Source organism: Natrix helvetica, assembly GCF_964273705.1.
Source record: "Natrix helvetica genome assembly, chromosome: 4".
NCBI lineage: Eukaryota > Metazoa > Chordata > Lepidosauria > Squamata > Natricidae > Natrix > Natrix helvetica.
In genome coordinates, this window is record NC_138550.1 from 35,356,958 (window position 1) to 35,501,136 (window position 144,179).

The 144,179-nt window shown below is 36.6% G+C and overlaps 1 protein-coding gene and 1 long non-coding RNA gene across 5 annotated transcripts; one reads left to right on the top strand and one right to left on the bottom strand.

Moving 5' to 3' along the window:
• Nucleotides 1-7,051: 7,051 nt before the first annotated feature.
• CBLB (Cbl proto-oncogene B) lies at nucleotides 7,052-83,681 on the bottom strand. 4 transcript variants are annotated; one of them, XR_014175328.1, is made up of 20 exons: nucleotides 82,609-83,221; nucleotides 81,948-82,122; nucleotides 75,300-75,550; nucleotides 49,468-49,614; nucleotides 45,151-45,307; nucleotides 44,129-44,250; nucleotides 43,296-43,433; nucleotides 42,260-42,347; nucleotides 40,668-40,829; nucleotides 34,711-34,914; nucleotides 31,569-31,754; nucleotides 29,990-30,358; nucleotides 29,057-29,151; nucleotides 22,423-22,560; nucleotides 20,222-20,310; nucleotides 20,005-20,133; nucleotides 18,421-18,564; nucleotides 15,402-15,521; nucleotides 14,578-14,702; nucleotides 11,009-11,133 (listed from the first exon to the last, which is right to left on the bottom strand). XR_014175328.1 is itself a non-coding variant. In XM_081952468.1 (19 exons), exons 2-19 carry the CDS (start codon nucleotides 82,113-82,115, stop codon nucleotides 10,889-10,891), a joined length of 2,952 nt encoding a protein of 983 aa, XP_081808594.1. In that variant the 5' UTR covers nucleotides 82,116-82,122; nucleotides 83,543-83,681; the 3' UTR covers nucleotides 7,052-10,888. The 4 variants fall into 4 exon arrangements, 3 of the variants coding, with proteins under 3 accessions (XP_081808594.1, XP_081808595.1, XP_081808593.1); XM_081952468.1 differs by lacking the exons at nucleotides 14,578-14,702; nucleotides 82,609-83,221 and adding an exon at nucleotides 83,543-83,681 and having other exon boundaries at nucleotides 7,052-11,133; XM_081952469.1 differs by lacking the exon at nucleotides 14,578-14,702 and having other exon boundaries at nucleotides 7,052-11,133; nucleotides 40,668-40,799.
• Nucleotides 83,102-106,502, top strand: LOC309391765. Its single transcript, XR_014175329.1, has 3 exons — nucleotides 83,102-83,233; nucleotides 102,235-102,359; nucleotides 106,148-106,502. It is a non-coding gene; the product is annotated as an uncharacterized lncRNA (long non-coding RNA).
• Nucleotides 106,503-144,179: the final 37,677 nt, after the last annotated feature.

Genomic DNA, 144,179 nt, shown 5'->3' on the forward strand with positions numbered 1-144,179 from the left:
AGGGATGTCAAACTCAAGGCCTGCAGGCTGGATCTGGCCTGTGAGCTGCTTAGATCTGGCCCATGGGACCAGCCTGAAAATATCAAAGGACCACCCCACGATGTCTCTGCCAGCCAAAACAGGCTGCAGGGGGGGCTGCATTTGGCCGCACCCCTGGTCTGTTTACGGCCTCCATGGCCTGCAGCACTCTGCCAGCTGAAAACTGGTGAAGGGGGGGGGCTCATGAGATCCCCACAGCCTCTTTTTAGCCAGCAGAGTGCTGCAGGAGGCTGTGGAGGCTGAAAACAGACTGTGCGGTGGTGGTGGGGGAACAAGCTGTTTTGGCCAGTAGACTGCTACAGGAAGCACCACCTTTATGTTCCTTTAGCAGCATCTGTCAACCAGAACTAGATACCCTCCATGGTTGGGTTATTTTTTCCTCCCATATTTCCACCCAAATATTAACCATGCTTAACTCTGCATAGCTTCTAAATCCAGATAAGGAAAACCAGACGCTAAGCTTTGAATATGAGTATTGTATCTAAACCTTGAGACCCTTCCTCCTGAAGCTGATATATTTTTTCACATTTGTTTCATTTAACATTGGTTCTTTTTTCTCCTCCAAGATGGTGTCTAAATCATTTGGCAGCAGTATGACATAAATAAAGTTGTGTCAAAACTGACTAGGCCCTTCCCTCCTAGCAAGAAAAAGCAGCTTGAACTATGAACATAGGCATAGATAACAAGCTGGAATACAATGATGTCATTCCAAGCTGGAAGACATAAATAGTTTAAAATCCTCACATTGGAAACTAACTAAATTCAGAATATTCCACCTGTACATCCATTGGATAACTTGTATAACAATCCCTCTTCTCTAATCTTTCACATCATTTTTACTCCAGGCTAGAATCTGATGTTGGTGAAGTAAATATAAATGACTGAATAGATATAAAATGGTAAGAAAGTATTCCTGTGGATTCAGATATAAAGGGTTCTTTACTCATTTTAGTGTTCAGAGTCCAGCAAAGCTTGAGAAATGCAAGCCATTTTGTACAGGATCTTTTTTTTTTTTGTTCTCTTTGATGAGCTTTTAAAGGAAAAGGGTGTGTTGTCTTGGTCTTTATTTTTCATCATTATGATTATTTTGTTAATTTATAGTATGGGTTAAATTGAACTGTTCTCTCAATGCTTATTTTATTCTCTATATAGACTCCTTGCCCCTAGGAATAATCCTTTTAATGCCCAAATGGGCTCTTAACTGTTAATTTATATAATAGCAACTGCATTTTATTTTTATTTGTTAGCTCTGTCAGGCAAGTAGCCTGTAATATTTGGAGCTTTGGCATATAAAAAGGGAGACAAAAGCAGAATAATAATCATTTTCTCCTCTAAAGGGACGGGGTGGTGGTGTATTTTTTTCCCAGATGAAAAAATGCTGCAGATTATTTAAAAAGGTCCTCCCAGATTGTGGGAAATTGCAATACTAGGCTAAAAGGAGGCCTTACAAATTCTGTTGAAGGAAGTAGAGAAGCCAACTACCACATTCCGGTGCATATGAGGACCTGTATGAGTGCCACTGAATATCCTGAGTACTAACTCCCTCTTTGGCTTTTGTTTTAGGTTAAACATAAAAAGGAAAGTAAATATAAATCATTACGTGAATGAAAAATATTGTACCATCTGACTCATTAAGGCTAATACCGAGTGTATGTGTGCATGATCTAACACATTTACATCTATACATAATCATCTATTCTTCCTGAAACCTAATTACAAGACTTCAACAGTAGCATTCAGCTTGTTCTGCCATTCATTTTAGTATGCAGTCATTTATGAGACAAATAACCTTTTTTCCTGTTCTGTTCATATTGATGCTGTTTCAAGGCATTTGTCTATTCCCTTGTTCTATAATGTTCAATTATTTTTGTTTTATTTTTAATTGTAAACTGCTAAACATAAACTGGGTTGAACTGTAGTCCTCACTTTGTTTTAACCCACCTTTCTGAAATTTATTTGCAAACTCCTAGATAAGTAGGATTCTGGCAAAATTCACTTTGCAAAATCAAATCAGTTCAGGGAAATCCACCCAGTTCAATAGTTTGAACCATTTCAAAAAATTTACCCATTTTGGATTTCTGAATTGATTTGCAATTAGTGCCTATGCAAACACACCCAAATCAAATATATTGCATCCAATTCAGTTATATAATTTGATTTGATAGGCATTTGAATTGAATCTACAGATTTAAAAAAAAATATAGCTTCCTTTCAGTAGAACAAAATTCAAGAATTTTGCTTCTTGGTATGAGAAGTACTTAGCCATCATTACATTGCCATGTACATGGATTCTGTGAAATATTTCCCTATTGGTCTTAATACATTTAGAAATTTTAAAACCATTATTGCATAAGCCTCCCCCCCACCCCTATTTCTTCCTCCCCACACCAAATCATTTATCTTGTTTTAAATTGACTGCTATCTTGTTTTCCTTTTTTTCAATTTAATGGTCAAGGCTGTTAATTAGAGAGTCTGAGCCTTTCTGTTAAAAATACAAAGTGATTGGCACAGACAATTAGGCTCAGTGTGAGGATACATTAAATGCCAAATGCATATGGATAAAAGCTACCAATTACTGGAGACAGAGTGAGGAATAGCAGGTGGAACAACATACACTATCTGGCAGTACTGATGGCATTAAAACAGCATAGAGGGAGAGAGAAAGAGACAGAGAGAGAGAGAACCAAAATGAATCATGTCACTGGGGAATATTGAAAGGAAATTGAACTGCCAGAGTTTCATTCCTCCAGTGGATCAATAACACAAAAACGATTGCAAACTAAGAAGTACAAGATTACATTTAAAACAGGCAGAATAGACAATATCCTAAGCATGCAAACTATAGGAAGCCTTCTGTACTTACTGATCATGAAGGAAAGAAGTTCAATCACGACAGCTGACCAGGGCCGGATTTAGATGAAAAGAGGCCCTAGGCCAGGGGTGTCCAAACTTGGGAACTTTAAGACTTGTGGACTTCAACTCCCAATTCTGGGAGTTGAAGTCCTCAAGTCTTAAAGTTCCCAAGTTTGGTCATCCCTGCCCTAGGCTATTCCACTTATGGGGCCCTTTCACCTCCCATTTTTAAGTTTGTAAATTACATGAGAGATAATAAAATACATCATTACTGTGATATATATCAATGTATTAAATGAAACATGTTGTAATTGGTACTAACCTTTATAAAAAATGTGGCACGGATAATAAATAAAAATAAAAGGCCCCTCTTGATCTTGAGGCCCTAGGCTGAAGCCTAGTTAGCCTATAGGAAAATCAGGCCCTGCAGCTGACATAAATATTTCAGTTTCTGCTTTAGCAATAAAATTTACATAAGTACAGTTTGGAAAGGCATACTGTATGTCTGTATCCTAGGGTTATTTTGTGAAAGAACCAAATAGTACTGTTCCTTGGAAATTCCTGAAATATGGGGTTAACCCAGTGCTTCTCAATTATTTTCTGTCATGCCCCCCCTAGGAAGAAGAAAACATTTCGTGCCCCCACGCGACTGTAAATAGTATCATTTGTCTATAAAATTGTTATAAGTACACCTCTGCATAACACTGTATCCTTATTAACGTATAAGAGAATAAAAAAAGAAAGAAATGTGGATCAATTTACAACAAAGAATAGCTTTATTAACTGTAGCAGAAAAGATTTAAAGGAGCACAGGATTTAAAGGAACACAATATTAAAAAAAAACTTTAACCTGCAAAACAAAAATATATAAAATAATTTGAGCTGAGCCCCCCTTTACGGAGCCTCGCGCCCCCCCTGGGGGGCCCGCCCCACTATTTGAGAAGCACTGGGTTAACCTAATTTTGAACAAAATGATCCATCAGCCTAAAGGTTTTCTCATTCTGGAACCCCAAAGAAAAACCCCACTCTATTCTGATGCGCAGTGGCAGAGTAACTCCAATCAGTACAGGGGTCTGGCTTATTCATTTAAAATTTTATATCAATCTTTCCTAGAGGAAGCTTTGATTCCACACTCAAATGATGAGACCATTCCATACTGGCTACCAGTTCCAGTGTCTGATGTCATAAAACTTATTTACATTCTCAAGATTAATAAAGCCTCTGGCTGTGACAATCTCATCTCCAGACCTGTAAGTGGTCTTAATCATTCAAATTTTTTTTTAAAAAAAGATAAGGCTAACCCTGCCAACTACCAATTTATTAGCTTGCTGAACATCACCAGCAAGCTTAATTCATGCCATTTAGAATGGAAATTGGTTTAGAATGGAAAGTAGAATGGTTGGCAGAGGTAACTATCTTCACTGCAAACAAGTGGAGTTTAGGTCCACGCTGCCTAATCTGGATAATGCCCAGTTTTATGTGGTCTATATTTATGTAGTTTATGGAAAAGCGTAGGGAAGCATTCAGAGCTCCCTTTATGAGGTCTTTGCTGACATTAAATCAGCGTTTAATTTTATTTGACGATCACTCCTATGGATGAAATGCAAGAATCCTAGCATTGCGTGGAAATTATTTTCTTATTCAGTCTGTAAAAATGACTAAGATCAGAATGTATTGTGATCCACAGGGATTACTATTAAAGCTAATTCCTATACATCAGGGAGTTAGCAAAAATGCCTTCTTTTTAAGATTCCTCTTAATCGATGCATATACTTATTGGCTAAGGAACTTTCCGACCACAATTGCAAATATGAATCTTCTGCAGTTATTTTATGCAGAAAATACAGCTATTTTTTTTAACAATTTAATACACTGCTCTGGAGTGATAAATTATTTGAAGGTTAAAATACTTGTTTTTGTTAAAACATTTAGGAACTTCTGAGAATTAGAAGATCAAGGGACTGAGCAGGTAAACATTTACTTACCTGTGATTTTAAAAAAAACTATGGGCATGAATTGCACTTATTGACTATGTGATCCTGCAGCCTCAAAAAAAAAAAAAAAAAAAAAAACCACCCCACTTCAGAAACACTTAAAAGGATTTTCACATTAAAATATATATCCCTGCAACTTTAAAACTATTCGCAAGTAAATATCTGCCTTAGCTTTATTTATGCTTCTGAGCTAGCGCCATATGCAAGTTATAGGTGCATAGAAGTGGTCCCAAATATATATCCAACTTGATTTTGAGACAAAATGAGCCCAGCTAAAAACTTGGCTGTTAATTATTGTCTTGAATGCCCCCCCCCTTTCCCAGCTGCTTTGATTTCAATCAGTCACCTATCATCCTAATGATTCACATGTCAAGCTAAGCCATAATGCAATTTATTATTGATGAAACATAGCCATTGTGAATGATAAATCATGGTTTACTTTTTCCTACTGAGCAAATCTAGTTATTTTATCATTGTTAAGTATGATGTACAAATAATTAGAACTGGTTATAAAACAAATGTATATTACAGTGCATCTCCCTTCTTACACTAGTTCTCCACATTTTCCATACTCAGAAGGAATTAAAATTCCTTGAGAATATAATTGTCCTGCATTCCAAGGGTATAAAAATGTATGTTTTAAAGAGGGGGAAACTATTTTTCTTCTTCAGATAATTGTTTATGATAGAGCAAGAGTAAAGCTTATACACAGGTGATAAAAATTCTAATTCATTTTCTAATAAATTATTAATCTGTATCTAAGATTATTCAGCTTCTATTTGAATAAATAAATCTATCCTTTTACATAGGCCATTGACATACTGTATATAAGATTCTCTCTACAGAACACTGACTGAAATAAACATTAATCTCTCATTGCAATATTACAGCCCAGAGTCTATTGGAGCAGACAGCTGTGGAAGGAAAGCTTTGCAGTAGCCAGCATGTGTTTTTCCTTCCCTTGGTTTACTTCCCTGGGAGAAAGGCAGCACAGAAAGGTTCAAGGAAAGCCTAAAGAACACTGTACTACATCTGAATTTCAATCATAAAAGGAAAATGCTGAAACCACCAGTATGGGTGGCTGTGTTTGGAGGAAGTTTTATGTTGTGGAGGAAATCAGAAAGGTAGCATTTGCAGCCGAGGGAATGTAGCAACCATCAGCTTAACAATGAATTGATGGTGAAGGGACAGTTGGCTTCTACAGAACTTCCTAGTTACAGATATATAGAATACACTCTCTTTAATTTAGGAGGTCAGATTCAAATAGCAGGGCTAATACCATCCTCTCATAATTCTTTCAATTGTTTTTAAAAACTATCAGTTTTTCTGTTTTATATTTTTTGAGGTTATAATTAATTATTAACAGCACAACATTCTCCCAAAATTCCCAATTTCCTGGCATAGTGAAATGGATTTATACAATGTTTCCGTGAATAAGAAATAAAAATTGCCAAAATTTTAAAACTAGTCACAAATGTCTCATGAGAAAAACATGAGCTGGTAAGATGATTCTGTATTGTAAGAATAATTTCGCCCTATATTGAGTCATTGAAATTCACAAATTATAACATTTCTAAAAAAAATTGTAGAAGTATACATATATCATCCCTTATGTACTAATAAAATAAACTTAATAGACAATCAAGACAGTGCTTTAAATGATAGCCATTGCAGAGAGGGATTTTGGCATTGATAACAAAACATTAATTTGTTAAAGGACTGTGTCAATCCTAAGTAGGCTCTCCCATAGTTTTCTGACTACATCAGCTCCAGATCTGGTATGATCAAAACATGTTCACTGACTGTTAATACTTGGTCATGCTTTATGCATCACACAAACTAGTCCTATAAGACAACGTGCTACTACTATTATTGACACTAAGCCTTTAAAATATGCATCCCTATAAAACAAATATGGTTGCTAAACATATTCTTGGGGGCTGTTGTTTATGAGAAGACAAATTTTGCATAGACAGCTCTTGAATTGAACTCAAAATACCTCTTTGCATCCCAACAACTCAACTAGTATTTAGGATAGTAGCTAAAAACTATGAAAAACTATTTTGCAAACACACATCTATACATTCTGAAGCCTGCATTCCACATCATGTGGAAATGATGTAGCAAAACCTAGTTGATGCATGATAGAAAACAAAGAGAAGTCATTTTGTTAACATTAATTTTTATAAAATACCTTACAAGAACAATATAGTAACTTCAGATTACATAATATTCAGAATTGAAAAAAAAAAGCTGAACAAAATATAAATTGATCACATCACTATTTTTACCACATTAAACAAGTTTATAAAAAGTATTTTTCTTTCAGATAAAATAGTTATTTAGAAGAAAAATCTTCAAAATAAAAACTATTGAAGTCCTTTCAAGAAATCAGTCTGAGAAGCATTACGGTTCCAGGTCAAAAGGCTGTGCCTGATTTAGAACTCACGTGTCTGCTTCCAAATGTATCAAGCTTTAAGACACAAATTAAAACATTTATCAGGTCAGTGCAAAGTAAAGCTTCAAGCTGGAAACAGGAGAAACAGAACAATGTTTCTGGTCCAAAATGAATTCACATTATGAAAAGTCATTAGGTTATGTGCTCGGGATAGAAGGAAACTGGCATTAGAGTACCGGAAAGAATGTTAAAACAGTTGCTTGTTATTTAGATGCCGAGTGTCTATTTGTGCTCTATAATGTGAGATATCATCAACATTACGGGAACCCACCACTATCTGTTTAAACTATTTAAAATTGTTTAGCTGTAAGGCAAGGATGCATAAACTGCTCTCCCATCCCCTCAAGACTTGTGTATGCGAGCCCAAAGTCATTCTTAAATTGCCATCTAGATGTAGATTTTTTAAAAGTCAGAAAAAGAAAATATTAAATATGCGTCAAGTAATCATTTGTTTCATTTAAATCAATTTAGAGCTTGTATAGAAACTCATTCAAAGCCAGCAGCCTGATGATCCCCCACCCCACCTGATCAACACTTTGAATCCAGATAAAGAATGTAAAATAAAAGTTGAAGTATGATAAAATAATTTAAGTTTTTGAATGACTCTCCATTGCAGAAACATGGTCATACTTCCAACCTAGCAAGTAGCTTATGGATAGACTCCAAAACTGATTCATTTAGGACAGGGTGTCAAACTCGCATCGTCACGTGACATATTGGGACTTTTTTCCCCTTCGCTAAACCGAACATGGGTGTGGCCAGTGCATGACACATCCTGCCCATGGGCCAGGAGTTTGACAGCCCTGATTTAGGAAGTGGTCACATAGCACAGTATGATTGTTTAAATATGTTTGTATACTTGTAAGTTATGTGTCCTTTTCCTTTGGAAACACAGAAATCTTGCAAAGATAATTAGCTATTTATTCTTCTGGCTGCTAACATGTGCACATTAATTTATAAAATAATGTTTATATTTTGTTAAATTTAAATCCTGCTTTTCCTTCAGGAACCAATTATATCATACACAGCACTCTCAAAAAAATGTGAGGCTATATTAACAGTGACCAACCCCAAGCTATTCAATGAGTTTCCTTGGCTGAGGATAGACTTGAATCTGGCCCAAGTTCATCACAATTATATTACACTGGCTTTCTATTTCTTTTGACCCTCTTCAAAAGCTGCACTTGAGGTTGAATGACTTCTGTAATGGCGAAGAATTTTGTAGGAGTATTGTTCATTGGGACATGATATCATAATCTCTTTACCTTGTTAGACAAGTCCTGTATATGCTTTACTACTATGTTGGCACAATCAATATAATAATTATAAATATTACTATTCATAGGAATTTTTTAAAAAATATACGGGACATGATCCCGATTACCCTAAACCGCACAGACATATATGTGCCAATACACACATATAAATCCATTTTTCTGAACTACAATTGGGAAATTTAATTCTAAGAAAAATTATATTTAGGTGAATTACATCCTATAATTTAGCAGCATATTAACTTTTTAATACACACTTAAGTTGGGAGTATTAAAAATCATTTTTTTAAACTTTGACTTCAAAGTAACAAGAGAAAGGCTCTATCTACTCTTCTTGATACATTTGGATTTAAATGTAGTCATATTTCATGTTTATGTTTCACAGGAATGGTAGGGATGGTGTGTCAGTGAAAATTCTATTTTTAACCAATCACTGTAAATGATGTTGATTCTATAGTTCCATTAATACACATTTATAATTTTACAAATGACCAAGGATAAAAGATGTAACACTGGCATTACAGAATACAGGCATAACTGGCTTTTTGTATTACTTGCAAATTCCACTAAACCAAGTCCAATCTTTGTGAAATGTTTACTATTGCTTTGGCCTGTCAAAGGCATCACCAGATGCTGAAATATTACCAAACCATATCCTGTTCTAAATATTGCATCTTCCTCTCTCAATTATATGGGACCAGAGAAGACTGGAGGGTCAACCTACACATTTGTGTGTCTCTACTCTTACACTATGTAATATATTAACTTAAACAAGTCAGTGATGGTGAACCATGCCCAAAGTGTAATATAAATGCCAATTTCCTCCAGCAGGAACGAATTTCATAGCTTTAAGAGAAGATAGAGAAAATAGGCATTTCAAGATTACATTTGTGTTCAGATTACCCCATTTCAAATCAACAACATATTATTTTTTTAAAAAAATTAGGAATTGGAAGATCTAACTTTAAAATTTGGGTTTCAATTCCTAGAAATCCCCACCCAGCATGCTGAAGCCCACACATGTTAAAGTTGCCAAGGCTGAGAAACACTGATCTAGGGGAAAATGAAATTCATTGAAAAACTTGATTTGGCTTGTGCTTCAAAAAATTACTAGTCACGCAAGGCAGAAAGTTATGTTCAAGAATACAGACACAACACAATAAGTTGGTCTGGGGACTAAGTAAACATTTAAGGTATAATGTAACTTAATTAAAATCCTTGCAAAATTGGTTGATACAGAATAGAATTCAGCAACAGCATAGCAAATTTAAAGTGTTCTTAAAATGATTGTCCCAAAACTGTGATGAAATAATTATCTACACAGGATATTAACCAAATACTTTTCCATAAGACAAGATAATAATTTACCTGGACACTGATAATATAATTCACTCTAATGGATTTCATATATCAGCCAATATTAAGGCACGCACAGCCTTTCATTAAGCTTGTCAAGGAACAAAATTCTAATTTCAATCCCATACCTTTTCCATTTTGAATAACCATATCAAAAAGATTTATGTTTTCAGGTCATTATCATGCAATTCTGTATATTTTAATTTTGTAAGATAACCATACTGATCTTGAAGCTTAACAACCACAAGTCAAAGAAAAGCTACCCAGTGTTGCTGGTCAAAATCACTTTTAAAATAGGCCAGTAACAAAGTAACATATTACACATTCATTATTTTTGCTTTGTGTAAATAACAATGGTCTTATCAGAAAAATAAAATCAGTAGTGAAGGCCTCATTTTTCTTGCATTTTATTTGAGCAGAAATGCAAAAAGCTTTTAAAGCTTCTTGAAAAATAAAAATGGAGAGTGCACTTATATATGTATAAAAAGTAACTGACTTAGTAAATGGGGCAAATCAGTATAAAGACAACTGGAAATGCCTCACAGTAGAAAATATGAACAAGAACACAGGAGGACTATCAGCTTTAAAATTATCATTTACCATCTTGTAAACATGAAAAAAGCATTTCACAGATTAAAAGTTCATGGGAAGTAAACTTCTTTAAATTATTTGTCAGTTCAACCCTGATTCAAAAATATGGCTAGCAAAAATACAGATTTAATTCGCTTATATCTTAAAGTGAGCAGCTGATCTTATTCTGAAAAATTGTTCCAACTCATTCTTTGAAGATACATCCAGGAAAAAAATCTCACTTGAATCCCATTGTACAATATTTCTCATGTTTACACACACACACATACAGAGAGAGAGAGAGAATTAGGCTTGCTGCAAGGTTTTCCATACTATAGATTGAGTCATGGAGAAACTGATGGAGGAAAGCAAGCAAATTCTCTTAGAATGCTCCGTGCTACATCAAGATTATTCTGGGCTATTTCAAGAGCCCTCTTCACTTCTTCAAAAGAATAACCTTGTCCCATAAGTTTTGCAATCTTTGCATCAACATTTTCTATAGATGTATTATGTGCCTTCCTATGGTGTATTTCTGGAGCAGTCCTACGAGGAAGTGGTTTTGGAGGTCTGGCTGGTGCTTGCGAACAATCTACATAAAAAGGGGGAAAAAAGAATGGTCATTTTTAATGGAGAAAAAAAGATATTCCTGGCTAATACAAAGTCATTGATTGTATTCAATTATCTATCAAAGGTAATTTCTGAATTTGAACTGGACTGTGTATTTATTCATATTTAATCTTTGCACAGATAGGAGCAAAAGAATTATTACTTGTTTTGTTTGGTTCAAGAACAAGCCCTACTTGTTGACTCTGCCTTCCATTCTTCTGAGGTGGGTAAAAAGAGGACCCAGATTGTTGGGGGCAACATGCTGACTCTAAAAACCTCTTAGAGAGGCTGTAAAACACTGTGAGGTGGTATATAGGCCTGAGTCAGTGGTTCCCAACCATTTTTTGGTCATGTTCTACCTAAACAGCTCTAAAATTCTGATCCTCTCCCCCCCCCCCCGATGACATATAATTTTTACTTTATTCAAAAAGTGAACTCTACTCATGCGGAGAAGCCTAAAAGGCCATTAACTTGGTTTAAACAAGGTTCAAATTGCCCCCATTAAAAATCAAATTGTCCCCCTATGGGTGTGGGCCCCACATTGGAAACCACTGGTCTGTGCTATTGCTATTAGATGTTACTAAACTATACAAGAAAGATATAATTAAAACTACTTCATCTTAACTTTAACTGATTTTCTCTAATATTTTCTATGAATCTAAGACCTTCACATTTATGATTCCTCTGTTATCGCAATATTTATCCCTATGATGTGCAGTTGCAAACAGTACTATAAAGTATTATTAGAATTAATGAAAATCAGGGATGGCATTTTAAAGCATAATTCAATAAATACAAATGCAAATAAATTATCTCAGAAATTACAGGTAGTCCTTGATTTATGACAATTGAACCCAAAATTTCTATTGCTATGTGAGACATTTTTAAAGTGAGTTTTGCCCCATTTTTTGACCTTTTTTGCCATATTTGTTAAGTGAATCACTGCATTTATTAAGTTGGTTAAACAGCTGTTCAACTTATTTATGCTGTTACATTATATTTTAATCATACATATGAATTGGATTATTTAGTTATTATCAGCTGTGGTCACAGTAATAATAATTCATATGAAATTGATTTTAAAAAATCTTCATTCCATCAAATGGCTACACCAATTCGGATCATAAAATGGGCTGAAATAAATATAATATATGCCTTATTTTTATTCAAGAATATAAGTATTGTTCACAATAGTTTATTTGATTTGGGTAAAACTCTATGAACATAAACTATAGAATCTAAATCTATTTAAAAAAAATATTTTCAACTAGTACACAAATTTCCTCTTAATTTGACTTCAATGTAAATTATTGATACATTCTATATTATATTACTTGCAATATGACTAAGGAGATGTATATTTAGAAACATGTTATTTCAAATAGATCTTAATATTTGAATATCCTTATGTTTTTTTTAAAAAATATGTTTGAAATTGTCAGCAATGAGAATCTTCCAGTGGCAACATTAATTCATTTACTAGTATCCAAAGCACCACATTTAATAGATAGGAATTATTTAGAATACATGCCAAATTATGGATACTAGACAATTATGTTATTGGATAGAATTAGTAAACAATGAGTTCTTGGTGCTTCCTGAGCTTAGTTGTTTGCCAAAGACTCTTCACATCGTTCAATCCTGAACTACATATATTATCTTCTATTGGAATAAATAATGCATATAACTTATACATAGCGATTATAGCTTATATCAAGTATACCAACATCCACATTAAAAAGATCCAAATGATTTAACTTGTACATAATGCATGTGGAAACATATTACATAAAATTGATGAAATTGAATTTTGGAAAAGATCTGTGTAAACTAATTGCATTACTTATACACACTAAAGCAATATATTATAATAAGAGCTTGAAAATATTTTTTCACACCTACTATTAGATTAGAACTTCAAACCCATGGGGCAGAGTTTATTACAAACCAAGTTATGTTGAAGTTAAATTTAAACTCATACTCTTATGGTATAGGTACATAAGAAGTTTCTACTGTTATAACAAATGCACTCGGGATTACCTGTTGTCTTTTTTTAAAAACAGTTACCACATTTTAAAAGACTTTCTGCCTACAGTGTCACTCAATCTAATAGTGTAATTCAATTTTGTTTATTGGCAACAAACATACTTTTGACATACTTTACTCAAGTGTCCAGTCTAATGGTTAAAATATGGGAATGCTCAGATGGCAGACAAGGCACTTTACTTACATAGCCTTGTACTTGGGGACTCCAAGCCAGTTATAACTGTACCTTTCCACCACAAATCTTAAAGGAGATAGTAATCTATTATTGAAAAGTTCTCCATGGGCTCCTAAAGTTACACCAACTACCATCCAATTATAAGTACCTCTTCGTTACTAGAAACATAGATCACTGTATCAAAGTTGTATAAGATGTATTTTGAGTCATCAAGTTTAACTATTGTCATCAAGAATACAATTTAAAACATCCAATAAAAATGAGTTGTCCAGCCTTTGTGTTGGCAATGTGTTTAATAATGTAGCAACTGGCTAGCTGCAGGTATTTTCAAATGACATGATTTTAACTCTTTCCTGGGATTAGGCTTGCAAATTAGCATATCAGATACTCTTCTGAAGGACAGAGTTAAATACAATGCAATTCTATTGATGTTTGTGTCCATGTAGCTTAATACTGTCAACCAGTATTTTCTTGGCTTGTCTCTGTGAGTTGACGGTGCCCTGTTACAATGATTTCACTCCTACCTGCACAGAGTTGAGTGACCATCTCTCTATCCTGGCAACAATACCGTGGGGTACCTCAAGACATTATTTTGTCCTCAGTGATACACAATAACCATAAAAATTGCTGGGGGAGATTATCTGGAGTTTGAGGGCTAATAACAATCAGTATGTTGATGATAAAATTCTCTGTAACCTCTGAATTAGGAGAAGCATATTCCAAACCAGGACACAGCAATGGGGTAGATAACAGCCAATAAACAGAGACTTTATCTTAATAAAATTTTGGAATGGGAGGTTTCCACATAAGAATTTCAGAAATTTGCTTGCTCTAAAAACATTGCTCCTAAAGACATTACTACCACTGGAACCTAAGTGACATATTTCTAGTTTTTGTAAGTGTACAAATTATATCTTTACATGGATAGGAACAGTTTAGCTGTATTTGTTCAGGAAAGGGAAGCTTTATATTTAGATTACTGTAATATATGCTACAAGGGTAGCGTTGTGCCGATCTGGAAAGAGCAGCGCACACAAAATGTGGCATAGCAGGTTGCTAACTATGGCGCATGATCATGCACATGTTATGTTTCTGCTCGTTTCAAATTCAGTATTATGCCAGGTTGAAGATTCTGCTCTTTATATTAGAAGATCCTAAATAATGTGGCACTAGGATACCTAACAGATCAATTATGCTGTTACAGACCTGATTGGTAAGATCATCCTAGGAGGTTCTGCTGCGTGTGCTGAGACTGACTGATAGTCATCTTGTGGTTACTCGCAGACAAGCCTTTTCTGTAATGATGCCTGTACCCTGGAATGCTCGGCCACCTGAAATTCATGAGGTACCTACTGTTACATCTTTTAGGTACCTTATGCCAGGATTTCCTTCTATCAATGTTTGATGGCTAGTTTTGCTTTTACTTAACACATCTTTACTTTGTTTTTATTATTGTGTTTAATCCTTTTGATTGTAAACAAGTCCAGTACCTGACTGTATGAAAAGCACTATAGAAACATTAATAATGCATCTTGAGTTTTCATAATATTTCAGCATATTTAATTATGGATTTTTTCTGGTAGTGACTGTGATATTCTCTTTTTATGCTAATAGTGAATATGTAGATGCTAACACCACACAGCAATTTTGTTTATTATAAACCACCGTAACCAAGACTGACTCCCAGCAGTTTACAACACAAGAACAGAAACACAGAATAAAAACCAGGAATGAAAACAGCAGCACATAACCTTGATGCCAAAACCAAGGACAATGGTAACGCTCTTTGAAAGCGATATGGAAAAGCTCCAGTTTCACTGCCTTGCAAACAGATTAAAGGGTTAATACAAACAGAAGCACTATAGGAAGGGGGAGGGGATTGATATCCTAAATCACATATTCTCCATTTTCAATATATTTTCTGAAAGATTTAATCTGAAAGATTAAAGTAACAAATGTATCTTTTTGAGAAATTATGCAGAATATAAAGAGTTCTGTAATTTTATTCCTGTATATTGCATTTTAATTACCTGAAGAAGATGGCAGTTGGTCATAATCCTGGGATATTCTGTGGGCCTTTATGTTTTCACCAGTTAATCTTCTAACGGGTGGTAAAGGAACTGAGCCATTTGTAGGGTCAAAAAAAAGATCTGAGAAACGAAAAATAAAGATCATTTTGTGTATTTCTTTTCATAGGACATAACATTGACAAAAAGATAATTCAAAGTTAAAAAATACACAAGAAATGAATGGTGTAATATGTTAAATTTTAATTTAATTGAGTTGAATTGTAAGGTCCTCTTCATGAAAAGGATTCCCTTCTAATGTGGATTTCACCTTTTTAACGGTTTACTTTGCTAATCAGAAAAAATGTGGTTAATTTTAATCAACTATTGAGATATGCCATAAAGAATTCACAGAAATCCTGAAGTATAATGCTAAGACTATGCACTCTTTTAGTTGTCATGAAATCTTTCTATCCACTTGTTTGCCGCCTTGTTCCCCACTGTTTGCTACTGCTTTGCTTGAACTGAATTTTATAAACTTTTAACATAGATTCACAGTAGATCCACCATGCAACAAAGCTTCTCAGAGTTTTCTTGTGGCCTCTGAAAAGAATTAGAGAATGTGTGACATATCTTTCCCTCGGAGGAAAGAAAAAAGACTCCCAAAGGTCAGCGATGGTGAACCTTTTTGGCTCGTGTGCCATAAGCGGGGGAAGCACAGTGGAGTCGTGTGTGGGCGTGCCACATCCATAATGCAAAGTGCGACACCCCCCAAGCAGGCATGCATGCATGACAGCTGCGACCCCCCCCCCCCATTTTTTGCATGCTTTTTCCATCCTCCCCAGGCTCCAGAGGCTTTATAGGAGCCTGGGGAGGGCGAAAACAGCCTCCCCCGCCCCCGGAGCCCTCAGGAGGCTTCAGGAGCTTCCCTGAAGCCTCCGGAGCACAAAAACCCGGCCCTACGGGCAAACCAGAAGTTCAGAAACGGACTTAGAGTTTGCTCGTGGGGCTGGTTTAAGTCCTCTGGAGCCTTCAGGAGGCTTCCCTGAAGCCTCCGGAGGACGAAAAAAGACCCTACAAGCAAACCGGTTTGTCCGTTGGGCCGTTTTTAGTCCTCTGGAGCCTTCAGGAAAGCCTCCGGAAGGCCCCCTGAAGGCTCCGGAGGGTTTAAACCAGCCCTACAAGCAAGCCAGAAGTGGTTTGCTTGTAGGGTCGTTTTTCGTCCTCCAGAGCTTTCAGGGAAGTCTCCGGAAGGCCCCTGACGGCTCCAGAGGACTTAAATCGGCCCTACAAGCAAACCTGAAGTCCATTACTGAATGTCCGGTTTGCCTAAAGGACCAGTTTTTTGCGCTCTGGAAGCTTCAGGGAAGCTCCTGAAGCCTCCGGGGGGAGGGGGGCAGGGGAGGCTGTTTTCGCCCACCCCAGGCTCCTATAAAGCCTCTGGAGCCTGGGGAGGGTGAAAAATGGCCTCAAATAAAAGCTAAAGTCAGCTGGCCAGCGCGCATGTGCGCTGGCCAGCTGACAGGGCAACACCTCGCGTGCCCTGACAAATGGCTCCGCGTGCCACCCTTGGCATGCGTACCATAGGTTTGCCATCCCGGCCCTAGGTGAAGATACCTTTCATGAAGAATGCTTTAAACCAAACATTATTGTCAAAGCATTAGTAAACGCACGTATGTTCATCAAAGGAGAAGAGTTATATTTAACAGGTTTAAAAAAATAAAAAATAAACTTTTTACAATTACTCAATTCATAACTGTTTCAAAAGTAAATAATATAAAAATGAATTATTGTGCAAGGTAGGATTTTAGAACATTTCCAGACCATGTGCTGCACTTCGTTTTCAATGGCATGCTGGGAGGTTCATTCCCTAAAATAATTACTAGAATCAGGGCAGTATCTAAATTTGATTTCGCTTCATTTAGTTTTGCATTTAGTTAATATTAAATACAGTTACTATGATTACTCTCTAATTGTGTTTTTAATTTTTCTTTCATGTCCCTTTGTAATTTGAGAACCTTTAAAAGCCTCTGAGGACTACCGCTAAAGACTTTTTAAAGACTCATATAAAAAGTTAGAGAAGCAAGTATTAGCAATATTCAATGAGAAGCATTAAAAAATTAAGATGACAGTGAAATTGATAAAATGTATAAATTACGCAAAATTAGACTGTGCTATTGCCATTTTATAGATGGTAACTCCATCAGCAATGCAGAGTCAATAGCTCTAACAATTATAGAACCTTTAGCCTGCTACAGTAAAAATCTACAGCAGAGAGAAAGCAGAGCAGAAACTATGGATCTTCCTCTTTTTTAACTGCCAACTTTGTTCCTTGCCTCTCACCTCCATGAATGTATTTTAGATAGTTTCAAATTTTTATTGCCATTTTGCTGTTTATTCTCCACATTTTTAAAAAGTCCTTAGACGTGTATTTAAATTTTGCTTTGCTGAGGATTGAAGGAAACTCACCTAGTGCTGTAAATCCTCCAGATCCAAAAGTTTCTACTGGCCGAAAGGCAGTAAACAAGAAATTTCTTTATGTGATTAGAAAAGGAAGTATGCAAACTTAGCATCCTTTCAAAGGCATCACGCACAGTTTGAGCAAGATGGCTATTCCCACATCTCCCACAGTGTAAACCCCTTGGAGACATTTGTGGTCCTTTCACAAGAAGCAGCTGTCTGGGGCACTTGTGGATGATATTAATTCCTCTCCTTGTCTGGCCAGCTCTTCATTCCTCTGTGATTGTCAGCTCTGGATTTTGCAGAGTTGTCTTATATCTGCCATTATTCCCGATGACAAAACTCCAAACATAAACTACTTCTTAATTTGCAGATCACTATACCATTAATAGTGTATATTTTAGAAATGTAGGAAATTAGTTTGCTTATTTTTCTACATAACCTCATAACTTCGATTTTACAGTGTACTTCTCCAAATGCATGGTTAGATCTATGCTGACAGGCAGTTAAATATTTGAGAACATTTTTTATAACTAAATCTCTACAGTAAAATAAAATAATTATCGCCATCACCATCTCTTACCAGCGGGAGGGTGGTATAGTTCATGTCCAGACAGGGGTCTGTTTGCTGCAACAAGTGGTCTTGTTTGCTCAATGAAGCTATGGCGTGCAGGAGGTGGTGGAGGTGGAGGAAGGGAAGGTGGTGGATTGTTGGACAAATCTTCACCTGCATTGACAGAGAAATTATATAAACCCATTATCAGATCATTTTCTGAAACTTGATCTAGTAGTACAGTGATTTTAATACAGGTCATTACAATGGAGTCTGGAATTTTGGTCATAAATTGTGCTAAGCGGGTCACCACAACAATTCTTTTTGGGAGAAAAGATAATCAGCGATACCTCAGTTCAGTTATTTGTGACCAACATTTTAGGATTCCAGTCTAGACTTGTCCATTTACAGGAGCCAAACTGGTTAGTAGATAAGAAAGCCATATTTCTTCATTTGTAAGATATCGCCTTCCTTGGTCCAAATCAATCAATACATGACTGTGGGGGCCTATAGCAAATACTATATTAATGCTTGTTTTCCTTGATTCAGGGTTATAAAACAATTCAGGCTCTTCCATAGCTGACCCAAGATACAGCCCACATTCTGGTGATATCCCAATATCAGTAATATCAGTCTTTGAAGCCATTATATAAAATGAAAGTAAAGTTTCTGCTAAAGAAATTGCTGACCCCTGTTTTAGGTTGCTACACATTGAAACATATTACATAATATTCTAGTCTTTTTCACCAAAATGAAAACACTAAAGTTAAAAAGAATTTGTGACCTGCTTGACGAATAACAGCCAGGCAAATCGAGGTAATTTGAGAAAACATGCCTAGATGAAACTTATTAATCTAGTTTTGTTTTTTTTAAAGTTAAATGTTCCCCACTCCCAATTTAGAAATATAAATTAAAACAGAATACAGTATTATTCTATAGTATTATAAATTATTGTTGTTATATTTATGATAATTTGAGATAGAATTCAATTCATTTTGATTTTGAATAAAATGTTCACATCTAGCTAAATTTACATGTGGAAGACAAAAACATAAACCTGGACAAATCTTAATCTAATACTACTAAATATTACATCAAATATATTATCATTTGCAGAAAAATGTATTATTATTTTAAATTGACTGTAGAATACTGGTATGCCTCAAATTAATACCACAATTGAGGCCAAACTTTGCCCGTTTTACAATCTTTCTTGCCATAGTTGCTAATCACTGTAGTTGTTAAATAAGTTAAACTATTGTTAAGTGAATCTGGCTTCCTCATTGACTTTGCCTGTCAGAATGTTGCAAAAGGGGATCACATGATCCTGGGACACTGCAACCATCATAAATATGAGTCAATTGCCAAGTATATAGTACAGCCATAAGTGCGAAAACTGGTCATAAGTCACTTTTTCAGTGCCGTTGTAACTTTGAATAGTCACTAAATGAGATGTTTTAAGTTGAGGACTACCTGTATAGTTATAAAAATCAATGAGGCATCATTTACTCAATACTTAGTGTAGGATCTTAGATTTAGTCGACATATAGCTGTGTTTGAAAGATTGATTATAAGGAGCTTGCTATATTGGAAAGAAAAAGAGAAATATATAACCTGGAGGATGCACAAGCAAGTCATAATCAGAGGACGTTCTATTGAGTACAGATGCATGTTTCAAATTTTCCCTCAATGGCGGTCGCAGTGGCGGCAGAGGTATTGGAATAGTAGACTCAAAGGCTTCTCCTAAATACCAAACATTTAAAATACCTTAATGTTTAAACTTTCAAAAGCAGCATATTAATTTTTCCCTCTAAACATGTACTACTCATACCTATATCAGGTTGTTTCAATTTTTTCATCTCAGATGAAGTATTGTGCATTTCACTACTTATTCCAGAGCACTGACCATTCTCAAATACACTGAAAGCAAACATAAAACCTGTAGTTTTAATCACATAGAAGTTACATGGAATTAGATGCAAAAATGAAATGCAAAATGAAGATACTTAAACTAGTACTAAGAACATTTAATTTCAAACAACTTCAACTCTTTCCCTTTGCCCTCATTGTAATGACTATCACCTAATAATAATTTTAATAAAAGACAGCATCATTGTTTTCTAGCACCAACTGCACATGAATTCAATAGAGGCAGATCAGAACTCAAACCAAACAAAGTTTGATGAAATGACTGACAATTATAATTCATTTCACAATGTTTCTATAAAGGGAAATACATACATGAATTCTAAGTTAAGTAAAATAAATAATGAGAGGGGGGCAGGGGGGGAGGGAGATTGATTTAATTTCTATAACCACCCATCTCAACAAGTGACTGAAAAGAATTAAAACAGTACAAAATAAATATATATGAGACCAAGTAAAATTTACTATGTATATTAATACAGCTTGGACATAGTACACTTAAGGCCCCAAGCCTGGGCACAAAACCAAGTCTTCATGGCCTTGCAAAAGGGCAACAGGATTAGGATCATCCTCGTATCTGACAAGAGATATTCCGGTAGACAGGCTGATTTCCTGATTTCTGCTAGTCAACACTTCTTGACTGAAGGGATCTGCAGCTTGCCCAATCTGCCTGACCGAATTGGACAGATAGAAACTACTGGGAGAAGACCATCCCTTAGTAACCCGATTGCAGATCATAAAAGGCTTTTCAAGCAATAACCAGCTCCTTGAATTGCACCCAAAACCACACTGGAATATTGGTAACCCACAAAACAGCGATGTTACATGTAGCAAACACATATAGCTACAGTCTGTATTAGTTGAAGCTTCTGAGTGCTTTTTAAGGGCAGTCTCATGTAAAATGCATTGCTGTAGTTCAGAAAAAAGCTCACAAAGCATGTCAGCAAAGCCTCCCTATCCAGAAATAGGTTCAACAACAGTCATCTTATAGGGGAGATGGGTGGTATAAAGTTTAAGGCCCTTCTAGCCACCTTTTGCATCTGATCTTCTAGCAGGAACCTTGACTCCAAAAGGATGATTAGATTGTGCACTGGGTCAATCTGGGGCAGTGCCACTCCATCCAAAACTAGTGATGGCAAAACCTTATCATCACAAGCCCCAAATATGCAAACTCTATTCTGTCTTCCGTGGGTTGAGTTGAAAACCATTGTATCCCATCGAGATTCTTACAGCCTCCAGGCACTGACATGGGACAGGTAGTCCAGGGTGGAGATACAAAGCTGGGTAACATCAGCATATTGATACTGAGCCCCGAGGTACCCCACAAAGTAGGGACCACACGTTGGAACTCTATCCCCATCAACACCAACTGGCATGGAGCCTGGAGAAAAAAGGAGAATCAGAGCAATGCTGCTCACCACCAATTCCCAAAGATGGTCCAGAAAGAATAGTGATCAATAGAATCAAAGGTCACTAACAGATAAAGAAGAACAAGGACGGTCGCACCATTCCCATCTCACTACTGCCAGAGGTCATCTAAGAGCAGTTAATGCTGTCTCAGACCTGTATATAGTCAGAACCCCTGACTGAAAAAGGTCCGGATAATCTGTTTCATCCAGTGTTCTTTGCAGCTGCTACATAACCACCATATTTGTAAGCGTCCTAAAAAAAGAGAAGGTTGGAGACTGGACAAAAGCCAGACTGGTTGAGACAGATGACTCCCTTAGGACAGAGTGCACTAATGCCTCCTTAAGAGCTGACGGAATCACCTCCACCCTCAGACCCAATTGTTTTTATTTTTTGTCTACATGCATGCGTGTACTTGCTGAAATATATGTTAAAAGGTGATATTCTATTAAGTATTAAAAGCTGTGAATTATATTCTGAGAATGTATGTCAGCAAAAAGTATTCTTTGTGTGGAAAAAAACTAAGAACAAGGCCTAAAAATTGAGCAGAGAGGTGCTGAAACCTGATACCAAAATATTTTAAATTCTGTGTAAAGATGTAATCTTAAAAGTAATATTATGATTAACATCAATCAAATATAAAACTAAACTGAATGTCATGTCAAATGGTTCTCTACCATCATCTTAAAATAACCTTACCGAGTATGAGACTTCATATTATGGCAATGAAGTGATTGTGAAGGCAAAGAAACAGGATGAGATGAAGGAATCTTGTACTCATCTTCTACATGGTCTCTTGGTTTTTCAGAAAAGGAATTTATAACAGCAACAGAAGACCTCAAGAGAAAAGTACACCAAATCCAGATGAATTTTTGTTGGTACAGAAAATAAATATATCAATCACTGCATTTACAAATGGATTTAATTACATTTTTTTCTATTTTATTGCCACAACAAAGCCAAAAATAGAGTAGGTATGTGCATTTAATGAGATACAAATGTGTTCCACTTCCTTATGGAGGTTGTGCACTTTGCTCTCTTCTTTCTTTTTCCACAAGCCAAGGAAACACTCAGAAATTTCCAGCTTTGATTAACTGCAGCTTTCTTTGCAAAACAAATTCAGATGTCTCAAAACAGAGAGACACACAAAGCAAAACTTAAGAAGTTTAAGCCATACTATGTTAGTTTTAAAAAACTAGAAGAATTGAATATAAAATTAAGGAATCATAGCTGTATTTTCTTTAAATAAAATTTGAAATACTCTACATGTCAAAAAACAATTGTTCCATGGAAATAATTCAACAAATTAACAATTTATTGATAATTTATAATGCAAATTATCACTAAAACATATATCAAAATGCAAGATGCTATGAATCTATTTCCATAAGCTCCAAAGTCTTCCCAACTCTGAGAGTTCAATCTCCAAAGGTAATTTTAGGAACTGTCATTAATTATGTACGGATGTTTTAAAAGCAGGCATTTAAGACATTTAGATACTATTATAGAACTCAAAAGATTCTGATTATACATGTAAACACCCTAAAGAGTAAGAGCGAAGTTATGGCTTGATTGTGTCCATTTTGGTTAGCTTTATGACAATTAAAAATTGAAACAGTGGGGGAAAAATACCCAATGCGAGGAAGTAAAAGAGATAACTAGCTTCAAGCTATAATTTAAGGGGAGATTCATGAAAAAGGGAACATTTTCCTTCCAAAACAGGGTTTGAAATGTTCATTTTCACTATTAGGTATTTTGTACTATGCAAACTCTGTTTCAAAGCAGTTTAAGCTATATAAAATATAACAAAAAAGTGTTTTTTTTAATTTATTTATTTAATAAAAAGTATATAACATTCAACGAAATTTAAGGCTTAAAAGATAAAATGCAAGAGTTTACTACTTTCTGTAAAGCCTTTGAAACAAGACAAAACATACATGTTTTTTTAACCGGTATCTCAAATGAGTATTTCATTTGCCAGCAGGAATGTTATATAAAACTACAGAAACTGAATTAATTGTATTAACGAAGTTATATGTAATTCAAGATTATATTTGAACTGAAACTATTGTTTGTTTGTTTGTTTTGTTTGTTTCATTGGATTTATATGCCGCCCTTCTCCCAAAGGACTCAGGGCGGCGTACAACATTAAAAAACACATATCACAAAAATTAAAAGGAAATTAGATAAATATCCAAAAAAACAAACCCAATTAATATGACAATAACATTTAAAAAAATAGATAAAATTAACAGGCCAGGCCGGTTTGACATATAGCAATGATTATTTCAGAGATAACATTTATAGGCTCTTTTTCAACTATAAGAAGCATACCAAATGACACCACTGATCTCAAATTCAGTTGTCAAGCATAGTGCTTTTATGACATACTTTATATATCTGACATATCATCTTATGATCTATCTAATGAATAGATGATAAGCCCTGGCAAGTTAGATTTACTCTAATAAGCTTTATGTTGGCAAGATCAAAACTGGATTTTAGGATGCCTGCTTCAGCATAACTTTGTGAGCAAATGATACTATAGTCCAGGGGTGGCGAACACGCGGCTTGCGAGCCGCATGCGGCTCCCGGCCAAAATAAATGAGGCTCTTTGCCTCTTATCATTATTTAGTATACTGTGGCTCGGATCGCGCGCTCCCTTTCGGAAGCTGGGGAGGTCCTTTGCAGGCAGCTAGATCGGGCCGCCTGCAAAGGACTTCCCCAGACTTGCTTTGAGGAGCACGGGGCGACTGAGGCTAGTTGTGAAGCCCCAAAGCCCCCACCGCCACCGGAAGAACTGCTGCCACCTCCTCCTCATCCTCCTCTAACAGGCAGCACTGCCGGATTTGCCGCCCGGCGCTGCGGCTGAGATGAAGCCGCCAAAGCTCCAGCCGGCATCTCCGCGCGTGGCAGCGGCGCCTCCCCTCCGCTCGGAGCAGCTGAGCTCAGTCAGCGCTGGGTTACCCCTGCCCCCTCCTCCTCCGCCGCCGTGCTTTTGAGGAGCCATGAGGCTGCAGGAGCCAGTAGGAAGGCGGGGGGGGGAGCAGGGGAAAAAAGCCTCATGGCTCCTCAAAAGCACGGAGGAGGGGGAGGGGGCAGAGGTAACCCAGCGCTGAGCTCAGGAGCAAATCTGGTGATTCTGTTGGAGGAGGAGGAGGAGGAGGAGGAGGAGGAGGAGGAGGAGGAGGAGGAGGAGGAGGAGGAGGAGGAGGAGGAGGAGGAGGTAGCAGCAGTTATTCTGGTGGCAACTCGTACTCGTCGGCATCTTCAGCAGAAGCCCTGCCCACAATGAAGAAAGCAAAGATGGACGCAGATGACGTCGCTGCAACGTGACTGGAGGAGGAATTCTGGGAGTTGAAGTCCACAAGTGTTAAAGCTGTCAGGTTTGAAGACCCCTGGGGGTTTTTTTCCCTAAAGGGTTAGGGGTGCAAGGGTCTTGTAACTTGACAGCTTTAAGAGTTGCGTGCTTCAAATGCCAGAGTTTCTGAGCCAACATTTTGGTTGCTAAGCAGGAGCGTTGTTAAGTGATACTGATATTATATAACACTTTGAATTAAGCGGGTACCTTGAAGAAACATAACTTTGAGTTTCAAATAATACTGATTCCGTTGTTGTCTTAGGTGACATCTGTGAAAAAAATTTGGGTGCTCAGGCATGAAAATGTGCCGCTCAAACACTATACTTTTCTGCTCACATCGAAAAAAAATTAGAGGGAACATTGCTTCCGGGTCTGTTTTGGCAGGTCACTGCGTGGTGTGGCTCTCTGACTCTCACAGTTTAAAATTTTGGCTCTTTTTGTCGAACTTGTTCGCCACCCCTGCTATAGTCATATGAGATACTATTTTTGAGTATGTAACTTAATTGACCTATTGAATTGAACGTGTACAGAAATTTATTTATTACAATTTGTTTTTAATAGTATGCAGTATAATGAAACAAACCAAGTAATCAAATTGTCTTTACAATCCCCAAGGCTTGTCACAACTTTTGAGCACCCCTAATGTTTGTAAATTGAAAGCTGAAAAATTTGACTCGCCATAATACACAGTATACGTTCTTAGTTTACAACGTATGTTATTAGTTTTTTTTCTTGTTTTGCTATTTTAGTTTGGCTTTATTCATTTCTATATTTTAAAGCTTGTTTTAAATCACCTCGAGTTGTATGAGAGATGCAGTATCTAATAAATGAATAAATACTAAATAAATAAATAATTTTATATTATTATAAGTGGATTATTTATTTATAAATATATTATTTATTAATAAAAAATGATATGACTGCCCTTAAAAAGTATCCAAAAGTTTCAATTGTTTCCAAATGTGACACTCCACATGGCTTTATGCAGGCCTAGATATACACATGTGTCATCTCTCCTGCGGAGACTGCATTGACTGCTGATCCACTCCCAGATCCAATTAAAGATGCTGGTTGTCATCTTTAAAGTCCTATATGACTTAGGACCAGGTTATTTGAACGATCATCTTTTCCTAGTTACATTTACCTGACCCACCAGAGTGGAGTGGGCAGGGAATGTTACTGGTCCCTTCTCCTAAGGAGGTTCATCTAGCAGGACCAAGAAAAAAGGCCTTCTCCATGATGGCTCCCTCCCAGTGGAAAATCATCCTGTGGAGATACGATTAACCCCCAATAAACTTTCAAAAGGCCCTGAAGACATGTCAGTGAGCCCAGGGACTCCAGATCGGCATAGAGCCTATCAAGTAGTTTATTTGATTGATAGTTGTCATCAGGAAAGGGAGGGTGTTACTTCTTGTTACTGTTTTTATATTGGGCTTTTCAGCTGTCCAGATTTACTGACAGTGAGTTGGGCAAGCATATAAATTTTCATAAATAAAATGTAGGTCTGATGTTTTGCCACATATTTTTTTAAAAAAATGGTTTCATGTTTTATCAACTGCAGTGCATATCATGAGGATTCTATTAAATGCCAGCTTTAATAAAAATAAACGATTTCCTTTCAATACCAGTTCAAGGGCAACAAGACTACTTGAGAGATTTTTTTAAGCAAAAAAGTGCAGAGAGAAGTTTTTAAAAACCTTATAAAGAAGTCAATAAGAGAATTGACACAACAACTGGCAAAAGAGATAAGGCTGTTCTGTTACTGGAAAGATACAGGTTGATAATGAATGTTGATAATAAAAAACGTAATTAATTTTTGGTGATTAATAAGTAGGACGTTGTAGATGCTTTTAGATTGTTTCTTTAAATGTTTATTCGTTAACAAATAATTCATTATGATAATAATAATGAAATAATAATTTTAACTAGTAAAAGCAACTTGGATATAAACTATAAATTGAGATCTGGAAAAAAGATTTATTAATTTTACTAACAAATTTGTGTTTAGATTTTGTTATAAAGATGTAATCTTTCTTGGGTATCTATAAACATTATTAACAAATTTTTGTTTAGATTTTGTTATAAAGATGTAATTTTTCTTGGGTCTGATGAGAGGAGATGTGATATAAATAGTAAATAATTTTAGCTAATTATAATAATAAGGAAATGCTAATGGATAATGTTTATTAATTGACTTTTTTTTCAGAATATGTTATAAGAGGGTAACTATTGGAGATTTATTGGAATAATTAATGAATGCCAGTAGGTGGTTGTGTCTTTAAATACAAATGACTTCAGATAAAAGCATGTTTAAATAATTCTAGTTAAATGTGAATGGTGGTACATTGATAGTAAAATACATAAAGATTTTTTATTTAAAATGTACAATTCAATATGAAGGAAGTATAAATAATTATTGTGGTAGTAACGCACGAAATCTATTTGTAACCAATCGACACACTTTCTACAAGATGTAATGAAGGATGATTCTTTTTTTGTGTTTTTGTTTAATTAAAACAATAAAAAAAATTGGGGAAAAAATAAACAATTTCCTCAAGATCCACTCAGATGGTCTTGCATCTGCTATTTAATGTTTACAGGGTTTTTTGACTAGAAAGAACAGTCCTGCCTTTATACTTTCAGCCTAGAATAAACAGAGTTAATGGAAATTTATGAAAGAGGTGGTATGAGAGATACTTATCATATCATCAGATTCATAAAAATTGAAAGATGTGAGGAAAAGGGATTATATCTAATGGTGAAAAACAGCATTTATGAAACAGTCCCATAGAGGGGAAAAAAGAAAAAACGTTATTACAAGTCCTTTTATCAGCACTATACATAATTCTATATTTATTCTTCCAGATACATGTCTAACATGTGGGAGACTAGAAGGAAAGAATGATGGTGACTGAAAACTGACAATTCTATTTCCCTTAGAGAGGCTAATTTCGAATTCTGAATTTTTAGTTTGAATTTTTAGGAAAAGTAAATAGTTTTTTTTACTCTTTTCCATTTTTATGATGGTAGGTTGGTGTCCATCGTAATCCACTTTCCTCAAGTCTGGACACTAGAACTGCTAAAACTTTTTTAAAAATTGTTTTTGAAACATTTTCATCAAAATTGTTTTTGAAACATTTTCATCAAAATTGTTTTTGAAACATTTTCATCAAAATTCTTTGAATGACTTCTATAATTAAGCATTATTTGTGTGAATATATGCCTTCAAATCAGTGTTGATGCCTTGCGAGTGCCTGGAAAACTCTTTACAGTTCCCCTGGCAAGATTTTGGAACTGTTTTGCCACTGTCACCTCCCTATGGCTCCAAGAAGTTACCCAGAAGCTTCATGACAAAGCAGAAATAGAACTTATAAGTCTCCTAGCAGTTGGCAGGATTTATGAAAGGTTCTGGAGAGAGTCTTTCGGGAGGTAAATCTATTCTTCCCCCATTTTAGAAAGTGTTTTTTATCATTGTTTAAAAATGAAACACTAGATCAACCTAATGACTCCTAAAACAGACTTTATTTCTCCTGGCAAAGAGCCTATTGTTTCAACAAACAGAAATGAAAGAGAAGATGACTGGTTATTTCTAGAAACAATTTTTTCACTTTAGTGAATTCAAATTGACACAACATTATTATTGCCTTATTAACTCTGATTTTTCAGAGTTTTGTATGCATCACAAATTCTGCATCTTTAAGACTTCAAATCTAAGTTTTGTGATTATCATTATGAAATGCCTATTAACAGAATCTGAAGGAACTATGATATGGTAACTTTCAACATTTATTCATATTTTTTTGCTCTTATAAAATGCTTTTAAATATATTTTTAAAATTCATCTTTGCACACTTCTAGATAAATGACGATCTGAAAAGTCCCAAATTTGTGACTCAATACATAATTCTAATTCATAAAAATAAAAAATCTGCATCCTCATAATTTGTATAATTAATGTTCTTAAAAACTTACTTCATATTTGGCATGGCTGTAACAACTGGTGGGGGAGGTGAAATGCGAAGTGGAACATCATATTCTTCATTACCTAGATGGCCATTTGAAAATATCTGCAAGAGATAATTTCTCAGGATGGTAATTTGCAAACTACACGCAAGTAAAATGCTCATTTGCAACATTTTGAACCCATTCTCATCTTTAATTTTATGTTCCATTCCGCCTGTAATCAATATAAATTTCATGTGTTCACACACTATAAATAATTCATCTAAGGTTTCCTCACAGAATATGTAACAAATATAACAAATATCTAGGAGAGAAACAGCTCGAGCTAAGAAATTTCCTGACAGTGAAAACAATTAACTAGTAGAACAGCTTTTAGAAGTTGTGAATGCTCCATCATTAGAGGTTTTTAAGAAGAAATTGGAAAGCCATTTGTCCAAAACAGTATAAGGTCTCCTGCTTGTGCACGGGGTTGGATTAGAAGACTTCCAAGGTCCCTTCCAACTGATACTCCATTTTGTATTTTGTTACCTAAATAATTCAGCTACGGTTCCCTCACACACTTTAATACGAATATTCCTTAAAATGTCTAACATAGAATTTTTTGGTTTTTAGTTATTTTACTATACAATTTTCAAAGAAATTATAATTAAATAGGCCACTAAATGTTATATTACATTTACCGTTATACTGTATTATTATTTAAGCATTCGTGTTCATTAAACTTCATATATTGCATCATGTATCTTCTATTGGTAATTCATGACATAAGAATTGTGGCAGAAATCTTGTATCACGCATCTGAGTTTGCAGTAAGTCCAATTATCATTTTGTATAAATGACTTCCTATTACTTAATTATTTTATACACTTCTCAACAGCAGACTTCAAGTTCAATATTCCTAACTAAAACTAAACTTCATGCATCATGCCATCTGGCTCTTACCTTGGTACCTTCTAAAGGTAATTCAGGGAATCTGTGCTTTCGTAGAAATAATGGATCAGAACCCATACGACAATGTCTTCCATTCATATTTGAGCTTGCAGTAAGTCCAGGTTTGGGACAATTATCATTTCCTACTATACGACATCCCACAATTTGATTATTCCCACACACTTCTCTGGGGCACCAGGCTTCAAGTGGCATTGGTTGTTCTCGGGCAGATACACTTTCAGGATGATGCAAATGTCTACTTAACCTATTATCTGGAGGAATGGGTGGAGGCCTTTCTGGTGGAGGTGGAGGTGGATCTCGTATTGGTGGTGGTGGTGCTGGAAGAGGCTTGTCTTGTTTCCTCATCATACCTGGAGAAGACTGAGACATAACACAAAATGAAATGCTTCATTAAGTATCTAATCTATACTTAGCAACAAATACAATATTTTAAGTCACTTTAATTAATATCACTGGCTAAAATGATCAGCATGAAATTAAAAATTAATAGTGCAAAATTATTTGAATCAATCAATATAAACACACCCAAATGTAAAAGCAAACCCATGTTATAAATTAAATCTAGAAACCAAATCCTTCAGTTAAAATAACCTTAATTAAAATATCAAATAACAATTTGCAAAGTTCAATAAATCAATATCTAACCATAATCAACCATTTAAAAAAACTCATCAAATCAGAAAAATAAAGTACTAATGCAGTACATAACCAAGATGTTTGCATACATATGTAAGCATATATTCTCAATAACTTCTTTTTCTTTTACTATGCATCAAATGTTTGTTTAAAAATCTGTTTAGTGTTCCAGCTATAATCCAAATCTGGATAAAACATTTATAAAATATTATTTCCCTTCTCATAAAATACTATCGTTATTGTAATTAGAAGTAGTCTCCATAATTTTCTTTCAACTAATTGTAGATAATAGTCTTGAGTGTCTCACATAATTTTATTTGCTCTAGTATCTGTGAAAGTAAGTATAGAATATATAAGTAAAATAATTAACTTTATAAGATAACTTGTGATTTGTGAAAAGAACATAGACTATCCCACTGATTAGAGCATCCCACTATATAGAGACATAGGATGGTTTGTATATATAATAATCATAAAAAGTCACAGAAAGTATCGAAGTATTAACACAAGAAGGAGATTAGGCTGTTAATTTGAGCTCTGAACTTGGCAATTTGGCTGCAAATGTTTGGTCACCATTCGGGGAGACATCATCAGTTCAAAAGGCAGTGATGATGTCTCCTCGAATGATGACAAACGTTTGCACATTTCAACAGGAAGGAGAGCTCAGAGTTCAACAGTGAAGACACACATTACTTTATATAGTATGCTTTACTTGTTCTAATTATTGTTTGCTTTTCCAAATACATAAAAGTATTGACTTAGTGAACAGAGAAGCAAAAGCTTAGGTGCAGAAATGGTCACAAGTTAATTGATTTCAGTGGATTTGAATAAAAGCAGAAAAACCCTGAGAACAGCAACTAAAGAGATCCTCATTAAGCTTCTAAGAAAAATAATGTTAAATTCCTAAAGTTCTATTACTAAATTGTACTTTTACCTTTGGTGAGTTTGTCGGGCTGGCACAAGGGGATCGGGAAACTCCCTTCTGTATTAGGTCCAATCGAGGAGGGACCGGTGGAAGGGTAAGATGGGATCCTTGTATGGGATCAGGAAATGGTTTCCTTCTTTGAGCAAGAGGAGATGATCCTGGAGATGTCACTGGGGAATTCTGTCTTTCATTACACTGCAACAGAAGATGTTAGTATGTCATATTCACCATTCAAGGAAAGCACCAACTTGTAAGTTCTTACTAGACACCTGTCAATTATAACTATATAAGATATTCAGACTGGATTTGGCATTTTTTGTCATTCTATCGAGTCTTTCCCAAGGACAGGCAGATGTGGATGTTTGATGGGGTTAGATGTATTATCTAAGGATGCAAACTGTTTTGGGTAAAGCTGCTTTTTCAATTGACTGCTGGTGAATTTGTCAATGTCAATAATGTGCAAGTGTTACTCGAGTTGCTTTGGGATTGCACCCAAGGAACGTATGACTATTGGTAAGAACTACATTTGCTTTCTTTTTGCCAGACATTCTATTTCTATTTGCTGATCTTTCTATTTTATTATTTACTTTATTAATATTATATCTCACTTTTAAAGAAGCACTTAGCAAAACTCAGTTCTTTCTCTTCACAATTTTATTCATAAATCACACCCTCTGCTCATTTAGCAACTACAATCTGTTCCTTAAATCAGAACAGAAATGGTCATTAAGTAAACAGGTGACTGAAAGAGATATGTTACAAAAATCACTGGTTGCTGCTCTCTCTTTCAAATAACCTCTCCCATACAGTGTCCTATGCCAGACCTATTTTGCTTTAAAAAGTTATTTATTCCTGACCTGCTTTTCTGCGCAGAGCAGCCCTTCCCTAAAAAGTGCTTAACAAGCTAATCTCTGTGACCTTAATTGATCCACCCATTGCTGCCTGAAACTGACCAGAACCTTATTCAATTTCACATTGAAAACTTTTTTTGTCATGCCAATAAAATTTGGTAGAAAACTAATGAATTTGCTGTTAGGGTTGTTAGATACCCTCATTGTCTCCTAAAATGTTTCTTTATATGAAGCCAAAGGTTTGATTGGAACTTGTAAAACAAGTGGAAATCCTGCTCCCTCAACAGAGACAACCCAGCAAAAGTCAATATAATTCAGTCTATTATCTGTTAGACAACTAGCTTTATACAATTTGTAGTTTCATACTGCTTGGCTACCTCACTCTTTGGAATCTTGTAATATCGTTTATGCTGGTGTACGACTATAATAAAGATTTGATTGATTGTAATGGCTTAAATTGAATCCTAAATGTTTTGCTGAACCATTTAAAGCTAGTTATTTTTCTCTGTCAGTAACTTAGTACTCTATCTATCTTTTTTAGTTTTAGTTCTTGGCGTTCTTTAAAACAGAAAACTAAGCCTTAGCAGAATGTTCATTTTTATAGTTGGATGTTTTCTGAAACAAGACTGTTTTTGTTTTCTGCAGTGACTGCCATTATGTTTTTCAGGAGATAATTTAAAAAAAAAAAGATCTTAAATTATTATAACAGTAATGCCATCTCAGTTCTTTAATCTAACACCTTGATATTGAACCATACTGTGTAAGATCAATTCTAAAGAGTCCTTTAGATAAGTAAATGTAAAAAGACTATCATCAGCATATAATTTCAATTTCTGTTCTCAGTTTACTAATTTGGTTCCTGAAAATATATTGGTGCATATATGCATGCCTGCACATGTTACATACACAGAGGGACATAAAATTATACCAGTGGCCAATTTTATGCAGGCTGGATATCAGCCAGCAGTCAGCATGATTACCACCTAGTCAAGAAATTCAAGCCAACCCAAATTGTGACATTGTTGTTAATGATTTTGTTTATATTTACTTGTTTCTTTTTTTGCTACCTTCATTTATTGGTTTCCATTTGCAAATTAAGTGAGAGAAGTTCTAGAAGTCTATCCCCAAATTATCCTATATAGGCTAAGGCAACAGTATTACAGGCATAAACACAGTTTAAAAATACCCACTCAAAAATTTGTTCTATGATAAGCCTGCTTTCAAACAACTTTTATGAGATCTCTTAGAATTTTTTGTTGAAAATGGGTTGAAATATAGTAAAATATGAAATATTAGCAGTACATGAATAATGAGTTATGGAAAGATCTTCAGCTATAAATAACATATTGTACATACATGAGTGGTGACAAAATAGGTTGGCAAAAACCAAAAAAATACAATAGCATAGATACTAGCAACTGTACTTCAGCAACATTTGGATTGATACAGCTCAGAGTTCTATTGTAGCAACTCCCCTTCAACTGTGATTAACTATTATATTTAATGGAATATCGGAGTGAATCTGTCTCTGATACCTGGTTTTAGATAGAAAACATAGGAAATACTCATGTACCCATACCTTTCTCATGGAAGTACTTAGATTGTTACAATTAGAAATAAGCTGCTGAGCTAAATGGTTCCTTATAATAATACAAAAAGATTCTTCTTATTTTCCAACACTCTCCACAAAATAAAAGAGAGAATGCATCCAATGAATATACAATGATGTAATTTAATCTACTAGTTCATATTTTTACAAATAGTCCTCAATTTGCAACAGTTTATTTACTCAGAGTTCAAAGTAACAACAGCACTGAAAAAAATGACTTATGACTGGTTTTCACACTAATAACCATTGCAAATTCGTTAATCTAGGGATGTCAAGCTCAAGGCCTGGGGGCTGAATCTGGCCCACAGGTTGGTTAGATATGGTCCATGGGGCCAACTTGGAAACAGCAAAGGACCAGCCCTTGGTGCCTCTGCAAGAGAAAATAGAGCTTGGGAGGGTCACGGGGAGCTCTCCCAAGCTCCATTTTCACTGTCAGAGGGTTGCAAGATGCCATTGCAACCGAAAACAGAGATTGGGAGCCCATTTTTGATGGCAGAGCCCTCGAGTCACCACAGATACCCCCACACAAGTGACATCGAGCTGACCACGCCCACCCTGGCCACCCAAGATCAATTACAACTCTTATGCAGCTCTCAATGAAATTGGGCTTGACACCCCTGCTTTAATCAATGTGTAAATTATAATTGCAAATTACAAAGTCATTGCATATTTCAGGAAAAAAAAGAAGTACCTTTCTCACAGAAGCTAATCGATTCATCATCAAACACTCTTCTCTGTCATCATCATCATCAAAGTCAAGCATAGGAATACCAAAGCTGTCCAAAATACTGCAGCATCTTATGTTTTCATCTCTCGGATCAAAGGGATCTACAATTATGGGTTCAGTTCCTTTGATTTCACAACGACAAAAGGGACACCCTTGACCATCTGATTCCTGAATTATGAAAAACAAAAACGCAAAAATGCTGATAACTGTTTAGAATTATTTTACTACATAGAAGATTCTTAAGGCAATGAAAAGCATATTAATAGTATTTTTAAAGTCACAGATGCAAATATGGAGATAGAGGGGGGGGGGGACTTCAAATGAATAGCAGCACCAGCAATTTTCTATTACATATGATGTTGGGAAAAATCAATGGCAATTGGACAGACTATCACATTCTTTTGTTTTTATATAAATAAGATACATTCATGCCTTTCTGTAAATCTCAATATATCTCAAACATATTTAGAAATTGGAAAAAATAATATTATTCCTCATATAACGGAATTTAACTTACCCATCTTGGAAAACACAATATTCTTTACTTATCAAAGAATGAAGTTATATAACCTTACACGGGAAAAGACCCGAATACAACAAAACCAGCATACCTACACCCGTGAAAATCTACGAAAACATATGTTTTCGTAGATTTTCACGGGTGTAGGTATGCTGGTTTTGTTGTATTCGGGTCTTTTCCCGTGTAAGGTTGAGATTGTCTTTGCAACGTTTCGGCAGGATCTCACCTGCCATCTTCAAGCCAATCATGATACAACCACACAACCAATCATTCCACTTACTGAAACAAAGCCAGCACCCCATCCCCTCCCACCAAGACTTACAGAAAGACGGCAGCTCCGTTCCCATTTTAAGCCCACATTTTGAGCCCACGCTTGAAGATGGCAGGTGAGATCCTGCCGAAACGTTGCAAAGACAATCTCAACCTTACACGGGAAAAGACCCGAATACAACAAAACCAGCATATGTGTGTGTGTGTGTGTGTGTGTGTGTGTGTGTGTGTGTGTTCGTAGATTTTCACGGGTGTAGGTATGCTGGTTTTGTTTTATTCGGGTCTTTTCCCGTGTAAGGTTACACGGGAAAAGACCCGAATACAACAAAACCAGCATATATATATATATATAAAATATAATCAGTACAAATACAACACAAATATAAAAAGGCAACATTAAAAATAATAATATGGTTTTCTTCCTGCATGGTCTTCTGTGATGAGCTGAAGGACAGAAAGAGGGAGTAGTGACCTTCCTCCCATATTTAGGCATACCAGGGGTTGTAACACAAATACATACCTATTTCCCTGGCTCAACTGATAAGGAGGAGAGCCTATGGCTTAGTGGCTAAGACTCCTGCCTAACATATAATACAGCCCAGGTTCAAATCCCAGTAAGGGTATGGCTAGCTGATGAGAGCTAATTAGCTCGAAATACATCTATACTAGTCTCCCTTTATTTATTTATCAGTACAAATACAACACACACACACACACACACACACACACACACACATATTCCTTTGGGAATATTGCATAATATTTTATAATATTGAATTGTTGACACCAGTTGAAAAGATACATGCTGCTATTTGTGAGACTTTGGTTTTTATCTGATTGATTAATTACCATCATGTTGGTGTTGACTCTTAGCAACCATACATTTTAATTGTGAGAAAGTAGTGCAATAAGATAATGATCATAAACCTATTCAATGCAGGAGTCTTTTAAGAAATCTATATTCAATTTACTTATATCAAATATTTCATTAAGAAGTTTAAGGCGTTTTCCCTTTAAATTTTTACAACAATCCCGGGAATCAGATTGTAGCAACTCATCAAAAGTTACCAACATAATTTTATGGCTGTGTGGGTATGCAAATATGGATCTCCTTAATCCAATTATCACATTGCAGTGGCTTTATAATCAATACTGCTTATGTATCATTGAACTCATATTTGATTTTCTGAACAGTGGAGCTGTAACTTACATAGTAAAAAGTTTAGGGTTGAGGAATATAATCTTTTAGATTACTAAGAACTAAACTGACGTCAAATTCTAAAGTCTCAGATCAGAAGAGCCAATTACCATTATCAATCAATACAATACAATACAATTGCAGAGTTGGAAGGGACCTTGGAGGTCTTCTAGTCCAACCCCTGCCTAGGCAGGAAACCCTATACCGTTCAGACAAATGTCTATCCAACATCTTCTTAAAAACTTCCAGTGTTGGGGCATTCACAACTTCTGGAGGCAAGCTGTTGCACTGATTAATTGTTCTAACTGTCAGGAAGTTTCTCCTCAGTTCTAAGTTGCTTCTCTCCTTGATTAGTTTCCACCCATTGCTTCTTGTTCTACCCTCAGGTGCCTTCTTTGTGGCAACCCCTGGGATATTGGAACACTGCTATCATGTCTCCCCTAGTCCTTCTTTTCATTAAACTAGACATACCCAGTTCCTGAAACAGTTCTTTTTTTTTTATTAAAAGAGTTTTGTACAAACAAATTTTCCCCCTTTTCACCCCCCCTCCACACAATATAAATCTCATAGAAATGCTATACCCCCCAACCCCCCCGCAAAAATTCACATTCAAATATTATACCAAACACTTTACCCCCTCCCCTCCCCCCATCTTAAAATAGATTACTCATAACCCCTCTCCTCCCAACAAACACTATATAAATTTCTCTTAAATTAATAATAACACATTGATCATTTTCTAAGCTAATTTAACATCTATAACTCTTAATATAAATTTCTCCTAGCCTAACAATGTTTCATTAGTCCCATCTTCTAATTTATTCATACATATATATTGCCCCACCCTCCACCCTAACCCTCCCCCACCTCCCACACAAACCCACCCCCCTGACTTCCGCTGTATACCACTCTAACAATTCCAAACATCCCATATACTATTTACTCTGATCATCTATCGGTCTAAACATTCTTACCTAAAGGCTAGATAATAACTCCTAGTCTGGTATTTATTCTGTATATAATCAATCCATTTTGCCCATTCCTGTGTGTAATCCTCCTGTTTCTGAGCTTTTAAGAAAGCTGAAATTTTTGCCATTTCAGCGAACCCCGCCACCTTCTGAATCCATTGATCAATTGTCGGCAAAAAATCTTTTTTCCAATGTTGCGCAATCAACAACCTAGCTGCTGTAACCATATACAAGGCCAATTTTGTTTCCCCTTTGGTAAAATCCTTAACTATACCCAATAAAAACATTTGTGGAGTGAATTGTATTCTTTTCTTAAATACATTCTGCATAACCCACCATATTTTTATCCAAAAAGCTTTAACCTTGTTACAAGTCCACCATACATGAAAAAAGGTAGCATCTAGACACCCGCATCTCCAACATTTTGGTTGAACATTTGGGTACATGCATGATAATTTTTTAGGATCTAAATACCATCTGTAAAACATTTTATAGAAATTCTCCCTTAAATTCTGTGACTGTGTAAATTTAACATTCTGAACCCATATTTTTTCCCACGTTTCCAACTTAACCACTTCACCAAAATTCTGAGCCCATTTAATCATACAATCCTTAACCAATTCACTTTCTGAGTCTCTTTCTAACAGTACATTATATATTCTTTTAACTTGTTTTGGACCAGTCTCTTTTATCTGCTTAATCAGTTCCACTTCTTTATCCATAAAGCCGACCCTGCGATCTTCTTCCCATCTCTTCTGAAGCTGTATGTAATGTAACCAATTTAAAGTAATTCCTTCTTCCAACAGCTGTTCCAAAGTTTTTAACTTCCATTCGCCCCCATCAGCAATAAGCACATCTTTATATAAACAACCCCCGAGTGACTTAATATTCATAATCCCCATGGTGTCTGCAAGATCCAACCAAAGCGGTATTTTATAATCCCAATTGGGCCGGTGCTTCTTCCATATAACTGAAACAGTTCTTCATATGTTTTAGTCTCCAGTCCCCCATTAATTTTTTTCCTCTTCTTTGCACTCTTTCTAGAGACTCCACATCTTTTCTATATCATGGCAACCAAAGCTCAATGCAGTATTCCAAGTGTGGCCGTACCAAGGCATTAAAAAGTGGTATTAACACTTCATGTGATCTTGATTCTATCCCTCTGTTTATGTAGAACTGTGTTGGCTTTTTTGGCAGTTGCTGCACACTGCTGGCTCATATTTAAATGGTTGTCCACTAGGACTCCAAGATCCCTTTCACAGTTACTACTATTGAGCAAGGTACCACCTATACTGTACCATTACTTATAAATATGTAAATTATATACTTTAAAAAAAATTATACATAAATTAGGCATTTAATTTACCAAAGCCTTTTTAAACATTATAACACAAAGCAAGATATCCAAATTTTTTTTACTGAGAGACTTAAACATTAATTGGACCTGGTCAACTGAAAAACTGGTGGATATCAGTAACCCTGCTATAATTAATATAATCTTATACAAATGAGTTATTTTTGTCTGTTCTCTTTAGCTGAACTACAAAAATATCTAAAATAAAAATAAAAAAATACACACATGCTTCAACCTATATAATTCAGTTTGGGTTTTGGGCAGATACTTGTCAGATTTTTAAATGTTTGCTACAGAAGAAGTGCGAATTTATTCAATAAACTCTGCTTTATGCTTTAACGTAAGATATGGATCTATGCAAAATTATATATGAATAAAAAAGCAAAATATAGTTATAGTAATATATACATAGAAATCAATTAGAAACCTTCGTTTACAGAAAAAAATCATCCCATCTTACCTTATTTTAGTTGTATTTTTATTTCAGTGCCATTAAAACAAAGGATACCCAACATGCACAGGAACTGATCGACCTTCGGCATAAAATATCATGCAAATGTGATTTTGTATTCACTAAGGAGCTGGGAGTAACTTATTTTATTAAGTAAAACAGATGCTTTATTATGATAAAAAAGTACCAGAACTTTCTCCTTAGGCATCTCTAACAAACCATTATGACAGCAATTAAACACTAACCATTGGCAAGTAGAAACTGAACTGCTGCAGTATATTCCCTTCATCAGCTTGTTAATTATACAGAAGTTAAATGTGCAGTGAAATTTATTTAAAACGAAATGACTGTTAATGAAGGAAAGCCTAATACTCCATTTACTTGGATGTCACTTGCTAAAGTTACAGCTAGACTATTTATTAAATGTTTTACTTTTATTAAAAACCTACATTCCCACTGATGCTATGACCCAGAAAAAACCTATGATATTGTGCTTCTAATTCTATATTGTTTTCAGAATAGCTCCCAAGAGAACATCCCTATCAATGAATAAATAGGAAGATATTTTTCTAAAAGAGGATTCCTATAATTTATTCAGCCTCTTAATATTAGCTAATTTTTCTGATTAAGTGATTTCAGAAGTTACAATGTTGCAGATAAAATATTCTTACTGACTGAATATTCATCTTAGGTGGGAGAATTATATTGTTGGTTGATTTTTGTTTCATTTATTTGAGAATATTTTTCTTTCCATGCTCAGTTAAGTCCCCTTGCTATTACAAGTATCAAACCCTTAACAGCTACTTACAAACAAAAATTCAGAGCATTCTTTAAATAGATTTACTAGATAGGAGAATAGAATTAAGTTACATAAAATTTGGAAATGTTAAGTTCAATACCCAGGTTTGTTAGTACCCCGTTTTTTTAAAAAAATTTCTTCCTAACTACCTACCGATACACTGCATTTTCCTGATAAAGAATATAAAAGTGTTATATGCTTACAGTATTTTGAAAGAAGTTATGCTATTTCCCTACATATGAATAAACTATCATTTCAAGATTTATTCCTACAACTAAAACATTAGTTAATGTATCAATAGAAAAAAGAATGAGAAGTAGAAAAAGGACATGTATGAATTTGATTACAGAAATACAGTTACCTGCCAGGCGGTCAGGCAAGATGTACACATCAAATGTCCACAAGGTTCAATCTTCACATCCTTGTCATTTTCAGCACAAATTTTACAAAGCTGGAATGTGGAACCCATTTCACAATATAATTCATATTGTTCCTGAAAAGGAATGACTGCAATGAAGAGCCTCTGAAAATGATAATATAAGAGCTACTTGGCTTACCGTTCAGGTTGCAACTTTTATATCATAGCAAATACTAGTAAGACAAATTGTTACTGAAGATATTCATATTTATATATGTTACTGCTTTTTCAAACAAATATGAATCTATTTATACAAAAATTCTATTGCTCATAAACAACCATAACAAACCACCACAGCCTTGTAGCATCTTATCTAAAAGAAGTTATTCTGACTCAAATTTGTTGCACAAGAATCTACTTCTTCAGAGAAATAAAGTATGATTTGGTTTAATTCAAACATTACCAGTAGAGACTGAATTTTTAAGCAGAGAGTCAGAGAAAAAAATAGTCTTTTGAATCCCATTCCAAAGCTTACCATCAATTGCATCAGTTAATGGCAAAAGGGCAGTAGTTCATTAAAATTTGGCCTAATAGATTTATTCAGGTTTCGGAAAGTCCAAATACATTTTGTAGTTTATCTAAACCAGTGGTTCCCAACCTTGTTTTGGCCATGCCCCACCTAAACATCTTTAAAATCTTGATTCCCCCCCACCCCCCATGACATATAATTCTAACTTTACTCAAAAAGTGAATTCTACTCAAACGGAGCAAGCCTAAAAGGCCATTAACTTGGTTTAAACAAAGTTCAAATTGCCCCCATTAAAATCAAATTGTCCCCCTGTGGGGTGTGGGCCCCACATTGGGTACCACTGATCTAAAAGCCTCAAGCCTTTTAGAAAGGAATATTTTTCTGATATTTATTGGATTTGGTATTATTTAATAATACCAAATTTTGCTAATACAATTGTTATATTGGTGGTAATACAAAGCCTTGACCAGAAACTGTGCTTAAAGTATATTTTTCTTTTAGAATTTTAAACAAAGATTTGTTGCCGTTGTTGAAATAAATACATTTAAGATTAGGGGAAAATACAAAATATGGGTAAAAATCCCAAAATACTGTAAAAAAGTTGAACAGAACAATCTTAAAACTTCAATGTGATGATGAACAACAGGAAAAAGAGAAGGGAGTAACACTTAAACAAAACAAAATGATAAAAACAATTTTTAAAATCTACCTGTCCCTTTGTCATGATTATTTTTCAGAAAATTAAATGAAAACAAGTTTTGAGTTATTTTTTTTTCGATAAGAATAACAAATTCATTAAAATAACATGCCTGTAGTGATGCATACTTAAAACATATCTGAAGTATCTTGGCAAATCTTTTCTTAGTATGGTTAGTCCAGTCAAAACTGGATTTTAAACTCATACTCAGAATTTTCATGGTCCTTGAGATATATTGAACTGCTGCCCCCAAAACCCTTCATCACTACAGTTATTCTGAGTGCTATCAGCCTAATATCAGTTATCATCATTAGGGGACACAATACATAATGAATAACATATACTCCAAGTGAATAACATATAACATACCTGTGTAACTTTTATATGATCATGTGGAATAGGTTCACATAGTCCTGTCAGATCAGGATTGTAACTTCGTCCATCTGGATAAAGATAGCTGAAATGGAAATAAATATTTGGCTCTTCATTTATATAGCTATTGAATACTTAAGATGATGACTGAACCGTTTTGCTTTTTCCATTACAAATAGTCTTCAGTTAACTATGGTAATTGATACAAGAATTTCCATTCTAAGTGATGTGTTTGTAAAACTTTAGGTCATGTAGCACAACTTAGTAATGACAGTTGTGGCAATCCAGTTGCCATCATTAAGTAAGGACTACATGGGTTTTTAAGCAAGGATCTCACATGGCCATGACTTACTGCCAGCTTGCCCATTGACTTTGCTTGTGGAAAGCCAGTAGGAAGTCACAAATAGCAATTATGACTGCAGCTTATTGCAATTGTTGGAAATCTGGGCGGGTTGCTAAGTGCCTGGCTCATGATCATGTAACTTGGAAGTTGCATTTGGCAGAATTTTGATGACCAGTTGTAAAATTGTTGGTCTATTTGTTCAACAATGTCACAAATTTGAACCATCTCTGAATGAGTGATATTGAAAGAACATCTATATAAGTATCTTCTGCTAAAAATTCCTGTCCAGAAATGTCTCTGTTTTTCATTGAAAGATCTATATTCTTACTGTCTTCCACATAGAAGACTCTGCTAACCGCACCTCACTTTCCACTGCTGATTTCACTTCATAGTTGAAGTGATCATCATTCTAGTCCAATTCTCAGTTGAACGTTTTAAGGTAAACTAGATTTTACAATTATAATAACCAAATCAGATCAAGAATCCTTTAAATTAGGGGTATCAAACACAATTGCATCGCAGATCGTGTCATGACGTATCAGGATTGTTTTTGCGCCTGCAGAGGCAGGATGTACATGGCCTGCATGGGCCATATGTGGTCCGCGGGCCACGTGTTAGACACCTCTGCTTTAGCTTGTGCTTGTTGTATTAGCAACCCATACTTTCTATATATAAATAATTTATACTCACAATCCTTCCCGGCTGCCATCAATTAGTGCTTGAAATAAAGGCTTATTATGTGGTATGGTCTGTAAAATATTTCCATCTCCAGTGACATAACCAATAGCCCATTGTCCAAGTCGAGTGCAACTTAATCTGAAAATGTAGCTGTAAAACAAAAGGACAATGCTATAGTGAATAAAAGAATTGATAAAGGCAGGATAAAAATAAATTAAAAATTAAAAAAGAGAAATTAGAATATTTGTGCAATCTAAATTTACCAATATTTTTCATTTTGAAAAGTAGATAAATAAAATCTTATGTTGAGCTTTGTGGAAATCTAACTATTTCTTAATTTAGTTGTAATCCCAGTGCTCAGCTGAAACTTTACTGTTTGACTAACAGTGTATTATAAAGATTAAAAACAGTTTCTTTACTGTCAAATAGTTCTACGTACTATGTGTTGCTCCCTCAATTCCTATCTATAAGGGTCATTATTGTAAGTGCTTTTTTTAAATATATGGCTCACCATGTCACTAGTTTTCCTATCACCACTCTTTGGAAATGACACCACCACAAATAATTTTCTTTTTATAGAAAATCTAGTTGTTCTCAACAGACCCCTAGCTAAATATGTTCAAGTTGTCCTGTTTCAACGTATTGTTCATGAGGATAATTATTATGAATTTGAATTACTTCCTCCCAATCCCCCTGAACCAAATAATCTCTTACTGCGAAGTTTCTGGTTGTAGTCCAATGTCATTAAATTATGAAATTTCCCAGCCATCCAGAAACATGACTAACTAGTGGCAATCTTCCATAATATACTAAAGTAAATTGGCAAAAAGTATTGAGTTCATTACCTTCCTGGTTTGGTGCTATATTTCTGTAACCGTGCTTTAACTTCATCATATGTCAGAAATGCCATATATCCAGGATGCGTCACAGCTAAGAAGTTCCAGTTTCTTAATATTGAACCCCAAGGCTAAGCATAAGTGAAATATATAAAATATGTATTTATATGTATATACTTAATATGTTGTATTTTTATCTCAATTTCCTCTAACAATAAAGAAAACATTTTCTGTAATACTTGCTACCTACCCATCAAAGATAACAGCCATTTAAAGTTAGTTACAGTGAAAAATAAGGCATGTTAATGTAATGTTCAGATTAAAAAAAATAGCTTAAAAGTGAGCAAAGAATTAAGAATCTGAATAGTATCACAAGTTAATGGAAATAATTCAAGGCTGAAACAATCCCATTTCAGATCCAAAACTAATGAAATATATAAGCTTTTATTAAAATGATGAAAGCAGTATCACACTGCAAGCCCTTTTGGACTATTTTATGAAAAGGAGCAGGGCTTCTGTTATCTGCTGCTTTCATAAGGCTGTTGTTCGCCTCTTAACATTTGTATCATGCCTAGATTAAGCAAATTTCTTGTTCTGAATAAAAATTTAGAGTAATTAAAAATAAGAAATGAAAGCAGCACATGAAGAGAAGGGAAATGGGATTTAATTGGTAACTTAACTCATGGTTTACTAAACCAAGATAATTATGCTAGATCAGTTTATGTTTTCATGTGAATTCATTATTCCAAGCAATAATTTTTAAAAATTTGTATGTGTACCTTTTAAAGTTTTATGTTACCCACAGAACTAGTAATATAACATTAATTGTATTTCCTCTGCTATGAAAAACATAAAATATATCAAATTTACTAAAAAGAAATGGTATCCTGAATTAAAACATCTCCTAGCAGGAAAAATGGATAGAAAAAAAATATAAAATCCCATTTGTCTAAAATTGCAAAATCCAGCTACAGTATGTTCCAATAATAGAAAAAAGCATGTTCAGTATTATTTCAGTTTAGCTAAATTACCTGAAATAATCTTGTGAAGATATCAAATTCAAAAACTGAAATATAGTCATTGCATGTTAGATCAATAGTAGACTTCAAAGCCATTGCTTCCAGACCAGAACTAATCTGATGCACCTCATGAAGACATTGTCGGAATACTTTCCAAGGCACTATGGTCCTATAATAAAGAAATAATATATATGTGTGTTAGATAAGACACCATTTTTAATTAGAAATAGTTGTCTTTAATAACCACTTGTTCAGCAACCATTCAAAGTTAAAATAGCACTGAATGAGGAGTTATGGTAGATTCCCATAATCATGGTCATCACAGTAGCCCCAAGATCATGTTGATTATGATTTGGGTGCTTTGCAATTGGCTCACAATTATGACATGGCAGAATCCTGCAGTTGTATGATTGCCATTTGCAACTTTCACTGCTGCCTTCTGACAGGACATTTCTCATTAGTTCTAGGCTGGTTGATTATTTTCCATCCATTTCTTCTTGTCCTGCCTTCAGGTGCTTTGGAGAATAGATTGACCCATTCTTCTTTGTGGCAGCCCCTTAGATATTGGAACACTACTATCATGTCACCCCAGTCCTTCATTCCATTAAACTATACATATCCCCTAATCATCTTTATTGCTCTTCTCTGCACTCTTTCTATAGTCTCAACATCTTTTTTATCGTGGCAACCAAAACTGGATGCAATATTCCAAGTGTGGCATTACCAAGACATTACAAAACAATACTAACTTTAGAAAAAGTATTAACATTTCATATGATTTTTATTCTATCCACTGTTAATGAAGCCTAGGACCATGTTGATTTTTTGGCAGTTGCAGCATACTGCTGGCTCATATTTAAGTGATTGTCTCGAAAGATTCCAAGATCCTTCTCACAGTTACTACTATTGAGCCAGGTATCACCTATTCCATACCTGTGTATTTGGTTTTTCTTCCTTAAATATAGAATTTTACTTTTCTCACCATTGAATGCCATTTTGTTAGATAGGGCCCAATGTTCAAGTCTGCCAAGATTCTTCCCTGCGTTTAGCCTATTTTCTAAAGTGTTGGCTATTCCTGCCAGCTTAGTATCATCTGCAAATTTGATAAGTTCCTCTTCTATCCCCTCATTTAAATCATTTATGTAACTATTGAAGAGTACTGGGCCTAACACAGAGCATTGAGGAGCCCCATTTCATACTTCCCTTCATTAAGGATTACACACTGAGTGCAGTTGGTCAGCCAGTGCAGTTGGTCATTATCTGGTGATAATATTGTTTAAACCACATTTTTCTATCTTATCAAGTAATAGGTTATGGTCTATTGTATCAAATCCTTTACAGAAGCACAAATAAATTATATCCACAGCATTTCACTAATCCACTAATTTTGTCACGTTGTCAAAGAATGCAATAAGATTTTGCTTATTTATTTGCTTATCTAACAACAACATTTCTATTTTACCTGAATTTTACCGTATTCACTCTTCTCAAGCGCATTAATGAAAGTATTCAAGAATCAAGAAATCAACTTGGAACTGAGATAGCAAGGAGCAGTAGATTTCGAGAGTACTAGGAAGTGGGCAATTCCTTGTCTAAAAAAACAGGAATACCTCTATAGCACAGAGAAGATGGACACTTGTAAGATATCATGGGTAAATAGCTAGGGTGTCGAAGAGTTGTATATAGCATTACTTTTTGGAAACAACTGTAGAAGGGAATAGAATTATTGCAAAACTGTGCTCCCAGGGCCCAACCCTAGATTTATTTAGGAGACTAGCACAGCCAATGTTATAAAAGCCATTAGGAAGTTCAGCAAGCTAGCAAAAACATATATTTCATATCCAATTCCTGGCAGACGTTATCAACAGACCAAAGCAATTTTATTCCAATTTCCTGATTGGAATGCCTGTTAAAAGTAATTATATATTTTTCTTCCAAATGTGCCTAGATTTACAAAGCCATTGCCTTTTCACACATCTTAGGCAAATGTATTAAATTTAAGATCAGATCTTCCTTATCAAAGAATGTTGTTACTCTTTTCTCTAAAAGGCCTTTTAGCCTACTTATTTGAACTGTAAAACAAGTGGTCTGCCTCAAAAAGATATTAAATATTTCCCTGAATGGGGCCAAATCCAAGATGACCAGATATCAGCCAAGTTAAGCAAAAACCAAGTAAACAAATGCAGCCTGCCTACATCTTCAATATCCTCAACTAAACGAATATTCAAAATGATAAGAGTTGTACAGTAAGAGCTTGCTGTATGTACTACAACATTTAATATTTGTGTTAGCGTGGCATTTAACTATAAATTATTTATTTTAATTACAGATAGTCTTCGATTTACAAATGGTCAGTTTAACAACTGTTCAGTTACCACAGTCTTAGAAAGGATGCTTTACGGCCCATAAAGCTCTTTCAGCCAACTTACAATGTTATGCTGCCCTTCTCTGTGGTAACATGGTCACATTTTGAGTGCTTGCCAATTCGGTCACATTTACAATTGGTTGCAGCATCCTATGGTCATGAGACTGTGATCTGCAATGGTTTTTTGCTGGTTTCCTGTGTTTTTTGACAGTTTCTGGCAAAAAACACTCATTTAGGAGCAGGGATTCACACTGATTTGCTTTGTGTGATTTCTTAATGATAGTGTGATTTAGACTTACCACTGTGCAACTTGCTTAATGACCACCATAACAAGAGATGTAAAATCAGGTCTGGTCATGTAGTTGTCTTACAACTGTCACAACGTACAACCAAATTCCAGTCCCAAATGTGATTGTAAGTTGAGGACTACTGTACATGTTTGAAGCTTATCATTATACTAACTCACTGATTATCATTCAGAATGCCCTAAAGAGGCATGTTTGCTTCATTATCTCATTAAAGCATGGTTGTAATTTAGTATTAACTGCTGCTTTTACTTTTTTGATTCTATTTTTGTTACTATTGATTGGTTTTTATTTTATGTTGTTTTGAGCCCGTCTTTTGTTGCTTCTACCTATTATTTTTGTTAATCATGTTTTGATTTCTGCCAATAATCATTAATACTGCCTTCTGCCTTTCCTTTTGAAAATCTTCCTAATAAGTGTTTGCTTCTAAATATTTATTTATTCATTTTTTACCACTTTATTATTTTTATAGATAGCTCAAAATGGTAAACACACCTAATATGCCTTCCTTTCCCTATTTTCCCACAACAACGTATGAGTGAGTTGGGTTGAGAGAAAGTGACTGGCCTCAAATAACCTATATCATTTATAAATGTAAAACTAGTATAACACTGATGCCACATTACAGTGGTTACTCAAGATTCTGTTGCTAATGGCAATAGCTTCTTTTGAATTTTTCACTTAATTCATACACATTGTGATTTTACTACCTATTACAAAGTTATTATATCTTCAACATTAGCAACATAGCCAGGTAAATCTTTGGTAAATTACGCACGATATGTAAAGACTTGTGGTATATACAACAAACCAATTCAACTATGTGTTCTTCATAAAATCTTCTATATTTAGTAATAATTTTAAAGTTTATTTTCCTATTGTCTATCACAAGTTTCTATGAAGAACTTATCACAAGTTTCTATAAAGAACGTATCACAAGTTTCTATAAAGAACTACCATTTGATAAAATATACTAATAAGATAAAACAGTTGAAATAAGATTGAATACTAGAGGCAATTTTCAAGTACAATGAAATATAGACTGTTGATTGGATTAGAACCATTTAATACTTTGTATGTTTTTAGTCTGATTACCATAATGTCTTAAGAATTTGGTTTGGAGTATATCTGTGCCCAAGTTAAAAAAGAAAACAGAAGCAAGCATTTTCAAACTAACTTTTTTATAAAAATATAGATTCAAATATATAATTTAAGGCAATTAGACTTGTTGATTAAAGGAGCTTTCATGAGCAGTAGGTTTCAGGTGCTTCTTTAGACAAGCAACAACCCTGTGGTTCTAAAACAATTCCATAGACTTTTAGTCTGCTTCATATTAGCAATTTTTGAGAAGTATGCTTGCATCAACCATTCTATTATCAAAAAGGTCCATTTAAAATGGGGGGGGGGGCAGAGAAAATGTCATTTTTTTAGGAATCTCTATTAAATGTGAAAGTATACCACAGTTTTTTTGTATTTTCTTTGTTTATTGCTTGCACTTATTTATTCAATTTGTAGCTCACTGCAAATAATTTGTCATTTGTGTTAATATTATACAATTTACATGGATGAATGTAAATGAAATAAAAAGTAATAAAAAGACACTCAAGTGAAATAACCACTAGCAACTCTACCCTTTATACTGATACAACTGATACTTACTTTTCTCCAAAGAACTTCTTCCAGAATTCTGCAGCATCTGCTTTTGTGATACGAAAGTTGTCACCCTGGAATTGAGCGTTAGGGAAGATTGCTTTTATTTCTGCAAGCATATGACTGAAGATAAGGGACAATTTTGTAAGATTTCGCCTGCCAATACAAAAAAGAAAAACAAGAAAAAAATAAAATCTGAACAAAGAAATTTCATTGAACATATAAAAATAAGGGCTACATAATACAATAGGAATTCCCCTTCCTAAGATTAGGAACTAGCAGTGACTCATAATTGGGGAAGATATACCTAAATATAAACAAGAAATGTAAAGGCAGAAGAGTAACCTGAGAATAAAACAGCTTAAATCATTGCTGACAAACAAAGAGCCACCACAGAGAAAGCCCTTCTCCTTGGTCCTGCTACATGAACCTCCTTAGACGAGGGAATTCATAGCATTTTGTGCCTTCCTGTTCTAAGGGGTTAGGTAGATGTGACTAGGAAAAGATGGTCCTTCAAGTAACCCAATCCCAAGGCATGTAGGGCTTTAAAGGTGACCTGGAAGCAAATTGGCAGTCAATGCAGCTCCCCCTGGAGAAATGACATAGGTGAGCATCAAGGTTTGCACAAAACTATGCAGGATTCTGTGTTTAAAACTAATTTAAGCTTCTAGATAGTTTTCAAGGGTAGCCCCATGGAAAGCACACTGCAAGAAGGGAAATGACTAGAGTGTGAGTGGTTCAAGGGAGTCAAGACAGGAAGGGACTAGGGTTATGAGTGGCTGTGAGAGGAATTGTTGCTCCAGGAAAGGGCATAACTGGCACACAAACCACAGTGCATGAAGTCCCTCCTGGTGAGTGACTGTGAAGAGAAGTCCTGAATCCAAGAGAACTCCCTGAGTATGTATTGGATATGTCTGGGCATTAACACCTCATCCAAAACAAGAGATGGCAATTCTCCATGGACCAACAAAGCTCAAATCCAGAGCCAGGTTCAGTTTCAGCCCACTGTTCCCCATCTATTCCATAACAGTCTCCAAGTACTATGAAAGGCAGGTCACAACATCAATTAACTCACCATGGGCTGAAACAAATAGCTGTCACCAACATATTGATGTTAACTCAGCCCATGGTGGTGGATAATCTGACCAAACAGTTTCATATAGCTGTTAAACAAAAGCAGGAAAAGTAGCGAGCTCTGTGGCATTCTGGAAAGTAGGAGACAAGGGCTGGATCGCTTGCTTTCTATCAACACTGCCTGAAAGCAACCAGAGGAAGGAAGTGAACAAGGACAACATAGAGATCCTATTCCCAACCCTTGAAGCCATTCCAGAAGGATACTTTACACTTTGGTTGATAGTACTGAAAGCCGCAGAGAGGTCAAGCAGAGCAAGGATGGACGCACTACCTCCATCCTGCTCTCACCAGAGATCAAAAAGCGCAAGCAATGCACATTTCCATCCCATACTAAGCCTGAACGATGACTGGAAAAGGTCTAGATAATCCATTTCATCCAGGAAACTCTGGAGTTGCCACACAACCACCCCAACAACCAATTCAATCCTGAATTACAAATATTCTCACAAATGAAGGTGAATATTCATGGATAATGTTGCAGGATCCAATCTGGGTTGATCATCAGGACCAGAGGTTTCGTCTTTCAAGTTTTTTGATTCGTGTTGGTGCCCATTTTCAGGAAACTTCTCTCTACAAAGATTCTCTTTAATTGGTACTTCAGTTGTTTAGGCTGATATTCAGGCTGAAGAGCACAGCAGCAAGTGATTATTTGTTCAGTATCAACTGTAAATCACTGTTTTTGTATGCTTAAATAAGAGTTGTCATTAAAGTTATCAGCAAAGAGGGTTTCTTAAATGACTGTAGGGAGGCACTTTGTCCATGTGTTTAATCCTCAAAGGTCAAAGAATGTTGCCCAATTGGTACTTCCTTCAGACTATCGGTAGCATATGACGATATACAAGTGAAAAACTGATGGAATAGAACTGGGACTAGCATTCAAACTTGTTTTATCCCATTGGAAATGGCAAATGCAGCTGATGTACTCTGTGGAGACAGATGATGTCACTTAGTGAGTTCTTTTGGAAAGCCTTTCTGATCTTGATCCTCACTGACATTTTTGCAGGCTTTAGCTGTTATACACTACAATTGTGCAAATTAGTGCTGCCTGTTCACCTGATCTTCTTAGCCAGCTAAATGACCATCGGCTCCAGTTGGTTGAAAGACATTATTAATTCCTGATGGAACCATGATCCCGCACTCATCTGCTTTTGAGGCAGGCTTCTATTACATCAGATCTATCCCAGATTTGCTAAGATTAACAACCACTGCAATGATCTAGCTTGGCAACACTATGCCTAGGAAGGAACCATTGATCCTGGAATGGGAGAAGGTACAACCACTGGAGCAGGAAGTAGCCGCCACTCAAGTAAATTGGAAAAGAAGTAGGCTTTGATACTAAATCCAGAGCCTCAATTATCATCACAAGCATTAGCCTCATTTAAACTTCCTAAGTCTGATGGGGCTCAGGTCAGAATTTATTTTTATTATCAGTTTCCACTACAGTAGAGTTGCTGCTTCTTCAAGAAGAACTTTGTTGCAAGGTTGGCTTGTTTAGTGGAGCTATGAATCACTGACTCCAATATATTGCACTTCAAAGGCCTCGGAGATGACTATGAATTATAAAAGATTCATGATCTATTATGTGAATTCTGCTGTTCTACTTAATTTATTAATGCCTTATTTTAAGCGATGGACTTCTATTGAGACTTCTAATTGGAAATTAGGTGTGCATATCATTGATATTTAAAGACAACTGAAGCGATTCCCAATACTACTGGGTCATGAGGTTGCTTCTTCATTCCATATGTCTTATTTTGTTGGATTTATAAGTATTTTTCTCCCTCTTTTCGATTGATTTTATTATAGAAATCAGGAGTGTACTGTGCTCTTCTTTAACCCTCTGAAAAAAGCTCAGCATAGGAACACAATCTCAGGTGACATTACTTGGTCTCCTCTCAGGGAAAGGATTATCACAATAGGCTGTAGCTAGTATCTAGGCTAACAGTATGATAGAGCATGTTTCTCAACCATTTCTTCACCCTCCAGGTCTGCAGATCATAGGTTGAGAACTAAGGTAAAGGTTCCCCTCGCACATATGTGCTAGTCGTTCCCGATTCTAGGGGATGGTGCTCATGTCCGTTTCAAAGCCAAAGAGCCAGCGCTGTCCGAAGACGTTTCCATGGTCATGTTGCTGGCATGATTAAACACCGAAGGTGCACGGATCACTGTTACCTTCCCACCAAAGGTGGTTCCTATTTTTCTACTTGCATTTTTACGTGTTTTCAAATTGATAAGTTGGCAGAAGCTGGGACAGGTAATGGAAGCTCACTCCGTTATGCAGTGCTAGGGATTCGAACTGCCGACCTTTCTAATCAAGCAGCTCAGCATCTTAGCCACTGAGCTACTGCATCCCTTCAGGTTGAGAACTGCTGTGATAGAAATGTTTGATGTTGATGCTGCAGCTTGATTGCTTCATTTTGCTGCAGTAACTTTGGGGTACTTTCCATTCCATTTAGTTTGACCTGTTTTTGGCATACAAAACTGCTCAGTCACATGTGGCTCACAGTACTATTCTTCCCTTTCATTTTTTCTATTCTCTCTCCAAGGCTTGTTCCAAATGGTGTAACCCCCCCCCCCCCCACACACACACATCCATTTACTCTTTCTTCTTCCTGGGAGAAGATTGAAGGGTTTTTTTTTTTAAAGAGACAGAAAGAGGTCTTACGTCTATCTTCATCTAGATGAGGTAGACATAACCTTTTCCTGTTGGCTTAATCTCTGTTGACTGAACAGCCAAAAACACATCACAAAAAATAAAATCTACTCCATCTTCTTCCTAGAGAATAGAATCATTTTCAGTTAATGAAGAATATTTTCATTGTCTGAACCGAGATAGTGGAACATCTGTTTGGTTTGGGTTTTTAGTTTTTTATTTGTCAAATATTTTTTCCAGAAGACTTTTGTTGACCAGTTATACTTCTGTGCTCCCATTTTCATTTCTGATTCTAACTTTTTTTTTAATATTGTATTTGTGAAATTCTAAGCATTAAAAGCTAAATGGAACAGTGCTTTAGCAGCAGATGGACAGGATATTAAAAAAGGAGTTTAAATAAACTATCCAATACTGCCACTTCAGGAAATCAATAAAAGAAAAGCCAATTCATATCACTTGAGCAAATTTATTTTCTTATTGTGTTTTAGAAATGTGATGCTTTAAAACTCTAATCATTGTGAATTGATATATAATGCTGAAGTAGATTTTATTTCCCCTACTCTCCAAATCTGTTCTGCTTTCCTTAAGAGGCCTTAAGGAAAAGGAGGCATTAATATCACATAAAAATGAGTGTAGCTATATTTCACTTATTGTTTTAATTAGCAATACACCTTACATGATTAACATATTCACCCAGTTTTAAAGTTGTATATCTTCAATATGCTATAAATAGCTTTTAACTGATAGTTTTATGTTTTATGTTTATGTTTTTAATTTGCTTTCTGTTGTAGCATACTATTACTGTGAAACTATTTACTGTGTTTTATTATTTGCATTAATGCTTTTAACTATTTTGTAGCAGTTTGTGGAAAAATAAGATAAACATTTAAGAAATAATGTAATACAATTATCATATCTATATTTACATTTGAAACAACCCTTCAGATGAGATTTTTCTCTCTTGAGAAAGTACATTAATGAGTAATTTAGAAGCCCTTCCAGAATGGACTCATCTACTGCGACTCTGTGATGTATTATTTAGCATTTATAAATCCCTGATTTATTTATTGCCTATTCTGTTTCTCCTGATCTTTCTGTTTTTATCTATTGGTACATTTCAATTTCTTTCTGCAGCTTATAAAATCTCAATTACTGGAAAAATGAAATAGTTTCCCTTAAAGGTGTTTCACCTGCACTTTAGTACATCTTTTAGAATCTTTATCATGTGGCAATTTTCAAATTTTGTTTTGAAGTCAAGGAAAAGAGGAAGCTTTCATGTTTGAAAGCATACATCTTATAAATGATAACTCCGAAACTTGTGTATGGTCACGTATTTTACAATTTGGGAGCGTAGAACCTTGTTCCCTTTCAAATTCTGGGCCATTGCTGCAAAGGAAGTACCAAGAATTCAGTATTAAACTGGTGCTTTCTGCTGGTATATAGTAGCAAACAATTTGATTGCCTTGCTGAAGCTCCGCAGCCATAATACTGTTTTATTTTTAAAGTTTCAGTTCTGATTCAATGCAGTGGAAGAAACAATGTTTTTACTTAGATTAAAAAAAGAATGATTATCCCATTCACTTCCATTCTCTTGCTTTTCAAAATAGCTCCCTTTTGACCTAAAAAAAATAATCTCTCCAAAAACCTTCCTACTCAAACAATAGCATTGCTGTTTACTAGATGCATGGACACATGTAACTAGGACCATTTTTTTTCTGTTTCAACCAGACGTATACTGCTTCTAGCTACGGGTAGATCTCCTCTGTAAAATCCCACTGAACAAACCTTACCTAAGTGATTAGTCAGGAGGATCAGAGCAAGATCTGCTAGCCAAGGGAGGAGCAAACTTTAGTACTGTTTCCTCTCCATTCTAATGCTCCACTCTTCAGACAAGTGGAAAATATTGATGCTCACCTCCATTAGCAATCTAGGAGGTGTGGGGAAGGAAGAAGAGCTGCTTCCTTCTGAATCAAAGTCTAGGACACATAGTGGATGTGCTGTAGGCCTGGGGCCACCATGTCAGATAACTCTAGACCTGAGCAGAGATGGCTGTTCCTCCATAGCAAGTTGCTAAACGTAGTTCACATAGTAGCAAAAGTCATGAATGCACAGTAGCATTGTCATGAACTGCAAAATTGAATCTGCTGGGCCTATTTATTGGCCTCAGCAGCACTGTCAACTGACTGGGTCTGTTTGTGCAGGATTATATTAGTCAGCATTGGTATCCTCTCAAATAGTAGAGCTCTTATGGATGAAGACCATAAGACCAGTTCCAAATTATACTCCTCTTAATTTTGGAGACTCATAACAACTTTTTTTTGGCAAAAGAACAAGCCTTATAAAAACAAAACACAGAAGGAAACTAGTTAGTCTGCTGAAATAAGGGAACAGAACAAGAAAGAACATACCGTAAAAAAAATATTGTTTTTAGAATTATTTTGGTAGTGTCCTCAACTTTCTCCAGTAAATATTACTGTCCTTGGATTTTCTTACAGCTTATCTAAGAGTTTTCAGTTGTGCCTGCGGTTAAGACCTGACAAGATTCTTTTCTGAGAAAAGACTTTGGATGCACTCAGGAGAACTTGACCTTAATGACAGCTGAGTTTTGGCAATCCCGTTTATTAAGCCAGACAGTGGCCGTAGCTATTGAGTTCTGGGCAAACATAAAGCTTGTCACACTGTGCGATGCAAAAAGAAAGGAGACAATGATCTTTTCTGATCTTTTCTACAGTGTCTTTACTTTTAAAGGCACTCTAAAAGTTTACAATAAGAGGAATCAAGAGCAAGTATCGAGTATACATACTTAATTAAAGTCAGCAAGCCATTGATATAATGGTTTAGCTTTCACTTGTTTATTTACCTTTTCCAAAAGTTGAATTCTGATGGTTTATTTAGGATGGTTGACTTGGAAGTTTTGAAATGTGGCACTTTTCATTCATCCTTGCACTTTGTGTTCTGTTCTTTTTTATTCGTTTTTATTTGTGGAAACTTCAGAATGCAGTTAAAATTGTAAAACGTTCAATGTTGATTAGACTGCTAAACCTTGTCGCAACCTTCTATTTGTGCTCTTACGAATTGTAAATTTTATTTGCCTACATTTGAACTATTGAGCTATTTATTTATTTATTTATTTATTTATTTATTTATTTAAGCATTTTAAATATAGAAAGTTATTTTGCCAAGCAAATTATGTCCATGATTCTTGAGTAATCATTTGCTACTAAATATTAAACAAGTAGTGTACAAAATGTAGCATTGTTATAATGTTCCTTCCTCCTGTTTTCCAAACCACAATCCTGTGAACTTGCTTGGACTGATAGAGAATGACTGGTCTAAAGTCACCCAACCAACTTCCACAACTAAGGGAAAACTAGAACTCAAGTCTCCCAGTTTCTATTCCAGAATCTTAGAGACACACTGATTCTTCCTCATATTTATATGGCATGTTATCCGAGTTAGAGCAAAGCACTTTAAGAGCATATGTAATACACATATCGTGTTTCCCCAAAATTACGACAAGTCCTGATAATAAGGTCATGCCACATTTTTCTGGTGGGCAAAAATATAAGCTGTCCCCCGCAAATAAGCCCCCTGGACAACCCCCCACCTCCGGCCAGGCAGAGCGCCGCTCACCAACCTAGTGCTATCCCAAAGGTGCCAAGCCACGGGAACCGGGGGGGGGAGGCAAAGGTGATTGCATTGCTTAGCACCTTCGGGATACCGCTAGGTTGGTGAGCGGCTCTGTGCCCAGCTGAAGAGGGGGGTTGCCGGGCAGCTGCTCTCTTGTGAGCGGGCTCCCAAAGAGCCAGGCACAGCCTCATGGGCGAATGGCTGTGTTGCGCTGTCGCAGCAGCGCAGCACAACAGGCATGAAGAGACCACACTCATGAGCAGCCACCCGGCAAACCCCCTTTCCAGCCGGGAACAGCGCCATTCACTGATCTAGGGGCATCGCCAAGCCGCGTGAGCGCCTGTTAGCCGCCGCCCAGCTCCCGCAGCTTGGTGCCTTCGAAATGGTAATGAATGGTGTTCTGCATGGCTGGAGGGGGGGGTTGCGCGAGAGGCTGTTCCGCTCTCGCTCACACGCCTGCCAGCCTCATGATGCCCTGGCCCAGCTCTCTCAAGCTACTTTGGCTGTTAGTTGCCTTACAGTATTGGCTATAATCCTTTAAAAAAACTCTTAAAATGTGGGAGCCAGGAAATGTGAAAGCAATTCTTAGATATTGATAGAATTTTACCTGGTTTATATGACCCCTGCCCAAATTCCAGTTGTACCTGATCCATCTCTTCCCAGAGGTAGACTTATTTATATTTAAATAGTTAAGTACAAAAACTACATACTTCACATATTTTGTGCAATAATCACATAATACACGTGATGTCACTTGCCTTCCTTGTCCTTCCCTGATGACAGAAGACCAGTTTGAATGTAGCATGGATTAAATACAAGACATTTGACTCTCTAAAACATGACTGGATAATCAAGGGTCTAGAAATAAAAGTCACAGCATAAGAAATATCAGAGGTTTTGTGCAAATTTCAATGCACAATGGAAGATGTGGTTGCTGATCAATGATGATAGATTCGAAGAAGTTAATTTCAAGCAAGGAATCTTTCAAGAAGATTCACTTTCACCAGTACTATCTGTCATTGCACTGATTACTTTGTCAACAATACTGAATAATAGGCCATGGCTTTCAAACACTAAAAACATCTGCCAGGCTTTTCCACCTTATTTACATGGATGACCTAAACATGTATGGAAAAATACCATCTGAAATAGCTCAGTACTATTAATCTATACAGCCAAGATATTGCAATGAAGTTTGGACTGGAGAAATGTGTCACGCTCACCATCAAACGGGGGGAAAATAGTGAAAATTGAAGCAATCAAGATGCCCTATGAGAAATAAAATTGAGCCTGGATTACTACAAATACCTGGGCATCATTCAAGCTGACAACATCAAGCACACTGAAGTCAAGAAAAAGGTTAGAAGTAGATACACAAAGAGAATGAAGAAGATCTTAAAGTCAAAACTCAATGGAAGAAATACCATCAAGGCAATTAACAACTAGGCATTTCCAGTTATTAAATACACAGCTGGAATACTGGAATGGACTCAAGCAAAACTAAAACCGTCGATAGGAAGACCATAAAAATAATGACAAGGAATAATGTCATTCATCCTTGCAGCAATGTTGACAGATTCTACTTAACAAGGAAAATAGGTGGATGTGGAATGTTGCAAACACATAAGATGATTGAAGAAGAAAAAACGGCATTGGAAGAAAATTTGAAGGACAATAAAGATCCACTGAAACTAGTATATCAGGAAGGCCTACTGATTACTGGAGAGACCAAACTGGCTTACAAGAGCAAATGAAAAACAGAAAAGTGACATGGGACAACAAAATATACACAGCCAGTATATTAAAAAAGGGGGCAGGTAAAGCAGGTAAGGGCTAACTGCAGGAAAGTTGAAGAGACTAAGGGGCTAACTCTGGCTGCACAACACCAAACCTTAAGAACAAATTCAACATCTCACACACAAAATTGCTCGGATTCATTCTCAGTTTGAACCCATGCATGGTGTAAATCATGTGAGGTGCCTGGGGAGAAGTCTTGCACAGTTATCTGGGATCAGTTTGATCCTGTTGGACCTGAAAAAGTGGACAGGATCGTCAATGTTATCAGTGTAACCACCTGCCAATTAGCTGCTTGTCCCGCCTAGTTGGTGAAAGCCTCCAGGATGGTGACCATAAAATAGGTAGTGATAAACTCTTTACTGCAGGAGAGGACACTTCCGAGGCCTTTTAAGGAAGCTCTAGTTCTCCCCCTCCTTAAAAAAACATTACTTGAGGTCCAGCCCACAGTTTCTCCTTTGTGGCATGTCGCAGAGCTTCATCTTCTCTCCATTCTTTTTTAACATCTCCATTAGGTGAGATCATTCATCACTATGGGTTGAGGTATCATCAATACTCTGATGATACTGAACTTTGTAACTCCACCTCTGGTGAACCAAGTGACGTTATGGCTGCCCTTTTGCAGTGCCTAGAGGCCAAAGGGGACTGGATGGGGGACTACAGGCTTCAGTTGAATCCTGCAAGACCAAGACGTTGTAGGTGCAGGGAACTTTAAGATCTGAGACTTTAATATCTTTAGTTCTGGGTGGGGAAGCACAGCTCCCAAACATACCCAATCTGCAACTTCGGGGTTCTCTTTGACTTGCAACTCCTGCTCAAAAACAGGTGGCAGTTGCAGCCAGAGAGCCTTTGCACAACTTTGTCTTGTGCATCAGTTCCAGCCTTTCCTGGATAAGGTGTCCCTGTACTCAGTCACTCAAGCCCTAGTTATTGCATATTTGGATTACTGCAATGCACTCTACATGAGTTTATCCATTTGGAAACTGGTGCAGAATGCAGGAGCACAGGCAGTTCTTAGGGCCTCTAGAGTGGCCCATGTTATAGCTCTGTGAACTGCACTGATTACAGATTTGCTTCTGGGTGCACTTCAAGGTGTTAATTATTGCCTTTATGGCATGGGTCCACATTACTTGAGGAACTGTCTCACCATAATGGGACTGGCCTGCCCCACCCACATGGACTAGAGGGGCATATTGAGGATCCCATCAGTCAAGAAATTTTGATTGGTGGGGTCGAGAAGAGCCTTTTCTGCCACCGCTCCTGCCATTTGGAATATCTTACCCTGAGGTGAGATTGCTCCTACCCTTCTGACCTTCTGCAAGATCCGCCTCATTATTATTTGTGTTTTGTTCCTTTTTCTGTTTATTAATCAATAAGCAATAAAAACAAATTAAAAATATAGATTATGCATAACTTCTTGGAAATTTCATCGACACTGTAGTTAAGAGAGTTTTTAATGTTACAATATAAAATGCATATGTATCTAATAAAGCTATATCCTAAGATTAAAACTCAATTTTTAAATAACATTGTTAATCTCTATTTCCCATTTTCACATATTCTGAGGACTTCAAAAGCATAAATTTACAATTATTTGTTCTTACTTCATAAGTATCTTGGGGACTGCACTGTTCCTTAGCAGTATATTTCTGGCAATGGAAAAAGGAGTGATTGTTGCCATTTCATAAAATTGGAAGGAAAAACTTTAATTCTTCCTTTTATATTTTAATCCCATTTTGGTTGCTTAAAGCTTCTTAGCCATCAAAACAACCCACATTTTATAGGAATCTAATTATCTTATGAAGGACTAAAGCAAATGCAAGGTTAACCAAAAATTCTTTAAGAACAGAAAGACATTTTCATGTTCAGAGAATGGAAGACTTTTATAGCAACAAATAATGATTTACAGATTAAAACTCTTTAAAATGCAATTGATACCATTATGTTTTTATGGAAAGGGAATGTCAAAAACAGCACTTAGGGATTGCTAGTTATCTACTCTGTTAACACATTCAAGTGTTAATTTGGCAAAAGAAACTGAAACATGGGTCTGCTGTTCTTACCTGCCTTTTAATTAACCACAAAATATATAAACAGGAAATCTGTTCTCAGTATGTTACACTATATAAATTTTTATACATATGTTTGCTATTTTCACAATGGCAACAAATTTTAATTATTCAAGATTTGTAAGTTGCAATGCATGTAACATAAAAATCTCCAAAAATTGGTCGTAGAGTTAATCAAACTCTAAAAATTATGTTTCTTCTCTATCATTTCATTTTTCACAATTAAACATCAGGTCCAGACATCAAAAAGAAATACTTTGCTGGGACAATTCATAGCTACTTCCTTTCACAAAATCCTATACATAAATATTATAAAATAATAATAATGTAATTCTTAATAAGCAGGAAAAGATTGAAGTTTCAATGTTAAATAATTTTCTTTCAATAAATATTACAATTTATAGACATAAATTGTAATATTTATTGAAAGAAAATTATTTAAAAATATACAAACTGGGTGAACTATAAATAATACATCTATTTGAGTTTTAATGTCTGCTTTTAAGGGGTTCAAGGCAACTTATATTAAGGTAAAGTATTATATAATAAAAAAGCTTTTAAACATATACATAAATAGCCATGATTTAGTTAAAATTAAAACTTGAATTAACTTGTTTGCAATGTGATATAATTCTCTAGGCTGGTTGAAATAGTCCCTTCATTTCATCAGAAATAATACAGCATGGTATCTTCATTACCTATATAATTTCTTGTTTCATTTAAACTAAGATTAAAGGTTTTGGAACAACTAGGACAAGAAATCAAGTTCAATTTCTCTCTTTTTAGGCTGCCTTGTTCTGAACCTATTAACCACTCTGCTTGGTTCAAATGAAGTAAGAAAATAGAAAACTTCCTGGATTTTCATAGACATCTTCCTGGGTTTGGTCCCTGATGAAAGGGGGATGTGCATATACCCAAAAGGCAAGATATGATCATTGCATTGAACCATTAAAGGCATTAACATTTGAAATTATAAAGTTTTTTATATGCAGAAATCTGAAATATTTATGTTTCTACCAATGGCAACACGAATTATAATGGCTAATGTGGCAGTGACCTCTTCACATAGGGACAGGAGTAACAGACAAGCAAACATTCGATACGTGAAAGGCATGGGGGACATGTCAAATTTTTAAAAATCAATTTCGAAACATTAGGGGTACTCAAAGGTTGTGACATACCTTGGGGATTGTAAAGATGGTTTGATTACTTTAATATAATTTAGATGTCCTTGGTAAGTAACTACATATATCATAACTTTTTAACATTTTGTTTGTTTCCTTTGGGGGTGGGTCTCTTCAAGGTCTCAGCAACATAACTTTAAAACAAACTAAACAACTTGTGATGCCTTGGCTCATCATTTCAGAGCTATTTCTTTACCAGATTCTCTAATATCTTCAACAATGAAAGATTTCTAGAGTACGTGAGAACTTCTTTAGAGATATTTAGCCCATACTGACCTGCGTAGCAATCAAATATCAGGAATTGACCACAGGAAATGCTTTATAGCATTTTGTATTATGTCATAAAATTCCTTATCATAATTTTGATGTCACAAAATATTTTATAATTTTTTCCAAATTTCAATTCCACAGAAATTAAAGACCCTAGATTTTAGACCCATTCTAGGTTCCTTGGTTCAAAAGGTTTCCCCCTATTACATAACATATCTTCCAATTAAAGGCTTTAAAAAAGAGCTTTTGAAGTATGTACTGTAGATACAGTATTTTTTGAAGCTATGGTCTTAACAAATATAACTTCTACCGTGTTTCCCCGAAAATAAGACAGGGGCTTATTTTCTTTTGCCCCACGAAATATGGCCTTGGGTTTATTATAGGGGAGGGCTTATTATTTTCTGGGGCAGGCGAGAAGTGAAGCGCGCCTTTTACCTTTCCAGCTCCGTCGCGTTCCTCGCCATTGTGCTCAGGGAAGCGGCTGGTTAAAAAAAAAAACCTTCTCCCGAGTTCAATCAAACTTCTTGAACTCGCAAGAGGTTTTTTTTTTTAACCAGGGCTTCCCTGGACACAATGGCGAGGACTGCGACGGACCTGGAAAGGTAAGAGGCGCGCCTCGTGGCCCAACACCGCCCACCTTGCCCCAATGGTAAAGGCAGCCTGCCTAGTTCCCTTCCCTGCCGCCCCTTGAGCGAGGGGTGGCAGGTGGGGGGAGGAGAAGCGAAGCGCGCCTTTTACCTTTCCAGCTCCGTCACGTTCCTCGCCATTGTGCTCAGGGAAGCGGCTGGTTAAAAAAAAAAACCTCCTCCCGAGTTCAATCAAACTTCTTGAACTCGCGAGAGGTTTTTTTTTTTACCAGGGCTTCCCTGGACACAATGGCGAGGACTGCGACGGACCTGGAAAGGTAAGAGGCGCGCCTCGAGGCCCAACACCGCCCACCTTGCCCCAATGGTAAAGGCAGCCTGCCTGGTTCCCTTCCCTGCCGCCCCTTTAGGGTGGGGGGGGACGGAGAAGCGAAGCGTGCCTCTTACCTCGCTGCGTTCCTCGCCCATTCGTCCAGTGAAGTCCCTTGTAAAAAAAAAACCTCATGAGTTCAACTACGGAAGTTTTTTTTTATTACAAGGGGCTTCAATGGGCGAAAGGGCGAGGAACCCGAAGGAGGTGTCAGTCTCTGGTATCTCTAGGATATGCGTCTGTCTTCTCCCCCCCCCGCCCTCCTCGCTAAAGGGACATTGATGAAGGGAAGAAGCCAGGCAGCCGTTACCATTGGTGGGGTGGGAGCTAGCAGGACAGCAACGCGCCTCGCAACCCATTCCCTCCCGAGCAAAAAGAACAACTCCCACCAAGCCCCAATGATAACGGCTGCCTGGCTGCTTCCCTTCCCCAAGCTCCCTTTAGGGAGGGGGTAGCAGTGGGGGGGGGGGGAAGCGACGTATATCTTAGTGCTACCAGAGATTGACAGCTCCGCTGCGTTCCTTGCCGTTTCGTCCAGGGAAGCCCCATGTAAAAAAAAAAAAACCATGAATTCAAGTAGCGAGGTTTTTTTTAACAAGGGGCTTCAATGGGCGAAAGAACGCAGCGGAGCTGTCAATCTCCGGTAGCTCTAGGACACGCGCCTGGCAGCTCCCCCCCCGCTACATTGGTAAACGTTGCTACAAATGAGACTCCAAACAAATGATAGAATGGGGGGGGGAAACGAAGGCAGAGGACAGAGAATGAAACAGAAAAGGAAGAGAAGGGGGGAGGGAAGGAAGGGAAAGGAAGGCAAAGGACAGAGAAAGAAACATTCTCCCCCCCTTCTCTTCCTTTCCTGTTTCTTTCTCTACCCTTTGCCTTCCTTCCCCCCATTCACTTCCTTTGCTCTTTCTTTCTCTGTCCTTTCCCTTCCTTCCCCTTTCTTCCCCCCCCCCCATTCTCTCCCTTTCCTGTTTCATTCTCTGTCCTTTGCCTTCCTTTCCTTTCCCTCCCTCCCCCCTTCTCTTCCTTTTCCGCGGGATCGGGACAGAACAGGTTTTTTTTGAAGCGTATTGCTAGCCTACCGCTCTTTTTGCGGTGGGCCCTCTTTTTGCCCGGCAAACGGTACCCGTAGGTACGGCAAGGGCTGTGGGGTGCGTGGGGCATGCCCCCCCTCTTCCCACTCCGGTTTGGGGGGGCTTATTTTGGGGGAGGGGCTTATTTTGGCGCATGCTCTGAAAAACCCGATTGGGTTTATTAGCAGGGTGTGGCTTATTTTCAGGGAAACACGGTAACTAATGAGAGATGTTTCAAAATGATCCAAACAAAAATATCCAAAGTAAACTATAAAAAATATATTAAAAATGTATAGCAGTTAATAATTGGAGAGGTGAGGGGAGAGATGCTACCAGAGTGCAATTTTTATAATGTTTATTTTTTTGGTGGGGGTGGATGCGTTGCTTTTTAATTTATTTTTCAAAATATTTGTTTGTTTGTGTGTATACTTTTTGTTTGTTTGCACATTTTAGTTAACAAATGCTAAATGTTATAAGTGCTTAGTGACCACAATTGTGACTGGCAGCTTGGTTGTAAAATGAAGTGATTTTTTAAATATATTTTTCTTTTGTATTTTTTGCATTAGTTAATAAAAGAAAAGCAAATAAAGCAGACATTTCTATTTCTGTGTCCAACAACAAACCCATTTAATCCTCTCAAGAAACAAGTCTGGAAGACCAGCCTCAGCTGAGAAAATTTAGGGAGCCTTTTTCTTGACAATAATTACCTCATTCTTGGTAGCCTTCTTTGAGAGACCAGCTAGTTTGTTGGTACAAAAATAAGCTGTTTCAAATCCAAGTCTCTTTCAAAGGTTGAATAAGTTTTACAGGCCAATAACAATAATAAGAGAACCCAATAACAGGGTATGTGTATCCGTATGTGTACTCACTGTCTCCTTCATTTTTCTTTTCTTCACTCTTTAAAAGCTCTTTACCGGCAACTCTTCTGAGACTAAGTTTGAAAATACTCACACTTATTCCCAATATGGCTGGTGTTTCCTTTTCACAACAGCTAATGATTTTTATAGTGGTATCCATTTTTTATTTTTAAACTGCAGTAAAATCTATATTCTACTTATTACCTTCTTTTTCATAACTGTAACAAGGATTATAATAATAGAAGTGCATAATATATATTTAATTCACTGTTATTAGCTCTATCTTATGGATCTTACTACTATAAAAGGGTGCATAAATCTGAATCATAATCTGATAATGCATCACATGGTATTAGAATTTACAAACTTATTTTTTAAAAAATAGGTTTGTTAGACATATGAAATAAAGGAAAGTTGCATATTTACTAGATATCATCTGGCTATAAACTGGCAATGATTAACCATACTGCTAATTGCCTTCGGCATCAGCTTTCTTTCTCTCTGCTATTAAACTTTTGAAGCTAATTAATTCCAGGCAGAATATTATATGAAAAGTAAAAAAAGCTTTTAATTATCAGGAAGGTTTTTTTTTAACTTAATTTTCCAATAAAATTGTACTTGCTGTACCCTAACATTAACAGACAATCTAAAAGAAATTTTCATGTTAGTGATCTTCCTTTCATATTATATTTATTATTATGTGTATATTTCACATTTTTCTATGAGAAAACTGATTATTACAACTGAAGACCTCCCAATCAATCTGTTATTTACAGACTGACCAGATCAGGAAATACAGGTAGTCATTGACTTATAACAATTCATTTAATGACAATCTGAAGTTACAACACCACTGAAAAGTGATTTATGTGTTTTTCACATTTAGGACTATTGCATCATTCCCATGGCCATGTGATCACAATTCACATGGCTCATATTTATGACAGTTGCAGTGTCCCAGGTCATGTGATCCCCTTTTGTGACCCTTTGACAAGCAAAGTCAATGGAGAATCCAGATTCACTTAACAACCATGTAACTAACTTAACAACTGCAGTGATTCTTTTAACGATGCAAGAAAGGTTGTAAAATAGGGCAAAACTCAATGTCTAACTTTCGCTGAATAAATGATCATCATTCAAGGACTACCTGTAGTATTGTGCTTGAAAGAATTGTAACTTTCCACATAAAAGGTAAATTATGCAACAATCGTTACAACACTGCAACACATGTTCCTCCCCTTTTGTATGTGTATCACAACCTCAGTTACACACTCACCAAGTGGGCAAAGCACGGGTCACAATTCTTGCTTCATTTCCCTGACAAAACTGTTGGTGTTCTGTGGACACAGCTGGAAATCACATAAACATCTTGCAAGGGAAAGCAAACCAGTTCCATATTGTTGTTATATGGAGATGACTATTTAATTATCAAAAAATAAAATTTGTAGGAAGCTTTTCTTCTTAATGTGCTTCCAAGGATAAGGATCCTTCAGATGAAACTACGAAGTGAAGTCTTAAGGAAGATCCCATCTCTTAAAATTTATCTGTCTCTCTGTTATTTTGATAACATACCTAGTGGGGAAAAATGTGCTAGAGAAGCCACTTGGGTTTTTGTTCAGCACACATTATCTATCACTTGGAAGAATGCATACTAAATAAGCAATTTGGTGCAGAGAAGAAAATTATGCAATTATAAAAGACTAGATAAAATATTGGTTATTCTTATGAATTGTTACAATGTTTTTGCATGTGACTGTCCTTAAAGTAAACTAATAGTCCAAGAATTTAGGCTCATTGTACCAGTTTTAAAAGAACTAAATGAAATTTGAGATGGTAGTCAACATTTTTAAATCCCGAATAACATCCAATCACAATATGGATTACACCTTCCCATTCAGCCTATCCACCCTTCTGAAATTTTGCAGGTTTTGTCTACAGGATACACCCTTTTTTCTCACCCCACTTTATCTACATGATTTAAGTTTGTGGTTTTCAGTTAATTTGACCTCTGCGTGATTATTAATGATTAAAATAATACAAACTCTTGTTACGTAATAGTATTTTTTGCTGTAATTTCAAGCACTGTTTCCTTTAGCAGAAAACTTTAAATAGGTATTCTAATAACTGTTTTCCAGCCTCTCACATGAGAGGAACTTTTCCCCATTTCGCTATGTCTTTTTTTCCAGCTGTGCAATGTTTGATAAATCCCTTACAAGCACAGCCCATTTCAAAACACCCACAGAATCGCAATGTGATTTAAACCTGGGCTTTAATTTGACTATTTCAAAAACCTTCATTTCCTGGACTGTTTAGTGATATGGTCATATGGCAAGAATGACTCAACGTTTGATTGATTTTGACAGATGTAATCATGCTATCTGCAATCACTCTTGACTCCAATGATGAATTCTATGATGGATTCAAGGATGGTGTGCCATCCAGGCCCTAATACAGCTTCAAAGCATAACATTCCCACCATCATGTTTTACAGTTGGTAAGAGGTTCTTCTGGCAAAATGATATCATTGGTTTTCATTAAATATGTCTTCTAGTAAGGAAGCCAAATAATATGATTTTGCCTTGTATAACCAAAGCACATTATTTCAGAAGGTACCATTTGGAATAATATTATGGTAGTAATAGTATTCCAGTAATTATCTGGAATAATATAGAAGGTAGTATTGTGGTACTCTGTTTCCCTGAAAATAAGACCTCCCCGGATAATAAGCCTAATCGGGCTTTTGAGTGCATTCGCTAAAATAATCCCTCCGCTGAAAATAAGCCCTTGCCAAAAATATTGCAACACAGCAGTGCCATGAAGTTACTACGCTTGCCGTCTCCTGCACCTCAAAAATAACAAAACCTCCCCTGAAAATAAGGCCAAGTGCTTATTCTGTGGGTCAAAAGAAAATAAGACCCTGTCTTATTTTCAGGGAAACACGGTATTTGCCTAGATCTAATTTGTTGGGTTCTTTCCAATAGTAGACTCATATTTATTTTTTATTTTAGTAATGATGACAGTTATTTCTATGTCAAATAAGAAAAGACTGGGATTTTTAGATACTTTTTTCAATATCCAGAATTCTATTCTTAGGGTGAACTTGCTGAGACAAGCTAAACTTGTTTTAAATCTTTTCCACTTGTATTTGATCTTTCAGATAGTGGAATGACTGATATCCAGTTGTTTGGCAATCTTTTAAAATCCCTTTTGAGGCTCATAGGCATCTTATCTTTCTTTCAGAAGGGCTCAATCTAGGAATGGTGATACCACAGACAACAACAAAGAGCAAACTGGTCCTTTCTAGATCTTCTCTAATGATGTTTTATCATTAGTTTCCAATCTTTTGCATCTGATTCTGATTTTATTTTGAGTAGCGATAAATGTAAGGGTGTATTTACTTTTTCCATATGCAAAATCTGTGTATATGTGTATTTAAATTATGCAATGGAATACCAAATGTAAAAGTACATATTTATTATACTATATCCCCTTTATCTATTAATATTATTAAAATGAAGATCAAATATCTGTATGTTGAAATACTTAAAAGTGTTAAAAGTAAAACATTTTTCTAAAATTACATCCCATATTTTTCATCTTAACTACAGGTATAAGCAAAATAATCATCCAATATACTTTTGTTAATAACCAAGGTTTTCATGTTTTTAATTAAAGAATGATCATATAATTATTTCCATTTTATTATATAATTGAACTAACATATATTATGTTTCCAGATGAAAGAAAAATTGTAAAAACATTACTGTACAAATCCTATTGTGAAAAACTTGAAAATTAAAATGTTTAATGACAGAACCAACATAAAGATTCTTAAGCAATTATCATTAATTTTCTTGTGCACATTACAGAGACATAGAAAAAAAAACACTCCCATATAAAATCTTTCAGAACTAGGCAAACAATGTGCCACTTCAAAGTGATTGCCATACATATTTGTTTATTTCATCTACTTTCATCTTACATAAATAGCTACCCTTTCATATTTAAAATTAAAGCAATATGTTGTTAGTAAGTTATTCAATGAGCTTAGCTTCATTTGCTCAAAGTCTGACAATGCTTAGGCACCAATTATTTTGGTCTTAATTGATTGGGTATATATATCTACTACTAAGTTCTACTGCAAAATATTTACAGCTTTATTAGTCTTAACAGAGAAATGATCTGACAGAAAAGGAAGTCTGAAGCTCAGAGACTGAGCTAAGTGATAATGAGCCAGTCATAGTTTATTGACATATAAAGTAGAATAGCTTTAATCTTTAACAAAGATTTTTCCTTGTTCATGTTTCTAATGATAGTGTTCCATTACCATTTCAACAAACCATATATTCATCAGTTTCAGGGAAATTGTTAGCATAGATGATTACAATACTAAGTTATACTGAGATGGTTTCTTGATTTTATAAATATTTCTATATTAAAGAGAAATAAACAGAAATATATATTTTATGGACTTTCAATTTTGTTAATAAGTTGGACTCCTAATTAATTAATATATTTAAGTTACTAAAACATATTCAGAATGTAGTTGGGTAGATGTGCTATTAATCAAAGCATTTCCAACATCAGATTGTGTTATCCAATGAATTACTTTATCAGTTTTATTGGGATAAAATTCCTTTAAATGATATTTGAAAGGAAGAAATTCTTTATTTGTGTGCGAGAAGACAAAAATAATCCTCTATTGATGGCAATAACATTATCATCATGTTTCTGTTAATATATTCCCACATGATCTTACCTTGTGCACTTTAAAACAGAAAATCTAAACTTCTCTCCAATATACTTTCCTCTTGATTTGCAGTGCCCTTGTAACTCCACTAGACTACTTCTGTACCCAGGAGCAGATATCATAACATATTTGATTTGGAAAGCAACATTAAATGTCAGTCTAATTTATACCAATTGAGAATTGCTAATGAAGATATACAAATGGCTCATGGTTTCTATTTTTTAGGATCTATCATCAACAATAAAGGAACAAGAAATCATAAAATAGACCACAAACTAGCCATTGGTAGAGTAGGCCATGAAGGCCCTGGAAAAGGTATTCAGATGCCAAATTTCTATATCTATATCGGTTACCTCAAAAAGGCTGACAGGGTGCTCCCAAAATCTGGGACACATGATTTCCATGGGACTGAAATTTAGCAAATTTTATAAAACACTTTATGATATAAAAATTATCATAAAGAATTTTATGACAATATAAAATGTCGTAAAAAGTGTCCTGTGGTCAATACCTGATTTTTGAGTGTGTAGTTCAACATGAGCTAGTTTCAAGGCAGATTCTTCCTGAATTTATAAGAATTTTTCATGTACGTTAGAATTTTTGCCATTGTTGAAGGCAGTGAGGAATCTGGTAAGGAAATGACTCTGAAATGATAACCCAATTAATCAGATTGTTTAATTATTCAGTAATACTCATGTGCTCTGTATGGAGCTCAGTGTAGCATCTCAGGCATTAATACATTTTCACCTGTGCTTTGAATTTGCCATTTTCACTTCTCATGACACAACACTTATACATAGGCAAAATTTAACTAGCTTTATAAATGATGCAAAACAATTAAAAATGCAAAGCAGAATAACTTCAATTTACTTAGATTGCTACCTGAAGTGTAGCCAATTAGTAACAAGTGACTTAAACCTTTAAATATAAAACTGTTTTTATGTACATACATTTGATCTTTTAGTCTACTTGTTATTGGGGGTGGGTGGGGAACCTAAGCTCTTTCAAATATGAAATGATGGATTAGGCCACTTTAAAGTCAGAAATCAAGACAACCTTTCATACAATGAAAGGATAGAAGTACTAAGTTCTTCCACTGAGTTCTTCCACTTCTTCATGCTTTCCACCCACTTTCCTGTTTCAAAGTCAGAAGGATTTCCTCATTTTTCAGCATTTCTTTCTCAAAGCAACACTTCTAATTATCTACTTAGCTATTAACTTTATCCAAAAGTTAATAGCTAAGTTAAGAATGTTAGAATGTAAAATGCTTTCTATAAATGAAGTTAATACATCAAATAGGCGGGTACCTTTGTTCTTGTATCACAAAAATGCTTAATTTTAAATGAAAAACATGCTTGGTACTCATTTTACATTATGAAATATCTCTAGCAGACAAAAAGAGATGGCATTTAAAACTGCTGTTAAAGATACTACCGTGTTTCCCCGAAAATAAGACAGGGTTTTATTTTCTTTAGACCCCCCCCCCAATTTTGCTTGAGCCTTATTATCGGGGGGAGGGCTTACTGGTTTGGGGTTGCCGGGTGGCTGCTCACTTGCGAGTGGGGCTCCAAAAAGCCGAGCACAGCCTCAGGGGCAAACAGCAACAAAGCCGCCATGAGGTGATCATGCTCATGAGCAGCCGCCCGGCAACGCCCCTTTCCAGCCTGGCAGAGTGCCACTCACCAACCCAGTAATATCCCAAAGGCCCTAAGCCGCGTGGAGCTCTGCCCGGCTGGAGGGGAGGGTTGTCCAGGGGGCTTATTATTGGGGGAGGGCATATATTTTGCCCACAGGAAAAATATGGCATGGTCTTATTATCAGGACATGTCATAATTTCGGGGAAACATGGTAAGATATTACCATTACTAAAATATAGCTTGCATTCTTAGTCATTAATACCGTGTTTCCCTGAAAATACGACATGTCCTGCTAATAAGCCCACGCCTGGTTTTTGCCTGGTTTTTGAGGTGGGTGTAAATATACGCCCTTCCCCGAAAATAAGCCCAAGTGAAAGGGTGCCATGGCAAGTACAGAAGGAAGCCCTTCCCTTCCCTAGTCACCTCAGCGCTTCTCGGCTCCTTAATCGGATCAGTTGAGCTGATCCTGCTTCCATTCAAAAAACAGGTGATTTGCGGGTGCTGCTCAGGCCGTGGCCTCCGGCAGGTGCGGCTGCCTTTGCCATCGATTACGGCCACAAAAGCAGCAGGAGGCCAATAATGCACCCGACGCTCCTCGCCCCGGCCTTCCGAAGGGTACTGTAGCAGCAGCTATCCACAATTTTTAAATCATTATTTCGTCCCGACCCACGTGGCCCAGTGAGCCACGTGGATCGGGACAAAATAAGGGTAAAAAAATTGTGGATAGCTGCTGCTACAGTACCCTTCAGAAGGCCGGCTTGAGTCTCCTGCTGCAAAAGTGGCTCCGCCCGAGACTGCTTTTGGGAGAGGAGGCAAAGGGGAAGCAATCAGCTTCATCTCGCCCTTGCCCTCAACCCCCCCTTCGGCTGAGCTCAAGCAGAGAAGTGGCCCGCAGGGTTTCAGGAGCAAAGTTGAGACTGACAGGAGTCAGGGCAGGGGGGAAAGTCCAGTGCGGCCCCAGCGCTCTTCTTTCCTTGGAAACGGAATCTTGGGAGTGGGAAACGGCATTCCCAGGAAGGGTGGGTATGTCGGTATGTGTATAAAAAACACAAAGCGAGGGAGCCAACAGCCGCGGATTAAGGAGCTTTGTGAAACGTTACGTCTACACTCAAAGTTTGGCAAGGAAGGGAGAAGAGATACTTCCCTCTCTTGGCAGTGTTTTGCTTGAAAATATATGAGAATCGGCCAAAGAGAAGGAAGAATGAGACCTGCGAGGAGATATTGCTGCCTGCAGAGGCACAGACAGAGCGAATTTCATTGAAGACTTCTCCGGCCAGCCCACAAGACTATCTGAAGGGGGAGAGGGAGGAGATTTCCTGCACGTTGGCAGCAGCGTCTTCTCACAAGGCTTCTTCTGACATCCCCAGTTGTATGGATTTCCATGCCTTCCTTTATGGGATGTTGCTTCGCCCCTGGGACATCGGGAGAAGCCCTGTGAGGAGACGCCACTGCCAATGTGCAGGAAATCCCCCCCTCCGCAGATCATCCTTTAAAAACGTAGTTTCACCAGGATGAAGAGGTGGCTGGAGGCGGCGTTTGCATCGGGTTGGGCTTTCTTTGCAAGGCGGACAATCTGGGGAGCAAGAGATTTAGGAAGCCTGGGCTGGCGTGTGTCCGTTTCTCCAGTGAAGCATCTGATTCATCCCCAGGGGTGAACGTTTCACCCTTCGTCATCTCTCTGCCCTGGCTTGGAAGCTGCAGAGGAAGCCTGCTATGCCCGGGGAGGGGAGGGAGAAATGACAGCAAGAGGACCACATCTCGCTCCACACCTCTCGCTTCTCCCCCACCCCCCTGCCACCCGTCTCGCTAAAAAGATGGTGGGGAAAGGAAGCAGCCTGGATTCTGTTAGCATTGGGGCGGGGTGGGAGGAGTTGGGCTGCGAGACATGTGTCCTGCCCGAGACTTGCAGCTCCGTCGTGTTCCTTGCTGTTTTGTCCAGGGAAGTTGAACTCGCGAGATTTTTTTTTACAGGGTGCTTCCCTGGACAAAACAGCGAGAAACACGACGGAGCTGCAAGTCTTGGGTAGGACGCGTATGTCGCAGCCCAACTCCTCCCACCCCGCCCCAGTGCTAACAAAATCCAGGCTGCTTCCCTTCCCCACCGTCTCTTTAGCGAGAGGGGTGGCAGGTGGGGTGGAGGAGAAGTGAGAGGTGTGGAGCGAGACCTGCCTTCTCTTGTCGTCTCTTCTCCCCCCCTCGCCGGGCATGGCAATCTTCCTCTGCAGCTTCCAAGCCGGGGCAGAGAGGAGGCAAAACGCTCACCCCTGGGGATGAATCAGACGCTTGACTGGAGAAACGGCCCCACGCCAGCCCCGGCTTCCTAACTCTCTCACTCCCCAGATTGTCCCCCTCGCAAAGAAAGCCCAGCCCGACGCAGGGCGGTAACAGGACACATCAGAGCAGTGCCGGCCACTCGCTCGGCTGGCGCAAATAAGACCCCCACCCCACCCACCCCCGATAATAAACCCAAGGCCATATTTCGTGGGTCAAAATAAAATAAGCCCCTGGCGTATTTTCGGGGAAACACGGTATTAAACATTAAAACCTAGAATATTAACTAAAGAGTGTATACGTTTAGAGTATAATCATTATTTCAAGCATCAGCGGTGACATTTAGAAGCCTTCCCAAACATACAACTAAACTGCAACTAGTCTAATAGAAGATGCAAAACTATTTTACAAATAACTGGAGACTAAATTTTACAAAGACTGGAGACTAAAACATATGAAGAACGGTTGCAGGAACTGGGTATGTTTAGCTTAAGAGAAAGAAGGACTAGGGGAGACATGATAGCATTATTCCAATATCTCAGAGGTTGCCACAAAGAAGAGGGAGTCAAACTATTCTCCAAAGCACCTGAGGGTAGAACAAGAAGCAATGGGTGGAAACTAATCAAGGAGAGAAGCAACTTAGAACTGAGGAGAAATTTCCTGACAGTGAGAACAATTAATCAGTGGAACAGCTTGCCTCCAGAAGTTGTGAATGCCCCAACACTGGAAGTCTTTAAGAAGATGTTGGATAGCTATTTGTCTGAAACGGTATAGGGTTTCCTGCCTAGGCAGGGGGTTGGACTAGAAGACCTCCAAGGTCCCTTCCAACTCTACTATTGTATTGTATTGTATTGTATAAATGAAACTAATTCTATTATAAACTGGTATTTCCAACAAATTAATCTTTATTTGTTATAAACAGTCTAAGGATTCAAAATCAAACCTCAAATGTGGCTCTCTAGGAAAACACATAAAAAGGCTATCAATTTGAACAATACAAACTTGCACATACATTAAAATGTTATGTATTTTCACTCTGAATAGCAACAAAAAGTCTGATGAATTTTGTTCAAAAAGTATATAGAACCATGATGACGAACCTATCGCATGCATGCCCAAAGTGGCACACAGAGCCATGTTGCCCAGCATGGGTGGCAGTGCCCATTCCTCTTCCCAGTTTCTGACATGCATTCAGCTATCCTTTGTACGTGCGGCAGTGCAAGAAATTGGAAGAGCTGGTCTTCCATTTTCTGGAATGAGCATTCACCCTGGCCAGCTGATCATGCGCCGTGTGCACGTCAGTAACCAGAAGTCTAGCTGGCTGGTGTGCATGCGCCTGCCGGAAACCGGAAGTGCGTTTTCCGGTGCACGCATGCCCCCTGGACTGCTCCTCTTCTGGGTAACATCCCAGACAAGCCCAGCATGTACACACACATACACACACTCTTTTTTTGGCACATGGTGCCGAAAAGTTTCACCATCACAATGTTCCCAAAGAGAAAAATATATAAATATACATTAAAAGAATTAAACAGTTTGGATAGATATGTACATTCTCTTACCTGTCCTGTGACTGTTCTTCATACATTCTTTCTTTTCCCTCCTTAAAAAGTCTTATAGCTCGTTTTGACTTTTTCATGAGACTATCAATATAGATTTTAAAATATTCATTTTCACTGAGCTGCGCAAGTTTCTGGTTGTCATCGTATTTGCCCAAAATAAGTCGCAAGTGTTGGTACGTATCCGGTAAAATGTCAAGTATGTAAGGTGGACTGTTTTTCAATTGAAGTTTGGGATTCTGACACAGTCTGACCTAAAATTAAAGAATAATGTACATAAATTGAATAATTAAATTCACTCATCTCAAAATTTACTGTACATGAGTAAGACAGTGGTGGGAAGCTTACACCTAAGTTATAACATTACCTAGAACTTAACTGTTCAGATACAGAGACTTATCCCATAGATGCTTTCTCAGGAGGCAACTGGACTTTCTTGCTTTTTTTTATTTTTTATTTTGAAGCCGTTTTGCTTCTCATCCAAGAAGCTTCTTCAGCTCTGACAGGATAGTGGGGAATGGAAGGATTTATATTCCTTGCAGGAATATATGTATTATAATATGTATTTACAACGGTTGTAGCATGCCAGGTCAATCAATCACCATTTGAGACCTCCTCAGCCAGCTTCCAAAAAGCAAAGTCAATGGGGGAAGCTAGAGTTGTTTAACAACCATGTTGCAACCAATTGCAGTTATTCACTTAAAAACCATGATAAAAGGACGTGAAATCACTTAATAAACTCTCTTGCTTGGTAATAGAAATTCAGGTTCCAATTATGGCCATAAGTTGAAGACCATCTGTACCAAGTTTCCTTCTCAGCTAGTGCTACATTTCAGCTATGGTGTGGTTATTTTGTCTGTTTCTTTAAACGTTTTAATAAATAAACTATTACAATATTTCAGCTGAAAGGAATCAGTCCAAGGATCATATTTGGGATTTCTGAGATTTTCTAATTCAACTTTCATATAGTTGTATTAGAACTTTGTATTTTTGTATTTTATAGTTTTTATGAACAAGATACCTGAAAGGACATTCATTTTGTAATAACAAGACGTAATAACATACATTTTTTACAAATTGAATTTGTCATTGGAATTTTAATCCACTATTAAAATATGTACACTTGATTATTTTCTGAAGTTACAATAACTGTTCCAAGAACTTTTAAGTCTAAAGACTGAACACCTATTTTGGTATATGTACCATAGTACAACATATAATTATGCAATAGGTCACATTTAGCTAATAACAAACTAAGAGAAAGTATTTCTTTTTCTTTCTTCTTTTCCCCTAATTATTTGCATTTTATTTGTGTTGTATTTATTTTGTAAAATAAAGGTCTCTCTCTCTCTCTTTCTCTTTCTCTCTCTCTCTCTCTCTCTCGTCTGTCCTTAAAACAGTTCTTCATAAGGACAAACTTCATTCTAAATTAAGACTGCACTGCTGCAAAATATAAACCAACAGAAACATTTCATCCATCAAACAATAAGGAGCAATAGTTTCTTTAAAAAATGTTTCACTGATTCCATATTTTAAAAAGAATGAGGTCAAAAAGTCCCAAAACAGTTTTTAAAGCATGAAAACTATAAATTAAGTATTTATATGAAGCTGTACAAGTAAAAAGCAAATTGGCCAGACTTAGTAGCAAAGATACTACATTAATGTTCAGTAAACATATACTTTATCACAGCTAAGAATTTTTTCTTATTATCATTCTATTCAATACCAAAGGATGCTAATAAAAAATATATGTTTACATGGTAAATGAAGCAGGCTTCCTTAGCACAGGAAATCAGAATGGCCTCACACCCATTACACCACTTCCTCTTGTGCAGAGTTAATGACTTTCAGGTGTTAAAAATTTGGCCAGAATAAAATTGGGTCAGTCAGATAAGACGAGTACATATCAAGCCCCATTTCCCAATCCATATTACTTCTTAATATAAATTCAGTCATAGTCAAGATACAGAATTTGCTATCACAAGATGTAGCAACAAATCAGAAAAAACAGAACTACTAATTTGAATTTGGACAGGAGACAATCAGAGAAATACCACTGATGTAAGCTAGAATGGTATCACAGAAATAATTGCTGGATAACAATAGCTACATTTTGTTGTGAATTGCTATTTATTAAGAAACAGCAATACAGTGGGACCTCTGGTCACAACCGTAAACCGTTCCAGGACTTCGGTCAGCACCCGATTTGGTTGAGACTGGATGCAAGACTGACTGTGCATACGTGCACACAAAAAAATGTGGAAGGGGTCATCACTGCGGCTGTGATTTATTGCCACCCAAGGATGTGTTCATGAACAGAATGAAACATTTAGTAGATTTTTTTGGTTGACACCCGATTTGATTGTGGTTAGAAGCATTCGTGACCCGAGGTTCCACTGCATACAAAATTATACATTGCCTATTTATAGAAGAGATTTAAAAAGCTTTTACTTATGCTTATATATCAGATGTTTCTGTTTGAAACTATTATCATGAATGGAAATTGCTTCAAATATGGAAGTTTTATATCAAAAGAATACATCTCTGTTCCATTCAGCTTTCTAAAGATTTTTCTGACAATCATGATATACATCAGAATGAGGGATTGATACATGGGTTATCATAGGTTTGAAATAAATATTATAAATTAGATGGAGAGGAACACTATTTTGGGAAACAAATTCAAATGTCAGAACAATATGTTATTCAGGAGAGCATACTGAATTGCAATGGGAAAGGGGCAAACAGGAGAGTGGAAATTGTTTCTGAACTTCCATATTTCAGAACTTTGGCCATTATATTAAGGCTCTTCAAAATTATAACGATGATGAAACATAGTTTATGTTTATTTATCTAAATAGGAAAACTGTATTTTAATACAGTTTCGGTATCAGTTACATTAAAATATCATTGAAAAACTTCTCAAAGCTTGATCCCAAGAGTGATAAGTGCTTAATTAAATATAGATCATCTGATCTATATTAATCAAACACTTAAATTTCAATGTACAATTTTCTAAACCTAGGCTTATTCAATATATATACTGCCATTTTGTATTGGGAGGCGGGGAGAATGGGACAATACATGCAGCCATGTCTGCAAAGCAGTTTCCTGTATTCTCAAATTTTATGCTGCAGCACATATCTTAGTTGGTTATTATCCCAGATCAACTGGTATCCAAGAAGGAACTTAAAACCACGTGCTACAAAATTTAAGATGTGCCAAAATATCTCAGCAGATTGCATGTGGCCGAGGTTTAACCCTAAAGGCATATCTCATTGGAAATTTCTCTCAAATTAGATAAATATTATGATTAGCACAGGTAGTCCTCAACTTACAACCACAATTGAGCCCAAAGTTTTGTTGCTAAGTGAGGCATTTGTTAAGTGAATTTTGTCTCATTTTACAACTTTTCTTGCCACATTTCTTAACTGAATCCCTTACGTTAAGTTAGCAATACAGTTGTTAAATGAATCTGGCTTCTCCCATTGATTTTGCTTGTCAGAAGGTGGCAAAAGATGATGACATGACTCTGGGGCACTGTATAAATATAAGTTAGTTGCCAAGCATCTGAATTTTGATAATGGGAATGCTGCAACAGTTGTAATTGTGAAAAACAATCCCAAGTCAAGTGTTTTTTTTTTAATCAGGGCAACCTGGTCTACCCAAATATGGGATGGAGGATACTGCTTCCTCTTCCGCCTTTCAGCCCCAATCTAGGAACCTTCACAGTCACTTTCGCAACACATACAAATTTAACACAGTCCCAAGTCACTTTTTTCAGTGCTGTTGTAATTTGTCACTAAATGAACTGCTGTTAAGTCAAAGACTACATGTATATAAGTTTAATTCATAGGATGAAGAAAATTAAGATGAATTTATAACATGATTTTTTTTAAAAAATCCCGAACGATATCAATTTTAAAGAACAAAACTGGTATATTAAATAAATATTTCACTGACCATTACTTTAGAAAAATGTAAAAACAAAACACCTAATTTTCAGTTGGAAAATGATAAAAACAAGGATTTTTGAAAACTTTAAACTAAATAACATTTGGGTTTTTTTCACATAAATGGACCATGAGAAGAAAACATTTTGGACATCAAATGAATAAAATCCCACTTAATTTTGTTGACATCACAGGTATTCGGATTAAGCTCATGATTCCATATATACCATACTAACTCATCAAAATAGTATCAATTGTAAATTTTTATATTCCTGTTGCTGATTTGTGTTTTAAGAGTTTAAACATTACTATGTAATAACATTGTGCAAATCCTCCAAAAAAACCCTTCTCAACTGAAAAAACTTTGGCAGAAAAAATGTGGCAAGGAGATCAAGAATTGATGTTAAGGTACATCATGTGAAGTTTTTCTTCTTTTATCTTTCAGAAAAAGATAGCCAACTATTCTATGAATTTGGATTTCAGGCTACTTCTTCTTTGAAAATTAAAACAACCAAGGAATTAATTCAAATTATTTTCAAATCCCAAATCCATTTAAAAATATGGTCCCAACTGTTAAGACTAAACTTTTTCCAGACCAGACTCATGCAGCTGTTTTGGGAACTGCTCAACTATTTCCAAATATATGCATGCACTCACACATAGATGTAGTGAGTATAATGATATAGTACCCATGAGACAACCATATGAGCCTTAAAAAATGACATGGCTGCTTCAACCATTTGAAAATACTGAGTTCATTTATAGTACTCAGCTCTTCTAAACCAGTTCTTTAGAAGAAATTTTGCAGCAGTAATATTTAATTATTGTAATATGTCTTGAAATCTGAAGTAAACAGGCAAGGGATGTTTTAAACAAAAACTGAAACTGAAAAGCTAATAGTTATATTGTGTATTTAGAGAATAGCCAAGTCTCATGAATGAAGCAAATGTAACTTGTCCCAGGATAATGTTGCAATATCAAATCTGGATCAATCACCTGGTAAACCATAGCCAACTCTTTTTATAATATTTTTACTTTGGGAAGTAAAACTATAATCAGCAGTCAAGTGGTTATATAAAATGACCCACATTCAATTTTTGGTATTTCTGGTCAAAAACATCAGAATAGAAAATAATGTAAAAGATTCAGGTTTTAATAGGTAAAGTCAGAGTGTAAACATTTTGAGCTGGTATAGTTATCTTATTTTGTTACATTCAATGTAATATAACTAGAATTGCATACTAATGTCCTATAATTTTCCAACATTTCAAGTTATAGCATATCACAGAATTATAGAATAGGAAGAGTAACTGAGGTCATCATGTCCAACTTCCAGGTTAATGTTGGAATCCAACAAAAGTTTATTTAGCCAAGGAAAGTATAACCCATAACTTCAGCAGGTAATTGTTTTCACACTTAACATTTTTAACCTTAAATAAAAGTTTGTTCCTTTAAAATTGTATTAAACTAATATGAATTAAACGTAAAAGTGTAATTTAAAAAAAATGCAGATTTGGAATTGACAATGACTTAGCAACTAAATAAAAACGTACAAGTCTACCATAGGTTTGAGTCAACAATACATTTCTATGGATATTTTAAATTCTGAACTGATTCTAAAAAAATAGGTTGTTATAGACATATGTTTTAATCAGAGTTATTGCCACAATTTTGGTAGTGCTCACTATCTTTAAACAATTTTCACGAGGAATCAGAATTCCTGAGAAAACTGTAACTACCTTGCCATGTAACAGTAGTGGGAATAATATAATGCATAAAACCCTGTAAGGTACTTATGCGCCTTGATGATCAATGCAAATGCTTTAAACTGTTTTATATCAGGTCTATTCCTCATAAAGAATCTATGAACTTTGTAGACAACTATTAGACAGACTGGTGACCTCTTTAAAATGTTTTATATGCTATGTGTAACAATATTACATAGTTCTATGTATTTAGCATTTTCTACTTACAATTGTGATGTTTTATGAACACTACAATGAAAGCACCTACACAAATCTATGTATAAAATGTAATTTGCAAGGATTGAAAATGGGCCATTATACTAAGCTTATCACAAATGCTGCATATATAATTTTAAGAACATCCTACCTCCATTACAATACCCATTTTTGTTCAGAAAAAATACTGTAATTTCCTTCTATCTGTATTTCATAATACATGCTCCTACTAAATAATCTACGAAGTAATTCTAGTTTAAAACAGATATTTTAGTACATTACTTTATCCTCCAATGATGAATAATTTTCCAAGATTTGATTACATAATATAATTTTATTGAACATTACAACTGAGGATAATGTATAAACTGTTGTTCATCTGGTCAAAATAATAAAACTACTTCTTTTTCAGCAGATTTGATTGCATGCATACGATTAATGTAAGAGTAGATCTCAATTTGATTGCCTGAACTGAAGTTTCATTTTCAAGGAAACAGTACAACAACATAAGCCAAAGTGGTATAAATGAAACAAACTGCATATTAACAATCTTACAACTGAAGAACTGTATATTTAAAGTATATTTATTATTATTTTATACTGAGAATAAACATAGCTAAAGGCTGAATAAGCATGTAATATCTATCATGAACCTGAAAACACACATTGTTTTGTCTAATCCATCAATAATTCCTGGGTACATATATTTTTGTTACAAATATAATTTACAGACTCACCACTTTATCCATTAATTTCCAAGTTTTTTCCACAGTCCTGCGATCAGCAGCTGCCTGCTTGGGGGGGCCAACTGCATCCTGAATAGCATCAATGAATCCCAGAATACGCCCTTTACGAGGGTTTCCTCCTCGGCCACCTGGGTTCCGGCCATTGAGGGAATTGGCCATCTGGGATCTTAAATTTGGAAAAGAAAATGTAATGCAGTGATATTGTTGATGTCTCTTGCCCAGACATAAAATATATCAACACTGACTTCACACAGTCACCCTAAGGAAAAATATATGTAAGCTATACTGGGAGTTTTAACTTTTGATGGTGAAGAAGCAGCAGAAAAACCTGGTAATCTTTATCCAGAAAGCAATTTGATCAACTCTGTTTTTCCTTCTAGCTCTTTTTATACCTTTAAAAATGCTATCAGTCCACTCTGTTTTTATGCTCACTTTTCCATGTTAAAACTAATACTTCCTCACAAATAATTCTTTTCGCATATGGTTCACAAGGGACAAATACATCTGTCGAGTAACAAAGGTTTTAACAGCCATATTACCAACCTCCCTCCCCCACCCAGCATCTGGTAGCAGAGGGGAAGAGGGGAAAAATAACATCTCTTCTCTTTACACACCATATACATAATGGGACAGAGACATTAAAAATACGTACAAGTTGGCGAACTACACGCGATACTTGTCTGTGGGTACCGTTATAGTTTTTTTAAAAGTACCGAGGGAAAAAAAATAAATCCCAGAATGGAAAGGGAAAGTTGTATTTTTGTTAAATCCACAGTATCCAAGATGAGTTTCAAGCAACCATCAGCCTCCTTTGCGTTTGCCTGGCCAGCTTTGGAGAGGTCGAAGGTTAGGCAACTGTGTCCCCAAGAAGTGCCGCCTGGTGAGCTTTTCTGCCGCCTCACTGCGACCTCTTGTTTTCTCTTTTCCCTGCCTCCCCTCCGGGCACACAACAGCCCGCAGCGCAGCCCGTGTTATTAAATCCCAGCAGTTTTCCTGGTTCCGGTTTCTTGGTAAGCGCTCTCCGTCCCTCGTTGCAGCCCTTGCAGCCAGCAGCACCACACGGCACGCCTTAAGCCTCCGCAGCGAGGCCGGCCGAGCCAAGAGCGATGGAACGCCTTTCCCCCAAGTCGTCGCGGTTGCTTGGGTTCCAGAAGGAAACATGGGTAGTTACTTCGCCACCCCGGGCCCGTTGCGGCGGCGGCGGCAGCAAAAGCGGTAGCGGCAGCGGCAGCAGCGCTGTTCTCGCCCGCTCTTGCTCCTGGTTCGGCGGCGCGAGGGTAAGGGGCGTGTGGAGGCGGGGTGCGGGGGCGGAGCTAAAGAAAGGCAGGGACAGGCGGCGGCGCGACTCGCTGCAATCCAAACAGCGGGCGAGTTGACTCGGATGGTCCTCGCCGTTCGAAATCCTGGGATAAGAAACCCGACACGCCGCCTGCGCGCTGGAAACGGCTCGCGCCGGTCCCTCCACTCCCTACCCACCCGTTCTAACGGTATTAGGGTTCCGTTCCCAGATGTTGCCCAATCAAACGCGAGCGCGCGGCGGGGAAGAGGGAGAACTGAATTGAAACAGAGGCGCTGAAAGGACTCACATTCACAGACCACAAAGAACCGAGACTTGGCGAAGGGAAAGGGCAAGAGAGGCACAGAGCTCATTTTCTTAGCCCTCCCTACTTAAAAGAAAATGCGGGGCAGTATTGGAAGTGTGTTGGTCCTCCAGCGCCTGATTGATAAAGTGAAGGACCAATGGGAGCGCGGGGAAGGACTTCCGGCTCTGCGCTCTCCTCCTACTCTGACTGTGATTCATGAATCAGTTGGAAAGGTGAAGCGGTGGGCGACTTCGGGACTTCTGCAGAACATCTGTAAAGGGGCCGGAAATAACCCTTACGGAAAAGAGACTGAAACGACATTTTTTGGAGGGGGGCGAGATGACTTGCATTAGTAAATAAGCCATTGATTACGGCGGTAGGGAAATGCTTATATACTCATTAAGGGAAATGGTATTCGTAGTCCAAATCTTGTTGTATTTAAGTCCTATATTGCCTCACTCCCCCGCCCTTGCGTGCATGGGCTTGTCAACCAATATTTAGAGTAATGTGTCATATTGTCTACCGAATTGGTAATCCGATAACACTGGAGACAAGATATTTTTGAACTCCACAGCACTTAAATTGTGGCTAGACCTAAAGAAGATTGTATGAACGTTGAGAATTATGTCTGCACAATACAAAGTTTTTTTCTCCCTCATATAGAATTTGGCACCACACAAAGATAAGTATTTTAATCCACAGCATGTAGTTGAAACTTCTATATTGCCATAAATAGGAAATAGGATCCCTGTGATTATATGATTGCATTCTGAGCACTTGGTGCCCAGCTCACAATAGCAATGGCAGACTTGCTTCAGTGCTTTACAGCCCTCTCTAAGCGGTGTAAAGAGTCAGCATATTGACCCCAACAATCTGGGTCCTCATTTTATCGATCTGGGAAGGATGGAAACTGAGTAACTCAGAATCAAAGTCCTGGAGTGAGCATTAAGTTAGCCCTGCAGTACTGCATTCTACTTCTGCCAACCTAGCAGTTTGAAAGCATGTAAAAAAATGCAAGTAGAAAAATGGGGACCACTTTGGTGGGAAGGTAACAGCATTCTGAACGCCTTTGATGTTTAGTCATGCCAGCCACATGACCACGGAGATGTCTTTGGACAGCGCTGGCTCTTCGGCTTTGAAACAGAAATGAGCACCACCCCCTAGAATCGGGAATGACTAGCATATATGTGCCAGGGGAACCTTTACCTTTACTGGATTCTAGCCATTGTGCAGTTGACACATGTTCTATGTGCACATGAATTTTCCTGAATATATGCTTTGTAGCAGAGGTAGGTTGCACATGTTTTTTTCCACCTTATATAGAGTTTACACAACAGCTTTATGCACTGCAGTTCAACCAAATGGATAAAAAGCAATTCATTCCAGAAGTTGTTTATTTTAATAAACATTTATTACTAAGGGAATATTATGTGATTAGTGTACAAATTCCCCAACCATGTACTACTTCAGTTAGGAAAATGAGCTGTCCAAAGAGGATATGCCCTGAGATATGGAAAATGTTATGAAAACAGTAAGAGTTGGTTTGGAAAATTAATGTGGCCTTAAAATTCAAATCCTGATAAAAATGGTCAAAAAAATCTGGGAGGTTTGTCCTATTCTGGGATCTTGCCATGTAATTCATCCAGATCTGCAATTTTATACTAATTAGAAATAAATAGTATTCTTGATCATATTATCTGATGTTTAAGCTTTATCAGTACTTTCTACTTCTGTAAATAAAGGTTTTTACAATTATAAATCTGGGTTTCCAGGATCTTATGTAAATGAAAGCAGAATACCTAGCTTCAGTGTCTGACTTATGATATCCAAGCAGCTAAAATGCTGCCTGATATCATATTCTTTTGCTGCTAGATAGTCATATTGACCATCTATATTTGCTATTCCCCATCTTTATCTCTGCTTATCGGTCTGGCTTGACCATTAAGATAACATTGAAAATGCCAAAAAATAGTGCGCCCACAGTCTCCTGAACCTTAACCTTAACAGGCTTTCCCTTCCCCTTTCCTTTCTCCAGTAGAATAAAGAGAAAAAATACTTTTGTAGCTTTCACTATTTACAGGTAGTTCTCAAGCTTCTCATATAATCATGTCTTCCAACTTCTGCCAATTTCCCCATTGACTTTGCATACAGGAACCAAACAGAAATCACAATTGTATGATTGCAGCTTGCAGCTAGAGTCGTGGTGGTGCGGTGGTTAGAATGCAGTACTGCAGGGCTAACTCACTGTTCACTCCAGTTTGATTCTGAGTGGCTCAAGGTTGACTCAGTCTTCCATCCTTTCAAGGAGGAGCCAGATTATTGGGGTCAATATGCTGACTCTTTACACCGCTTAGAGAGGGCTGTAAAGCACTGAAGCAGTATGTAAGTCTGCCATTGCTATTGTGAGTTGGGCACCAAGTGCTCAGAATGCAATCATATAATCACAGGGATCCTGCAACAGCCGCAACTCCTAAATCTAATCTTAAATCCCCTTCATTTAGAACCATTGTAACTTTGAGTGATCAATAAAAGAATGATAAACCAAAGACTACTTTTATAAAGTATGTATAATAAATACTGAAGACAGTAGGAATAACCCACTTCAGGAAGCTCTGTGAATAAATAAAGGCAGTAGTTGTTTCTAGTATTAAAATACCTTGTATGGCACTGCTAAAAGTTGATAGATTTCACTGTAAATTTAGGTGGACATAAAGACTTTCTATCCAATTTTCATGTACATATATAATTTGTTTCAAAATTAATTCCCCTTACACTTTATAGGTATTCTTCCTTGCCTTTAAAATAATGACTGATTAAGTTTTAGTTTATTATTTCTCTTAGATTTCATCAGTATTAGAGGCAAAAGTTGTTTTCTCATACTGGAAGCAGACCATAAAAACAGTTAGTTGAACAACTGTTCAGCTAAACTTTAATGTGCAGGGTTTAAGTTTCATTTATCACATTATAAAAATGTGTACGTTTAGGCTCAAAACCACTTTTCCCCTGAGGAAATTAATTGTTTTCATTTCCATGTCACTTTTTAAATAATTTTATTCCAGCTGCTAAAACAGGTGCTGTGGGTTCTAAGTAACAATATTCTAATGCCATAAAACCACTTCTCTTATTTCTTCAATCTACTTTATAATATTGCTAACATTAAATCATTCTGATTTTATTCAAAACTCATTGAAATATGTTTTTTTCAGTTTTTCTGTCAAATTGGGGTTTTTTTCCACATTAGGAAATAGGACTTCCAATCATACTGAATTGTTAAAAATAGTAAAATTGTGTGGCCTTCCAATTTATCATTTTCACTTTTAAGAAAGAGGAGCTCAAATAATCTTTAGCTGTCTTTTGGAAGAATTATTAGGATAAGGCCTGCCCTTGCTACAAGCTTTTGACTATTTATTGCCCAGTTGAAGTTGAAGGTTATTTAATTGTTTTGACAGTTGAGGAGAGTTATTTTGTTTTTAATTTAAGATAGACAAATTAGGCCTCGACTAGCTCTTTTAAACATGGGACACAAGAAGGTTTCTGTGAAGAATTCTTACTCTTAGTAAAAGTGTTATTTTCCTTATGCAATATCCTACAAATAAGAAAGTAAATACTGTAGCTTGCTAGACAAAAAGTGTCAGAATAGATTGCTTTGCAGCCACTCATTGCTTGTTTCATCCTTACTTTCTACTGCCAGTAAAGCTCCTTCTTCAAGAGCAGAAGGAGGTCTTGACAGACGGGAAAAAAGGTTCCTTTTTTGTTATTCCAGCTGTACAGGTATTACCAGTACAGTCTTGTTCATCCCATGCTAGACCAAATTCAGTCATCTCAGAAGAAAAAAGTGTGGCAGGAAGATAAGGGGAGAATTGATGCATCTAAATTGAAGCTGATTCTCCAATCTCAGAGAAAGCTATCCAGTTGACTCCATGATCTTGAGATTACAGGCTACCCATGCAGTGGTGAGTGTCAAATAATTTAACAACCGGTTCTCTGCCCTAATGACTAGCTGGGTAGGCGTGGCTCGGTGGTCATGTGACTGGATGGGTGTGGCCAACTCAACATCACTCGTGTTGATGGACGTTTCACCTTAGCTGTTACAACGTAAGAAGGGTTAACTAAGGGTTTCTGTAAGAAGGGCAATAAAGATTAGGCTACAAGCAACACCAGAATGTTTCCTTCATGTCTTCCCTACCGGATTAGCCCTGTAAAGTAGAGAAAAACAAAGTGAGATTTCTTCCAACAACCGGTTCTCCGAACTGCTTAGAAAGTTAACAACCGGTTCTCCCAAATAGGTGCTGGCTGAATTCTATCACTGTACCTATGTAATAAAATTCTGGGAAAATTCTTCCTAATATTACTTCCAGTGATATGATTTGAAATTAAGATTATTCTAACCAAAATGTATTTGAGAGTATTAATATGTGTAGTAATTGTATTTACAATAGAAGCATTTATAATAAATGTGCAAGCTACTTTCTCATGTCTGAGACTCTAAAACTGCAGATGTATTTAGTCTTTTAGTAGTCTTCTGATCTCAGAAAAGTGATTTGTATTGCTTTAGAGATCAGTAATATAGAATAAAGATGACATACTTGAAATTATTATTATTGTAAGGAATATAAAATAGATAAATGGATCTGTCTGTCAAAAATTAAACTGAGGGAATATGTACTTTAACCAATTAAATTATATAATAGGCATAGTGCTTTTGGCACAGTACAGTAGATTTTAGACAATCTTGTTGCATTCATAATTAAATTTTACAAAGGGCTTTATCTTTAGAAGATAAGATTATTTATGGATATTTTTGAGGCCTTATATTTTAAAGAATTGCCTAGGGAAAATACAAGTAATAAATTTTGTTCCTATCACCTTGTAATGTGCAGGCATTGGTGTAGTTCAGGAAAGATTTTTTTTTAATGAATGAATGCCAGTGAAGTAATTCTAGGACAAGGGTGTCAAAATTGATTTCATTGAGGGCTACATCAGGGATGTGTTTGATTTTGGAGGGCTGGGGTAGTGGTGGCCAGAGTTGAGCGTGGCCATAGAGGGTGTTTGACACAGGCGCAAGATGCATTTTCCCCCCTTCTTTCTTTCCACAGTTCTTTACTATAACCATTTTCCTATCTCTTCTACCAGATATTAAAGGCAAACATTTATTACTTACTCTTCATATTCCATTAAACTTTTTATTTCTAAATTTATACCCCATTGTTTAATAGTAAATTGCTTTTACGGGAAGAAATATAATTGCAATCCAGTCCAAGCCAGTCCTCCTGCAGCACTCCGTATGGCCAGCATTGTCCTGGCCACCGGCAGAGGCATTGCAGGCCAGTCCTTTGATATTTCCATGCTGGCCCTGTGGGCAGATTTAAGCATTGAGTTTGAGACCCCTGTTCTAGGCTGTCTAATACCCTTCAGAAATATGTATACACTAGAACATTATATTAATCTGTAAAATACTAAATTTGAAAGGCTGATTTTTAAGAGCTTCCAGAAAGACAATTCAGTGTAGAAAGCATTCCCTGAAATTAGGAAGAATGAAAACCATAAATATAGTATTGAAAATCTCTAGGATTTACTTTCTTTTTTACACTTATCCTGTTGCATCTATATACATTGAAATAGGACACAGTCAGAAAAATTAAGAAGGCTTCCATAATTTAGAATAATTTGGAGGCTGAAATATTGATAAAATGTCTTGGGTCTTTTATTACTGGAGGAGGAAGAATCTGCTGGATAGACAAGAAGCAACTGCTTGCACTTTGGAACATTTATCTGAATCTTTCACAGAATATTTTCTGACTAATAGGAAGATGAAGATCATGAAGCATTTTTCAAACTCATGAATCATTCTAAAAATTGCAAAGAGAATGAGTACCGTATATAAATAACTATGATAGCTATGAACACAGATGTAGGAATTTAGGACACTGAATTCACTGCATCATTGATTTCAATAGCATATGTATTTGTGGTAATTGTCTTCAGTGTGTCAAAGAATTCAGGAATTCTCTGAGTTAGAGTGTCACTCTGGATCTCAAGTAGGATCTCAAATCGTACTATATATATTTAAACTCACTTATTGTGACATTAAGCTGAGCTAAGAAGGAATTTAGGAACAGCATTAGAGATTAAAACACCAGTTTCTAATATATGACAGTCACCAGGGATTCAAGGTCTAGACAAACCGATCTGAGCACAGTTCAGATTAGCTACAGGAAAGCCTATAACTCAATCCCGCACACATGAATACTTGGCACTATACAAAGTCAACAGGACATTAAGGACCATTCTCAATAGAGGTGGAGATAGCATCCATACATGGGTTGACATGACCGCCTTCTGATTGGACTGAGTCTGATTAAAGATAGTTAAGACACACCCCTTGTTGCTAGCCTTACCCAGCTTTTCGACTCAGTCCACTTCGAGGACGGTCGTGTCATCACTATCTCCTTGAGATATTTGTTTCTGACTGCTTGAAAGTATTGAGTATATTGGACTTTCCATATATTAATTATATTGGGACTGGTCTGTCAATGAAGGCTGGAGCGACAGGGCTTGGGCCCTCAGCTTGCCCTGGAAGACATCACCTGGCCAGTGGCACGGTCAGGGCAGGAGAGAGTGCAGCACTCTTTGGAAGGTCACTTAGTGTGTCCCGGACCCCACTTCGCATAATAATCGTTTCGTTGCTGTGGCTTCCCTCAGGATAGAGCCTAACAGCTCCTGCATGGAGGCTTTGAAATTCCCGTGCTGTGGCAGCTTCCTCGTGACTAGCAACAAGGGGCGTATCTTAACTATCTTTAATCAGACTCAGTCCAATCAGAAGGCAGACAATCTCAACCCATGTATGGATGCTCTCTCCACCCTATTAGAAGAGGCGTATCAGGTAAGTACCAAGGCCCTTTGTCAAGAATTCAGTGGGACTGTGGAACACTGGACAATCAACTTAAGTCAACTCAAGACAGCTTACACAAGTGGCTATCAAGTATGATGTAGAACCGTGATGGCGAACCTATGGCACTCATGCCACAGGTGGCACGCAGAGCCATTTGTCAGGGCACACAAGGTTTGCCCTGTTAGCTGGCCAGCGTGCATGTGAGCGCTAGCCAGCTGACTTCGGCCTTCTTTTGAGGCCGTTTTTCACCCTCCAGAGGCTTCCTTGAAGCCTCTGGAGCACAAAAAACCAGTCCTACGGGCAAACTGAAAGTTCAGGAATGGACTTCTGGTTTGGCCATAGGGCCGTTTTTCACCCTCTGGAACCTTCAGGGAAGCCTCCTAAAGGCCCCTGAAGGCTCCGGAGGGTGAAAAATGGCCCTATGGCCAAACCAGAAGTCACAATTCCTGAAATTCCGGGTTCCCCATGGGTCCATTTTTATTCCTCTGGAGTCTACAGGGGCCTTCAGGAGGCTTCTCTGAAGCCTCCGGAGTGCAAAAACCGGGCATATGAGCAAACTGGAAGTGACTTCTGGTTTGTCTGTAGGTCCATTTTTCACCCTCCGGAGACTTTAGGTAAGCTCCTGAGGTCTCCGGAGGGCATGCGGAAGAGCGAAGGAGGCTGTTTTTGCCCTTCCCAGGCTCCTAGAAAGTCTCTGGAGCCTGGAAGGGAGAAAAAGCCACGCCAAAAGTGGGGGGGGCTGGTTGCATGCACTTGTGCGCAGGTGCATTGCGCACATAGCTATGAGTGAGGCACACCCATGCATGACCCCCTCTGCTCCCCCCGCTTTTGGCATGGGAGCCAAAAAAGGTTCACCATCACTAGTATACAACAAGGAGATATGCTATCTCCACAGTTGTTCAGCAAAGGCTTGAACCTTCGCATCCAAATATTCACAAGGTTTGAATATAGAACTACCATCAGCCACATTGTCTTAATGGATGAGATCAAACTGTGTGTTAAGTGAACAAGATATTCATTTGCTCCACCTGATATGGATCTACAGTGAGGACATTGGCATGTCACCTGGATTGGAAAAATGTAGATGATGATAGTTAAAAGAGGGAAGGTATTTAAGACTCATAGGATGGAACTCCCAATAGACAATACAGCACACCTACAAATCTTTGTATCCCACATTCACATGACAATCATCATAAAGTAAGGAAAACATTAACAGGACATTACAGGTCCCAAAGAGCCAGCTCAGTGGGAAAAACAAGATCCCTAGTGACTACCACTGATTATGTTACCTAGTTTGGGTAGTGAAACCTCTGCAAGAAAACAACCTAACTCAAAGAGCACCAAGCACCCCTCATTTCACTCCTAAGCTACAAATATTCTTCTTTATAGAATCCATACTATCAACCCAGCCATTTGTCAGATATCCTGCTAGTATTGTGAGCTGTCCAGAGGAAGACATGTAGACTACCTATGTAAAGACCCAAAAGCTCTTCGCAATCTACAGATATTTCCATCCTAAATCCAATACCCATAGGCTGTACATCAGCCGGAAAGAAGAGGGGCAGAGTCCATTGTCAAAGCCACTGACCTGGTTCATCCCCAGAAGACCCACAAGTTCATCACTAAGATTCTATGAGTTCTGAGAGAATGCCTGAGGCAGCAAAAAACATTGCAAAAAGATCAAGCAGAGGAAGTACTGGGCCAAGGCAAGACCCTGAATGGAAAGTATTGTCAACGGATAGCTGAGTTAGCTGACATTAGGAAAACCTACCAATGGTTGGAAAGAGCTGGATTAAGATATCACTGAGACTCTGAGCATAACAGCACAAGAACAGGCACTAAGCACCAAATCCATAGAGTCAGGGATCTACCACACTAGACAGGACCCAAGGTGCAGACTATGCAGAGAGAATTCAGAGATAGTCCAACACATTGTGTCAATGTGTAATATTCAGGTAGAAATAATATAGGTTGGATGGCATAACCAAGTATCTGGCATTGTGTATAGGAGCATCTGTGCAATGTATGGAGTAAACTGCCAAGTCCAGATTCCACATGGAAAATAACATTCCATGGAAAATAACACAGCTAGGATCCTGTGGGACTTCCTGATCCAGACAAGCAGGCAGGTACTGGCAACTTAGCATTGAAGACCTTGGGGAAACTGTTAAGAACTCTCATAATCAGGTCTCTGAACAGATATAAGAGGAACATTTAAAGCTCTATACATAGAACTCAGTGAGGCAAATAACACTGAGGCCCCAGAGTTTACCACATTAAACACCTGCTGGCTGGGATATCTAAAACTGAATGTGGCATAGAGACTATCATATTGGTTAAAGATCAGATTTTTATCCTATAGAGTTGCTACTGCTAGTCTTAGCTGACAATTATCTCTCATTTTGGACAAAAGCAGTAGAGCAGAAAATTAAGACTATCTGGAATGCCTATACTATATTCTTATTAACTGTGGACTTAGTTCAGGCCAAAAAACTAGTGATGCAAAAATTGGATGACATTGAATATCAGTCTGAAGTCAACCCATAGTTTCAGAATCCCAGAAATATGCCAGATATAGGATGTTATGAACTTGAAAGATACTAAAAGGATGTTTTAACACCACATATAACATCCCTCTATCTGGCAACTATTGCCAATATTTATCTAGCTCAGCACACTTAGCTTTATGAGGCTGGGGAAATTGATACAATTCAACATCTCTTCTTTTTTTAAAAACCAGAACCTTTATACAGACCTCAAAAAGGACATTATGACCTGTCTTTTATTAAGTGCGCCTGGGGGAACAGATAATTTTTACACCTATTCTGAGAGTGAAATGACAAAATCACATAGCCAAATGTATAGTTACAGCAGTTAAAGCAAGGTGACAACTCACTTCAAATGTAGGTTGACAATCCTTTCTTTTAACTGTTTAATTTTATTTGGTGGTAATCTATTGACCATCTTTGATAATAAATAAATGATTTAATTTAAATAAGTAATGTCACACTCTCTACAATTCAAAGCAGCAGTGCATCTGCTAATTCTATTAAAATAGCATTGCAAAATAAAAAACAGATATAGAAACCAATTCCTAATATTCTTTTTTCCAATCTTTTTAGCTTGATGTGGGAGAGCTATAAAAAGTTAAACATTCTATGGTATTATGTCTTCAGCTTGTTTCTGAAGAATGGCAAAGATAAAAGCACTGAGATGTCACTTTGTGGAAGGTAAAAAAAAATGGTTCAGGTTGAGCTTGACCCTGTATGAATACATCGATGTAGCATTTTTGCTAGTAGGACAGAAATAATTGGCACTATCTTCATCATGGATCAGTTTGTGACTTCTAGTATTGTCTACAATCCTGTACCACCAGCTTAGCATAATCATGCATAGTTTAAGCCAACCAAAGACAGCCAGATGTTACTACCTGCTAAATAATTGTGCAAAAAATTATATGGAAAACTAATACTTTGTATTTTTATATTCACCTTTTTAAGGTATTCACAATAATTTTGCTGTGGAAAAAGAAATCCTGCTGTGTTAGATTTGATTCAGCAAAAATAGTTTGTAAACTATTACAAGGTTAAGGTCTAAATTCTGAACATGTATTAGTATCTGTCTAATACTTAGATCTGGCATAAGCAAGACATTTATATTTTGAGACAGAAATGGAGATGGCTTCCTCACTTACAGTAAAATAACTGCCAGAAATAATTCTATACAATAGTAGAGTTGGAAGGGACCTTGGAGGTCTTCTAGTCCAACCCCCTGCCTAGGCAGGAAACCCTATACCGTTTCAGACAAATAGCTATCCAACATCTTCTTAAAGACTTCCAGTGTTGGGGCATTCACAACTTCTGTCCCCTTTTTTTCCTTAGAATGAAGACTCATCTGAAGCTTTAAGTGTCTTCTGGGAGGAGGGTGGTGAAAGCAAGAGAATGCAAAATTATATGTCTATAGTCACAGTTCCCTGTAGCTTAAGTCTACAATATTTTACTGCTTATTCTTGAGTTTCCTTCCTTGTGCAACTTGACTTTTCCATGAATCAACATGTTCTGCTCATCGTTATTAATCTATTTATGTTAAATGGATTCTAAAATATATGCTGATAAAAGTTGATAATTTGTCATGTTTTCATAGCTGCGAAAATTTGAGTCTCGCCATGTCTCTTAATAGGGTTGGTCTCTTTCAGTTCTGCTTTCTCTATTAAAAGCTGTTTCTGTCTTTCCGTTGTCATACCTGTAGTACCCAGGAAACAATAGAAGAAAAAGTGAACTTCTCTACTTATTTACCAAAATGGCTATGAGTATAAATACCAAGAACTTTTTCTATTTTCTTTCCCATTATTTAAAAAAAAATGCTATAATGATTATTTTTAATGGAGTTACCCTATAAGGGTGATCTTGCAAAGTTGTAAGATACATGGAAATGTAGGTGCTGTTGCATTAATTATTTGTATTAATGGTTGTTTGGCAATCTAATTTTCAGAATTTATTGTATATCCAGACTGTATGATGTTTATTGAACAGTAGGAAGTATCAATAAACGAATATTTGTAGCTCTGGATTAAATTGTGGGATCCTTGGTGGTCTCTGAGCTTGGGAGTTTGCTTGCAGATGTTTCATTACCAAACTAGGTAACATCAGTGCAGTTTTATCTTGCAGAAACATCTGCAAGAAAACCACAAGCTCAGACAACACCAAGGACCCCACAGTTAGAAGTATGTTTAACTTCAGATGGTTTGTAACAATATATATAAAAACATAGTTTTTAAGATAAATCTTTACATCAAAATAGCAAGAGTACAATCATAATTCTCACCCTTATAAGTATATCATTTACATTTCTTGGAAAATGAAGTAGTTGAGAAGTTTGTAGACTGTGTATGTAGTGTCTTTTGATTGAATGTACTAAACTATTTTATTTATAGATTTTCTAGTAAAAATAATAAATATGCTGGGAATAAGTAACCTTTTAAATTAAAGATTTGAAACCTGGTAATTTTTGTATGACCACTGATTGTATTTTACATTTTGAAGATGGTTAAAAGATACAAAGTGGTGGACTACATCATACATGTGGATGCGATAGCTTTCTTTTGAATACATGCCTCTTTCAAAACATATATTACAATTTTCACTTTAATTTTCCCATGGAAACTGCCCAAAAATGTTAGCAATCAAAATCAAAGGTATTCCAAGGATCACTGTGAATTGCATGTTCCCCTGAGTATGCAGGTTGTTTATACTGGACTAAGTATATCTGTCCATCCATCCATCCATCCATCCATCCACATATTGCCATGCTCCAAAGGACATCTGTGGTTTTCAGTATTCAGTTATATGTAAAAATACACATTGGTCTATATAAGAAAAAGCAGCAGAACCAGGTGCTTTGGTGATATCATCTGAGTCCTTGAATCTCCAATGTAGTCATGAGAATGACAAAAAGCCAACAGAGTTTAGAAAGCCATGGCCTTGGGTTGTAGGACCAGCAATCTTATGTTACATTATCACAACATAAGTGAAAGTTTGGCTAAGCATTTCAAGGACAAGAGACATTTCACATTTGGAAGGCTTCCTGGCTTGAAATTGGCTATTATTTAAATACAAGCAATGAAGCAATTTTTTTTGCCAAAACTTAAGGTGAATGACTAATTTTTGTCTTCTGGGACAGAGGAATCGTTTTTCTGGGCTGAATACTAACAGCTGAGACATTGTTATTGTTGTTCTCTTTTATTTCTGCCTCTGTTACTCACTGTTACTGTTACTTATTCACAGTGACGTGCGGTGAGGTTTATGGCTGGTGAGGCTGGTGACGTCATCAGGAAGGCGAGGAATGGGACCACATGTGCTGGAGGCTCAGGCTGCCTCAGTGATATAAGTGTATTAATTCAAATAATTGGCAACTTTTTCAAATCACAACTGTTTTAGCAATTTTGAAAGCATCTGGATGCATTGTAAAAATGACTGCTCTAGAAATCTACCTATTTACAAAATGTTTCCAATAGCAAGTGTGAATAAATTCCATTTAATAGAAAATTTGTAGGGCCCCAAAGCATTCCTGCATAAATATGATGCTAGAGGCTTGGCTTGCTTTGTACCATAACCAATTCTTTTATATATAGTTTTTTAAAGTTCAGGGAAATCTTTTGATTAGCTGATAAGGTATCCTGTAATACAGTCCTGTGGAATTTGAAGTTCAATTCAAAATTCAGATTGCAGTCATTGAAATTTGCTGCTAAAGCAGATTGTTTTATGTGACCCAATTTATACTATACTGTAAGACAAGTGCCATTACTATTGCCATTACTCTGGAAAGTAAATAACATAAAGATGTTGTGATTAATATATTTTATTTTTCAGCAAAATATAGATAAATAACCAATAGCAAGTAGGTCCTCTATAGAGAATTTAGGAAGCAATTTGATCTCTGTTTCCAATATATAAGATAAATCATTAGGTAGGATAAAAGGTGAAACAATGTTCCAAAAAATTAACGTGCATTTGACATTTAGTATCATTCCTTTAAGACTTTTTGATAGGAGGAAAAAAAAACACTGTTCATTTAAGCATGTGTGGTCTTGCGTTAACCATTTTCTTTGTGATAATATTATGAGTGTTGGGTTTCACACTGCTATACTTGATTTATCTAAAAATCAAAATTAGGGGAAAAACTGATTAGACTAACTACTTCTGCAAGTATATTTTGGACTGATATACAGACACCTCACAGTTTCAAACACTGCATAACACTTATAACGTTGGACTATGAACGGGTAAATTTAAATTCTTAACAGTAAGTGTCCATGAACTTTTGCTAAGGGGCTTTCCCCTTTTCAGTCGAATTAGCCTTGTTAATGTCAACGGAAGTGAGAACTGTAACCACAGGCAATGTGTCTTTGCAGTTGTCAAATCTCCCTTTTCTTAATTCTGCAAATATGAAACTTATAACCTTTTAAGAATTGTTCCTTATTCCAATATTTCTATCACACATTTTTATATTTATGCACTATATATTCTCAGGCAGCATCAGAATCCCATTTAACCAGTTAGTACAACATAAAATTATCAAATGCTCAGAAATAAGCAATTAACTTGCATTAGTACAAAAAAATTATGAAATTTTATTCCATTGGTAGAAGGGTCACTTTAAAAAAAAATTAAAAAATTGCTGCACCCACCTTTGTTTTTCTGTTTAGATTATTCAGTGTCCTCAAGATAGTCACCATTTATTATTTTCTTTTGAAAATCCAAGTACTGTTAACATCTGTTCATTTCAAAGAGGCTTCGGATAAATTTTCAGAGAAACTGAAATAAACCAGTATTAGCAATAATCTTTGATGGGCTACTTTTGTAATTTCTATCTACAATCTCAGTACAATGAACTCATAAAATTTGGTAATTTGGTTAGCTCCAACATAAAAATGTAGCTGATTGTGCATATGAATGAAGTCAGATTTCATCATATCCAAAGGCTTCCAGTATAAGCAAGTCAGTAGAAATCAAGTCAGATTTCTATTGCTCTCCATAGCAATACATCTTAAAATCTCAAACTAGATATATATTCAATGTGAATTAATGAGAGATACTGTAAAATGTTCAGTGTTCTTTACAAGTGTTTACTAATGTTTTTATTTTCCATATTTATTATTTTTATAAATAACTCAAGGTGGCAAACATATCTAATACTTCTTTCTCCTGCTATTTTCCCCACAACAACAATCCTATAAGGCAGGCTGGGATCAGACAGTGTGACTGACCCAAAGTGACCCAGCCATTTTTCATGCCTTAGATAGGACTAGACTCATAGGCTCTTAGTTTTTCTTGTAAGGTTCTTTTTGCTGTTCTTACTACCCCTCCCTCAAAAGATTTCAGTTTGTTTTTCAATTGAATTGTACCGCTTATAGTTATATTAAGCATGAAAAAAATTCTGAATTAATTTATCTTGATCTGATTATTTTTTTTACATCTCAAAAACTTGGCATTTTAACTTTCTGCAGTATATCCACTGTATTTGCAGATATCTTGTGTATTTTATTATATGATATTCTATTTACAAGAACAACACAGAGCACCTACATTATTTACAGTTTAAAATTATTAAAACCAAGGGACTTTCATTGTATTAGTTTATGTAAGTAGTGTTTAAAATTTCATTCCAAGTTATCATTCAATGATGAAAGTTCTTCCTATTTGTTTTGCTTTATTCCTTATTCTTTCAATTCTTCAATGAACATTTTATTTAAAGAAAGAAGTATAGCTGACATGCTGTCTATTGTTTGTTCTTTAATGCAATATAGTCAGATTTTTATTTCACAGTTACTATGTGGATAGTCATATCATCGATATATTAAATTATATTACATATAGGAATTAAATACATATAAATTAAATCAATATACATTAAATCAAATTTAATTCTTTACTGGTTCCACCCACACCTTTGCCCTTGCCCTCCCCACTTATTGGAAGAGAGTTTTTACAACGCTACTAAAAGGCCAAGTTTATAACATTCTAAAATAAACATTATCTTCAGCTGAGTGAGAGTTTGTGAGAGAAAATGGGAGAAGGTAAGTTCAATTTATATGAGCAGAAGCAATACAGCTCAGGTATGGATACCATGTAAAGAAAGCATTTCAGAGAGACTCTGCCTTAATTGACTCTCTATAAGTCTGCCTGGGAATTTAATCCTAGAGTTTCCAAGATCATGGTGTTTTTTTTCTCCTGGCTAATAATAGAAATGCTTTTCCGAAATCTTTGCTTCTTTCTTGCTTCTTTGTAGTTATGTTTAACAAGTTGAAAAACATTGGGTACAAGGGATATCTCCATCTCTCTGAAGATGGAGGAGCAGTGTTTGCTACCTTTGCCTTTACCTCATAAAGACTTACATAAGGGACAGATTTTACACTGTGATGACACAATGGATATTTCAGCATTTTGATGAAATCTTTATTTGACATGACACTCTTGTTGCTCGCTCCCCCTCCCCCCAAAAGTAGGTAGATCTGATGCATGCACAATCAGGAAATAAAACATTAATTTGATGTTACTTCTATTATGTTATTCTCAGAAATGTGCTTATCAAAATATGCCTGAAAATATTGCTTGCTGCTGATTCAACTGAGGCAACTTCAGAAAACCTCAAAAAGAGGCATGTTTCCAGATAGCACACTCACCAACTGAATGTGGAAGCAAAAAGAAATCATTGAAAAAGCATGTATTTGTTGCTCATCATGTGGGTGTGACTATGGCATCCTCTGTGTCATAGGGTTGAAAAGGTCTTGGAAGTCTTTTTGTCCAATCCTTTGTCCAATGCCAAAACTCTTCATACTATTCTGGACAAATGGCTGTCTAGTTTTTCTTGAAAACTTCCCGTGATGGAGCACCCACAACTTTAGGGGACTCATTGTTTAATTGTTTAATAACTGTCGTGGCCAGGAAATTCCTTGTTAGGTGTGGTTTGGATATCACACTGTAAAGCTTCCAGTGTAATTATATGTGGGATAGACCATGAGATATGGTATTGCCTAGGGCAGCAATGGCGAATCTTTTTTGCTTGTGTGCCATAAGTGGGGGGAGCGCAGAGGGGTCATGTGCAGGCGCACTGCACCCATAATGCAATGCACGACCCCCCAGTGTGAATGCACGCACTACAGGCATGACCCCTCCATTTTTGCATGCTTTTTTCGCCCTCCCCAGGCTCCAGAGGCTTTATAGGAGCATGGGGAGGGCGAAAACAGCCTCCCCCGCTCCCACGGAAGCCCTCCGGAGGCTTCAGGGCCCTTCAAGAGACTTCCCTGAAGCCTCCGGAGCAGTCAAAATGACCCTCTGAGCAAACAGGAAGTCCATTCCTGAACTTCCGGTTTGCCTGTAGGGCCAGTTTTTTGCACACTGAAGGCTTCAGGGAAGCTCATGAAGCCTCCGGAGGGCCTATGGGGGAGCGGAGGAGGCTCTTTTCGCCCTCCCCAGATTCCTATAAAGCCTCTGGAGCCTGGGGAGGGTGAAAAATGGCTTTAAAAAAGGATGAACTCAGCTGGCCAGCGTGCGCATGCACAACAGGGCAGTGCCTCGCGTGCCCTGACAAATGGCTCCGCGTGCCACCTGTGACACGCGTGCCATAGGTTCGCCATCACTAGCCTAGGGAATGGTCAGATTAGACACAGCATAGCCTGTAGCTACATAAGGAGTAGAACAAAAGTCTCAGAAGAGACTCTCCATAAGTCCTTGGGCTGTAAAGGTGAATCTGGGACAATTATACTTTCAGACTTTCAATACTATGTTAATATGGCTTTACAATAAAATAGAATTAGTTTATGTAGTCATGTTTACAATCAGGTCTATATGGTAAGTGGAGTCTCTTGTGCTCTTTGAGCTTGATTGTTTTCTTGCAGACTAGGTCACATGATCAGATGTACCTGGTAAGGTTGACATCCAACCTTAAGGTCGAATTCTGGGCACTGCCATATTGAACAAGACATTGACAAATGATGTGCAAAGAAGAGTGACTGAAATGATAAATTGCAAGCAAATAGATTTTTGTTGGACAACAGGAGAAACTATGAACTAACTGCAGGAAGTGTTTAAACAGAAGCTGGATGACCATCTGTTTGAAAAGCTAACATAGTGGGTTAGACAAAATGCTTTTCAAGGTTTATTGTATTTTATTGTAATATTGTATTTTTCATTTTTAAGCAGAGTATATGCTTAAAAACAACAGCCAAATTTACTTTATAAATACTTTATTTACTTTATAAATCTTCACATCACCTTTGGATTTTCTGTTCAAAATCTATTGACAGCAAGATTTCTGATGTGTATTAAACAAAAAGGTCATTTCAGACTTTTAGATCCTTCTTTCTTCACTATGCTCTATAGATTTTCATACAAACTATTATACATATTACTAGAAAAATAGTACTTAGTGCAAGTATCCCTACATTTTTGGCATCATAGCACACTGTTACTAGATGTTAAATGATTCAAAGCTATGATGCAACATTAGGGTAGAGAACCTTTTGGCCCAAGACACATTTAACTTCTGAAAGCACATAGTAGATTCATTCACAAAATAGCTACCATGGAAAATGTAAGAGCTTCATAAGAGTCAATGGTCACAAAATAGTAGACCTGTGGAATTTTGTCTGTTTTCCAAAAACACATGGCAACGTGATTTAAAAATTAAGTGGCCAACCTGTGTCAGTTACTGCTAATATAGCAAATGGCTTCTGTAAATGCACAATGCAAGGTCAGAAGCCTGCTCTGCATAATGGAATTGACAACGAGGCTTTGAGGTAATACGATAGCAATAAATGGTGTTGCCTCTGGGCCACAATAAATCAATCTCTAGTGTGTCTGTAGTGCAAACCACCATTTGAGGCAAACTATTCTAACACCCCTACAAAATACCTTTTTAACAGAAAACCAGCTCACTCTCTTACATGCTCTATTTGGTGGGGGTCCAAACTTTCTACCAATAAATGAGGTATGGGCAAGTACTTTGCAGCAAGCCAGCTCTCTAGTTTTGTCTTTTCAAACAGGAAATGTTTGTGCACCAAGAGGCATCTTTGAATACTGGCAGCTATCATGGATATACAACATTTGGCTTATTTGGAAGGGAAGCCTCCCAATTCCATTTTGTGTCTAAATATGTTAATTTATTTTTAGAAGTATAAAGCAATTTTCAATCTTATAAAAGGAATCTATAAAATATTTTAACACTTGGATCTACCAATTGTCCTGCTTATCCTAGCTCTGGTGGAAAAATATTATTTATCTGCTACATTTTCCTTTTCCAGTTTTAATGATTCATGGGATTGGAAAAGAAAAAAAATGAAGGAAAACTTTATTGACGTAAGGAATTGCATAAGAGCAGACGTTTCCAACTATTTGTGACTCTCCAGTAATGCTTCATTCCCATGTGGTACGCATTTCTGCTGCATTTTTGTGAATAACTGCACATACTCCCTGTTGACTGTTTGCAGGAAAAGGAAATGTTGATGTTACTAATCTAGGCTTTGACTCCCCCCCCCCTACCTCATTAGACAGGATTCCCAACCACAAATTTAGCTATGTCATTTGAAAACTTAATCATTATTCCACTAGTTGGGAATCTAAAACTGAAGAAAAAGCTTTACCTTCGTTCAACACTTCCAGTAGCCTTATAAGGACATGAGGGCTTTGGATTGAGCAACCGTTTCTTCTATGGAATGTTATTTCTGTCTAAAGCAAAAATACTGGCACATTCCACCCAAACAGCCAGATGCTTTTAACAATACTTCAGAGATCTGCAGTATATAGATTCCCTGTACTCTGCCAACAATTTCAAATATCGCTAAAATTGGTAAAAATCTGAATTTAATGCAGTATTTTGATGATACATACCAGGGATGTCAAACTCACAGCCCTCAGGCCTGATGTGTCTCGTACTGGCAACGCCCACGCCTGGTTTAGCAAAGGGGAAAAAAGTTGTAATACATCATGTGACGCCACCATGACAACACGAGTTTGACACCCCTGATATATACAAATAATTTTTAAAAAGGCATTTGATTGGTAGTTTCATTTATCCAATAAGTGAATTGGGTAATTTAATACTCTGCTGAATTGGTGAAGTACAAAGAAATTACAGTTTAACATTTCTGAGATATAAATATCTAAAATGAAATGGTTACACACTAGAAGCTTAATCTTACAAGAATTTGAATTCCTTGCTATACCCTAACATTGAATGGACAAGGAAAAATATTGCTTGACAACTTCTACTAAATAAAACCTTCCTGCCACATAATCTCCGTGAATTCCCAGATTCAATGACATGTTTTTGGGTGCACATTTAGTTCAAAACTTTCAGTCCCGTTACTGTCCGTTCAGAATGCTTTCTGGAACACACCTAATAATTTTCTGTGAGTATAAGTGAAAATTGATAATGTTAGGCAAGATGTTTTCATTTCTTTACATGTTGTGATAAGGTTGAAGTATCTTTGGAAGATATCTTGAGAACATTTGACTTGTAATTTTCGACAAAATTTGATGCTTGACAACCAATATTTAAAGTTAAGTGGGTAAATGAAAAGAGCAACATGCAGTGTTGATAACTTATGCTCTTTTTAAAAGGAAAAATACTAAACAATACTACCTAAAGAGTGCAAAGGTTCAACATGTGGCCTCAGAAGCCATTAATAACCATCAATTAAGTCTTAGGAGACACTCCATAATCAACAAGATGCAGATCTTCTCTGCCTTACACAGCAGAGAGGAAATTACACATGTGCTGGAATAGATACATATGGATAAAAGGGAATTTTAAGAGACCTGGGACCATTTAGAGCAGGGCTGTCAAACTTCCAGCCCATGGACCAGATGCATCAGGTGCTGGCCATGCCCATGCCAGTTTAGCGAAGGGGGGAAAGTGCCCATATGTCACGTGATACCGCCGTGATGACATAAGTTTGACACCTCTGATTTAGAGCTTTAAAGATTAATGACTTCAGAAAAACACTTCTAGTAAGCAATTGCAGTATTTCTCTTGTTTACTAAGTTTGTAAGCTGCTGAATATTATGATTCCTGGCAACTTAAACAGAATAAGAAAAATAAATAAAAACACAATAAGAAAACCTAATAAGGAGGAATATAGTTTAACAGTTGTTCTACAACCCTTCCCCAGTACCAGAATCTTGAATAACTCAAAAGCCTCAAACCAATGGCAACAATATTAAAACAAAAGATATATACACAATAAAGAATAAATTATAATGTCAAAGGATCACATCTCAAATTCTCTCAATAGAGGGTCTGGAGTTTGATCCTTGTAGCTTCTAAAAGAACATTACTACGTAAGGTAGTCTAAGGAGACACAATCAATCGCCTATTTTCTATCTCTTTTCCATCTATCATTTGCCCATAGCCTTAACCTGGTTCTTCAGGTCATCTCAAACTCATTGCAGAGGTGGGTCCTTGCCACTTCTAACCTCTTCTATAGAAGAGGTTCCACAAATCTACAGTGCCATTCAGAACCGGTTCCAGCTCTCTCCTCCTGCCTGTCCGCACATCATCAAGATGAAGAGGGAGAGGAGGAATTCTGGGAGTTGAAGTCCACAAGTCTTAAAGCTGTCAAGTTTTAACACCCCTGGGATTTTTTTTCTAAAGGGTTAGGGGTGCAAGGGTCTTGTAACTTGACAGCTTTAAGACTTGCATACTTCAGTGCCAGAGTTTCTGAGCCAACATTTTGGTTGCTAAGCAAGTGCATTGTTAAGTAAGTTTCACCACATTTTATAAGTTGGCCACACTCACCCAGTCACATGGCTGGCAAGCCACTCCCACCCAGTCACATGGCCAGCAAGCCACTCCCATCCAGTCACATGGCCTGCAAACCACTCCTACAAAGCAGGCCACACCTACAGAAGTGGTTTTAAAAAAAATTGAAACCCACCACTGACTCATTGTCACTATAGCTGAGTCCATCTACCTTGCTCTTGGTCAACATTGTCTTCTGTTTTATTCTCCGATTCTAAGCAATCAGGGCCTTGTCCAGAAAGCCAGGTTTTAAAATAATGTATCCAAAATAGGATAATTTGAGCTGTTCACTTGTGCCTCATCTGGATTGATTTATTCAACAGTTGATTTGGGTTCTTTTTCTTAGACATATTGTTCTCAGAAGTCCTCTTCACCACCAAATGGATACATCAATACTCTTCTTTATAATGCATTTTCAAATTCCAATTTTTGCTTCCAGAGAGTGTCACAGGAAATAGTGTTGCTTATACTGTTTTGATCATTGCAGGTAATGGGCACACCATGTCATCTGAATATCTTTATCAAGGCCTTTATGTCTGTTGAACCAAGTGTAGTCTACAGCATATTTTGTTATTGCTTGTTCTTTTACTGTTGATGTAAATCGTCTATTCATACGTAGTTGTTAGGGGGGAAATCATTTAGCTTAAATGATTCCAGGATTATTTGGTCTAACAAATCTCCTTGGATTAGTTCTGGAAGATAATTAACCCATTAGGCTATATCACACATGATATATTAATCCAATTCCCTAACTTAGTTATGGATTTCAGGTAAGCATAGCTAGAGGATATGATATATCTCTTCCAAAAGTGTTCATCTACAATAGCAAAATAAATCTGAAGCCAGAATAAAATGGATTTGTAAAAATAAATGTATCCTTAACTGACTTTAGAAAGCTGGAGGATATAAGTCAAGAGACTCTAGGTCAGGGATCTCCAATCTCGGTAACTTTAACCTGGAGGACTTCAACTCTGCTAGGAGTTGAAGTCTGCCAGGCTTAAAGTTGCCGAGGTTAGAGACCCCTGACTTAGGTCACATAGCTACAAGATGTTGTCTATATTCTCAGACTTCCATAACTGATAGATCACAAAACTGGAAGGCCTTTGCTGATTCCCAGGGGGTATGACTATTTACTCAACTGTACATTTAGTTATACAACAACTTGTGTGCCATTTTAGTCACCAGCTGTAGAATAGTCTCTTATTATTAAAAACAAACAACAACAAAAATCTCATGTTCTTTGGTACTGGGAAGATTTAAGGACCACAGCAAAACTTACTGTCTTGACAAGTCTATTGACTTTAGTTATTTGAACTTTCCTAGAATATTCAATATGTTTTTGGATTCTGGAGTCTTCTGGGGCTGGACTCGTTTTAATAGTTTTAAATCTTGTAAGTCACTCCTTTCTCTTTCAGGTTATCTTGTTTGTAGAAGAAACTTACCAGAAACAGAAGTGGCCTATCAATGGATCTGAGGAAGTATTGCACTTAACACGCACACACACACACACACACACTCGCACACTTTGAGACAGAGAATTATTATTACCCTGAACACACTTTTAGGAAAACGAAGATCGGAACGATTTTGACATTGCATTTGTTTTCTTCCTATAATAGACCTTCAGAAATACTAGCATTACATTAGTCTTATATTTTAGGGTGGTTCTCTCTCTTTTTTAATTCATTTCCCTTCCACTTTTAATTATTTATGTGCTGCAAGTTCAAAGCTGAATATTTCACTTAATCATATACTGAAGAGCAGTGACTCTGTTGTTCTGGTTCACTGAACTTTGTTGAAGTCTGACTAATGGTTGTGCCTTATGATTGTACACGTGAACAGTTCAGATCATTAAATATAAAAAAAGGAATATGCAATTGCTGTGAATTACTGACTATTAAAAGAAATAGTTCTCAAGTCTGGCAAATTTGGTTTTTCGATGCAGATTATATCTTCTAACATACTTACCTACAATAAATTATTGTTGAGATGAAAGTCAGATTCTAAACTTCAGTATCATGTTGCTAACTTATGAGTCTTGAATAACTTGGCCTACATTACTTGAAATGCTGCCTGTTAGACCTGTTAGATTGCTACAGTCAAGAGGGGAATTTTGTTATATGATATTACATACTGCAAATAGGGCACTCACTTACAAAAAATCAATTTTAGCTACTAACCCTGACCATCCTCAGAATTAAATTTTCATCATACATAGATATATTATTTTAGCATATGATGATGAACATGGCAGAAGAGAAATAAAAACAATCCATATACATTTATACAAAATTTCTATAGAGGTACAGCAGTGGCCTCATAACTGGATGTTCAATTCACACGTTCAGGTGTTTACCTCTGACGTTTCTTTGTGTAGATCTTTTAGGGAACCAAAGAATGCACTTCTGGGCAATCTTGCACAATGTGTTTAATAGTTTGCATATTAGGAACACAATCACAACAAGGAAAATCTTTTCATCCCCACTGATACAGGGCAGAGGCACTTCTTCCAGTATCACACCTAATTATGTTCAATTTCACCCAGAAAGAGCAAGGCAGGTTAAAACCAGTTGGTTTGGTAGAGTGATTATTAATGATCAGGCCAAAAGAAGGTACCTTAGATCATTCCTCTCTCCAGGCATTCTTGGGGTTAAAGCAGGGGTGGAATTCAGCATGTTCTGACAAGTTCTGGAGAACCAGTAGCGGAAATTTTGAGTAGTTTGGAGAACCGGCAAATACCACCTCTGGCTGGCCCCAGAGTGGGGTGCAAATAGAGATTTTGCAATATTCTTCCCCCCAGGAGTGGGGAGGCAATGGGGATTTTGCAGTATGCTTCCCCTGCCACGCCCACCAAGCCACACCCACAGAACGGGTAGTAAAAAAAATGAATTTCACGACTGGGTTAAAGTAGGATGTTAAGTGAATAGCTGTTTTTTATGCTGGCCTACAGGATTTCAGTCCTGTGATGGATTGGGCTAATAATTTGTGTACCTATTGCTGAGGTGGAGAGAGTGTGTGTGTGCGTGTGTGTGTGTGTGTGTGTGTGTATACATACATGGCTACATACATACAGTACATATCTATCTATCATCTATCTATCTATCTATCTATCTATCTATCTATCTATCTATCATCTATCTATCTACCTATCTATCATCTATCTATCTATCTAACTCAGGTGTTTTTCTGAAATCTAATGTACTTTTATTAATATAAGTTGTATGAATGGTTTATTCATAATTGTTTTTGTAATATTTTTTCTGTTTTATTCTCTACATCACTTACAAATTATCCTATGAAAGTGGCTTCAAATTATTATTTGAAATAAATAATGAATCCAGTGGCATTGTTATATCTAACTCTTCTAATAAAAATACTTTTGTGGTTACAATTAAGAGAATTAAAATGAATTCTCCAAAAAACAAAAGGTTTTCAGAAATGGGGGGGGGGTTTCTAAACAAATAAAGCTTCTCAAAACATCCTAATGGCCTTTTTCACCTGACATCCTATTGGGGTCAGAGTTAATGTATCACATGAACTCTATAACCCTAGTCAGCAGTAAAGAGAATAGCTTTAACCTTAAACAACCACAGACCTGTTCAGAGCTATTTTTAACTACCTCCTGTCCACTCTCTTGTACAAACAGAAAAAGGGCTTAGTAGGGAAATAATCCTTTTTCCCTGATGCGCTCAGAAAAACAAAGTTCTGTTACAGCTCCAGCAAAATTATTTAGAGTCTTGTCCTGGTAGGCCCATTTCATTTATTTAATTTTCAAAACTTTAAGATAGTTGACAGAGATATATTCTAGATTAACAAATCGGTTAAAGCCCTGCTCTTCTTTAACATAGGTCAGACCTGTCACATGGATACACTTTTTATTGACTTTTAATGCATTAACCAACATACAATAGATTGTAGGCCTACGTGGATCAGCCCTAAACTAAACTGGAAATTTATGGCTGAAAGAGGCCTAATTCAATTTAAGATTGTGAATCACCATCTGAAAAAACCCAATTTGATTCAATCTGTTTCAAGACTCAAAAGATAATTTTAAAAAATTGCCCTTAGGATATAGTGACAAAACTATAATGACGAAAGTTTAAAAAAAAAAACCTTTTCCAGCATCTTTGCATAAAACAAATATAGAAACTACTGATGATGCAATAAAACCTCAAAATCCTTTCTTAGTTAAGCAAAGGCAGCCTAATTGTACAGATTTTTTAAAGTGCATTTGGAGATATATATTTACGTCTTAGTTAATTCAAGTTTGCTCATTCAGACTGTTGTAAAGAAACAGCCTTTGGATTACCTTGGAATATTTGCCACATATCTTGCCACATCAGAAATTGCTTGCTCTGCTAAATGCTACATCCCACATAAGAATGAAGTAGGATTGTCAGTGGGAGACCAGGAAGTGGGAGTGAGATGTCATTTGTTTATTCATTTGGCTTCAGTGAAAGAGTAGAAAGCAATCACACAAAGCAAACGCTTTCATAAACAAAGCAGGAAGCCAAAACATTAGAAATTCACTCGAATATGAAACATAGTGACCAGTTTGGGAATATGCTCACTGTACTTTTGTTTTCTTTTGAAATGAATGGATCTTTGTTCAGAGCAGCATTTTACAAGAAAGCACATTTGAAGCACAACACAAATGACCCCAGGCATCCTCTCCCTAGTCTATAAATTAATTTTTATGTACAGGCAGCACATGATGCAAGATATCTGGTCAATAATTCATTAGTCATTTTTAATCTTTTCAGCCACTCCTAAATTCACAGAGGATATTTATTACTTCTGGACAGCAACATTTACAATAAAATACTTTTGCTCGTCTTCAAATGGCTCAATTTTGAGATTAATGGGATGGAGAGAGAAATTCTGCAGTTTTATATGCAATAAAACTTCTGCACTTCTGAGTTAGTGTCCATAGGATTGCACTGTATGTAACTTTGGGGCTATCTCACTACTCCTGGTGTAGTCCTACTTTTTTTGTAACCCTTGACATACCCTTTATGTGCAAAGGCAATGTTTAATTATTTCCAGAATCTGTGAACTAATCAGATGATTTTAAAAAAATGTATAAAAAACTATCTATAGTAATGACTCCCCCCCCCCCCTTTCCAATTCTCAGGGAACTGTTGAAGTTTCAAAACTGTCTCTTTTCAGAAGCTATCAGCTATTCTGGGGGAAAACATTAAACATTTTCATGATTTTGGTCTTTTGTCTCCATTTCCCCAAATGGGCTTTGAAGCTGGAAAATGTTTTATACAGATGGTTCAGCTTTGTATAAAAATCAAAGGAAAACTTAAACATCCATCCAAATGTGAAAAGAGAGACTTTGAACTTATATTTGAGAATGGATTGTTTTAGAAGGTCAGCACATAATTTTTGTTGCCATTTTATCTTGACAACCTGAAGAAACTGATCAGTATGGATGAATAGTAAAGGTTACTATTCCTTATTTCATGCCTCATAAGAACAGATTCTTTAGGAAATGAAGTGCAGTTTAATATCTCTTATGTCATCAATTTAACTTATTCAAATTGTACCTTGCATATTTAATATACATATGAGATGTCAAGGTTTGTTTGCAATCCAGGCCTTTAGGTCAAAATGGGCTTAACTTGGACAATGTTTTTTCTAACATCTGCCTGGAATATGATGCGTTAGAGTTGGTCATACTTAACACATTAAACAATAAAATGAAGAATGTATAATAATACATGAACTCCAAACAAGGTTTACATCTGACTAAAATTGTTAAATTAAATTAATTTTAATTATTAAATAACTAAAATTAATTAATTTTAATTATTAAATAAATAAAATTAATTAATGTTAATCATTAAATAACTACAATTACTGGAGATAAACTAAATGGAGACACTGATAAAAGATGCCTTAAGTGCTTGGTTGAAAAGCTCCAATATCGTCATCATTGTCATCATCATCTAGAATGGTAGGAACAAAAATCAGAGACTAGGAGACACAATGTCAAATACACACACACACACATTTGTACATATCACTGAAGACTACAGTGAATCTATGGTGTTTTGCACCCAAACAAGTCAAAAGCAAAACCCATAAAGTTATATAGATCTTACTATTACAGTCTGAGCATAGATTCTTTCTTCTATCTTCCTGGTGTGCCATTGTCCAATAAAGTAATTACCGACAGCTTTTGAAATTAGGAAAGAGGTACATGTGACTGCAGATGAATGAAATGAAGTTCAATATTCAGCATAACAATAACAGAGTTGGAAGGGACCTTGGAGTCCTTTAATAAAACAGAAGGGCAGAGTTGGTAGGGACCTTGTAGGTCATCTAGTCCAACCCTCCATCCAAGCAGAAGACCCTACACCATTTCAGACAGATGACAGTCCAGTCTCTTCTTAAAAGCTCCCACTGACAAAGCTCCCACAACTTCTGAAACCAAGCTATTTTATTAGTTGATTGTCTTCTTGTCCAACCCCCTGCTCAAGAAGGAAACCTTGTACCATTTCAGACAATGGTGGTCCAATCTCTTCTTAAAAACCTACACTGTTGAAACACCCATAACTTCTGTAAGAGAGTCATTCCACAAATTAATTGTTCTAACTGTCAGGAAATTTCTCCCTAATTTTAGGTTGCTTCTCTCCTTGATTACTTTCCATCCATTGCTTTTTGTCCTGCGTTCAAGTGCTTTTGAGAATAGGTTGACCTCTTCATTTTTGTGGAAGCCCCTTAAATATTGGAACATTGTATGTCACCCCTAATCCTTCTTTTCATTAAACTGCAACTGTTCTTCATATGAACTGCCTTCAGTGCCCTAATCATCTTTGTTGCTCTTCTCTGCACTCTAGTCTCAACATTTTTTTCATATTGTGGCAACCAAAACTGGATGCAATATTCCAAGTGTGGTCTTACCAAGTCATTATAAAATGGTATTAACACTTCACATGATCTTGATTGTATTCTTCTATTAATGCAACCTAGGACTCTCTTGGGTTTTTTGGCAGCTGCAGACCCTGCTGGCACATATTTAAGTGATTGTCCACTAGGAATTGAAGATCCCTCTTGTTACTACTGTTGAGACAGGCACCACCTATTCTATATTTGTTTTTTCTTGTCTAAATGCAAACTCTTACTTTTCATTTAATTAAAGGATTCTTTATATTTGTGCCACTGTTCTTTCAATGACTCAAAAAACTTATAGAATGCATGTCTTTAGTGAAATGCAGCAGGCACAGGAAGTTGATAGCAATGTCTTATCTTTCCTCTTACAGCTCAGGATAGAGTCATCTTGTTAAGAGTAACAATTAGACTTGACACCTTTTGTATATCAAAGCTGCTAGAGTATTGCATTTCAAAGAATGTTACTGTACCATCTTCACATTTTAAATGATATTCTTGTCTTTGTTCTAGTTTTCTTGCCTCCTTCATCTGTCAGAAAGTAATTCATTACATAGAATATATGCAATGCATACTCGCTTTGATCAATATACATGCAAGTTCTATGTAACTTTATGGCTCCTGCTTTTGACTTGCCTGTGTGCAAGAGACTATTGATTTATTATAGCTTGCAGCTTGAGAAATAATAAAGTGATCTTTGAATCCTTTTCAATTATTTGTATTTCTCAGATCAGTTTTCTGCTGCATTGCCCTACATCCATAAGATGCTGACTCTGATTCCAAACCTCTTAAACTCTTTTGCAGTCAGTTCAAGGATGGAAATTATGCCTTGCTACTTACAGTAGATCACAAAAATATTTACACATTTTGTAAATATTTAAGTATATATTTTCATGTGACAACACTGAAAAAATGACATGGTTACAATGTAAAGTAGTGAGTATACAGCTTGTATAACAGTGTAAATGTGCTGCCCCCTCAAAATAATGCAAAACACAGCCATTAATGTCTAAACTGCTGGCAAGAAAGGTGAGTACACCCCTAAGTGTTAATGTCCAAATGGGGCCCAAGTAGCCGTTTTCCCTCCTTGGTGCCATGTGACTCATTATTGTAACAAGGTCTCAGGTGTGAAGGGGGAGCAGGTGTGTTAAATTTGGTCTTATCGCTGTCACTCTCTCATACTGGTCACTTCCCTCCCCTCTGACTTCAGCTCTGGCTATGACCTGTGCACTTCAGTTATCTCTTGTGACCCACTTTTGTTTCATAATGGAAGACAGCATTTTAAATAAAGATTATTTTTAGTTTTCTTTCATACAAGCACCTGCCTAGAGAAAGACTAAATTAAAAATGTATCTTTTATAAGCCTTTATCTCGCATGTAGTCTTTCTATTATGTAAAGCCATTATCTGCTATCTAATGCTCCCCACCCCACCCCGTCTGTCTCTCTCTATCAAATGTGAATGCCAGGGGAAGAATAGGTCCTTTATACTATGAAAAGTGCTCAGAGGCAATTGCACTTGGGTGCCCTCTTAAATCTATGTAAAAATAAAGAAAATATATACCAAGGGACTTTAAAATTCTATCAAGATGCCAGGATTACCCACTCTTCTTGTAAAAATGTATTTGGTTAAAAATTGGTGTGCGAATTTGTGAAAAAGAGAAAAACAAATGCAAAAAGCAAACAATTCCAGCCTCCAACTCATCAACTAAAATAATAAAATCAGAAAAAAAAATTGTTGTGATTTTTTCCTCCTAATCACAAGGTGCTTTCTAACAAAGACGACTGTTAGGCATCTCTGATGAAACATATATCTGGTTAAAATAAAGTTTTTGAAAAATAGAACGAGAGGCTGTATAAGAGGTCTACATCATTGCAACTTTAGGGAAGTAAAATACCTAAGATGCATTTGGGTTAGCCTCCAGAGACCCTAATACTCAACATTCCTCTTTGGGTTTCATATTAATGTGTCATTTCTCTCTGTATTTGTAGCTATACTGATTTTAGTAAGTGCTCCTTTTGCTCTAATGCTTTTATGGTTTTCAAAATTCTAAAGTTGTTACAAATTTACTGTAGATAGGATCAAGGATCATTTTTTTCAGCAAGTCCCGCTTGACTTTAGAATCCATGCAGTAAACAGTGCTTTATGTTGATGTACATGAATTTCTTTAATTGTACATATTTTACAGTGAAAGAGACTTGCTGCTGAGGATTGTGTGTTTATTTTTGAAAGCCAGAGGACAGCTGAGCTTTGGATTCCAGCTTTGGATTCCACTGAACTGCCTCAGGCAATATATTTATAAGATGGCAAAGAGAGCTCCTTCAAAAACATTCAAGAATTATTTTGATGTATCTTCCTGAATTGACAGTTTGTTTTTATCTCCATGCCAGTGGTAATTGTTGCAACAGCAACACTTATCTATCTAAGATGAACTGTATAAATGGGAGATAGGTTAGCCTCATGCTATACAGATTTCTGGATTAAAATGTTTATTCTACAGTGACCAATGAACATGTCCCACTGAAATGGTGCTTCACTGGTGTGAAAGTTTATTTGGGGGTGGGGTGGGGGGAAGGGTGTTGAGCATCTACAAATACATGTTCAACAGTTTTTTAAATGTTTTAAAATAGGGAAGTATTAAATTAGAAAGCCCTCTTCCTGTTGCTCTGTCCCCTCCTTCTTCTTGAAATAATTTGGGTATTGGAACCAGAGTTCTCAGCCAGCCACTTATGAATGGAATGGAATGTACAAATAGTAAATTAGGCATAACTATTATATGGGCATGCATGTGGATAGTGGAGGAGGAGCAAGGCTTGGCTTGCCACTAAAAAAAATAAAATAAACATTCTTAAGGACTTAACAGGGGTTTCTCCCCAATATGGATATGGATTGATTTTAAGGAAAGTCTTTCTTACTCATAATGAGTAATTTTAGTTTGGTTTACTGTATTTATGTGAATCCATAAAAAATGGTATGAGTTGCTGCTGTCATATTTTTTTGTTACTGTTACTTTGTTTTTGTTACTGTTACTTTGTTTTTGTTACTGTTCCTTTCTTGTAGAGCTATAGTAAGGTAAAGGTAAAGGTTCCCCTTACACATACAGTATGTGCTAGTCATTTCCAACTCTAGAGGGCAGTGCTCATCTCCGGTTGAAAGCCAAAGAGCCATGCGGCCAGCATGACTAAACACCGAAGGCACATGGAACGCTGTTACCTTTCCACCAAAGGTGATCCCTATTTTCTACTTGCATTTTTACATGCTTTCGACTGCTAGGTTGGCAGAAGCTGGGATAAGTAATGGGAACTCACTCCATTTCACAGCGCTAGGGATTCGAACCACTGAACTGCCGACCTTTCTGATCGACAAGCTCAGCCTCTTAGCCCCTGAGCCACCGTGAATACAAAACATACCATATTGATAGTCTACTCCAGTCAGGATTTAACTCCTGATAAGCTTGTCTGAAAGAGATCTGATTTTCTTCTCACTAATAAATATGCTCAAGGTAGGGATAGAAAATCAATAATTAATAATAATAATAATAATTTTATTTGATTAGCCGCAACCCTCTCCCGAAGGACTCGGGGCGGCGTACAATCAAGCAGATAAAAAATACACATAAGACAAACATATATACAAAAACAGAGACATATACATATGTGCATGGAGGAGGATGGACTTAAGTGAAAGACAGTTAAAAAACACAATTTAAAATCCCCTAATAAAATTACCAAATTAAAAAACCCATCAGGAGCGTTACTAAGTTATGGTCGAGCCAGGCCAGCTATTTGGAAAAGGTGGGTCTTGAGCTTGACACGGAAGGAGCGGAGGTCAGTAGTAGTCCTAATATCCGGGGGGAGGTCATTCCACAGGGCTGGGCCCGCCACAGAGAAGGCTCTGCTCCTAGGCGCCGCCCCATGGCACTGTCTGGTAGACGGCACCTGGAGAAGTCCCTCTCTGTGCGAGCGGATGGGTCGTAGGGATGTATGGGGCAGAATACGATCCCGCAGGTAACTAGGTCCTGAGCCATGGAGCGCTTTAAAGATCGTAATCAAAACCTTGAAACGCACTCGATAGACCACAGGGAGCCAGTGCAGCTCGCGCAGGAGAGGTGTCACATGGGAGTACTTGGTACTCCCCATAATCACCCGCGCGGCCGCATTCTGGACCAACTGCAGTCTCCGAGTGCATTTCAAGGGGAGCCCCATGTAGAGAGCGTTACAGTAGTCCAGGCGAGACGTCACCAGCGCATGGGTGACTGTGCGTAAGGCGTCCCGGTCCAATAGGGGGCGCAATTGGCGCACCAGGCGGACCTGATGGAACGCCCCCCTGGCCACGGCTGTCACATGTTCATCCATGGACAGCCTGGCATCCAGGAGGACGCCCAAATTGCGCGCCCGCTCCACGGGGGCAAGTTGAATGCCCCCAATGGCCAGAGATGGAATTATCTGGTTGAACCGGGGGGCCGGAACCCACAGCCACTCCGTCTTGGAAGGGTTGAGCCTGAGTCGGTTGTCATCCATCCAGACCCGTACGGCTTCCACACACCGGGACATCACTTCGATGGCCTCGTTGGGGTGGTTCGGGGTGGAAATGTACAGCTGAGTATCATCAGCGTACAGATGATATCCCACCCCGAAACCACGGATGATCTCACCCAGCGGCTTCATGTATGTGTTGAACAGGAGCGGCGAGAGGACCGACCCCTGTGGCACCCCACAAGTAAGGGGGCTTAGGGTCGACCTCTGCCCCCCTGCCAACACACGTTGCGTCCGGCCGGAGAGGTAGGAGCCGAACCACCGCAAAACGGTGCCCCGGACCCCCAACCCCTCCAGTCGGTGCAACAGGATACCATGGTCGATGGTATCAAAAGCCGCCGAGAGGTCTAATAGGACCAGGATAGAGGAGCAACCCCTATCTCTGGCCCTCCAGAGATCGTCTACCAACGCGACCAAGGCCGTCTCAGAGCTGTGCCCAGGGCGAAAGCCGGACTGGCGCGGGTCTAGATAATCATTCTCCTCCAGATGTCGTGGGAACTGAGAAGCCACCACACTCTCTACAACCTTCGCCAAAAAGGGAAGGTTGGAGACAGGACGATAATTGGCCAGCTCCGTAGGGTCCAGGGAAGGCTTCTTGAGCAAGGGTCTCACCACCGCCTCTTTCAAGGCGGCCGGGAGAGACCCCTCACCCAACGAAGCGTTCACTAGGCCCAGGAGCCAGTCGCGTGTAACCTCCCAGGAAGCCAGTACAAGCCAGGAGGGACACGGGTCCAGCAAACATGTGGTAGGTCGCAGTCGTCCACTCAATCTGTCCAAATCCTCGATGGCAACCAAGTCAAACTCCTCCCAAAAAGGTTTCTCAAGACTCGCCACTGGCGTCTCGACTGGGCCACTGAAGGGGACCCAATCCTTCCGGATTTGAGCGACTTTATCCAGCAGGTATTTCCCAAACTCCTCTGCTCTACCCTGTAGAGGGGCCTCCCGCGGCCTCTGAAACAGAAGGGAGCGGGAAACCCGAAACAGGGCGGCAGGGCGATTCTCTGTGGATGCAATGAGAGCGGCACAGTATCGACGTTTAGCCGTTCTCAATGCCACTAGGTACGTCCTTAAATGGGCTCGTACCTGTGCTCGGTCCAATTCGGATCGGGAGGATCTCCAACGACTCTCTAGGCATCTCTTGCGGCGCTTCATCACCCTTAGCTCCTCGGTGAACCAAGGAGCCAGGGTGGATCGTTGCCGCCAGAGAGGCCGCAAAGGCGCCACCCGGTTCAAGGCCCCGGTAGTCGCATTATTCCACGCGGCCACCAGGTCCTCTACCCGAGGGCGGGTCAGGGCTGCAGGAGGTGGCCCAAGCTCCGTCTGGAACCTATCTGGTTCCATTAAGCGCCTGGGGCGGAACCATCTAGTGTTTTCCGGTTTACATAGAGACTGTCATAATAATATAATCTATAAATGAGCTTCTATTCATTTATGCATATGACTTCTTAATTCTGTATTATCAATACTAGAACTGCATATCCAAAGTATAAAACATCTCAAATGCCTGCATTGTATTAATTTATCCATGGATATATGACTTAAATTACAACCAATAGATGATGATGATGTCCATCCATCGTGTTTGAAGAGGACCTTGACATCTAACAGGTTGTGTGCTTGGAGTTTCACGGGAATTGGGGGGATGTCAAGACTTATGCATGAATTGGATTAAAGTGAGGGAGAGGTGCGCATAGTTAGCCTCACTCTCTCTTCCAAGATTCCATCTTGCTCCAATAGCAGGACAAGAGTCAAGACAGTTGGAGATGAGTTTGGCTCAGTGGTTGACCAGGGTGTCCTTTGTGTCTTGCTGTGCTCTTAGCATACCACATCGCTTGCAGAGACCACCTTCATGACTGTTGTCCTATTATAGTAGGTTTCATCCGCTCAATCCACCGGAATCTGTCTTCACATGCTCAGGATAGACAAGTGGCTATCTCATTGAAGATCAATGACCCAACCTGGTTTGGCAGCCTGTCAAAGCTGTTGCCCGGGGTGTGGCTTCTGCACATGCTACAGCTACTAGGAGCCACGGATGAGAGCTGAGTGACAGGTGGGGACCAACTGTGGACAAACTGCCCTAAAATGAGCTGCCCTAAAAGGACATGACATGCCCCTACAGCAGAGATGCTACCTCTCCCTCCACACCTCATTTACCCCAACAACCAATAGAAGTAATTATTTTAATTTCTCTTCGTTTTCAGGAAAACCAAGCTTTTCACATGTATTTCAGCCCATGTTATCCCTGCACTATACAGTGTTAATGGGCTAGTTAAATCATTCAGTGAAGTGGGGGTAAAGGCAGTCAGGGGAACATTGTGTTCTTAAGCTGTTCCCAGAACTATCACTTCTAAGAGCTTTAAATACCTTTGCAAAAGGAAGTTAAAGCAGTCATAGGTCTTTTCATGCCAAGTATACTTGTGGAAAACATCTGTTATTAAATGAAAAAGGGAAGCTAAAGAAATATTGCCATCTAAAAAGGAACAGACAAGCAAAAACTCTTTAAATATAGTTGTATTTCCATTTCTGGAACAGCATCCTCCCAGATGTAAAGACAGTACCCTCTCTTCTAGCATTCCAGAAAAGTTTGAAAACCTGGCAATGGTCCCAGACCTGGGCTTGATGTTTGTTATTTGTTTAATGGCCCTTGTTTTGTTTTGTGGATTTTGTTACTAGAGCATATTAGTCCAGGCTGTCTGTTGATATATTTTTAGTTGTATTTTAGCTTTGTGCACCTCGTAGATTCCAATGGAGATGCACTGCCAAAATGTTGAATTAACTAATTAATTTCATGCAAAACAAGGATTGTCATCCATTTTTTAAAAAAAAAACCCACAAAAGGGATATATGGAGCAAGAGTTTTCTCAAGGCTTTTTCTTCAGACTTTATTTTTTTAACAAATAAAACATAGAAATATTATACCATGAAGGATTATATAGATCTGTGAACATTCACTTGTAAGTTGAAAAAGGAAATTGTAGCATTCAACAAATTACAATTCGTGAAAAAGGAATACAATGAAAACAATGTACAACAAATCAGAAGAAAATAACATCCAACAAATCCATTAGTTAATCAAACTGTAATTCCAAACATAATAAAAATAAAATAAACAAATAAACAATACTCTATAACAATCCACTTACCAAAGTGTAAAATGTTATGAAGTCTGTGCCAAGGGAACAGCTTATGTCATTTTTACATTAATAATCTTTTCCAAAATTGATCAGTTGCAGAGGTCTTGTACCAATCTTTCCTATCCAGGATATTAGTATTTTTCCAGTCTCTTAACATAATTATCACGGATCTAAATATTTCTAAAATATTCTGCAATTTATGAATATCATTCAAAATAACATTAGCATGTTTAACAAGAAGGAATAGTGAAAGCATTGATTCTTTTTTTATTTGCCACATAAGAAATAGACCGATGCATATTTAGAAAATTGTCCACGACTGTTGTGATTCTGAAGTGTATCTGCATGTTCTGTCTTCTTCAACATTAATTGTAACTGCTACCTTTTCCTCAGCAGAGACAAGAATGTATATATTTTCCACTGTAAATATGAACAGATAATTGAAAATCCTCCATTCTTTCTATAGATGGAGAAATTGTCGGAAGTGTTTGATAAAAAGTTTTTTGGGAGGGGTTGTATATAAGAAATTATGTAAAAATGTAATAGGAAAATGTCAGTAATATAATTTGCCTTTCTTCCTTTTTCTTCTTCGAATGGATAGATTTACATATTGCCTAAATAATAAAGTGATTTGTTTTTTGCTTAGCAGCGTGAATCGTTTATTATGGTTCATTCAAGCTGCCAATGTATTAACCACCAGCAGGAATACGACCACAGTTTTTAATTATTTGCAATATACAAACCTTAGAACCTTATTAGAAGCAAAGGATGGCCATCAAAAATTTAATATAAAACATTTCAAAATAAATTATGGCAAATATGCGTCTCCATACCACTCAATCCTTCTTTCAAAATTCATCCTTATGTCATACATAATGAACCTATTCTTGTGGAAATCTGTCATTATTGTGTGACAAGAGAAAGTTGAGATAAAGGAGCCCAAAATAATTCATTATAAAGCTGAAGATTCTCTACTGTGCTTTAGCTGCATTGAGTACTAAAAACCCTTCCTCAGTCTTCAAAGTTAAGAGTATGTTTTTGTATTAGTAACAATTATTTTATTTTTTACTGGAAATTCACAACAGTGGTATTAAAATATCTGCTCCCTCTGTTTCTCCAAAAGAATTTTTCAGTTTAACTATGCAGCTTCATATGTGTTATTCTGCACTTTCTTTACTCCAGCTCAGTTTTGATAATAGGAATTATAATCCAATACAACAGAAAAGTTGGGAAAAGTTGTTCGAACTTCTACCTTAATTTCAGTGTATTTTAAAACATAATAAGAGAGATCTTCAATTCACTGTGATGAGTAAAACAAAATTCCCTCCCTCTTTTCTTTAACTATATCCAAATATATTCTTAGCTAGGTGTATGCACCTGGAGATCTATGAAGTACAAATAAATGTTTAAAAATGTTTTGTCATTTTTCATTATTTAGTCCATCACAATTTAGCTTTGTCTCTGACTTTATGTGCCATATTTTTCTCTTACATTGAACAATATTCTATTTATTATGTTTTATTCTACTTTTCCCCATAGAGTATTCAGACTAGAATCATGTTTATTATTCTCATAATAAACCTGGATGATAGAATGAACAAAGAAAGAGTAGTTAGTTCATATTGTGAAATGCCATAATACTGTTAGTTTTGTTTTAGCTTGGCATATTGTTTGAGTCCCACAATGGAGTCCAGTTATTAAACCATGATTTATTGCTTAGTGTCGTGCATGACCAAGGTAAACTATTTACTCTGTCCCATGCAGTAAATCCTTTGTATGTTCTGTTCACTGAGTTGCCAAACAGGGTAACTTAGAAGATTTTGCCAGGGAAGTCAATAGGAGGGGGAAAAAAGTAATGACCAGAAAAACTGGTCTAGGATTGTCTGCTAAATTGGGATGGAAGAAAAAGGCTTTACCTGAATAGATGTAGGCTGTGTAGTGCATGTCCTGATTTGAGATGATTATCGGTTGTGGGGGATTACTTCCTGCTGAATAAACTAAGACCATAAGAAGAATATAAGGCAGCCTGATCTAGCATACAGGGAAAAGTAAGAAAAGTTTTGGGAATTTAGCAGGGAAATCCCTAATTATTTCCCCACTAATACATCATTAAGATGGAACCACAAGAAAGGAACTACAAAAAGAAATAAAAACAAGACCCAGTAGAGGTAATGGTAGCTGCAGTTCACAGTACATAGACCCAACTAGTTTTAAGTATCTTCCACTCACCTCTTCTGAACGAACTTTCTAAGGACATACAAAAATAACATAGATATTATAAATGAATGAATAAATAAATACTTATATAAATAATATTTATTTCAACAAACTTACCTCATTTTCAATTTTACCCCAAAATAATAAAAGACAAATATAAACAAACAAACAATAGTATGTTATTTAATGTAAACTAACATTATTATTATTTTTTATTAATTAAGGCATAGACATCTTTGTTTTATTGTATTCAGGAAAACGTCTGCATTATCACCTTGTTAAGAATACTCAGTAAGATGAGATCTGAGGTGAGGGGATTGAGAACTAGTCTGCTGTTGCAGATCCCAATTCTATGACTAGTAGTCATTTACACACCATGCTCATTTATCCTACCAAATTAATAAACACTTTTCCACTCCCCAAGATGTACAAAGGTCTGTATAAGGAGACAGTTTGTATACAAAGGCAAGAGCCAAGAAATCAGAAGACTGTGAGTTCTAGCCCTGCCATAGTCATAGTCACTACATTGGTGATTTGAGACCAGTCATTTTCTCTCAGCTCCTAGGAAAAAGACAATTACAAATTATTATAGGGACTTACCCAGGTAGTTACTAGGAGACAAGACAAACTTAAAGGCAAAATAATCATAATAAAATGACTAGAAAAGATTTGTTGTAGTATTATAATAAATCAACTTTGTTTATTTCTTCATATAAATGCCAAAATATACAGACAAAATGTGTAAATATTTTTTTTGAATTGTAATTTAAGAGTGTTAATTGTATTGGAAATTAGACAGGCAAGCTTTTTCAAAAAGGCCTTAAGCATTTTTATTCACTTGAGGCTCAAAAGGACAGGGATAGGTTTTCCCAGCAATTGAGCATTGGGAATGGGTTTTAGATAGTGTGTTGAAACTATGTCTTGAAGAATGGCATTCTATACATCTTTTCATCTTGGCTATGCTGTGCCACTTTGTACTAGCAATTGGGATTTTTATCTGATTCTTTTTTCTTTTTTTTGATAACACACAAACTTTTCATTTCATATACTTCCTCATTTTTCAATGTGGTTATCAAGTTATATATACCATTGTCTGAAAGTAGCCATTCAGCAAGTGAATGCTGAAGGAAATATTATTTTAAAACTATGTAGAATAAATATTGCGCAAGAACTGTTAAGGGGTGGAGGCAGTGTCGCGATGATACGATGTGCGATCTCAATGCTCTGAGATCGCAATTGACATTTTTGCCATTCGGGGGGAGTCCAAACAGATCTAAACTGTCCCGTACAGACAGTGAACAGGAAGAATACGTCTTGCTGAACTCAGGAATATTGCAAAATCCCTGAAAGAAGCAAGAGAAATTTCTTCAAGCCAGTGACAAAAAATCCAGCCAAGGCTGATGAAGTCGGGGTGGCCCCAAAACGGAAGAAATGGAAAGTGAAAGTGTTTCCAGCTGGTGAGGAATCTTTATTGTTTTAAAAGAGAGATTGCCTATAAAAACTTATAAATTGATTTAAATTGAAGAATAGAAGATTCAAGCGGCGAAATTAATTTTGCAACAGTTCTGGGCAGTGGCTATCCCATTTTCTTATATGCTATCTTCATGGATGAAACCTTTATAAGCTTTTTAAAATGGACGGATTAAGTCTTCTGTTTCTATTTTTTTTCTGTGACTCTCGGTGATTTATAAACCAAAACTTTCCTCTTTCAGGCTGTGAGTATCATTATTTTTTAATTCATTTAAAGACTGGATCCCTTTTTCTAATTTGAAATACAAAACAGATATTTAAAAAAAGAAATAATTTAAAAGTGCTACCTGCCTGGAGGCTTTGTTGATTGGAGCCTATGTATTCAAGCGGAACTTTTCCCTTTCTTCGTGGTTTGTTTTGATGGCTCATTACAGAGCGATAGGGGTAAGCCAAATGTCCCTTTGAAGCGTGTTTTCAACCAAAGAAGAGGGGAAAAAACGGCTTTTGTGAATCCATGTTTTAACTTAAAAAAACCTTCCAAGCGAGAGCTCTTTGTTTAAGATGACGGAGTGTCAGGAAAATGGAGAGATTGTAACCCTGCAGACAATATTTTCAGAATTACTAAAATTAACAAATAAATATGAGAAGATTGAACAAAAACTGGGAGTTTTGCAACAATTAACAGAAAGATGTGATCGAAAATTTGATGATGTTCACCAAATGCAAAATGAGGGGAATAAAATTCAAAGAATTGAAGTGGAAAAGGAATATAAAGCGATTAAACTTGCTGACATTTATGGTAATTGGTTTGTTTTTGAAAATGCAAAGAATGGAATACTGAAAGAGGAAATAAATGGGGAGGAAACCTATTTCAAAGGGCAAGACATAGAAGAAGAAGAAAGTAAAGAATTTATGGACTATGAAACTTTATTAATGAAAATATGGATAACACTGCTGACATATAAAGCAAGTGGAATAAAGAAGCAGAAAGAGGGCATAAGGATTATATGACAGATCTTATAAGCAAGGAGTTGCTACAACCAATCCATACAAAGCTGTTTAAGAAGAAACTTAGATGATTGATACAACAAATGGCAGAGGACATAATATTGTTTTGTTATTGAAAGATACAGGTTGATAGATGGAAGAGTATAATTTAAAACTACTAACTAAACCTAGTGAAACTCTTGTGATAATAAGTATAGTTAAATAAAAAATTGATAATGATAATACTGTATACACTGTGTAGTGTTATGATAAGCAACAATTGTATATGAATATTGAATGATACCCAAGATTATATATAAAGGTTAATAATAATAATAACAACAATAAAAAAGAGAACTAAGTTAGACACAGTTAAGTTTTGATTATTAGGGGGAAAATGTTGTGACATAGAATATAGTCAAATAAAGAAAGGATAATAAAATAATAATAACAACAACAACAATAATAATAATCTATATATCTATATATATGTATGGTTATAATATAAGGAAATTGGATGTAAATTGTATACAGCGATCTGGAAAGGAGGATTAGAAAACTCTGTTATTAAATATTATGGATGTTCAGCTAGAATAGGATATAAGGATTTAATGTTAATGGAGGATTTTATAAATAAGTAAATGAAATGCCAGTATGTGGTTATGTATTAAATTTTGCTATATTTCATGATGAAGGATGTTTAAACAATTATAGTCAAATAAAAGAGGAGTATGATGATGGTAATATGTATAAACATTTGAGTTAAGATACTGGAATTAATATGAATTATACTTGATGACAGTAGAAGAGATGCACAAAAACCGTTTGTAACCAATGATACACTTTCTACAGGATGTAAAGAAGGAGGATTTTTATGTTTGTTTTAAAAATAAAAAATAAAAAAGGTTTTGGCAAAAAAAAAGAACTGTTAATCCCTTTAAAAAAACACTTAAGACAAGAAAGGTTCAATATATGCATGGTAAATTATCTCTACCCAACTTACATAATCAGTTTGAAGGTATGGACAAGTTTATATGAAGGATATTCAGCTACATGCAAATGTTTTTGTTGACCTGGTTAAACTGTATATTTCAGGCAATTTGTAAGCTAACACAACCTCCACATGGTATAAACACAAGTATAACATATTTTTAGTATTGATGTTCACTGTAAAGCTAAGGTTCCCCTCGCACACATGTGCTAGTCGTCCCGATTCTAGGGGCCAGTGCTCATCTCCGTTCCAAAGCCGAAGAGCCAGCACTGCCGAAGAAGTCTCTGTGGTTATGTGGCTGGAATGATTAAACGCCAGAGGCACATGGAATCTACTACCTCCCACCAAAGGTGGCTCCTATTTTTCTACTTGCATTTTTACATGCTTTAGAACTGTTAGGTTGGCAGAAGCTGGGACAAGTAACAGCGCTCACTCCGTTATGCAGTGTTAGGGATTTGACTGCTGAACTGCTGACTTTTCTGATCAACAAGCTCAGTGTCTAATGACCAAGATGTAAAGGAGATTCTTTATACAGCAAGAACAAAAAAAAAAAACTATTTTAAGATTGGAATGGCTGTAGACAAATTTTGCCTGCCTCCTTAATAAGATGAAGATGAGTCGAAAGCTATGTCCTAAGCATATCTCCTCTAAAAACTCTTATCTGGTTATCTCTGAACTATGATTACCAAATTGTGCAGAAAGAGTCCAATGTCTGTTAGAAGGGCCCACTAGAATGAGTTTTTTTATTTGTAAACTAAGCTAATGTATCAGCTTTGCAGCTGCCTATGCAGTTTCTCTCTCCCACCCTTGGAGGAAAATGCCATCTAAGTTTTGTTTATATCTTAAACAGTAACAAAATGCTACACATTATTTGATGTCTATTGGACTGGTAAACAATTGCTCTGTGCCTAGTTCATGTATCTAATGATAGTATGGCAGGGAAACAATACTGTACTTTTCAGATCTAGATGAACATGTAGTGTATGTAACTTTTGAAAAACATGTTTTTGAATAGTAGAGGAAAATATATTTAAAAGCTTTTAGCAGAGTGAGTAGAATGTACAAGTAACCATCTCTTATATATGCTGTATGTTATGTTAATACAGGAGCCTGCGCAGAAGCCCCGAACAGCTCAAATACTGGGAAGGAGAGCAGGCAGGCGGGTGGGCCGTCTGGAGCACTGTACTGGAATGGTACCTGGTGCTCCCAGCAGGCACGGTACGGCCGTACTGGGGCATACTGCTCTATGCAATGAGAGACTATGAATGAAATGTTTTTTTTTTCCCAGGGGCCAATGATTCTGAACATACAATTTATGGAAAATAGACTGGTTTAAATTGAAAGGAAAGAAAGATATGAAAAGAGCTAAATATTGTCAGAGGGTTCAAAACCACTTAACATTTAATAGAATGTTATCACTGTGTAAGAATAAACTTTAAAAAGGAGCAGAACTTTGCCCTACGGACCTTTGATTTTGAAATCTGACATTCGAAGAGGGGGACAGAGGAAAGGAGAGGAATGGTACTATTTAATTTTACCTCTTCTTTCGCTCCCTTCCTTTATTTCTCCTACCAATATATAATTGTTTGAGTTGTAGATAGTTACTGGCTAAAATGTTTTACAAGTGGTGAGTGAAGACCACCATCTTGTTTGGTTAAGAGGTCTGATTGAAAGTTCCATGTTAATCTAATCTGGGTTGTTTTGGTGCTAATCTAATCTAATTTGAATCCTGGTCACAGATTCGGAAGAATTAATTCTTGTTTTCCCATAATGTCATATATCTCTTATGTATTTTTCAATACAGTGGAATAAAATCGGCAGACATATTAGGCTGTTATGAAGAAGGGATGAGACCTGTTCAATTTAATAGATCATAGGGTTGTACTTAAAATCTGTAGTTTTTTTTTAAAAAAATACTCACAACTCTGTAAGGTATAAGAACATTGTGCCCATAGTTCAGACAGATGTATTACAGGAATTTTGTACAAAGGGAAAGGATGCTTGTAAGCAATAATAATACTATTTTCTAAATGTATAGAGCTGGTGCTCAGCATTAAAATGGAAGTATAAGATTTAATTCACAAATAAATAAGTCATATCTGTTAGCTAATGTAAAAAATTCCAAAATATTATCACAAATCCACTTAGGACAAGAAACTGGGTTGAGTAAGAGTTCTTTTAATATGAAAGACCTTTCCATTTCTACAAGGTACTGTGATTTAGGCAATGGATATGACCTAAGCACAAGGATCTTTCCCATCTGATAAACACTGGTTTCTATAGTCTTTCTCACTTGTTCCTCAACCAGGAAATTTTATATAAATTCTGAATATTTTCCCCCCATATTTTTTTGTTTAGATGGCGCAGCAATAGCCCTTGTAGCACATTAAAATACCAAACGATAAAATAGAAGTGGATCCAGACAGTGGATTTTGAGAGGATAAAAAATTGATAAGGCTGTAATGGATCTATTTGTATCTAAATCTAAAATGTCTGTTTAAATGAACTTCAATTTCATTTTTGCCTCCGCCTCCCCTCATAACAGCGATAAACTGACTACAGTTGCAATTACTGCTGGGCCTGACATTTATAAAATAGAAAATAAGGGATATGAAGCCTACAGATTCTAACTGGGGATTTAATTGTGTATTTTACAATTGTTTCTAGAATGTTTACAAAATAGGCAAATAATTCAATCAATGGAATATATCACTATGTGGTATGCAAATATGCAGTGTCACATATGTGGTATGCAAGTATCGTAGGTCATGTTTGCCCAAAATATCTGAAATGTATTTAAATCACATTGTGGTAAAAAAATTGTATGTATTTATTAAACTACAATTAACCCACAGATATCAACAATCATATAATTATAAGATGGAACTTAGATAAATCACTCACTTGCTCATTGGGCATTTTTTGCTACTGTTTGCTTAATCATTAAAGAGAGTATCAGCATGATACAGAGGCTTTTAAAAGTGATGCTGTGTTTTTTGATCATTTATATAGATATCTGGAGAAAAACATCTAACAAACTGTCAGAATACTCATGAACTGGAATAGGACATAGCAATAGGTCAGCCATTGGGGACTGGCTTGAATAGGACATGGTAACAAGGTCAGCCAATGTATAGGCATGGCAACTGGGTCAGCCAATAGGAACTATTTGGCGACTGAGCCATGCCAGACGTCTCAGAATCTGGGCGTGGCTTACCTATGTAGCTCTGAGTCTGTGCAAGAGAACTAATCTTGTCTGTATTAAACTCTGAACTCTGAACTGAAACCATTCTCTTCTCTGCCTGTGTTTTGCCTGTAACTACTACCACATTGCAGAATTCACTATTGGTATTGTACATTTACTCATGTGTCGTTATGTATATAAAGAAGTCAATTAATCCTGCTGAGTCAATTATCTGTCTGTGCTTTCTGGATGTGATTTCTGCAACAAACTCTGACACAAACTTATAGAAAAAATATATTGGGTATATGGCAATAACCAATAAATTTAATAGGATTGTACCCATCCAATGTCAACCATGTCCTGCTTTTCAAAAACTTTTCCTGTGCAATATGATTTTTGAAACAATATTTAATCATGCATTCTGGATAAACTACTTAATGATTTAAAAGTCCTAATATTAAAAAAATAGTTTTAATAAAAAAATAGAACCTAATGTTAAAAATATATTACTTGATCAGTTTATTGGTGAAAATCATTTGGATTCACTATCCCTAATAAAACCTTACCATTTTTAGAAGAATACGAACATTGCAAGAACATTGGCATAAGGGTCCTGAAATTTAAGGAGAGAATAGACAAACATTGGTTATGACAAAGAATGCAGTTTTGTTATTTCAGGAAAAACTATGGTAGAGATGTTTTTCTGAGGTCAGTGAATCAGAAAGATAGCAGTGGTTTGAGGAACTGGAATTTATAAGACTTTATAAATTGGTAGACTAGCAGTATACCACTGTAAAATTATGCATTTTGTTGGGGTTGTTTTATTTATTTATTTATTTATTAAATCTACAACATCTTTTTATCCTGCATCTTCCACCTTGTCAATGTCATAGATGTTTATAATAAGATTATATAATAATCTTATGTGCATATGTACCAGTTTTCTGATTTATTCAATATATATTGGGTGGCCAGGAGATTTATACTAATTGTCAATTATTTATGTATCTTGCATGGTTTAGAATGTAGAATGATTTCCTTGTCTGACAACTGTCTTGTGGTATAAGATGTAAGACACAGTAGTTAGACAATTCAAGATTCTGAACTTAGTATTTCTATTTCTTCTGAGTTATGCAACTGATCTGAAAACAGTATTTAAATATTTATTGATTATTTGTACTTATTTTTTACTGATAAGACCTTGGTCACTTTTCAATGTTATTTTTTAAAAGTTTCTTACTATAAGCAAAAATTAAAACAAAATGAAATTAAAAAGCAGCAGTATTACTAACCATAAACATTTATAATTCTAAATATATAAAGTCACATTTATTTACTTATTTTGTAGATTTATATGGTGAACCAACTTAAATAGAGTCTGGACATTGTACAACAGAAAAATAAATATGGCAAGTAACATAAAAAATGGATATAAATATAAAATAGTAACCACGCACAATAATAATACAAACAAATGGTATCTTCAGAATAGCTACTAGATAAAAATGAATCTCATCATACATACTGACCAATCCACCTTTATTAAAATCAGCCCAAAATTTTGGAGGACTGGAAGACACTTCCTGAAAATTAGCAACCATAGATGAAACTCTACAAATGAAAGATAATACTGAAAAGATATACATCATGCCTATCAATAATAGGATATTTTTTTTGGGGGGGGGGAGTTCTGTCCTTTTGTAAATGTTAATCTAAATGTCTTCCAGCTGTCGATGCATGCTTGTAGAAGAAGCCAGAATGAAGTGCCTTTTAACTGAAATACAATATGCAATAGTATTTAAAATGAATATCTCTTTTTATTAACTAATTAGGAGGGAATGAACAATAATGTACAGATTGGGAACTGTTAGTTCAACAAGTACCAACAGTGGGAAGCCATGGGGAAGAATTAATTCTGACAGTATTAAAAAGGCAGTGATTCAATTTAAAAGATTAGCATGTTTATTTAACCCCTAAATGATACATTTGATTTGTAAAATCAAATTTGAGAGATTTCAGGTGAAAATCCTAGCAGCTGTGTTTTCATGTTAAGATGCTTGTGAAAAAAATATGGGTTTTTTTTCCTCCAAATATTCTGACATTAGCATATATCTCTAATTAGTTTTTATTAAATGGATTTATTTATCTTATTAGAGCACTTCTTTGCCAAATATTGAGGATTCGTTGCATCATTATTAAATGATTTATGCTTGTCAAATCTACAACATTCTGTCATGGCTAATACCTAATTCAAGGCAAATAGCTCCATATTAGCAAAAGCCATCACAAATTCACAATCAAACTGAAAAAATTGAGGACATTCAATCCAATGGAATACTATTCAGCAAACTTCATGGCTGAGCAAGGACCTGATCTGCTTTCTTTGATCCAAATCTATAATTTATTCACTTTCTACAGCAGGTAATGATATCCACTGCATGAATGGCATTGTAAACTGCCCAGAGACACTTGGTTGAGTTGGGCGGCCATAAAAATTGAGTAAACGAATAAAAATTCATGTATTCTATTTGTCTTCTGCATACAATCCAACTGTTAATCTGAATATTAAGTATATGTTTCAATACTGTTAGTATATAATACGTTTTTAAAATTACTTATTATTTTAGTAACAGATCTGAATATATTTTGGTAATCAATGCCACCATTTGGCTGGGGTTTAGATTTTTAATTGAGTTAATCAACAAATGAAAATGGTGGTGATGGTGGTGATTTTATTCTGCTTTTCACAATGTGCATATTAAATAATCACAGCATTTCTTGGACTCGAACAGCTTTGAGGATCTCTTCAACAATATGCAAAGAAAGCCTGCAAGTTAAATTCTGTGTCCTTTATATAATGTTCACTAGGTGACTTCTAAATACCAAATATGTCATGTGATTCTCCTGAAGGCATTCTTGTATAGAAACTGAATGTCACACAGGCAACTGGATTTAAGGCATACAGAACGCTGACACTCGTCTTTATTAACAGCTAGCTTAGAAGCATGTTTTTGCCAATAATCTGTATCTTGGTCCTTCTATAACAGGGGTGGCTGGCTGGGGAATTCTGGGAGTTGAAGTCCACAACTCTTAAAGTTCCCAAGTTTGGACACCCCTGTTCCATAAGCTTCAAATTGCAGTTATTTTACCACCGCAAAAATAAAGCCTAGTGAAATTCTTTCATCTCCTTTCACTGTTTTTTTTTAGTTCTTGGTTTTAGTTTTTATTATTTGTATTTGCTTTATTGTTGTGAGCCATCTAGAGTTACGTTGTAGAATGGGCGACCATACAAATATTTCAAATGACTCAATGAATACATAAATGAAATCTTCTTCACTCTGTTTTTCTTTTTTTGCATTTTGTTTCTCCCATCACATCTTGATACGATTTGTATGCAATTTGGAGCTGGAGCTATTTAAATTATATTAGTGTCAGAAATTACAACATATACTAATGGGATATGAATAGATATTGTGTTATTTTTTTCTTCATGTCCTTACTCACCTCTCTAGCACTTGATTCACGAAGCATGGAGAACAAGAGGCAGACAAGATTTTGTGTCTCTGATAGAAGGGATACAATCATAGATAACAAAGGTTAAATAAATAAATTGAACAGAAGTTTGAGCAGTAATAAAAGTTTTGTATTACCCATACTTGTCTCACATTGTCTGGGTTAGAAATAAGCAGCCTTAGATCTCATTAATACCTGGATAGGAAAGTACCACGGAATTCTAGCTCTGTAAATTACATTTAAAAATGAATAACAGTTCAGAAAGATGCTATGACAAACCCCTCCTACTATTATCAAGTATACTGAATGTAGTTACCTAGAATTATGCCAGGAAAGGAGGGAGGAAGGGAAGTCATCAACCATTCATTTATGGCCAATCCTCAGCCACTCTATGGATCAGCATTCTCTATGCCCCTCTATCTTGCACTACCTCCTTCAGATCCACCATGGTCATCCTGGTGTAATCCTTTGTACTGTCCAGCTATGAGATTAGAGCAGCTCCATCTCCTTTCTCCATTAATCACTCCTGGCATGATTGACTTTTCGAGTGAATCAACTCTCATGGTATGAGACCCTCTGTTTGGTTATCTGGCTTCAAGTGATATTTTTGGTGAGGTTTGGTCTAGGAATTACTTGTTTGTTATTTTTGCAGCCCATGGATATGTAATAGTTGCCACCAATACCAGAGTTCAAAGACATCCACCTTCTTTTATCTGTCTTTTTCAGAGGCCAGGTTTCCCAGCCATAAGTAACAATTGGAAAAATTATTGCATTAACTAATCTGCATTTGGTTGTGAGGCTGATGTCTTTAGTTTTCCAGATGTTATTCATGTCAGACATTGCAGTTCTTCCAAGGGCTATACTTCTTTTAATCTCAGGGCTGCAGTCACTGCTTTGGCTGATTTTAAAGCCCAGGACAATGAATTCTTTTACTGTTTCGATGATCTCATTGTAGATCTGCACTCTGACCTTTGTGTTCTCTGTGACTGTCATTATCTTTGTTTTCTTGCTGTTAAGGTGCAATCTAAATTTTTCATTTTCATCTTTCACTGTTTGGATTAGCCACTCCAGATCCTTCTTACTTTCTGTGATCAATGTTATATCATCTTCATATTGGAGGTTGTTCATATTCCTACCACAGATGTTAACCCCATAGGTAAATTCCTCCAAATGTGCATTTCTCATAAATATTTCTGTGTACGTGTTGAATAGTATAGGTGAGAGGTTACAATTTTGCCAAGTGCCCTTTTCAATTCTGAACCATTTTGTGTCTCCATATTCTGTTCTTACAGTGGCTGCCTGATCAGACTCACATTTTACACAGAATGAGATAGGTGTGGTGTGAGACAGGGGGACTCACTACTTGGTACCATATCTTCTACATCACTGAGTTGATCCATAAAGTTTTTTTGTTGAGGAAAACTGGAAGAGGTAACCAGGTATTTCTCCCAGGGAAGGGAAGGGAAGGGAAGGAAGGAAAATTTCTGATTGTCCCTGCCAGTTTCCCACAAGGAAATTCAATGGGGAAGCTAGAAGTAAGAAGTCACTCCCACTGGTTCTCTCCCCCCCCCTCTTGCCCATGGTCATTCTTCCAAATGTGCTTCTGTTTCTCTGTATGGGCAATGAAATACCTAAAAACTTCTCACAGTTTATCTAATATATAGAGTGAGCGAAGAAAAAAGGACCAAGTTTAGTGGTAGTAAACTGTAGTTAATGTATTTTATAATTAATGTATTTTTCTTAGCTTGTAGGAAGATATTTGTGAATTTGTTTATTTCTTAAATTATTTTAAATTCATTAAATTATTGATTTGGGGCCTCTTAAGACTACAAAAAAGACAGTTGAAGTTTTCATGAAATTTCATGTTCAAACTGTTATCCCTTACTGAAAAATATTTCTTGCTGGTTTCAAAAAACATACAATCAGTTTGGAATGTGTTTCTGACCAATCTTCAAGATTTTTTTCTGTTAACTTCACACCTTTAAATTTTTAGAGTTGACAGTTCCCATCATTCCTGGTAATTGAATGTACAGGATTATGCTGATGGAAACTGTAACTGAAACCAGGAGGTGAGTAGAAGGTTGCCTCCTCTGTTAATTCATGTCCTTGCTTTGACATAGATCTCTGGATGAAGCAAAACTTGGTTCAAAAATTTATTTTCCTTTATCTATATAATGGGAGACAATCTCAACCAAAACCACAGTGCACTCCAGAAGATAGGCTTAAGATACAGAAGGATCTTCACAAACTTGAACATTGGGCACTATCTAATAAAATGAAATTCAATGGTGAAAAGAGTAATGTTCTACATTTAGGCAACAAAAATGGAATGCACAGGTACAGTATAGGTGGTACCTTGCTCAGTAGTAGTAACTGTGAAAGGGATCTTGGAGTCCTAGTGGACAACCATTTAAATATGAGCCAGCAGTGTGCAGCAGCTGCCAAAAAAGCCAACACAGTCCTAGGCTGCATCAACAGAGGGATAGAATCAAGATCACGTGAAGTGTTAATACCACTTTATAATGCCTTGGTAAGGCCACACTTGGAATACTGCATTCAGTTCTGGTCGCCATGATGTAAAAAAGATGTGGAGACTCTAGAAAGAGTGCAGAGAAGAGCAACAAAGATGATTAGGGGACTGGAGACTAAAACATATGAAGAACGGTTGCAGGAACTGGATATGTTTAGCTTAAGAGAAAGAAGGACTAGGGGAGACATGATAGCAGTGTTCCAATATCTCAGGGGTTGCCACAAAAAAGAGGGAGTCAAACTATTCTCCAAGGCACCTGAGGGTAAAACAAGAAGCAATGGGTGGAAACTAATCAAGGAGAGAAGCAACTTAGAACTGAGGAGAAATTTCCTGACAGTTAGAACAATTAATCAGTGGAACAGCTTGCCTCCAGAAGTTGTGAATGCCCCAACACTGGAAGTCTTTAAGAAGATGTTGGATAGCCATTTGTCTGAAATGGTATAGGGTTTCCTGCCTAGGCAGGGGGTTGGACTAGAAGACCTCCAAGGTCCCTTCCAACTCTACTATTGTATTGTATTGTATTGAAGAACTATTCAAATAAATAACCATAATGCTGATGATTCCATAGCCCATTTAACAGCCTGTGATATCAAAACTTAATCCATAATTTTTAAAATATTATTACAAAATTTTAATAATAATTTGCAATGTATACAGGCTTTTGTGGATCCACTACTATTGGTTAAATGTTTATCTATGCTTCCTAAACACTTCATTCCCATAAACAAACAGAAGCAATTTAAAAATTCCTGTATCTGTGATGACCTCCAAGTGGTGATTTCCCCAACAAACAGAGCTGCTTTGTTTTTGAATAGCCCGTTTAAAAAATGCATTTAATGAGAAGCATGACTAGGCATGGGTTGCTCAACCTTTTATGCCTAATGCTCTCTAGAGAGCTTTTAAAAACCACAGTTTTTGGCAAGGCAGAACCTCAAGCACTAAGAGGCTCAGCTAGAGACATGACTCACAAATGAGTGTGTGTGTCTATGTATATGAGTGTGTGTGTGGGTGGGGGAGCGTGGGATGTGTGTTTGTGTCTGTGTGCAGTGAAAAATCAAGGAATGTACTTTCCTTGTGTGAAATTATGCTGCTTAAAGTACAAATCATGTTCACCATATTGTTGCCACTATTTTGTCCTCAGTCTATATGATGTTATAATGTACATAGTAAATATACATGCCCACTGGCTTCCTGCTCTAGACATTAGAAACACACACAAAACACACACACACACACGCACACGCACACGCACACACACCATATGTGACTATTCAGAGAGAGAAAGTCAATTGATATTCTGAAGTACCAGGCTAAAATATCACTTTCCAGCCCAGGGTCTCTGAAATCAATGACTTACCCTATTGTGTAGACTTGGAAAAGATTCAAAACCAATCTAATGCTTCGCACTCTCAGCCAATCACAGTATCTGCTGTTTCACATCCTTATTTCTGAAGTGGATTCTGAGACCAAAGTACATATTGATAATAATAGCTCACAACGTTAGACCACAAACGTCGTATTACCCTTTATAAAAATAATTATGGCAAGATATTTCCTTCATTAATAGAGATAGAGAAGAAATGAGGTCTGGATTTTATAAATGGAGAACTGTGATGTATTTGCTTTAAGTTCATGCAGTTAAAGAATTGGGAATGACCTTGGAGATCATTTCATCCAACTCCTTCTTATGTGCAAATTCTATTTAAAAACATTTCTTTGAAAACCTTTGGTGAAGAGTACATAACCATTTCATGTGGCAGTGTTCTCCAATGGCTGATAATTCATAGAGTCTGGTAGTTTCTCCTAATATTTAGCCTAAACCACCTTGGATTTTAATCCTGTGGTTCTGCAAGTCCTCTTGGGCAATAGAAAATTATTCATGTCTTCTTTAGTGTGCCAATCATTCCTTTATTTTAAAACAGCTATTATATACCTTTCCTCAGCTTTCTTTTTTGTAGGCTAAACCTTCTCAAATATTTTAATCATTCCTTATAAGGCTTGGGTTTTAGATGCTTTATCTTCTCATTGGTCCAGCCATTAACTTGTTCCTATTTGCCATTGTTCTTTTTGAATGGTCATGTCCCACTACATACAGTTTTTCAAACCGGCTCTGACCAGGCCGGAACAATTATTTTCCCTCTATCCCATGAATAAAATAGAGCAATAGCATAATGAAAGCCCTAGAGACCAACATCTAATATAGATATTGACATATGCTAGCCTTTTCTGTTGTAAGTATGAGTATATGAAAAAGAAAAGACATGAGTAAAGGAAGTTAAAGGCATGATACAAATGAAATGAAAAAGAAAACTAAACATGTCCAGTTTATAACTATACTATTCATGGTACCTCCACAACCTTTTCCATCCTTACCAACCATCCTTAATTTCATCGCTTGTGTTGTTTAAACTTACCACTAATTTCTTTTTGAGGATTTTATCTATAACAGAAAGACATGACTTTATTAGTCTTCTATTTCTTCTGAACTCATTCTTTCTTCTTTCATGTATTTCTTCTGCAATTCAATCTTCATATGTTTTTACTGTATAGTCAAAGCACTTTTACCTGGGCATTCACTTTTGCACTCAGTGCAGATTTATTTATTCTTGACGCTGTCTTTCCTTAGGCCACACACGGGGTTTAAATATCCCATTCTCACCACATGCAGGTTACATTTTCCTGATGTATTCACCTCTCACTTTCACAATAAACTGGGTAGATGCACATCCTTTGCACACAACCATTTTTCTTTTGACATTCATTCATTCCATGCAAGAAGCCACATGGTAAACTTTCTATCAATATTTCCATGTCTAAGTTTCTCTATCCATTTCCCCACTCTTAGTAAACTTTCCGCCAATCAGCAGAAATGCATCTACTTTTTCTACTATTTTCTGGAACACTTTATATGTGCATAATTGTGGAAGACAGAGAGATAGTGATATACGGTTGCACCTCAAAGGATTGGCCTATGGTTTGATTAGAAGTACAAGCTAAAGTTCAGCCCAAGGGTTTTTATATTGATTGTTTTTGTTTGTTTTGTACTTTGCATCCAGTGTATCTATTATATATGGCTTAGCTTTTTCTTTATTTCAGCCATACATACAGGTGGCCTTCCATTTACGACCACAATTGAGCCTAAAATTTCTGTTATTAAGTGAGACATTTGTTAAGTGAGTTTTGCCCCATTTTATGACATTTCTTGCCATACTTGTTAAGTGAATCACTGCAGATGTTAAGATAGTAACACGGTTGTTAAGTGAATTTGGTTTCCCCTTTGACTTTGCTCGTCAGAGGGTAACAGAAAGTAATTACATGACCCTGGGACACTGCAACCAACATAAATGGGAGTCAGCTGCTAAACATTTGAATTTTGATCATGTGGCCAGGGGGATGCTGTATTGGTCGTAAGTGTGAAAAACAGTCATAAGTCACTTTTTTCAGTGCCATTATAACTTTGAACAGTCACTAAACAAACTGTTGTAAGTTGATGACTACCTGTATTGGTGTGCAAAGCTTGACTAAATCTATTGTTTAATACACAACTTACATGTTGTAAGTTGATGACTACCTGTATTGGTGTGCAAAGCTTGACTAAATCTATTGTTTAATACACAACTTACATGTTGTAAGTTGATGACTACCTGTATTGGTGTGCAAAGCTTGACTAAATCTATTGTTTAATACACGGTGTGCTACTCATCTTAAAAAAGTATACTTTATATATTTATATAAAAGTATATAAATGTTTAAATGGCCCATTGAACTGATTGCCAGAAATTGCAGCAATCCTTTCCTACTCTAGCTGGGAACCAAATTTATTAAATTTATTGTACATTTCATTCTTGTACATTCTTAAATTTATTGTAAAAGATGTAAGAATTTTGTTTCTGGAAACTGAAGGAATTATTGGCTGTTGCTCTATTATTATTATTATTTTTGAAGAATACTACATCAAAAGTGGCAAAGCTTTTTTTTCCAGAAACAGTTCTTTTTAACCACCCAGAACTGTCTGGCACAAGGAGATAAAAAGACTGACACCACTGGCACAGAAGGGATGTATTCTTCTGTATGGGACATATTGTTCTTCTTTGGCAGACCTGGACAAGACTGAATGTTTTTCAGCTACATGAGGAAATATCCACACACTGCTATAGTAAAATAAAAATTGGTCAATCTTGGTTGAATGTGCCAAAATATCTCTTACGTATTAAAATCATCTTAAGTATTCAGACTCATATATTTGGATGTAGGATTGTTGAGAGACTTAGTATTCAGTGATCATTATTGGAAGTGAAACTTATTATTTTGACATAAATTGAATAAATAAATGGGTTGGTTCAATGCTTTTTCAGAGATATCATAATCCAGTGACCCCATTAGTGAATCACTTAAGATGAAACATTGGTTCAGCCACAACTTTTCAAAACGTATCCAGGAAGATCAGGATTAAGTGACTCAGCTAAATTCCTTTCTCTTGTTTTCCTAAGAAACAGACAGATAAGGACAGAATAAATAATAGGCCTGTAACAAAGTGTAAAAAACAGGTAGAGACTGGAAATCTGGAGCTACGAGACTGAATATTCCCTTGAAATAAGATGAGGAATAATATATATTAAAGATAATGCTAAAATTCAAGGTCTAACCTTATGCTCAGTCTTAATGTTCATGTAAATATTATTTATTAACTTTTATCCCACTTTATTACTTTATAAGGAACCTAAGGCAGTGAGCATATATAATACTTCTTCCTCCCATTTTCTCCACAACAACCCTATGAGGTAGGTTGGTTTAAAAGAGAGTGACTGCCCCAAGGTCACCCAGCTGATTTATTAACGTTATGTAATGTAATGAAGAATCCAGTGGTTAGAATGCAGTATTGTAGGCTAACTCTGCCTACAGCCTGGAATTTGATCCTGACAAGGCTCAAGGTTGACTCAATCTTGATGTAGGAGATGACCAGGCTGAGCTCAAGGGAGGGATCATGTGTCATCAGTCATGAGTCCTTGCATGTCCACGAGAGATCTAAGTCGAGGCCACCTTGAATTTATTTGATTCTTCTCTACCACCAATTTGCTTTGACCAGTTGTAACTCAGATTCTAGTAGAAAGCTTAAGCTTGCAATACATCTTTATACTGTTCTGATTTTTCTGGTGCTTGACACTTCCATCCTTCCAAGGTCAGTAAAATGGGGATCCATATTGTTGGAGGCAGTATACTGACATTATAAACTGCCCAGGGTAAAACACTAATGGGACATTATATAAGTCTAAGTCAGTGACATGCGGTGAGGTTTATAGCTGGTGAGGCACTGACCCAGTGGTGGGTTTCAAATTTTTTTAGACTTGTGGAGTTCAACTCCCAGAATTCCACAGCCAGGCATGCTCAGTTCCAATTTAAAGCGACAGCATTTGTTTTTCTCCTTTGCGAAAGAAGATTCCTTCTTTCTTTTTCTTTTTCTTCTCACACACTTTCCCCCAGCCCTAGAAGGATCCAGCCCAGCTTCACTGATTACAGATCTGAAAAGGGAACGTGGCTCTGCCTGCAATCCAACTACACTTTGAAGTTTGAAGTTTGAATTCCTCCCCCTCCCTCCGACCTACATGTACTTTTACAGCTGTTTCAGAGAGGATTTCAACTCTGCTCTTGCCTCGGGTCCTCTGAAGAAGCCCCGCCCAAACGAGCGCCCTCTACTGTGAGGCAGGAGAACTGTGTGCCTCACTTACATCAGGAATCTTTAGGCTTTTAACCCTTACTTAACTCTGCTCGAGTGATTATAAAACGCCTAAAGTCAGACTAAATGAGGCATGCAGTTCTCCTGCCTCATAGTAGAGGTCGCTTTTTTAGAGGCTTTTTTTAACAGTTAAGCAGAGTCATCCACGGTGAGGCAGCAAGTAGCTTTTCTGTTTACATTTTTTTTCTTTTCATGATGACAGTGGTGAGGCTGTGCCTCCCCTGCCTCCTCTAACTGCACGTCACTGGTCTAAGTGATATTGTTATTGCTAATGTACTGTAATTATCATGTACTGTATGTTTAGCAGCATCCTTTAATGAAAACCAACACTGATGAAAGAAATCCCAGCTTGAAAACATCTTTTTAACTAGTTGATAGAGTCAGTCTTCATATATTCAGATAAGTACATGCAGAGTGTCATGCATAGTAATGATGGTATTATTTTCCCTCTTCTGTTCATCTATTTAGCTGGACGTCTGACTCTACCAAAGCATATTCATGATTGCTTTAATGCACATACATACATCTTCACAACTCTACAGTATAAAATAAATCCTTGTTCAAGATTAGGATGAAGTGCATGAAGAGGTTGCTCTCCTCTCTATTTTTGAAATTATTTTATTATTCTATTCCTTGTTGCCTTTCCTAAGAAGAAAAATACCAATAGTATCATTTTGAGTCATCTTTTAATGTATTTTAATTGTTTCTTTGTTTTTGTAAAAATCCCTAGCATTTGTCCTTACAAATACTGGTAGTTTGGTTTAATCTAAAATAATTAAGCATAACATAAAGGATAAAATGAAACGTATCTTGCAGAATTTATTCTCCTAACATTCTCTTCCTGTATTATTTGAGAACGGATGACTCAAACAATGATTCTACCATGACATAAATCCAGAAATACACATGAAATCCTATATTTAAGGTTGTCTTCAGAAAAAGGCCAGGATTATAGTGGTTGATGAAAAGCAAGAAACATGTTCCTTTAAATGCTAGGCTTATTAGTTATATTGATATATGATTGCAATAATTAGTTCATTTGCTTTGATAAATTTGTAGGATTTATAACACCCATTGTAATTGTTATGATAAGGTCCCTCTTATAATCTATATCCACCCAGAAAGACATATGTGAATTTGTATACATTTATGTGCATAAGTGTGCACACCTTTTCTAATTGCAAGATTGTGCATAAAGATTTGGCTTGGAAGTCTTTACCTCTTTCCAAATAAATGGTTCTGGGCCTATTAAAATATCATGGGTATTGGACTTTCATTGAAGGAGTGAAAGAATTTTAGATTGGTAGATCATATTATCTAACCTAGGGTTAAAGCAACACATGAGTTTGGGAAACTGGACTGAATAATTGTTTCTGTCAGTGGGATTTCCCTAGCAATATAATTCTGGCTGAGGTAATATCAACAATATTGACTAATGCTATTTGTTTTTAAATATTTTAATAATTTGTAAATCTACCCAGACTTTGCTGGGAGTCAAATGATATATAAATTAAATAGTGTGATAAGTTTCATTACATACTGATCTAATGTGCAAGGTGATTTTTATTTAGTGTTTGAATTGTTTTCACAGGAACCAGAACTTGAAAAATAAAGCTACAAACAGAAATTTTGTAGAATTGAGTTACATAAAGTTAATAAACAATAATAATTGCCAAACCAGACAATGTCTCTTCTAACTTCTCTTCAAAAAGAACAAAGCTCTACGTTTTCCTGCTCCCTCACTACCTCTCTTTTGACTATAACTTTTACTTTGGATTGTAATTCTGTTTTTATTGTTTAGAAGTATTCATCTTTTATGGTTTTACTGCTTTTAATGTTGCAAGCCATCCAGTTTTTACAAAGCAAGAGGGATGGCAAACAAATTTAATAAAATAAGCAAACAAATAAAATTAATTAACTAAAAGAAGAATTGGGACAAAAATAACTGAATATCTAGAGCAGCACAAAAACAATAGAATACGATGGTCTACACTGAAGTTTATTCAAAAGAAACAGGTGCCAATACTGTAACATTAATTATAAGCACCAACTCACTAAAATAATCAAACTAACTAATCTGCAGCACAGCTTCACAGTTATAACTGAATACCTGGGATTAAAATCACTATCAGGCCATTGAAGAGGTAGGCATACGGCTCACGTACATGGAGCTGCACATGCATGCTTGCCCGCTGCTCACACAGAACCATCCTCTCTCACCATCTGCTGGGCCACATAGCCAGAAAGTTGGAGAATTCTTGTTTAGTTGAAGACAAATTCAGTCTACCTGACCAGAAAGGAAACTGCCAAGCAGCAATGAAACTAAAGATTATCTAATTGACAGGATGATTTTTGAAAATTGCCAGAGATGGAAGACCACCTTGAATGTAGCTTGGATTGATTTTAAGAAGGCATATTTCTCTGCGATATGATTAGATAATCAAGTGCCTAGAAGTAACAGAAGCTAGTAGAAACATCTGGACTTTGTATAAAGGTCAATGGCATAATGGAAGACATAGTTCCTGGTTAATGATAGATTGGGAGAGGTTAATTTCATGACAGAAATCTTTGAAGGAGACTCATTCTTACCACTACTGTTTGTTATTGCAAACAAATGCATTTACCACAGTTCATTGCAGCTGTTTCCAGAATAGCACCTACTGCCAGGACAGTACTATGTACCTTTGTGAGGAATTGCTGTGTTCCAAAGAGATCTACTAAAAAGAAAAGTGAATGGCTATGATAGCAAGTGGACAGGAGCACATGGGATCCAGAGGGGTGAGAAGTAGGCTCAAGGCCAATGGAGATTCAATGGGGTAGAAAATATCTGAAAGCCTGTGAGGATTCAGTGTGGTGGGAAACAGAGCACAAGGTGTCTCAAGGCTTCGAAGAGGCCCTGAAAGACTCATAGCCTTGTGTGAGCTGGAGTGGTGTTGCAGTGTGACCTAGGCTAGGCCTTCCAGGGCCTTGTCTACTCCAAAGGCAGTCTATGGTCTGCTTAACAATTCACCTAGTTGCTTAATAACCACAATAAGGAGAGCAGGGATTGGGGTTAATTCAGCAAGTTGATCATATGAGTGCATCACTTAATGACTGTTGTGACTTCTTATCATAATATCAGGTTCCATTTCAGTTGTAAGTCAAGGATTATCAGTATGTACTTAATTGTATTCATCTGAAAGCTGATTGACAACTATTCAATGTACATATCACAAACACTCAATAATACACAGAGACAGCATTTCTCACCATATGCAAACACACCAATTTTCTCAGTAAGTTCAGAAAGTAGTTTAAAAGTTTCAGTAACTGATTTGACAGACAGTGCTGTCAAAACAAACAAAAGGGATTAACACAGACATCAGATTAATGTAGTGAGTCATCACTGCACAAAATGTGCACTCCTAGAATGAGTTTACATGACTCCATTCTTAATTCTTCTCATTGTGTAGGTGTCTTAGATGGGAACCAGATGTGAGGTCCCATGGATGCTAGGCAGGCCATATGGAAAATGCTTTAAATGAAATGTGACTGCTGTATGTTTGTCTGCTAGACATGCATGTTAAGATGAAAAGAAATATACTGTTACCTACCTCTATAAACAGACTGCCTCAACATGTTTTTTTGGCCATACAATGGCTCAACATTCGGTCATGAATCCTGTTCTCAGAACATTCATAGCTATACAGTATGTTCAAAACATATACTGTACATGTGATATAAACAACCTCTTCCAAAACTCATCAAAGAATCATGTGAACATATGGAAATGATTAGTCTTAAGATTGCAACATAATATAGCAAGGAATGTATATAAGAGGGTGGTTCTGTGCATCTGAACCTGAAAGTGTGCCAACAATGTCTTCAGATTTATTTGCACATGAGTAGGATTCTTTACATGGTTATCAGCACAGAACAGCAATAGCAAAAAAGCAAAATCTATATTGCAGAGAGGCAGCTCCACCTAACTATATATCCATTGGTGTTGCTCCTAAATTTATACTGTAACAGTAAAACAGAATTTAACAGGTAGACACACTTTGATGATCATAGTGCACTTTAATAATTGTATGACTATTCTGTGGGTCAGCCTGAAAGTGAAGAATGTTTGTAAATGTATGACAAATGTATGAGTTTCACAATCTTTCAAAGAATACATAATGCGTCAACAATGAAAACTTGAAAATATTGGAATAGCATGCATATACATGCACATACCTAGTCTATTTAGTCTAAATATGTGCTCAGGGAGAGGC

Bases quoted from the DNA above. Each gene is read 5' to 3' on its own strand.
- CBLB (XM_081952468.1), bottom strand. From the start codon at position 82,115: ATGGCCAATTCCCTCAATGGCCGGAACCCAGGTGGCCGAGGAGGAAAC. The intron at 31,755-34,710 runs GTACTTCTTTTT...CTTCTGTTGCAG, and splicing joins GATTAGCTTCTGTGAGAAAG to TGTAATGAAAGACAGAATTC. The intron at 30,359-31,568 runs GTAAAAGTACAA...GTTATGTCTCAG, and splicing joins GCCCGACAAACTCACCAAAG to TCTTCTCCAGGTATGATGAG.